This window comes from Apteryx mantelli, chromosome 1 (genome assembly GCF_036417845.1).
Source record: "Apteryx mantelli isolate bAptMan1 chromosome 1, bAptMan1.hap1, whole genome shotgun sequence".
Taxonomy (NCBI): Eukaryota; Metazoa; Chordata; class Aves; order Apterygiformes; family Apterygidae; genus Apteryx; species Apteryx mantelli.
The window spans coordinates 139,909,559-140,053,737 of NC_089978.1; the positions used below are offsets into that span (position 1 = coordinate 139,909,559).

The following is a 144,179-nucleotide window of genomic DNA, read 5'->3' on the forward strand; positions in this document are numbered from 1 at the left end:
CTTTATCACTGTGCCATAGCACTTTTTGGTGTCAAATAAACTCGATTCAGGCAGTTATAAGCGGGACATGTGGAGTCTATTCTTAATGAACACTGATAACTTCTGATTATCAACTTAGCTGAGGAAAATAGAAACAATTGGCTGGGATCCCTTCCCCTGAGAACTGATGCTTATTCCACTGTATAAGCTACAGTATTTCAGCTAAGGATTGGTACGCCTACATCACATCAACCCCCCTGTTTTATTTCTTTCAGAAAATAAAAAGTAATATGATCTACCTAGTTTATTTAATTGATCATTTGGCTTGATAATGCTATGTCATCAGAATAAAAGCTTTAAATATGGAAGGCTGCACGTTGACCTTTCTAATTCTTTGTTCTTTAGAATAAATTTGAACTTTCTTGCTGATGGTTTCAATTCATTGATGCATCTTAATGGAAAAATGATTTTTTTTCTCCCTGCAGATCACATTTAGAATAAAAAATGGAAAACAATATTTTAAGAAAAGCTTGGTTAACAAAATGAAAATGATGTCTTTGATGTATGCTCTGGGTTTCACAATTTGAAATTATTTTCATTTAGGGAAGGCTTATGATAATGCTAGCACTCTTTTTCTTGCATTAAACTTTTTGCTATATTGCAAGGAAGTGGGAGATGATTACTAGACACTACTATTGCTTTACGGAGGACGACCATCATGAGGAGCTGGTAGGGCTCAAAGGCTTATCATCTATTTGTGCTTTAAAAAAAGACAAAGTGAAACAAAAAACAAAAAGAAAACCAACATCCTCCACTTTTATTATTGGACTAGGAGATGTAGTATAAATCTTGCAAAGCCTAGAGCAAGACTGTGAAAATGCAGTTCTGATGAAAGAGCATCATTATAAAGCCAAATACCTAATGCCACTGAAGTGCCATTGGCTTAAAGAGAAGCATGACAAATTATTTCTGTATAATTTGAATAGCATGGGTCAGATTTTATTTCTCTTTCTAAACCTGGTTGGGCAACATTGGAATAAGGTTGTGGTGGTGGTAACAGTAGCAGGAGGCTGTTGGAAAGGTTGATAAAAAGCTACACCTTGTCTCCAGAGTCCTTCAGTGCAAACTGGGGCACCCTCTTCTTTTTCTCCTTGCCCCTACTTTTGCTTTAACCTACATCAAACAACTATAGACCATCAAGTTAATATTGTAGGAACTGAAAAATTTCAGGCGCAGTTCTCCACTTCTGTCACAAACCCTTCACAGTCAAACAGTGAAGAGTCAGCTTCCCTCTAATCTTGGCCCATAGACCTCCTCAAGGGCCTCGCTGGAACTTCCTCTCTTTCTTCCTCTTCTCTGATACAGAACATTGTATAATAAAAGAATAATAATCAATACATTTATAGAGGGGTGTGTGTGTGTGTGTGTGTGTGTGTGTGTGTGTGTGTGTGTGTGTGTGTGTTGGGAGCACAGACCTGTGAGGAGAGAGGAAACTTGGGAGCTGCTTTGCTTATAAGAGTGTGGAAAACATGAGCTTGGGATAGTGGAAGTTTTATTTGGGGAGGAATGGGAAGAGGAAAACAGCCAAACTGATTGTTGTGGCAAAAATATGCCTTTCAGGAATGTAATGGTGAATTTGGCCCCTAGTCAAATTCCCTGGCCTTCAGCCTTGGATTAGACCTGCAGAATCTGGGGCACCCAGGCTTTTGTATATGTATGTTTTATATATGTGTGTGTATATATATATATATATATATATATATATGCACACACATGCATACACAGATGTTTTATGTGCACTTAGCCTGTGTTGTTTTGTTGCAGAGAGGTCAATATTGGTATTTGCTGGCACTCTATGTGCTCTACCATCCACAAGACCACTTCTACCAGTGTTTAGAAGAAATAGCCCAGCTGGTGATAAGTAACAAATTGCTTGCATGAGTGTCTGTTTATATGGCAGAAAAATACCTTTCTCTTCCAGAATTAGTCATATGTGCCAATTGCCACCTCAGTCTTCATAGTTTTATTCAGAATCGATCCGGTTGTGTCTTGTCTTGTTTGTATCAAAGAGGTATTCTTGTTTTTCAATCAAAAAAAAAAAATCCTTTGGGGAAAATTTAAAGGAAATGTGTTCATGGTTTGTCAAAATGAGACCAACATGACAGATTTTTTTTTTTTATGATAAATATGATTTTTGGTAGGGAATTAGTAAAATATACTTAATTTCTGACTCCTGAAAAAACTATTTTTATCGATAATACTTGGTAAAAACATATCATAGTGTGTTTTTCGATAAATGCTGCTCTTAAAAGCTAGCAAAATTTTAAGCTTTTTTTTAGTTTTAGGAAAATAAATGTTTTTTTTTTTTTGTAGAAAGTGTTGAAGAGAAACGGAAAAATACTTGTCTCTCTGTATCCACCATGTCCTTCCCCCCTGTCCCCTAAATTTAAAAACGGTTATTGTTAAAAGGGCATTTAACTTCTAACATTTAAAATATGCCTAAAAAAAAGCTAAAGTTCTAGTCACTGAATATGTGTGCTTTTTAAAACAGGAGATGAAATGGTTCATCTTTGTACAGAAATTAAACCAGCTCTGGCTACTTTTTTCTATTAAATTAGTTTTCTGTTATTTTAGCTGGTAGCGCATGGTTTGCCACTATTTACAGCATGCTTGCACCTTGATACCAAGCTGTTACACTTAATTTTAATGACAATCAATAGTAAACCCTCCCCCCCTTGCCCCCTTCTCCTTCCTCCTCCTTTCCAGAAATACATCTATAAAGGGATTTGGCCCTACTGAAATTAGATCTGGCCTCTTTCCCTGCTCTCCAGCATTTTGTGTGTAGGGGTGTGTGTTTGTACATGCATCCATATGTTCCTCAGGAAATATTTAATTGCCAAATGTTGTGACAGTGTTGCATCCCTAAGTCACTCGACCAGTTCTGTCTTGAGACATATAAATATACACACACACATTTATACAAGGTATACAATATATATATTTATAGAATTGAAATTTCCTGCAAATCATATTATTGCAGGGAATCGCAGTCACTGAAATTAAAAGGGAAGTACCAAAACATAGCAAAATTCCAGTTTGTGCTCAGTACTCAGGGTGATTGCTCCTGCTCTGCTCCTGCTGAACACTGCTTTAGTGATCATAGGTGTCACAAGGTATTTCTCTCTTTCTTGCTCCTTTTCTTTTTAATAGAAAAGGTTAAAATGAGCTACCTATTCATGAATCTTCTTCAGTGTATGGGGCAGACAGCACTGCAGCTGGTTTGCCCGGCACCTTAACTTGACAACTATTCTTTGTGTGAAAAACCTTATAATGTGAAAAAACATATTTTTTTGTGTGTGACTAAAATTTTTCTCCCTCTACTCCTGCAGAATAGTGGAAGAGGGACTGGAGTAGTGGCAAAGGCAAGAGCCATAACTTATCCTGGGTGTGCAAAAGTGGCTTCTCAATGGTGGGAAAGGGGACAAGCTCCAGTAGGCCAGCTAAGTGAGATGAGTGTGGACTGGTGGTAGGTTGTGCTCTGCATATGTGTTTGAAAACAGAACGGCTGCAGGAGCTAAGGGAATGTATTGATTTCAGGCTCTTCCAATGTAGGTAACTAGAAAAAAATTACTAGGCTAAAGCTTTAGTGTTAAAATATAAATGCTTTTTTTCTCCTGAAGATCTGATACACTGACAGACCTCCTGAACTCAGACTTTGAGGCTGTAGCTTTGCTTTGGCAGTTGCAGATTTTTGACTGCTGAAGTTCCCAACCAAGATTTTTCATCAAAAAAGAGTTTTCAGAACAGGAAAAGGTAAAGCGTTCTACCTGTAAAAAAGCTCTTTCTAGTTAGTCCTGCTATTTGTCAAAGCGATCTCATTATCTAACTTACTGTGCCACTACTTCTAAATGGCCTCGAAGACATTTCATGAAGTATGATATTTGTCATAGAGTCAGGATGTTTTTGGCAATCCTGAGAATTGCTAGATTAAAAGCATACCCAACAACCTGAAGAAGTATTACATGCGCTTCTTGGATACACACATTAAACAGGATTTTTTTTTCTCCAGTTTGCAGTAACATTCTTAAACTCTCTTGCTGTATGGTAGGGTCTTGAAGTAAAAACATATCGTATTTCTTCGGACTTTAAAATCTCTCTATGCCAGAGGACCATTTTGTAGTTAACTTTACTCCAAATGTAAAATAAAGTCCATAACTCGTAAAACTAGGAATTTGGGGGAAAGGATCTCAGGTGCAAATGTTATGTTGTTCAGGAAATTACTTTGGTTGTTACCAATTTATCTTGGCTGAAGATCTAGCCCTATGCCTTTTGGTGGGACACTGATCAGAGATGCACTCTTCCTGGTTGTAGGTATCTAGATTAAAGCCTCACAGGATTCTTGTTAAAAATAGCAATTTTTTCTTTATTTTTTCTTTCTTTTTTTGCCTGTGCAGCAAGTCTTTGGGGGTTTCAGTTCTGCACAGTCTGAAAGCCAGGCTGCAGCATGGTAAAGATGCAGCCTATGCACAACTGCAATGGCCAGCAAGAAACCACATTTTTTTAGCAGCTTAAGTAAACTGATGCAAAATAGCCATAGTTTTAAAATATTTTGTTTTATTAAATGTTTAAAATAACATAAACTTCATATTAACAATTTTATGGCTGAGGTTCTTATAATTTGTGGCTTTACAATTTTATCAGATTTGAGAGGTCAAAAGATTACACCATTAAATTAGAAACTTTATAAGTAAGATTTATAACATTAAGTTGTTTCGTAGCTAACAAGAGTACAGAAATAGCAGATAGAACCATATAAACTTTGGACAGTGGGAGAATACGTACTTTACCATAAAGTGGGGTCTGCCAAGATTATGTAGGAACAAGAAACTTTTTATAAGCAGTTTCATGTTAATCTGAAGAAAACAACTCAATCCACAGTTTTTTTAAAGCAATAGAGAAAAGTGGGAAAGTACATCTTTAATTATTCTCCAAATACCTTTTTTTTTTTTTTAAGTCATCTTTAGGTAAGTTTGTACAGCCTTCTTACCAACGTTTAGCACCATGAAATGGGATATTCACCATTTAGCTTTTGTGGAAGGTACAGTATATTATTTACTCTACACAAGAATAAAGAGCCTAATTGTAATAAAAGTTCACCCGTGCTTTCTGCAATGCCGGAAGAGCAACAGCATGCTTTCAAACATGAAGCTGCAGCTTATTTACAAACCAAAGAGTGCCCCCCTCCCTCTTTTCCCAGTTGCTTATTCATGATAATGATTTGATTATTTAATAGTGCTACAGGTTAGGTTTCCTTTGCATAGGAAACTAGGATAGGTTTTATCGTTTCATCATAACTGAATTAGAACAGTGCATACCAAACAAGGACAGCCTGGCATTTCAGTACAATATTCGCTGTTTTTACCATCTTGGTATGTTGTATGAGAAAAATGTGTGCTGAAAGATGTGAATATACACACAGACATAACATATACAACCATATTTTCTTGGAAGATGAAAAATAATAAATTTCCTGAAGAGGTGGGTAATATGCCAACAAGCTGTAATATATCAGTATGTCTGTTCGCCCTGCCAAGGAAGAACTGGGTTTTCTTAATAAAGTTATCTGGGGGAGGGGGGAGGTGCAGCATCGAGAAATTTTATTTTTACAACAGACTTGCTGGAGATAAACAGCCTTGTTTGTCAGTCAAATGGCAGTTTAAACTCAGAATAATTTTAGGGATTTGGGTTTTTTTTGTATAGCTATTTAATAAAAAAAGAGATTCTTCTTAATTGGAAGCTTGATGACTTATGCCCATTGCTATTTGACAATGAAATGATATTCAGTGTTTCATTACTTTCACACGGCAGTTTATAGCTATAGCCTACAGACTAGCATATATGCATAGTATTAACAAAAACATTAGCACACTGGTTTCAGCAGTGTTCCCATGTTATTTTTGTAGCAGCAATGCAGGTTTCTGACACTGTAAGTGGGTAGATAAACTGCAAGTCTGTGGGGGTACGATTACAGCTGATAATCCCATTGCACTGTCTTGTGGCAGATATTTTCTGCAGTGGCTGTGCAGAATGACTGCTAATATTGGTCTCCGTTCTGCCTGCTGCGAGCTAGGGCACAGGCTGGGGAGGGGTGGGGGGACTTTTATTCATGGATTTTAATACAAGAAACCCAACTGATAACAAAATGCTGAAGGGGCTCTTCCCCTGTATGTTTTCCTCTGTAAAAAGCCTGAGTCCTGCTTCAACCATACAGGTATTAAAATCTAATTCGCTAGCCCTCAACCATAATGTGTAATATCTGCTCCTGAGTTTTTCACATAAATATGTGGTCCCCAAATATTGGTCTCTACAGGACCTCTAATTTAACTTAATAATTGTATTTGGGTTTCAGTTTGCCAAAAGGGTGTGTGCATACATGAAAGAGAGAGAGCTGGAACAAAGAAAAAGAAAAGTAGCTGTCACTTGGATTTTTTCTTTTAGATACATTCCCCAAAGCATGAGTTTTTTCAGAGCAAATGCAAATGCACTGAGGAACACACAGGAAAACCCCAAAGGTAAGTCACTGCTTGAGGTCAGAACAAGTTTTAAACCCGGGTCCAGCTTGCCATGATCACAGCCAGGATTGACACCAAAATGCCATTGCCAGGTGTCAATCTCTGTATTGAGGTTTTTCTGAAATACTTTTGCGATTCAGACAATCACCTGAAAATATCTGAAGCCGCAAGAAAATGGTTAAAGATTCAAGTTTCACCACATGTTATGTCTGTGTTAAGGAAAGCTAATAGCTCGATCTCCCCGTAGGTAAGGCCAGAGCTTGGGAGCCAGCTGCGGGCAAGGTTGTGTGGGTTGTGAAAGTCTGCCAGGATAGCATGAACCATCTGCAACATCTATGCTTCTGACATCCCCAGCAGCTCCTGCTGTTTTGCAGGGATGAGTAGTAACTTTGCTACTTCTGTTACCTTCAACAAAATGCTGAAGCGCTTTAAACCATGTCATCACCATTGCTCTGAGTGAAACCTGAAGCATCTTTTTGCAGGTCTGGATTCACTCCAGATATAGTTCAGATACTGAGCAAAGATATGTATCAGACTTGTTGGGACAACACAACCTGTGCAAGTAATTATGCATGCCTATAGGCATATTTGTTGAACATACGGCATGACAAGGATTGGGGGAGGGACGGCAGGAGACTTTACTCATAGCCCAGCAACAGTAGGTTTTGTCTCTGTACTTCAGCCATATGTCGTAGGTGCTCTACTGTCTGCAGTATTTGACTCTTCTGCAGGACTTGTTTTTTTTCCCCGTCATGTGGACAACTGAAGAGTTATGATCCCCTTAGCTGTTGCTTCTCTTTATACATAAGGTAGGCACTTAAAAAGAGACTTCTAGGATATTGGTTAGGATTCTTGCCTTTTTTTTTTTAATTAAGTTTCTTTCAAAATAGTCTGCACTTTTATTTTTGTTTTTAACATTTCATGTGAGAAAAGACTGGAAACTGGCTGATACTTGATTATTTACTTGAGCAAATAGTTTCTAATGCAGAGGACTCCCTATAGAGCCCTGCTTCACTGCCAAGGCTATGCAGTCTCTGCATAGCCAAGTTAGTTAGCCAGTCATTCAAGTATAATGCAGTTGACCTTTGTGATATATGCTGCTAAAGAAGCACTGGACATGAAGTGTCCAGCCCCAGGTGACTGAACCCATTGCTCCTGAATTCACAGGCAGTGACACGTTGCTAATGTGAAATGTACAGCATGCAAACTTTTCTAGAGCTGGAAAACACCTGGCTCACAACTAGTACAGTGAAAGTATGTTTTCAAGTGAAGACCTTAAAAACACTTGCATCTTTGTAAACTGGGTGCTTAACCTACCTGCACATAGGTCTGAAGCAATGTGTGGCAAGCACCGAGGCCTTCACGGGCAATGGCAGAGCCCTGCCATTTTGGACAGTGTGCTTCTGGTCAGGTTCTGCTGCAAGCATCCTTTGGCAATTGCTTGAAACTAGACCTCTAGGGAATACGGAGGGGGGGGAATTAATTCCTTGTTCTTTTAAAAAGACTTTTGAACCAGCTTGGAGACCTAAGACAAAAATATACTGCTGTCATAGTTTGTTGTCTTCACTGCCAAAAACAGGTAAAACTTTTAAAGAATGCCAGCTTTGTAAGTGCTCTGCTATTCTCAGCACTGAAAAGAACCACTCTGTTAATTTTTGGGATGTACTTTTTCAGACAGCTAGAATGACACAAGACTAGCCAAGTTGGATGCTGCAGTTGTTTCAAAAAGTAGTTGTTTTGAAGTCTCATCATCTTAAAGTGCTTATTCAGTTTACTCAAAATAAAAAATATTCCAGTATTAGATTTGAATTTAAAAATCTGCTAGCACGATAAATTTGTTGCTGTTGCGGTAGGGCCATCGTTGCACCAGCTACTTTGAAGAAGGTTCTCTTTCTCTCTCTCCCCACAGGAATTCATACCTAAAACCCACCATTCCAAAATCAGTGACATCTGTCACTAAGTCAAACAAACATCTCCTATAGCTCTGGGCTTTAGTAGGATCCTTGAGGTCCTTTCTAAAGCGCAACAAAGGACAAAATGTTTTACCTTCATGGAGCATAATTGGTTTTAAACAGAAGTCAATGAAATCTTTCCTATCCTCAACAAAAGCAAGTTTTGAACCCTTTAATTCTTACTGGCATCAGTGGTAGCAGAATTGGCCTGATTGGATTCCCTCTGTACTACACTCCTTTATACTTGCTTGGCCAGTGCAAGTGACCAACTGCAGGGTGATTTAGCCATAATGAAAGTTTGAAGGGCAGTAACAGGCTGCTTCTGAGCTACAAGGATAGAAATTTTCTACAGACAAATGGAGGGGGGTGAAAAAGGACCTATTCCTCAAAAAAAGCTTCAGAATTTTTATTCAATCTTTTCAGAAGTCTCCTCTTCATCCTCAGAGTAAATACAGCATTTTTCAAGCCCCCCAAAAAATGTTCCAATCAGAAGTGATAAATGCAAGAACAGGGCTTTATAATAGAGGATAAACTGCAAGCTTAACCACAGAGAGAAAAATGCCTCTCTGTAATAAAGCAGCTTGTGAGTGAGCACAGTTAACACAGATACATGAATTCTATGCATCTCTTCAATTATGGCTTGAAAGTATCAGTCCTCAGTAGCAATCTAAAACAAAAGCTGAAAAATGTTCAGTGTGTTCACTGGCCTATTATAAGTGATTTTGTTTTTTCTCTAAGTTTTGAAAAATGGACAATGTGAAATCATGATTTTCAATAAGGTACCATTTCACTGAATAAGAATGAAGGAATAGCCTCTTTAGGAAGACTTCTCACAGGTTAATTTCCTCAACTGTTTCTTCTCTGATTGAACCCCTTTCTTCCAAGTTTCTATGCCCTTAACTTTGCCTTGCTTAAGGAGGAAGGTAGCATTGAGATAGCCTAGGCAGTACATGGGAAGACAGTGACTTTGGTTAATCCATACTCTTGCACATCTGACTCTGGATTAAAGATTCCAGCTTGACCTGCTCCTAAAGCTTCAGTTATGGCTTTAAAAATCGGCCTGCTCCTATGGAAGAAAGACCACCATGCATTAAAGCATTAGTTAAAGTTAAAAAGGTGAACATATAACAGTGCACAATAAATGCAGGCTGCTGTTGGAGGGAGTGGATTTTCTGCTACTTTCGGGCCCAGATGCCCACAGCTGTGGATTAGAGGAGATGGAGGTCCTTCTGGAAGAGGCTGGGTGCTGATGGATTGCTTCAGTGCCTGAGGGTGCTGGATGCCCTGAAGTAGGAAAGGAACTTATAGCAGAGGCTCACCACAAAGTACCAGATGTTTCGAGCCATCTGTGACCTTGCAATGAAAATGCGCCAGATAATCACTAGGAGGGTGGTGTTGAATGCATATCGGATGTTCCTCAGCCTGGGAAAGAGAGAGACACATATTACAGAGAAACACAAAAAACCCACCCCAAAACCGTATCACTGTATTTCATTTACTGCAGATAATTTTGTAAGAAATCCTTTTTACAAGTGGTCCTTGAGCTTTTTGCCATTCCTATTTTAGTGAAGACACTGAGCCTAGGATGTCTTTCTTTGTCTCACAGTACCATCCTGCCAGGAACGGTGCTGATGTTATGCTGTAGTGAATAGTTAATGGGATAGGTTGAATATCTGTATTCCAAGTCTCTGTTGTTTTGTGTATTCTCCTTTCAGACCAGTGTAGACACTGCATTCATAGTGAGAAGTGATTTCTAAATGATGAACTAGGAAATGTCCAACATGTTCTGCTCTATTTGGGTATACTGGTTATTTTTGATTATGTAGGATCATTGACTGGCTGGAGGATTTTTGCTGGGGCTGATGAAAAAACTTTCCTGTTGGGTGAAACCCCACCTATAGTGTTGGGTAATTACTCAATAATCATCAGTAGCCTTCACTTTTGCAGTGCTGGAGGTTTTGGGGTTTTTTTAACCATGTATTTAAATGGAATTATCGAGTCTTTGAGATGCTAGTCATCTTTGTTTCTACAGTTTCTAATAAGCCCAAGAATGGTTCAATTTTTGTAAGAGTCCTTTATTTAGTTTGTAAACTCTAACACTAACATTATACTTCCTACTTGGACTTTTGAGGCAATTGTTACAGAGGGTCTTATAAATCTTTTTTTAAATGACTAGGGACTTGTTTAGGATTCCTTCCTTTGGCAACTACTTTTATTTGTCTACTATTTACAGTGCACAGCTATGGTTTTCTTAAAAGAAACTATCATCAGGCAAATTCTGCACAAGAGTTTCTCTTTCTCCTCTTGCCTGCACTTCTCAGTAAGAGGGTTGGAGAAGACAAGAAGAGTAGAGTATTGAATTGAACTGGAGAGGGACTGTCTCATTTTGCCAATCTGCATATCCCCCCCCACCCCCCAAATGATTAGAAACTTCAACTTTAAAATGAAATTTAAAATACAATGCATGCTTAAAGTTTTTACGCAATCCCTTTGAATTGCTAAAAGCTTTTAGGAGCTTCATAAATTCTAAATCTGACTTTCATTTTTCTGTTGTAATTCTGAATGACCTGGAACTTCTGCATTCATGGACTCCTCTTATGCATTGTAAAACTTCATTATTTGGACATCTTCTGTAAAGACATAATATCTAGCCTCTGATTGTTAAATTTATCCTAAGTCCTGTTTTCTCACAGGGTGAAAAAATTAAATCCTACACCAAGAACCCTCTGCCATAAAAAAGAAGCTGTGCTGTGTCTATCTTGCATATTATTCAACAATAACTTGTTGCAATATAAACAGAATAATTTTTCTCAAGAGCCATTCAAGGTAGCCAAAAGTTGTGGTCCTTGTCACTGGGTATGACTTACTTTCTTAAGTGCTGCTTTGCTGCTGGAATCCCAGACATGTCCTCATTTAGCAAGTACTTCTTAGCACCTAGGCAGTAGCTTTCAATGTACTCTGACCAATGCAGCTGGCGAACATCAAAGTTGTACAACTGGAATTTAAAGACAAAGAGCAGTATTTAAATGCCAGAATTCAAAACAAGTACACTTTAAGCACCAATTCTTCATTGTCCTCTGCTCCTGGTAAGGCGCTCTCTGCTAAGTTTTTAAAGCCATCAAGTTTCAAAGAAGAGATGGGCACTAACAAACTGTACTTCAAATCTGTGCATTAATGTTCATCCCTGTCTTACCCAATTGGGAATTTGGGCAAAACAAGTAGAAATGTGGTGTTAGCTAGAGGAAACAAAGATAATTTTTTCTTTCAGGTGGCCACTTGTACATAAATATATGTATATGCATACATATATATGCATTTATAAAGCATGGAAGAAAAATGGCATTCCACTAATGCAAGCTGATTCATCTGAAAGCCTTCTTGCAGTTTTTTGATGTGTCATTAGAATTATGTTTTGAGTGTAAATAAATGAATTGGACATTTAATCAACAGGTACCTTTGCATCAGTTATTACTTTGTGCTGTGCTACATTCTCTCTCAGCATCTACATCGATAGAAATCCAAGGAATCCAAGGAATGGGTTACTCTTTTGTTTGGCATTGAGAAATCTCATTGCAGAGCTAATGACACCAGTTAGTTTCAAATGTTGATATTGGAAAAATTGTTAACAATGCTCTGAGGTGGTTGTCTGTCTATTAGAGCAAAGAAACAACTTGATTTGTAAAGAGGAAATGGTTTTGTAGAGAAGGTTTTTTTTTTTTTAATGAATGAATGAAGTGAACAACATTTCTTAATTACAAGGGCTTAAAAGGGAAGATACTTGGAAAATATCTTCCTTTCAATACAGGCCGTTTGGTTTGGTGCAAGAGTTTTGGTATCAGAATAGCAACAACTGAGCAGAGAGGGGTTGCCTAACTGTGTCAAACACAGAAGGTTAGCTACTATGCAGATCCCAGTGTGTCTGTCAGATATGTATAGACATCTGTGCTGCCCGTACGCTATCTTAAGTACTGCTTGCAATGTAGTAGTGGCAGCATTGGATTCAGTGCATATCGCAAAATTCTCCTACTCTCTGTGTTCTGTCAGTCCTTCAGTTACAGTCCCATTGTTAAGAAGAAGTATTTCAAACCTATAAAGAGTACAGCAGAACGTGACATCCTGCAAAATAACTGCTCTCGGAGGATTTGAATCAAACAGGAGCTTTTTTTTATTGCTCAGGATAAGACACTGTGTGTTCACTAAGCTTCCTGAGGCAGTGCCCATTAAAATCAACATGGATGAAAATGCCAAAATCTTTCAAGTGAATTCCATCCAGGTCATCCACCAAAAGCCAGGGACTGCCAGAACAGAGGGAGGAGAAAGTGATATTGTAAAGGAGCTCCGTAGTTTTCCAAAAGCGAGACACACAGAAAACTAGGGTGAGAGATATTGGGAATGCTACACAGAATTTCAGTGACTAATTGATTACAACAAAACTACCTTTAGCACAGATCCTTGCATTACTGTTGCTATTCTCTTTCTGGGGTCCCTGTACAGGACATTAGTTAACATGGTCATATCCTCCCATGAAGGGGGATGCCTGAGATTCTCAGGGCCTGGAGCTCTGACATGAAGGCTGGAATAGACCATTTCTTCTTAGAAAGAAAAATGTTGTGTGCCCATCCAGAAGAGAACGTCCCTAGCTTTCCTACTCCATTGGGTACCCCAGTCTATGCAGCCAACCATGCGGGAGGTAATAAGCCAGCATTGCATATGATGGCTTTAGCTTCCCCAACACAAAGGTTGCAGTACAGTTGGATCATAGAGCATATAAAGTCATGCTCCCTTCATACAATCTATTTTGTCTGTGGAAACAAATCTAGATTGTTTATAGGCCAAACAATAGAAACATGAGAGCTAAAGATAGAGAGCTGCCGTATTAGCTGGAAAGACTTCAGTTACTGATTCATCTGTTTCTGCAATACATCTCTGATGAGCGAGTAAAGAGTTAACAGGACTGAAGAAGTCTGCCTACTGATATGTGCAAGGCCTGATATGCTCAAGGCTGCAGACTAGAAGAGCTAACAGGACTAAAGAACTCTGCCGCCTGACAAGGTCGAGGAATCTGCATGGACCCGCAGGGAGGGGAGAAGCGATACAGAGGTGTTGTGGTCTTGCCTCGCTAGCAGGGTCCTTCCAAGCAGACACAGTCCTGTGATTATGAAACTCGCAAAGGTCAGCAAAAGCAGTGTTTGCCCAGAGCCCCAGCTGTATAAAAAGAGACTGGGCAGCTAAGAGAGTTTGAGCAGGGACGGGAACATGACCTGACCACCCTTTCCGGCTGGACCGTGAGTATTCCCTCCTCCCCTCCCCTTTTCCTGGGATGCTGGGTTAAGGTAACTCCTTGAGGTTGAGAGTCCTCTCACTAAGAGTGAACAAGAAAGCTTTCAAATAGGGATAAGCAGTGCTTCCAATTACTAGCGCAGTAACCGACAGTTTCGGGTTATCCTTTCTAAATCAGTAATCAATGATTTTGGGTTATCCTTTCCAAATTAGTAATCGATGATCTTGAATTATCTTTTCTAAATTAGTAATCACATTATTTTAATGGATGATACTAATCCAAGAGCTTGCATGAGCATGTAAACATAATTTTTTTTTATTGCGTTACTGCCTCAGTTGTTACTATCAAACCTTCATAGCAGGACAATCTCAGAAGAAAACATCTTCCTATAATAGATTGTTCCTGATTTGTTATTTAATAAAACAAGGGGGTAATGCATTATTTCTATCTAAGTTTAATTCCAGTCATCTAGGCAGGTGTCTTTTAAAGACCACACACCAAAAATGATTGCTGCAGATGAACAGAACTGCAGTTTAGCAATCCATATACAGGACGTGCTTACCTTTTTGTCCTCTGGGTTAAGATGACTCATTAACATATTCATATTATCTGAAGACCAATCCCAAGACTGGGTGGAGAAATACTGCAGGAGCATCATAGACTTGTGCAGTCGATTGATAATCTTCATCATTCTGAAACAGAGTAGGATTGTCAGAGATGGATAGGAAATTTGACCTTTGCAAAAACTGGAGTTTTGATCCACAAGTGTTTTCACCAGTCCAGGTGAATAAGGGTTGTGATTCCAACAAAGCACTTCACTGATGCTCACCAGGCTGAGAACTTGCTCAGCAAGGATCTAACTCTGCCAGCCGAGGTCCTTGATCCTACAGCCTTTATTGTTGGCTTCAACATGGGTGCAAAAGTGCACCTCCCAGGGCAGGACTGAAGCCTAATTTGCTGGCTTGAACTAAACAAGAGTAAGAGGCCAACAACATACCTACACCACGCGGCACTGTGAAGTGAAGAGCCCATATGATCTAGTACTAAGTCTGCACAGCAGATTGCAAATTGACAAAGGTGTATTGCTTGCCTCATGGAGTGGATACATATCCTTCTACCACACAAACGCACTTCTGTTCTCAAATCTGAGTTGACTGCCACAGTGAGGCTCTGATTTTGGATTTAGTTTGTAATGAGCCAGCTCCAATTCAGAGGCTGCTGCATGTGCAGCATGGGCAAACCACGAAGTCCATTGCTCAACTTCAGTTTTCAGAAAATGGCATGTTTTTTGTGGCTTTGGGTGTCTTTGATTTGTATATAACAAAAATTCTTTTTTTCCTTAAGGACCAGTCCTCTCCTTGTGTAGTGTCAGTTTGGAGGAAGGGTTTGACAAAATGTACATCTCGTGAGGGATTCTAGATGACCTTGAAAATTGTCCAGTTCGTAGACACTTATTTTTGGAACTGTATGAACATCTTCCTGGAGTGTGAGTGGCCTGATAAAGAGGAATGCTACTTCAGGGGTATGGCTGCTAAACAAGGACTTTGGAAATATAGGTTCAAGTCTATCATTTGTCTTGGGCTTTGACATAATGCATTTTTAGATGAAAGAGGATGACAGTATTGTTGTCCTATCTCACAGGATTATTTTACAGCTATCCCGATGGTCATGAGTACAAAAGGTCTCTTTTGTACAAAATGAGGTGCAGTGCTTGGTCAATTTTGAGGATATGCCATGTTCTCTCAGAACAGATAAGGGCAAGAGAAAGCATTAAAAAGATGATTTCTGTGGAATACAGAGTTGTTTTCATGAGAAATTTTGAGCTGCCCAGAGGGTAGCAAAGTCACTGTGACAAATAAAAGAAGGCAGTCTGCAGAAGAATGGTGCCAGGCTGACCTCGCTCTGCACAGATGCAACTGCCACTACAATAAGCACTAAGCATAGCAGAAAAAGACACAAGTACGTCAATTCTGAGGACAACTGTGCAGGTTACTCAAAGTGAATTTAAAGTGCATTAAAACCTTATACAGACACTCCTACCCAGAATTAAAGCAGCCTTCATTTTAGAAGTAAAGTAAAACATCAGATTAAGGGTATTTTCATTCTGAATAATTATGTGTACATAGACTGAATGCAGTTTAAAACTAAACTGCTTGAAAACTACTTCAGATTAATCTTCCTGGTTGTCTCCAAGTAGATAAGAATTATGGGGCAATGCTTTGTGAATATTTTAATACCTTTTAAGAACTTGGGAAAAAAAGTAGATGATTAGTTTGTAACTTTCTAGTTACTCCTAGAAAGTAGTCAGTATCTTTAGAGTGTTTAGGGATAATGGAATCTGACAGAAACAACAATAAGAGAATCAACCATGTGTCCCCATCTTTTGTTTTTAAAATGAGCTGTCAGACTGGAAAACAAAAATCCCATCCACATGACCTCCTGGCAATCTGGGCAAAATGAGCTGTGCCTGTACCAGTCAGTGTAGACCTACCAAAAGCAACATATCTGAATGGCTGAAAGTAGGGGTCGAAGAGAGAAACAAAGGCATTGAAAGATGTATGTTTGAAAACTGTAGTTCATGCTAACTGGTAGAGTCCAAAGGTCATCACCAAGGTAAAATTAGTAACTCATTTGGATTTAAAAATGGTGCACTGAAAAACATCACCAGGTAGAAAAATGCTTTTCTGCAACCTTCCAGAGGCTATGGCAAAGGTTTCTTACAGAGTATCTCATTCCCCATTGTGGATGAACTGAGAGGAAAAAAAAAAAACCCAAAACAAAAAACAAGCATTAGCTCTCACTGAAAGCCTTAATATTTATACTTCAGAAATTCATCTTGCCTTCTTGAAAGCTATTTACAGCAATGATTTCCTTATTTGCTCCCACACTGAGCCTTGCATGAGCAGATTCTCAGGTGCGACAGATTGCCCTGAAAGACTACTAATGACATATTATTTTCTAAGCCATGGATAAGTAGGTAGCAATAACTGGAAGCCATTTAAGGCAGTTTTGCTAGGCATCTGGCAATTTATGTGAAAAGACCTAACGCTTAAAGTAAGGTTCCTGGGAGAGGAGTTGTATACAAGTCTAAAGCTGATGGAGATGACCCTTGTACCTACCCTTTCCTGCTGCTAGCTCATGAGGTGTTGCATGTGATACAACATAGCTACACAAGGAACTGCAACTGTGTTCCTCCCAAGTACCTTGCAATTCAAATTAGTGAAGGTCATAGGCTTTCCTGAATAAACAGTAGACTTGCAAAACCACAACCAGTTCCCAGATAACATATCTATATGATAACACACTTCCTTACAATGAGTTGAGTAAGGATACAGCAGAAAACTGAGGCCTAAGCCTTGTTTGTGGCAAAGAAGTTCCTTCTTACTGCTTGCAAATCTGGCATAGGGTCATGGAGACAATTCAAGAAACTGCTATAAAGATAGCTTGTACTTCAATAGATGGGAGTGACAAGTGGGAAGAAAGTTAAACCTAGATGCTTGTTTAAAGTAGAGTGAAAAATTAAAGGTGAACATTTAAAGCAGGTTCAGTGACACATTCATCCTTTTTTAATTTGAATGTGGTTTGCTACCCTTAGAGAATAAAGACCTGATATTCTGTGAAAAAAGAAAGAATGAGCTGCTACCATGCCTGTTTTATACCACATTTGAGCAGTAACCTGGACGAGCTTTAGTAGCTCTGTAAGAAGAAAGGGGAATTAAAAAAAGGACTTGGGGAACTCCCAAACTTGTTGTTGAGCCCTGTTTGCTCATGTCACAAATCTAAAAGTTCAGAAGAAGAGATCTTTCTCAACATGAGTTCATGCTGAGGTCTATTTGAAGTTCAAGAATAATATTACGGAAAATGTCCATTGGCTACCGATGACGATCACCTTCCTGAAAAGAAATGTCAGTTGTAACAGTAATGCTTAGTACTTACTACTACCTGTTTCAGTTTTGGTGAAGCCAGCTTTCTAACTAGCACAGCAGCAGATGCAGAGCATAGCACTGGCATACTGTTCTTCTACTGTGCAATAAATTCTCCTCTGTGGTTGCAAGGAATAAGGACAGAAGTTGGCCAAGTCAATTATTTACAAAAGGATTCTGTTCACATGGGACACACATGCCTGTGTTTATTCTAACCATGACACTGCCAAGGCTCAAATACCAATTGTAATGGTAAACTGTCCTTGTAAATACAATTCAGAGTTTATCAGAAGCAATCATTATGTCTTTCTGGATTTCAGAGCTTTGGGCCAGTGCTAGCAACTACTAATTTTGCATCTGGTTTATGAGAAAAAAATATTAGTTATGATGTTCTAAATCGTGCCAATCTCAAGCTTTATACAGCCTAGAGTCTTTACTCATGACAGATTGTGGCATTCACATAAGAATGTTTTAACGATTGAAATCTTGCAGTACAGAGAACAACAGGACAGTGCTTATATATAAGCAATGAGGATGAAGTAACAGCTGCTTTACTATCCAGGCATTAACTTCATTATTTCTTTGGAGGAACTTTCACAGGAGGACCAAAGAGAGCAACTCTGACCTAATGTTCTTCTTCTGCTTGCTTGGGAACCTCCAAAGTGTGTAAAGCTGAGTTTACAATGTGTGCTGTCCCCTGAATAATGGAAAGGGTGGGGAACCTAGGCTATGCTTGGCTACAGCCATGCAGTTAAAGAAAAGGACTGGAGGAATGAAGAAGATCAGGGACTCCAAGCTGATGCAGCGAGTTCTCAGATCTTGTTAGAGATTTTCTCTCTATAACATTAGTAATCATGCAAATGGTTGAAGACATGCCATTTCTTACCTGGGCTTTCTTCCTGTGAGCCTCATGTACAAGTCATAGAGTATGGCCGGAGCTTTATGACTGACAGTTATCCAGTACTGATTTATCAAGTAGTTTGATGTCAAGTGAGCGTTGGGTGTTCTGAAGGCCTGCTCAAGTGGGTTCCTTTTGAATGTGGACATCACATACTGCTCTGTAAGAAAACGGGCATTTTGCTTAAAATCAGAAACTTAATTTGAGTAACGCTGGGCACAAACATAACAACATGCCTCAGTAAAGCCCAAGTTACTGTGCTTAATATGTTTAACTTAGAGTTCTGGGGACCATACAATTAGCAGGTTAGACAACATGATTCCATGGTTGCTTCTGGCATTAAAATTGATGACTCCACATAAGTAATAACTTATTTGAAACACATTCTGAATTTAGACTTAATACCAGCAGGCATAAAGTTCAATACAAAAACACCATAATATAAGGGGTGAAAATCACACAGTTGTAGCTTGAAACACTCCAGACCAAGGAACTGCAGTTCTACTTTGGCTTGCAGCAGATCTAGAAGAAGTTGATGACTTTTAATATAGCTTCAGATTATACTCAGATCACTCAAAGCAAACTATTACCTATTAGCATAAAGCAAAGATGACATTTCTAATTTCTAATCACATTTTCAAAAGGGCAAGTGCCAATATTATTCCGAGTTGAGGACAGGCTACTTACTTACATGCACAGTGTGATGCTTCTAAAAGGCATCATTATATCCTTTCAAACCAAATCTGGTTTACACCACCAAATACCTCTGCTTGTTTGTCAGATGAGCTCTGGATGCACTGAAGCAGCAACTTCTATTGCATTCTTAACCTGAAATCTCCAGATGGGATGACAATCATTTCATTCACTTTTTGTTAAGGCACAAAATATTTTGGTTCTGAGCTCTAGCAACATCACAGTGCCGCAGAAGTAGCATCTACATGTGAATAAGTGGGGTTATGTGCATATTGGAAAGGCTTAATAGAACTGCAGTAGCTGTATATAAGACTCTCATCTTAGGTACTAATGAACTGATGGTGCTCCTATTGCTGAGCACCACTAAGCTAAACAAAGAAGAGGAATATGTGGACTTTATTACTTTTTTAAAAATTGAGCTGTTAGCCCTCAAATGAATTTGAGAGTTACAGCAGCAATCTGTGCTCATGCTACAGTTTACTCTCTAAGCTTATGTTACAAATATAAAATCAGATAAGAATTTGCAAGTCACAAGAAACATCCAGATCATCCTTAGATAAGCAGATTTCAATTGCAATAAATAAATAAATATTGATAAGCAGATAACAGTTTGTACATTAACTGGGATTTAAAGCGTCTCTTGAAGAAATTACTTTAGGGGGAGAAGAAACACAGCCCATCGGATTGCTCTCCTGATCCATGAGATATTTGGAAGGGCACATATATCCAGCCCTCTCTGAAGTGTGAGTGATGGTCCCCTCATATATCCGTGACTGGTTCATTGCTGCAGTTGAAGTATTGATTTTTGCTTTACTTACTCTAAGCATAAGTAACAGCAACTGCAGGAGGCTTGTTAGACATTTCTTCATGGCTGAGTTTAGACAAAAAGGCTTTTAAAAATAGTACAATTTAATTTTAGGGCAAGGTCATTGTTTGTTTTTGTGTTTGGTATGCTGCAAGTTTAATGGCTGAAGACCAATCCTCCTGAAACTCATCATGCATATGAATGACTAGAGCTGGCATCCCTTCTGTTTTACTTAGCCATGCTGCAATAACATGGTTATCTTGTGGACTGCAGTGTGGAAATGTTTTCCTCTGCAGCATGTTCATTGACATAAATGAAAGATGGAAGTGTCTAAAGAGTTGCTGTATAATCATATAGAAATGGAATTTACTAATGGAATAATTTCCTTATTTCCAGGCATGTTCACAGGATGTAGCAGTATATGCACAACACACCCTGGGCAGGTAGTTCACAGAATTCACAGTGTTTAGACCTAAGCCCCAGAGGTGTCTGCCTCAGGCACAGGCAGGCCCGACTCTGCAGCAGCAGGAAACACTCAGACACACACCTGCTGCTGTGAATATCAGAAAATGAGGACCCCAAGGGGAGCCAGGCCCCACAGCATTGAGGAGCAGGCTGGCAATTGTCTCCAGAGAAGCGTTAGCCCAGCCAGATGAGCCTTTCAGGGATACCGCTAGCATCAGCAAGAAGGAGCTTTGCTGAAATGAGCGCCCTGAGAACAGGAGTCTGCAGGGAGAGCGTTTGCCATGGTGTGCTGTAGCAAGAAGCTGTACTGCCAACATGGGATGAGGGATCCAGCTCAGAGTACTGATAAATATGTTAACAGCTTTGCCAGCTGCTTCCCAGTAGCAGATTTACCACCCCAATTACCACCTGTCTCAGTTATGCTGGCAGAGCTGCATGTATGTGCATTCCCTAATCCTCTTCTGTCAAAATGACAAGGATTATTAGCAAAGACCTCCTATTTAAACTTTCCCATGTCATTTTGCTTGGCTGGGAGTGCTGACTGGAGTGGTTTTACTGAAGATCTGAAAAGATGGTAACTTCTGATGGGGGAGTGGTGTTAAGCAGCTTGGGATGGGCTACTGGGAAGGAACCCGTCATCCCAGCCTGGCTCTTGGCAGAGTTGGTGTCTGTCTAAAGAGCGATGAGAGTGCTGCGTTAGCAGCACAGCCATTTACTGTAATTATAATTTGACAAAGCCCTAAATGGCTATGGCTTGCTCAAGGGTACTGAAGGATAGTTTAAAGACTCTGGGGAAACAGGAACATCTGAGATCCTCCCTTGGCATCTAGTACCTCTGGAGGAAAGAAGAAAATAGCACAAGTGGGGATAAATCAACCTCGCCTGAGGTCTGCTCCCATTTCTGAGAGCAGCAGCAAGCTGTTGTGTTCAGATGCCACAATATGAGGGCACTGGGCACCGGCGTCGGGGCTTATCTCACTTGTGAAGAGATCAGCTCACACTTTGGAGAGGGCTGGATATATGTGCCCTTCCAAATATCTCATGGATCAGGAGAGCAATCCGATGGGCTGTGTTTCTTCTCCCCCTAAAGTAATTTCTTCAAGAGACACTTTAAATCTCAGTTAATGTACAAACTGTCATCTGTTTATCAATATTTATCTAGTTTTATTTGGTCTCTTCATTTCCTGATGGGAGTCTACCAGTTTTACTAGCAACCATTGACATTTTGGAATTGTGATACTGTTTTGATACTGTCTGCAGCAAGCATTTAAGGCTCTGTCTCGGTTTATTTAAATCCAAATATTAATACACTTCAAATCTAGTTTTCAACTGTAAAATGGTTGACATGATTTCAGTTTGGAAACATGTTAAAGACTACTGCCTTTCTTCTTATTTTTGGCATCTTTGGCTATGACAGCAAGAAAGAACTAATCCATGCTCCCCTCGGACAATGCAGCCGTTGTCATTTCAGATCAGCAGCCGTACACAGAAATCACACAAAGCAGCAGCACCTTTCTCGTGTTAGGTACTTGAGGCTCGTAGCAGAGCAGCTGCCGTACTGTGCTGTGAGATTCCTCGTGGGGTGAAAAGCACATGTGTCAAGAGTGGCTGAGATATCTGCTGAGCTCTTGAGAAAGTTCTGCAAGTCAGGAATGAAAGCTGTGCTGTTTGGAAACACTCTTAAGAGGGCAGTGAGACCAACCCAAAAATCTTACTGAAAGGAATTTAGGAAAATGTCAATTTACCATAACTTGGAACAGTTAATGCTATGGATGTTTTCTTGTTGAAACTCCCTTACCCTGCCATGCACTGACTCACCACAGTTGCACCATTTCCTAATTTCTGGGAAGTGCTCAATCTCACAAGCTTAATAATACTCTTTTAAACTATAAGAGCTTGTGTTTCAGACAGAAGAAAGAATCAAACAGACAGGTGAGGCAGGAGAAGAACCCTGAACCAGAAACACATCACCCCTGGAATTACTGAAATGACTTAGCTGATGGTCGTTCCCCTCCCGCCACTGCAAAAAACCAGCAGCAAATTCTGGAACGCAATGGCAAATTTCACAGGGTGAGAATTAGACACCAATCTCTCCGACCATCAAGGATAAATGAAAAATAAACTTTCATGCACTGAACACCATTTTAAAGCCTGCTTTAAGAATTAATTCTGATGAGAAGTTGCAAAACATACTTCACATATGACTAGTAAGAGTTACATTGCAGCAAAGCAGAATACAGAATACTTCTTCAGATTAATACTCAGTTGTCTGGTCACATTTTTGTAATAGTGGGGAAAATAACAGTAGTAATGGAAGACAATACAAAAATAAATTCCAAGGCACCACATTGTTTGTAAAAGAAATAAAACAATTCAAGTTCCTTCTAACATTTGAGGTTTGTCTATATTTGGAAATTTGTAGAACAAGCTGGTCTGCAATGCATCTTCCAGCATAAGCCTTTATCTGGACTTTTATATTTTCAAATAATTCTCTTCTAGATCTCTTTCTTCTCCCTCCTTCCAATCTCATCAGCCTCGTATTCAAAATGTTCCACTGAAGAATTTCTATTCTATTATCATTCCTATAGTAGTTCCTGGTCTAAGTAGTTTTAACCTGGTAGTCCATGCATTCTCCTGGGCAAGCTCCAAGTTTAATTTGCACTGAAGTGCTCAGTCCCATTCCAGGTGACTCACATTCCCCACCCTTGTTTCTTACCATCTTCCAGTCTTACTCTCATCACCCTCAGCTCTGTTGACCAGTTATAGATCCAGTGCCAGCCCGGCCTCCCCAGATACTTAGAATAAATTCTCTCTGTTGATCTTTTGTCTCCGATAGGTTTGAATCAGATAGCTTCTTTCATGCTGGGGGAAATAAAAATTCTGATGGATGGGGAATGTAATAAGGATGAGTTGAGAAAGTCTGCCATATATATGAGATTTTAGAATTATGTGTATTAACCAAAAATGAATTGATAAGAGACTGATCTGAGAATTCAAACTATATTCAAAGATCTTTATGCCATCATAATATCCTAATGTGATAAAGCTTTCCTAGACTCATTTCTTAAACCATGCAACGTCTTTAAGGGCAAAATTTTGCTCTTAGATACTTCATCCTAATTCTGGTTCATGAAACTACAGCTAATATCCCTCTGCAGCCTGCTGATCTCAGGAAAACCATGGATACAACACGTGGTGGAAAGAATTCCAGTGTCAGTTAAGGAGAAAATTTTGCCTTCAGGCCAGTTACAAAGCTGAACTGCTCATGCACTGAGCTTGCCATGTTTATCAAGATACAGCTAGATGGGGCTGAAATACAGATAAGGCAAGCTTCTACTGCACTCAGAGGATTTCATTGCTAAATTCACAGTTCTGAGCAGAGTAACAATAAGATCAACTACAATACATTGATACATTGGCATTTTCATCAGTAAAATTACACTGAACATGAACTAGAAAAGCAAAGCTCAGGTGGTCCTCTTATGGTGGCTGTAGCCTCAAGTAGCAGCCTGCGGACAGATCTATATTTACCCCTGTGAAAAAGCCATGGAAGATCTGACTTACACAAGTTGTGGCTACATTTTCCGACAATTAATCTATAAAACCTTGCCTCTTTCCTCCGGCTGTGTCAAACCACAACATTAGATTTTGCATAAGAAATATTTCAGGAACCTGATTTGATTTTCTTACAGCTCAGCCAATTGTTGAAGGCTTTTCCTTGCTAGATCACTTGATCAAATCTCATGGTAGGACATTAGTAGGACTTTCAGACTAGCCTTATTCTGAAAATGCAATTACGAACTGATTCTGTTCTGATTTATAATTTGCTAGGTACACAATGCAAAGGTAAATGCAAAGCAAAGACTGAGAGGTGAAATACCACTGTAGTGATTTGCTAGCATCCTCTATTTAAAGTGCAAAAGTGTGAATGATCATATAACACAGAAAACAAATCAGGCCCCATGTGTCTATCATTCAATGCATTGACAGTTTGTAGTATGTCACGGTACACAGCTGAGCCAAATTCTGCTGCTTGGCTTCAGTGGCAGCTTTTCACTGTAACAGTGTCAGGATTTGTCTCTCTTTCGCCTCTACCTCAGAAGCACATCAGATCTGTATCATAAAGACAGCCATGAAAATCATTGCAATTTCTCCACTGACAAAATTGATGATCAGAAGGCAAACTGTTCTTGAAGCAAATCTGTCATTTCTAGATTTGCCTTCCCAGGTTTTCACAAACTATTTCTATTTAAGATCTTCTGCACAGGAAGATGAGGAAAGGCTGCTGTATTCTCCCTTAATACACTAGTTTTCAGTGTTCTGAAAATTTGAGCTTCCTTTGTGAGAATACAAGACTCACTGTAAGGGTTCTCCAAATGATTTCAAACCAAGATAAAAAACAACAGCCAAACTGCAGAAAAGGAAAACATCTAGCCATGGCTATGTAGAGTATCTTCTTATAGATATAAGAGTCTGGTTCTCTATTGCTTTTTCTGCCACATTAAAACCTCAGTTCAGCAAAGCATATACTTTGCTGTGTTGTTATATGATTGTTGCCCACAATGAAAAACAAGTAAGTGCTTTCCTGAATGAATGCCCAGAGCCAAGAGCTTTTGCTCACAGAACCCGCACTGACTGCAACTGGGACTCCCACATGCCATGTGAATGGCAGGTGCTGAATGTCATCTATATATACAGGGAGCACCTTTTCAAAGCCTAGCCAAGCAATGCTACTGAGGTTTGCTATGCTCTAGTTTTAAATCAGACCTTACCCATTTCTCCCCAGAAGAAAGGGTTGATTCCACCTGTTGTACAATTGTACACCAACATGTTTTTTGGTCTGGAAAAAAGAAAGAAATATTTTTTTTAATGTGGGAAGAAAAACACCCAACGCTTTATCAATGGACCATGAAAGCTAACAGCCCAGGAAACAATAACATCAGTTCATAAAAAAATTGCAGGGGTTCATTTTTCATAAATATGAAAATACAGTATAAAACATGAAGTTCAAATAAAATTCAGTCCGATTCTGGAGAGTGCAAGAAGTTAATAAAAACAGATGAGGCTTGAGATGAATTATCTATATATCATTTATCAAAAATTATAAAAATAAGGAAAGTATGCATACTGACAAGTTTCTGAGTATCTTCTGGTGTATTGTAAATAACTGGCCCAAGCCACTCTCAGGGATACACTATATATTTTATAATCATTCACTTAGCAGATATGATTTTTGCTAATTTTAACTCCATTTGTCAGGGGGCTGATTAGGAATCAACCCATTTCAACAAAATTCCCATTTTAATCCAACATAAAGCTTGGTTGCTATTTGGGCCTGGAACTAAATACACATCACGCTAATTTTGTTTCTTCCTTTGATGCAAGACATGAATTAGTAAAACAACTTTTTCTATCTAAACTTGTCTTGCAAAGAATGTAAGTGATGGCATCAGTAGACCTTTTTTTTTTACTCTACATTAGTGGTTGGAGACAAAAATCCTAAAAGAGGTGAGAGCTGTCCTTGAAGAGGGTATAGCAGCTTGGCTGGAGGATACAGACAGTGTTTCTAAACTACCTGTGGTGCTCAGAGCCTTTCTTCACTGCATGAGGCTGAGTAGAGGGAATCTTTCTTTTCAAAACTACGATGACTGAAGATACAAGGAGACAGAACCCCCCCAAACCGGGGAAGGTAGATTTTGCATGATAATACTTGACTACTGCATTTGGATAATGTACAGTTTTAACAGTGTTTTTTTTTTTTTTTTTAATAATGCTTTGAAATCATGGTATTCTACTGTGAATTATTATTAATTATACATCCTTAGCAGACTTCGAGGAAAGATTAAGACTAAAAGATATGAATAAAGCTCTGAAACCGTGATCTTCTGTAACTTTGAATCATTGAGTAGAATCCTGATAAAGTGTTAAACATGAAAATGCATAGTAGTGCTTACTGTGGGAAACTTTGCATTATGGAAGTCAGTATGGCAAGTCACCGAGGAGCAGATCCATAACATGTGGCCATAAAGAAAACTCACCTAGTGTCAAGCCATGCACAAAGCCTGATGCAAAGTGTGCCAGAGTAAAAGCAGAGACTTCCACCTACTCCAGTGGGTCAGGCCCATTAAACTCCAGTAAACAGGATTTCTGCATTTTACCAGCTTCCAATGAAGAGTATGTATCTGCTGATTTTTTTCCACTCTCCAGGTAAGTCAGTGATCTTGCAATACTGGTAGAGCTTCTACACTATTTAATGAAGTTTGCATTTCTCTGATAAGGTTTAGAATCTAATTTTCCTCAATAATGTCACCTGCCCTGAAGGATATTGACCTTCTAATTAGACAATTAAAAAAAAATTACATCCATACACACTGTTCTTCAAGAGAGAACTTAAGCCTGAAACTCTCTCAGAGAAATGTAATTTGCAGAAGGTTCAGGCCCTTGTGTTTTGTATAGAGATTACTAACCTTTTTTTTTTCCCCAGCCAGATGAAGCTTTAACTCAAGTTCTGTAGCTGCTCCTTTAGCCTAATAATTATTTGTATGGGAACAAGATTAAAAACATGTATCTTCTGCCAACAAACGGTTAGGAAAAATGGCACTTCTCCTACCATAGCTGGAGCCAGGAAGTCTACCTGTGGTGCTGACTACTGTCTATTATGTGCTTTTCTCCTTTCCCATCTTTTTAGGACAGACCGTAGCCCTCTTATGCTGGGGACACTACTGGGGTGGGGGGGGAAAGGAGGTGGAGAGGTCAGGGGAGAGGCTGTATTTATTTTTCCCAGAAGCATAACAGTCTGCGCTGCTTTGTTTGTTGTTGATGAAGGGGGAAGAAACTATGAGAAAAATAATTCTGAAGAGCTGGTGAGTTTCTTTTAGGATCCCTGCGTTTAGGCTACTGTATGCAGCTTTTCTCCATCCTCAGCTCAGAAGGCATAGTCTGTCTTCCAGATTAAAATATTTCTTTCTTTTATTTGCCTTGTATTGATTTCACAGGGTTGCATAAACCTCTGGAATAATTCATGTGGTTTAGTCTGTAGCACCTCCTCCATAATGATTAAAGGTCAGCACCGGAAGTTCACATGAAAAGATCTTAAATCCTTAATGTCACTTATAGGTTCCCTTCTCAACAAAGCAATGAATGGGGTTTTTAGATCATCTCCCCTATCATACAAGCCCACCATATATTTATATCAGACAATGTTTTCCAGGAAAGACACCCAGAGAATCTTCACCAGGAAAACCCCAGAAGCCAGCTGCAAAGTGACTCAGTGCAGCTGCCTGAGAAAGGAGGTTGAAGAAAATGCTACTGAGAAGAGGCAGTAAGCTGTAAAGTTCTTGGACTTCAGAAAAGTAACTTGTGAGAGACTTGTTAGCTGAGCTTACACTGTATGGAGACACAGATATCATCTATAGCTTTAGAAATTTCCTTACTCCCTAAAGTCTGCCTTCATTGTTTCTACTGCTCTTAGTCCTTGCCAGCCTGGGAACAAAAATGAGAACCAGGGAATCAGCTAAGCTCTTGTGTAGGTATTCAACTAGCTCATGTCCTGGTTCCCTTTACAGCCCAGATAAAAACATAGCATGGCCTAGTTTGGCAGAAAGAAGAGTGCCTTCCTACCTGTGCACGGCAGTGTACCACCCAGCCGCGAGGGTGAGGTTGATGACAACATCTACTGGAATCATGTCTGCCACTGCTTCGTTATTGGCGATGACGGTTCGCAGGATCCCTTTACCTGCCTGCATGACAAAGGAAAAGAGTCATTGACAGCAAGGCCACGGTAAGATTTCTTCACCTTTGAGTGAGGACAGACCTTCACTTTAGCACTTTCCAAGCCTAGCATCTGCTGCAGAACATTGTTTTCTTTCTGTGAAAACACATGGATCCCTCTGTTCTGTGTTTTCAGGAGAAGTTTAAACATGTCTTTCACTTCTCCAAATTTTCATCTGTTAGGTACAAAAAGACAGTCAAGATGTGGACCCTGCCATTACAACCTTGCTGCTGGATTTAAAACAAAACTCAGTAAATGATGAGTGAAAATACAAAGTACTGAGAACCACAGAGGAAAGGCAGGCAAGAACATTAAGATTTTGACTTTGCTTTGGCTGGAAGTGAATTTGTCAGGGATCAGGCTCCAGAAAAAAAAAAAAAAATATATATATATATATATAAACACACACACACACACACACACAAAATAAATGTAAATATAAACATATAAAAAACTTAAATGTCTATCAAGGGGTTCCATGATCACCAATGAGTCTTTGGAGGTCCCACAGGACAGGCATGTCTGGGAGAGGCTTAAAAGAACAGATGGCAACAACGTGGCAGACTTGATCAGACAGGGCATTTCAGAAATAAAGAAATGTGGAGGTGAAGTGGGGGAAAGAAATTAATTGAGTGTGTTGGGACTATACAGAACAAATAAATAAGAAGCTCCAACAGCAGAGTCAAGGTTGCAACTAAGTTAAATAGTATGCAGGATATAAAATGTGATGAATTTCAGTGGAATGAAGAAGACGAGAACCCATTGGCTAAATAAAGTGGTGAAGCATGGAAGTAAGAGAGCTTTTACAATTTAGACTCATGTAAAACAAAAGGGAAAAGACTGAAGTGAAGGGGAAAAGGAATATGCTCCACAGATCCAAGAATATTTAAAAGTCAAGGCAAAGGGATATGATGACAATTCTTCCCCCCCCCCCCCCAATGTGAGACTCCCACTTCATGATGAAATAGCTCTCCAGCTGGGTAAGATAAAGTTTTACTCCTGAAACTAGACAGGGGGTGCCTAGTTGTACAAAAAACACTTGCCCCAAGTCTGCAGAGAAGTTCTTTCTGTGAAAATTTTCCCAGATTTGCCCAAAGGCCTGAAAACTGCAATTCATATTTAGTAAGCAGAGATTTCTTGAAGGGTGGCTCTGACATTCTCCAGCGACTGTACCCATGATGAGCACACTTCATCCCCACAGAGCTCTTACATGGTTAACCAGACAAACACTCCCAGGACTCCACAGAGCAACTGTATATGCTCCATCCCAGGGTCCTGAGCAGGACTTCCTCCAGAATTGTGTTCCTGGTTGCCTTCTTCATCCAGCCACCAGAATAATTCTCTCTCCTGAGACCTAAGTGGTCTCCTGAAAGGTAGGGAACCTTTGGGAAAACTATGATGTGATTTAATTAAAGACTACGGAGCAGAATGTAAACAGAGTTTTAAACACTGTCTTAGTTCTGGTATCTTGAGATTTTTAAAGGGATGTTGATTTGCAGCATGAATACTCTTTCAGTGTCTTTTTTTGAATGCAGCATAAACAGACAGTCTGTCAGGTGCCATAGGCATATAGATGCATGGCAAGTGTGTGATATATCTTTCTACCAGATTCAGAAAACTGCTATGATTCTTTTTTTCCACACAGTTTCTGAGTGGGGCTTAAATAGTGACTCTAGAGTTACTCTATAGTAGCTCTTAACTCTCCTCTAAGTGGATTTTAAATAGTAACTACACCTACCGCAACAAAGATTCCACTTGTCCCGTTGAAGCTGTCAATCCAACCCTTCAAAAAATAAAAAACATTACTATTTCTTTCAATGATATGTTGCTTACACAGGCTCCACAATGGTGAAAGGGTTACAATGCTGTGGCATAGATGAAGAAGCAAAGAGCCAACAGTTAAGAAGGATGCCAGCCTATCTGGGACAGTTGCCAGAAAACAAATCAGTACAAAGTATTTAATTGAGTTTAAATAAGAGATACCTTGTATGACACCTCATATTGTCTGCAATTTACTCATCAACAATGGAGTCAGATTTTGTTTTAGGAACAACCTATTTCCTTTAGGAAAATAGCTTTGCTACATGAATAAATGCTGGCTTTAAAACACTATGCTGTCTTCGTGCTGTCACATTTGCTGAAAAGAGTGGTATATATCTGTTGCATATAGTGTGGTATATATCCACTGACATACATTGTACAGATATCACTAAGACTGATTTGATTACTCCAGCTATTTTCTACGGCAAGGAAGAGAAGAGTACTGCTCTTGACTTTTGACTTACTTCAGGTCAGGGAAACTGCCTCTTGTGGGAGCTGGAGTTAAAAGCAATGATGAGCAGGCTGACCTGAAATGGCTTCACGACACCGAACATAATTTGCTCTGCCTTTCTAAGACGGGGAGTTTGCCCATAGCCTCAGCAATATCTCAGACATCTTTGGCATGTTTCAAGTCACACGAAAGGCAAAGGTGACTTTATCTTGCCTTTCCAGTTTGGCTGCAGTGCTAGGGCATATTATTGCTACTAGTATATTTAGCCTAGCAAATTATTTTAGTCCAAAAGTACAGCTGCATTTAATCCCATGGATGACACATTTGTATCTGTAACAGTCCCATACAAGTGTGAAACCAGTGAATTCAACAACTCAGCAATATAAGGCAAAGATATTAGGCAACTGCACGTGATATTATCAAAAGATTTCAAAGACTATGTGAGGTCTAGGCTGCTCCTCAGTACCTCATTAATAGCTTGACTAGAAGGTTTGCTTTTCTGCACCAGCACAGGTCCTCTCCACTTGCTTTCCTATAAACTGGGGCCCCTGTTTCTCAAGTGAACCCTGCTGCAAGTAGGGCCAGCCTCCTGGAAGTACAGCAACTGCAACTCTATCAAAGGGCTCTCAGCAGGGAACTGCTATGGAAAGAAGAGCCATCGTACTTACTGGGAAAGGCTCATGCCAGCTAGCTCCCACAATGGATGGCCTGATGATAGCAATGTTCAAGTTTCCTTTCTCTTGCTGAATCAGGTATTCTGACAAGGCTTTGGTGTAGGTATAGGTGTTGGGCCAGTCCCCAAGCAGCTTGGGTGTGATGTCTTGAATGATAGATTCATCCAACCACCTGAGGAGGGCAAAAAGGAGAGTATCAGTATCATCTGTCACACAGAGAGAGGACTGAGGAAAAAAAACAACAACACACACAACAAAAAAAAGAGCAGTGAGATAGGAATCCTCACCTGAAACAAAGGATGAGCAACTCAAAGCCATTTAAGACAATTCAAGGAGTGACTGATTTGGATTTGGCTGAAACAGCTCTATGGGAAAAAGGTTACTTTTTTCCTGGAAGTGCAAAATAACTCCCAGTGAGCTCCACAGTATGATGGCTAGCTCGATTACAGGTGTCTATGCTATCTTATTGTAAAGAAGATCTCTTCAGCATCTTATACTTCACTGCAATCTATAGTGCAGATAAGCCATGGTCTACAGTTAGTCTGATGGAGCTTTCCAACCTTGCAATCTTGCTCCCTCATCCTTAGCCAAAACAGCCTCTACATACTCCCAAGTGCATTTCCAGAAGATTCTTAGTAACCTTGAGTTACCAAACTGGGTAGCATTACAAAAGTTTCAAAAGCTAAAACTAGTTATGACAGTGATATTTCAGTTGCACCAATCTCTTGCAAGAACACTTTCTGTGCAGAGTGTTTCCACACCCTGCCGGTTTGCAGGTAAGTAATGATACAAAATTCTGGCTGGTTCTACTTTAATCAGACAAACAGTGTGGCTTAGGAGAGATCTGTGCAGTGTTCTTGTTTCTTTCTGAGAAAGGGCCTTGTGCACTTACTTGCCCATCTGTAGAAAGAAGTGAGGAACAATGGTCTTTTGCTCATGCGAGGAAAGCTGGTTTTGTTTGGGTGCTTCACACTGGGTCTAAGAAATGTAAGAAAGATATTCCTTTCTACTGATTTTCTACTAGCTTGCTCCCATAGAAAATTAGGGAACTATCAGTGTCAGCTGCTAAGAAAAGACTGAGTCTTTTTTTAAGGTGTGCAAGTATCTAATCGATGTTGTTACCCATTAGAAGTAGGTACCTATATAACTTTAAAAATGTGACCCTTACTGCTATGGTGCTGCAGTGAGGGTGTAAGGTTCAAAGTCTGCCCTGGCAAACCAGCAATACTTCAGTGGTCTTGCCAGCACTTAGGTCTGAAGAAAGGGAACTGGCTGTACTTACAGAGACCTTGCACACTGTTGCCAATCCAGGACAGGCTTTCAGCAGTCTGATGTTACACCACCAAATCAAAGATTAACTCCTTATAATCCAATTTGTAATTAAGTCAATGAACTTACAGGGCAAACTGAGTAGGTTTGTTTTTCTCAGGGATATTCCAAGGATACTGTTTCCTGCGAATCCTCAGTTCACCCCCCTCATCTTGAATTTTAGAAACAGGTGAAGGGCAGAAGGAGAGGAATAAAGTGGAGACTGTCAGAGTTTGAGAACTACTTGATGAAATCAACTTAAATGTGCCAACACCTGTTGGCTCAGCTGGCACATTGCTTCTCCGATGCTTCTGACTAGAGGCGGCTGGAAATATTCCGCCAAAAAAGTTGTATGAGAAAACACCGATTCATTGAAACTCACAAGTGTTTTGCAGGGAAGAGTGGATTTCAGTGAAACTCACAGTTTCCAAACTTGTTAAAAAAGAATGTGAGAATTTTTAGTATATAGAAATTGAAATTTAAAATTAATAAAAAAAATAGCTTTATGCAGGGGAAAATAGTTTTCTTTACAACATGAGACCCATGTTTCAGAAACAAGGCAAAAAAGTGTTTGTGTAAACCACAAAACTGAACTATGCAGAGGTAAGTCAGGGACTGGGCAGTTATGGAACTCAACCGCCACAGTTTCATAGCTAAATTGCCATTAATTAACAACCCATCAAAAGGAGATGTCTATTTCTGTCGAGCCCGGACAAAGACTACGTTCATTCAGGAATTCAGATTTAAGTACATGCACGTTTTTTTTTTTCCTCCTGCTTCTTTTTTTTTTTTTTAATAGTTCACAGGTTAGTGTTTCTTACAAAGCAAAGAGGAGTGTAGAACTATAAGTAAAAGAAATTCCTCCTTCCCCTCGTCCTTCCAGACAGGCCTCTATTGATGCTTAAGTAGTCATCAAGAGGAGCATGCTCCAGACTCAAGGGTACCATGCTACCAGGTGATTTGAGCTACCAATATTACCATCATGGAAGCACTTAGCTGACAATTTAGCAAGGTAAAGTTTCTACTCCTCTACATTTTTTGTGACCTACTTTGAAGATTTTTCAAATGCTAAATCATAAAGCAACTGCTTTTGCTCACTGCTGCCACTGTCCTAGAGGAATGAGATGCAAATTACACACTTAGTAAACCCCTTCTTACATCACATATATTCACTAAATGATTTTACACCAGGAAAATATAATTTTCTGTGTTTACACTTTGCATTAATAAGACACACTCTTTTCTATAAATGATGACTGACCTTCTACATTTCCTGTAATAATATAGCCAGTTCTGCTGCAGCCCACACTTCACTGTGTGCCGTGTTCTTTACCTCAGCACATCCTTCAAAGCTGATTTCCCTCAGCTTTAGATTAAGGCAAACCTCGTTTAATGTGACAGATTATATGTTTCCTCTATTGACCTGGCAGCACTTAGAAGTGCGACTTCTGGTTTACACGGATTAAGCTGAAGGTTTTAGTTGCAGGTAAGAATCAAAACACTTGAAAGTAGAGATAGATCGTGAGGAAAAAACAAAGAGAAAGAAACAGCTGGGAATTCTACATGGGATTTCAACTGAGTAAAGAATCATAAGTGTATATATATCAATTGCATGGCCAGATGAACCATTAAATGGATCTGTTATTTAGCCTGGTTGTAAGATCATGCCTTTTAATGCATTTGCAGAAGTTCTGCTTTTCTACTTAAAGAGTTTTGTGACGCATTAACCCTTTAAAAATACACACTAACAGCATCTGAAGCCAGGCAAACAGCTGCACAGCAGAACGCATATGCCTGAGCAGCCCATTCCAGTTTTGCCAGCCCTGGTTCCTATCTGAGAGAAGGTTTTCAACAGCAGATGCACGGCCAAGGTAAATGGCAGCCTCAGTTTTACATTTATAGATGAACACTTTAAGACAAGTGCTGTTTGCCATACAAACGAAAAATTTCACAGCTGACTGGTGCAAAACATGACCTATATTTCTTCCCCCTTTTTGAAAAAGTCTTTATATTTCTTTTCACACTTTTTTTTTGGCCCTTTTGGAAGGGAACATTTTCATATCTGTTAATCTTCTTTCTCTGAAACCTTCTGTACCCAAATATTCCCCATATTTTTTCTTCCACTTACCTGGTGAATAATAGAGGGTCCATCTTTCCATCCTGCCAATCCTGCTTTGTCTTCCTTTCTCTCCAAGTAATCCTCTGCCTTTCACATTCTGTTTTCTCTGCCCCATTCTGTCTTTGTCTCTTCCTTACCTTTCCTTCCTAGCATCCTATGGACTTTCTCCTTCCTGCTCCCCCTCTGCAGCTCCTTGCATCTCCCTTGTCCATTCCTTATGATCTCCAGAACATTTTCCAACCCAAACTCCTTTCCTGACCCTGAAGACAGTGATTTTCAGCACGGCCCACCTGATGCCTTTGAAGGCAATGGTTGCCTTTGCTGTGAGCAATTAAAACACTGTAAAGAAACAGGTGTCTTTCTAGCAGAGGGCATGCTGTGACTTCTATCTCATTAAAAGTACCAGGACACAGGAAAAACTAAAACAAATTGAAAAAGCATGCAAAAAAGCAACAAAAAAATCAAATTATTTGACTTAGACAAAACAACCAAACATACTGCCAAGATAAACACACTGAAGAACATTTCTGAAAGTCCATTCTCTGTCACTCAACCTTTCCTTTATACTTTATTCTCTCTGCTGTACATGCAAATTATGATATATGAATTCTTTGTATCTTACATGAAGCAACAGAATTTGCTATGTCTGAGGTAGCCAGGCACTTCTGCATGCTTCCGATTAGCATTCAGTTCTTTGCTGAACTCTCTTTATCTGAGTCATCAGCACTAATCACTTCTAAGTTTGCAGATGATGCTAAGCTCTTTTGGGCAATGAAATGTAATATTGATCGTGATGAACTCCAAGGGACATCATTTGCCAGTGGGCAAAAAGATAGCAGATGAGCTTCATTGTAGATACATGTAAGGTAATGCATTTAGGGGGAAAATAGTCCAAACTGGCCTTAAAGGTTGCTGAACTCAGAACTGGCAGTTACAACTCAATAAGAGATCTTGGAATCATGGCAGACAGCTCTATGAAACCAGCAGTTCAACATGTAGCAGCAGCAAAAAAAAAGGCAATGAAATGTTGAGCATCATCAAGAAGGGCACTGAGAACATGAAAAGGGTGTCATTTGGGGCTGTTTAAAACTTTAGGTACTGCGTGAAATTCTGCCTGGCCCCTGCGTCTCAGGGAGGGAGTGGCAACTTGTTGTTCCTTGCCGAGAGGGAGGGCAACTAAAATGATCATGGAAACAGAACAGCGGGCTTACGAGGAGAGACAAAAAGGGCTACGACTCTTCAATCTGCAGAAGAGAAGGTACAGAGTTGATACAAAATAGAGATTTACAGAACTGCAGAGGCAGTGAACAGAGCAAATGCAGAACTGTTACTTACCAGACCTCTCAATGTGAGAACTACATGGCATTCAATGAAACTATCAAGCTGGCAGTTTGAAACGGGTAAAAGAAAGTTTGTCTTTACACAGCAGCTAGGTAACTTCTGGAACTTGCTGCCACACAAGGTTGCAGAGGCAGACAGTATCAGAAAGTTCAAAAAGAGATTTAAAAAGTTCATGGACAACAGTTTCAAAAATGATTGCAAAAAGAATAGGACATAACACCCCTCATACAACAGCACTGGTTGCTGGGAGACTACAAGGAGAATGGATTGCAAAAAGTATCCAGGCTTGTGTATCTCCCATTGATGCTGTTGAGGGCAGGATATTGGGCCAGGTAGGCTGTCATTCTAATGCAGTAGAACATTTCTTATGTTTTTTCATGCTGCACTTGCTGAGCGAAGCAACAAGTCCCTTATATTATGTGAGGAGGGAAGAGACTTAAGAGAGACTTAAGACTCTTCTGGCTACAGATAAATGACAGATGACTACTAGATGAAAGGAAATATATCCAAGAATATGGGCTACCTGAAAATTTCAAAAAGAAAGCACTGGTGTAGCTCTAAGACAGTGAATGGATTTCTTTTGGGAAACAGGTCTCAAAAAACCCATTGTTCTCCTAGTAGATATTAATTCTTCTCATCTCCTGTCATCCTAGATCAAGAAGAAAGAATTCATACCAACTCTTCTGGTTACTACTTCAAAGGTTAGCTGCTGATATCACACAAGTGGAATACTATTAGAAAAACAAATAGAATCAAAGCTATAGCTCTTGGAAAACTTAATTCTTCTAAGAGGAAGATTTCCTTGGGGCCTTTGTCAGCAGATTTCTTTATTCTCTCTAATTAGTCTGCATTTCAGTAAATTCAATTAAACAAGCCTCTTTGTTGTTCCATGAAGGCCTGAATGCTCACACTGAACAGTGGTTGTGTGAAGACAGTTCAGTTATGGAAAGCAACTACTAGGGGGTGAAGTCAGCAGTTCCAGCTGCAGCCCTTGAAGGGTGAGCATCTCTTGGCAAGCTTTTCTAAAACTTTTCAAGTTTTTTCTAAAATAGCTTATTTCTGTTTCATCATCATGTAATTGTGGTTTGATTCTTGCAGAATTGTTGAAACAAGTGGAATCAATGTTGGGAAGCTGGAGAGATAAAGAAGTAAATATAAGGGATATGAAAACTTTCAGTCCTTACTAAGGTAGCAACAGAACTGAGTCTTACAGAAAGGAGCAGCACAACTCCAATCCTGACAGCAAAAACAGTCATGAATAATTTACTATGGTCTGACTCAATATTGGACTCTCACAAAATCACACGGTCATTTTAGAACTGGTGTGTGGAAAAAAATAGTGGTAGCTGGTATCACAGGGTTATTATATATAGTTTATGTTATTTTCTAATTCTTTTGTGTTTGGAAAAAATATTGTTAAGCTCAAACAAATGACTATCAAATGTGCCTTCAGCAGCTCTCCAGATAAAAAGACTCCAAAACAGAGTCTCTATTTCTTCTGTTTTTAGAAAACTTCAGTAAAGCCAGTTTCAAGAGAAAATCCAGATATGCCAGACTTACTGGATGAAATTACTTGGGAAGTAAGCCTCAGAAAAACCTAGAATGAAAGCTCTCTCTTATCTTGGCCTCCCTCTCATCATGGCCAGCATTTCTTGCTGGTGTGGGTGTGCTCAGACAAGGCAGTAAAACAATAACAGTAAGTATGAAAGGAAATTGCACAGTAGAGATTATGTGAACAATTCAGCCAGAGGTCATCTGCAAAATGAGGCAAAACCAATGTCAGAAGAAGCTATGTTGTTCCCACTTACTCTACTAAGTCGAAGAGCTTCTTGGGCTCAGCGGGGGGCGGGTAGATGACTTCATCTATGCGTTTCCGCACACAGTTTGCATAGGCGGTGGAGATATGGATGAATGCCTCGAGCTTCTGCATCTGCCGGGCCAGCTCTAGAAGTCGCTCCGTGCCCATTGCATTTAGCTGCAGGGCATGTCTAAAGAGGTTAGTGGAAAGAAACAAAACGCATTTCAGTGGAAAGAATAAATCAAAGGTGAATGTTATGCAAACTCCTGACAACTTCCTTACAAAGAATGAAAAGGCAAGTAAGAGAAGGGAAGGAGTCACAAGAGAGGAAAACTTCAATGAAATGCAAGGACAAAACAGTTTTCAGAGCAGTGATACTGGATCCACTCTTCTGGCCACAGAATGCAACTTGGTTATTGTTACTCATTTCAAAGGATTGGAGGTAACATTTTGCTAAAATCTCTAAATCTGGAAGTATGCCCTTACTGGCATATTTGCCATCCTCTCCTGGAACAAATACTTCCAACACACTCGACCACTATGGCATTATGGTTCCTATAGTCCCCATTTGACAGTCTTCTTGAGGGACCCCTACTAAACCAAATAGACACATGGTTTCAGAAAACAGCAAAGGGACCTTGAGCTCAGAAATACAGATTCATATTGAAAGGAGCTACAATCGAGATGAAAGTTTAAATTCCTAAGGAATGGAGAAGAGGACTGACAAGCAGGAGAGGAAAAGAGTCCTGGTTAGCAAGGCTGACCTTGAAGCACCCAGCATAGCTAGAAGATGTTCTAGGGATTATCTGCAATGGAGCTCAGTGAACAGAGGTTCAGCTTCATTGCATGCTTTGTATTGGAAGAAAGACACTTTCCTCTCTGCAAAGGAAAAGACTAAGGAAGATGTAATCTGTTCAGTCCAGAAGTAGAATCTTTCAGCAACATACCCAAGATTATTGAGAATGCTATCTTGTACAGTGTATGCTAAAGAAATCAGTTACACCAGTGTAGATGTCATGATCTGAAGAGAAATTGTAATTAGTCCAGATAAATGAAAACAGAATCTAAGACTATGCTTAGCGTTTGGATCACAAGATCTAAAGCCAAAGACTTTCATTTTTTTTAGTATGCTTCAACTGAGGAATAGCATTTTCTTTTATTTTATAGATTTCTATTTCCTCCTCATTTGTCCCTCTTGCAGGATGAATATTTCTATTTTAGCTTCCCCTCATATGAAAGTTACTCCTCTGTGTATATCTCTATTCCATTGCCTCCCTTCTGAGATGGGGTGAACACAATTGCACTCAGAATATGGGCACCGTATTTCTCCTGAGCCATTCTGAGTTCCTTCAGACTTCCAGGGGAATATCATCTTACTCTGGTTTGTTATTCTTCATTTTTTGTATTTATATTAAAAACTGTATCTTCTAACATTCCATTATAACACAGTTTCTCAGATTTCTGCCCCCAAGAGTTCCATCTGGAGAATTCCCTAAGTGTACTCACACCAATGCCAATAATTCATCCAGTTTCTTTATTACCGCTTTTCCTGTATCTTCATAGCACTGTTTTTACACCTCACCTGTCTATAGACTCTACAGATTCTGTGGCAGGCTTTAGATTTCTGATGTGTTTAAAAAATATTATTAGTTTTTGTGTCTTTAGCAAGATGTAGCTCAAAATTTTTTTGAGTTGCAATATTATGCTTTCACATTTAACTTGCTAGAATTTTTGTTCTTATGACATACTTTACCATTCAAACACAAATTATCTTTTGAAGGGTAAATCCTTTAATCTAACAAGTTCTTATACTTTGCTGTTTAATCATACTCAATTTTCGCTGTTCCATTAGAGAGATTTTGATAGATAACATGTAATCAGCCTTTAAACAGACTCTATGCTGCCTGCAAGCAGATGATCATTTTAACTGTTTCCTTTAATTTCTTTCTAGCGATCTTCCTTATTTTAAATGTAGCTTCCCTTTGATGTCACTGTGGTGTATCTTTATACTATACTTGTTCCTATATTGATTTAAGAACTTTCATGGTTACTAAAGCAGTGCAGTGCTTTGCTTGTTGTATCTTGAGCCAGATTCTATACACAAGTCCAGATTAAATCAAAAGCTGGTTCTCTTCTTGTGGGTTCTCTAATTAGTTGTTGCAAGAAGCAATTATTTATGGTGGACACAGCAGATATCTATTCAAGCTACCCAGAAGCAAATGAAGATTGTCATTAACAATTGTGTGTTTTTCAAAAACTGTCAAGATCTAGCAATTGAGATCATTCACTTTGGCTTGCAGATATCTAGCATTTGCATAAAAGTGCTTGCACATTTGGTCTTGGTTTAGTTGCTTATTTCTGCTATTCTTTCTTATCAGAATGCCTGCCTGGACAGGCACTTCTCAAAGGAGTTCCCTCAGAAATTGAACATTTATTTTAAACAGTTAACAATACTGAATCTTGGGTATTTTAAAACCTGTGACAGTCTATTTGCCTAAACAATATCTCATTTCCCTCTTCAGCTACTTAGAGTAACAAAGGCCTTTAAGACAAGCTTTAGAGTCAGACAACATAGTTCCACTTCAAGCAGTCTCTGGCTAGTTCTGCTAAAACATTTCCTTCCTGACCTAAAGCACACTCTTTCCTATCCTAGCTTTACTCTTAGTACATTACAACCCAAGCCTTCAGTACTTCCTTCTGCTCCCATGTAACTCTGTCAAGATACTTCACTTTTGATATGCATATGCACATGACATTTTCAGAGCACTTACATTGCATATTCAATCCAGAACCACATGCGGTATGAAAACTTAAATGGAGAATTATTACTGCAGCCATACATGAGGTGCTCTGAATAATATATTCTGGACTATTTTAGTGCAATCTAGTGAGCAACTGAATGGTGCTTAGCAAATACAGAAAGCAGAGAAAGGGGGACATACTTCAGCGGTTCATCAAAGCGAACTGTTGCTGCACAGTGGAAGACAATATTGACCCTGGTCAGAAGCTCCTCCTCATCTTCAGCACTGATGGCCAGCTTGGGCTGAGTCAGTTCAGCATTAATAGGCTTAATCTTCTCGTGGAAATTAGGACAATCTTCTCGGACTCTGTCAAAAACCTTGAAGAACAAACAAACAGAGATCAGGTACAGAATTAGGCTACCGAGACCACTCTGATTAGCAGCCAGTCTGATTACATTAGTCAGCAAAATTAGCATGATGAGAATGACTGGTACCTTCAGAGAGGACAGACAGGTGAGATGATAAAATATTTAATCCACTTATTCCCTCCCGTGGCAAAACCTCGCAGAGGAAACAGAACAGAAATATAGGAGGTAATGTATTGCCCTGAAAAAATGAATCAGAGGCTTCTCTATACCCCTCATTTCCTGAGTGAGGGCAGCCACTGAAATTCCTGTATCTCCACACCTCCTACATCCCCTTCCTATTTGCCCTTGGTGGTTGCTTACAGGACCACAAAAGAAGGAACAGAGGAAGAGGGCAGAGTATGGAGTGGGAAAGCTTGTGAAGCATCAGACTCCAAAATTTTTTTGGTTAAAGGAGGGGAATGGGGTGCATTCTGGCTCCTCTTCCTTTGCTGCCACTTGCTGGTTGTTTCTCTCGCTCATGCAAAATGAGTCCTATGGGTAACCATCTCTGAGACAGAAATATGGGGAATCTCAAGAACCTATACTAGTAATGTTGCTGACCACCACCTGGAATTTTGCATGACTGGACAAGTGCACATGTAGTTGCTCTCTCAACTGCTCTGGCCATCCTATTTTTCTATGACTATGATTCATTGCCCTTTCCAATACAAGTTTTCTACTCAGCCTTCTGCAGAATAACAAGACTGTGTATCCACACATTAAAAAGTTCCCTACTTTCACATATATTGCTCTGTCTGATGACTTGTTCAAAACTAGTATTTAGCATTCTGCTTTGCCCAGGATCCGAGATAGCAGGTATCCTGAATAACAATTCAAATATGCACAGTCCTTCTGAAAGGAAAAGTAAATCAATATTGTCATCACTTGGAAAGTGGTTATGGAAAAACAGCAGTTTCCTCAGTCCCCACTTCTACTCCTGTTATCTCAGCTGTCCACCAGAAGTAGGTAGCGTGGGCAGCTCAGAGTCACCAATAACAGTATAGCAGAGGGGTCTGGACTCAGTTCTGCCCTGGGCCCTGAAAGCAGACAGCTACTGCAAGTTCCAGATGGAAAACTTTTATTTTGCAAATCTCACAGGCAAAGGTGATGAAGCTTGAATTTCAGTGTAAGAGCAGGAATTGTCAGACATAAATTAAACCTATGTTAAAAGAAAAAGGCATATGAAAGATTAAAATGAAACTCATAGCAAATATCCTCTTGTTTGACTAAAGGATTGCCATCTTTCTATTTATCGGATAATCAAATCTACTTAAATCTCCATGTTCTTAGGGATAAATGATGAGAAAAAGATCAAACTTTCCCACTATGCAGCACATTGCATACTTGACTTTACTACATATTTTTCTTCCATACACTGCTACAAGTCCTTCACAAACCTGAAACTTGAGCACATTAACAGAAGTTTGGAGGTGATAATGTCATTTCATTTATCTCAGTTGTACCTAACTACATGCATATTTTTTGAGAAAGGTAGTCTAGGGCAGAGAATAGATTTCTAGACAGAGAAAGCTATTCATGGATAAAGATTTTCATATGAGTCAAGTGGACTGTAGGAACTCAGTTCCTAATACTTATGTTCAGAACTGCATACTAGCAGCATTATTATCTTTATAAATCCTGTCTTCTAACAAGAGGATGCTAGAGTGGCTGTCCAAGTATGCATCATATGTTAGATCACACATGAGCATAAGAGCAAACCCTGATGAGACACAAAATGGAAAGCGCTCTCAGAGGACAATACAAGATCAAGATTTTGATCACTTGCAATCTTTTAAGAATTTTTAGAACCACTCTGCGTTTGTTTGTTGTATTGCAAAGAGAATGTAAAACTCCATCCAATGAGAACTATCTTATTTCATACATGTTTTCCCTTAGCATAACTAATGCAAAGGCAGAGAAAGAATGAATCAGCCTTTTCTCCATTTCAGTCACTGTATATAAAAATAGAAGAGTAATATTTCTCCTGTGCCACCCTGGCTTAAATTTGGACAGTTATAATCTGCCTACATCTCATCTCCTCCTCACATTCCAGCTGTAGATAATATCCCCTTCACTTTGTGCCTACTGCTAGGTATTGCTACCGCATGCCACTAGACAGCTTTATTTTTTCACCCACTCCGAAGATTCTTTGCTTTTCTCTGAAGGAGGAAGGCACTTTCTAAATGCATGCTCTCAAATCAGCAAAATGTTAGGAATCAGCAAAATTTTAGGGATCACAAGAGCTTTAGGTTCATCATTAAATCAGAGTACAGGAGCAGCTGTTTCATCAAAGCCTGCTGCCTCTTTTATGGATTCTGAAGATTTCAGACTTGTCAGCATTTTATGGGAAGGTGCATGAAGATTTGAAGTAAAAAATGCAGTTTATTTTGTTTTATTTCCTGTAGTTGGAGGACTGCCTAACATATATACCGACGATGCTTAGCCTACGGTTAAACATAATTGCATATCTAAATCTGATTATCTCCATCACAGCTGATAGACATCTGATAAATCCACAATAACCGCATGATGCCTTACGATTATTCCATCTTTTCTTTTTAGAAGCTGTCTTCCAACACAGAATAGATTAAATGGATAGAAGTTGGCTGGCATGCCGTACTGCTGAAACCATGAGAAAACACTGGCCAAGTCAGCAATACTCCAGAAGTGATACATTTTTTACCACAGGAGTATAGTGGGAAGAAAGGAAAAGATGTTTGTTTTCAAGTTGATAAACAATATCCAGAATTAAGTAGACTGAGGGAAATCAATAATAATGTATCATGCATTCCAGCAGCAATACTGCTCCCTTGGCCAAAATGAAATGAAAGAACCTAACAGCTGCTATTCTCACTTTAATCCTCAAAAAAGTATTCATGTTCTGCATAGGCTTTGTGCTGGCCCTCAGTACAGTCGAGAATTTCACTCCAAAACTTGCTGATTTTTTCTTATTTTATAATCAGGTAATTCCCACTTACAATAATAATCTGATCTCTGTGATTTCATATTACTAGGTCAAGCACTTATGAAAACAGCACTTCTAATGAAAACAGCACTTCTAGAAACTACCACTAACATTATATTTGTTTGAGTGAGTTTGATGGGCATCTCTCCTTATTCCTGCTCACTTAAGCTTTGACCTGCCTCTCCACAGGACATCTATAATTCTCTCTGTTCTCTGTTCTTGCCTAAAGTGTATGGCAGGTCAGAGAGATTCCTGCCCATCAGTCAGAAATTTTTATATACAAGAAAGATATAAAAACTTCAAAGAAATGGCAAATTACACATCTATGGAACAATGCAGCTGAAAAAAAAATCATCCAACGATGTAAAATGCCAAAGGCTTTACTTCTTACTCAGGCCACATTGTCAGTGAAGCAATATGTCCAAATAATGAAAAGTCGAATGTCTAAAACATGGCCTACTTTGAAAGGGATTTGCTTGAGTCTGGTAATACCAGTATCCTATAACTGCTTTTTAAAAAAACCTGGTTAGCTTTTTCTTTTTGAACTTATCAGTCTTTAGCACTAAAAGACCAACTTACTATAACAGGCTCTGTACAGGATGGCACTTGCTTGAGAAACGTGGGTGGGACAGAAAGCAGTTCTGCTATGTGCTTAGTAATGTTACCCAACACTATTGCTTGTGCTATGTGCCCTGATGGGAAGTGCTCAATAAAAATGCTCTGGCCCAGCAAGGCAAGAGGTAGTGAAGATGGGCTACCGCTCTTAATGATGTTATCAACAGAGTCTGTAACTCGCTGTGGCTCTCTTCTGCAGCAAGTGGTCTCTCTGGCTCCAGCAGTGGCAGCTCGTACAGCAGCTCTGGAAGCCCTTAGCTGAATGCCTGGCATAACACTCACAACTGCATGTCCCTCTGCATGTCCCTGACCACTCCTGTTGGCACTGATAGCTATTTTCAGTGAGGCTATTTAAAGCTAAGTTTGTGCTTACTCACTTTACTGGATCAGGGCCAAACAGTTTGGTGACTGACCCAGAAAGCATGAAGTTTTTGAGTGTAGCCCGGAAAGGTAACCTCCTGCTGTGGTACAACAACAGCAATCAGTTCGGGCATCCAAATTATACTATTTTAACTAGGTGTTGCCAGCATTTTTTTACAAGACCAATAAAAAATGGACTTCTCTGGCTGGTGTACAATGGGGCCAAGTCTGTTTAATAGATTATTAAGCTACTCTAAGAAGATTAGCAGAAGACGTTAGCTTATATTGTAGTATGCATATTTCAAGGCATTACTGTATGAGAACACCTAAAATGGAAGAAATAAAGAGAGTTCCCACACACTGCATCAAAAGGCCAAAGCATCTCATATATGAGGAAGTGACTGAGACAGTTCAGCTAAAACAACAATAACAAAAAACCTTCCGTCCTTTCAGAGGTATAACAAAAAAGAAATGGATGGGATTGCTTAGCATAATTCAGGAAAATATAAGCTGGAATTGGTTCTGTAAAGGAATATAAGTAATTTATTCCAAGTATAATATAGGCCAAGTGGTAAAGCATCACAGCAGCAAATCCTTTAGAGAATATGCTGTCTGTTGGTGTTTGGAATAGTTTCAGAAAGAAAGCATTTGAAGTCCCCTTTTCTGAACAAAGCATTGGTATATAAATGCTAGGGAACAGTCTATATATAGATATATAGAATAACTCCCCGATGTGTATATTCCTCTGTGATTTCAACAGCAGTATCACAAATGCACAAAAGTGACCAACACAAATCTAAACTACTGAAAGTACCAAAATCATGAAAATAGCTCTGTAAAAGCCAGCCTGAACTCTGCAGTTTATTTCTGACAAAAGAGCTTGTCAAATACATCCCTGTTGTGTTTTCTGCTGATAAACCACTCCAACACAGTCTTGAAGAAAGGAAGGTACATAACCGCTTTTAGAATTGCCACTGTAGCAAATCTACAAAATAATTGGGCAGCTTCTTGGCCTAAAGTAATTATCCTGCAATTAATTTTTAGCCTGGTACATTCCCAACAATAAGCATCAGAATTGCTCAGCCAAGAAATGTGTGAAAATGCAGCTCAGGCAGCGTTAATCAGGATAGTCAGTCCCTTTTTTCCTTGTGAACTCCCTGCCTCATTTCCTCCTCAGAAAATTGCTCTTAAGTATGGTTCTTCTCAAGGCAAATAAAACATAATTCATCTAATCAGTTAGAAAGCATGTACCAGAGTGTCCCTCATAATAGGAAAACAAATGGCTTCTGCTTCAATCTAGCGTTATTGCTTTCTCTTGAGCAAAGCTAATGTAGTGGAAATCCAGTACTCATGACAGACATCTAGTAAACAAAACAGCTGATTATTTAAAGATAATGACAATAGAAACAGAGAGATCACAGACAATACATTTCAATCTAGGTCAGCTAAGGCTAATATGTATAGCCTGCTGCTTAGGATGTGGTCTTAAATGGCCAATTTCCTTGAAATTTGGCTGCTAAAAAAGCCTGCTACTTTTTTTTGCAAGAATACTCGCGTTACAAGTTGGTTACTCTGGAACACAAAAAGGAGCTCTTTCAAAGGCAGGCATTGCAGACATGAGTATTAAGGACCTGACAGACATGGGAAAGCTTTCTGTGGTCTACAACACCATCATACAGGTGAGTGGACAAGCCACCGACAGAATATGGAGCCTTATTACATTCATCACCTACTAGTCTTGTGTCCCTGTATGATATTTAGAAATGTATTGGTATCACAATTTGATGGTATGCTTGACATTTAAAACAAGGGACAAATTTGAGTGCAGGGAAGGAGGATGATAACACTTCAAATTTTTCCTACAGAAACAGTTTAACACATTTCCTCTCATTCATTTTCCAGAACTGTTTGCCTTCTCAACCCTCCTCCATAGCTATGCCCCAATGTGACAAGAGAAAGGCGAGAGAAGAGTCAGTTGCCAAAGGAGGCCAGGAACACCTGGCAATGACCGCAGTCCCATCCATTTCCCCTTCCTCAACTCCTGCCACATAGAATTCACAACTGAGTACTGTGAGAATCCATTTATGTAATTGAAAATGTTAATAGGTACAGAGTTATCCAGACATAGGATCTGAATCTGCTCTTCCATACTCATTGCCTTAATAACAATTCTTTGAGGCTTCACTACTAGTCCTTGCATGGGCACCATGGAACAGCATTTGCTGAGTCTCCAAAGGCTAAATAGCCAGGAGCAGAGGCTGTGGCAAATGCAGATGCCTGATTCTTGAAGACATTTAAAGAAATGATCAAGACTCTTCTCATTTTTAAGTACTTTAAAAATCAGATTGCTTTTTAGGAGTCTATGGAGATAGGAGGACTTAAAAACAGCAGCTAGACAGAGCAATCTGTAATGCATTCTCATTTATAATTACATTAAGATGCATGTTAAACACCACTGGTGCAGAACTCTGAGGTTTTTCCCCTCTGAAAATATAAGATCTAGGTGCATAGTCATGCAATTTGTGCAGAGTGAGGGCTTCAGGAAGGGGGGGGGGGTCACATGCAGGAAGCGGCTGCAAAGAGTGCTTTCAGATATGACTCCCTTGCACACTGAGCGTTAGGAGGGAGTGTGTCTCTCCCTCTAGCACAGAAGGTCTTCAGTCTGTGATGGCACAGGCCAGACTCAGCTATCCGCAAATACAGATTTTTCCTCACCAGATTAGATCACAAAGAAGGAAAGAAGACACAGCACAGCCCTGCAAATGAGCGAGACACAGTCCTGGCTGCAGAAAAGTCACTCTCATTTGGGAAGTTTCACAGGACTGCGCGATGTGAAAAAGAGGCAGCCACCCCAGACTGAATTTAACATGATGACCTCCTCAGCCAGCTGCAAAACACCTGACCCAGTACAAACACAACCAACTGATGGCATAGCATAGCAGTCCTTGTTTGTACAAATGACCATGTCCTCAGGAGGCTAAAACTGGTTGAGCCCTACAGATGTCTCAGTGGTCTGCCCATGAGTATTGCCGTGTGTTAGACCACACATTAACTCACAGCACCACTTTTCAGTGAAGATCGAAAGCTGACAAAAACTCACTGAAGAATCCCCATGACTAGAGGCACTCAGGCAACCTTATCACAGCCAGACCCTTAGCGTACCTCACCATCCGCTATGATGCTACTAAAAAGGATAGACAGGTACATTGGCCATTGCACAGATACAGTTGAGGCAGGTGGCACGTAACCTGTACTAATATGTAATAGTGGTATGCAATCCAAGATTCTGTTTCAAGAACAATTCCATGGATGCATCTGGGCCATACTACCCCTGTAGATACATCCAGGAGAGACTTCAGACACTCTTTGAACCTGATGCCCCTCCAAAGAACTCTTCCAAAGAGATGATTGCAGCAGTTGTGGCAACCTAAGGTGGGCATCTGGCAGTTCCATATATACTTCTTTAAGACCCTGGCTTCATTCTTTCCTCTTCCTGATGCATAAAGGAGAGAATGTTCTCATGGAGACGATCACAGCTAATGTGGGTGTCAATGTTAAACTTGATGAAAATTGGAAGAGAAGAAAAAATCCTATAATGTCACACAGAACAGAAGCTGAACAAATCAAGACAAATGCCTCAAATATTTAATACTACTCAAATACAAAGAAATTGTTGCACACATTGTGGTGAGATGACACTCAAGACTAGAGAGCTGAAAATCTGGGAAATGTGTAAGTTGAGCAGTGAGCATGCTGGAAGATTCTGGGTCATGAGGAACTGGCAGTCAGGCAGTGGTAAGAGCCTTGTGCTGAACTACCACCACTTGAGAGGGGCAATGATTTCTGTACTCATATCTATATTTGTAAATTAAGCAGTGCCAGGTTATATTCTGGGCACTGAATCTTAATAATCTGTACTGTTTCACAGTTAGAACGGTCTCAGCACAGTTCTGGCCTGAACCATCTGTCAGAACAATGAACAAGTCCTTGGGACAAATTTGGGAGTAAGCTTGGGCCAGGGGCTTTTCCCAATAGGTAGCCCACAGGTGGCCACAGTGTTCTGGAGGATAAGAAAGTGTAATGGCATGAGTGCAAGCCATTTCCTGCCAGCTGCTCCAGAGTGCCTGAAAATGGTCCTAAGAACATTCAGTTGTGTTCTTCATAGCAATAATTTCAATCAATGTAATTTTTTGATCAGTGCTTAAAAAAAGCACTAATCCCACGTACCTCCACCTGTCAAATATCTGCTTCAGCTCCTCCTTCCTTTCCTTGCTCTCACTTGAATGACAATTACATTTTATATTCTCATAGTAAGGTTATATGCAGCACACATCCTAAGTAACCTGGAAAATTACTGGGTGATGATCAGAAGGCAATGCAGGTTATGAGTCTAACAGAAACTACAGAATCACTACAGGAAGAGAAGTCACTTATGAAAAAGAGACAAAGACTAGTGAAGAAGAGAGTCTAAGAAAAAAAAACCTAAGAAAGGATGACTTAACCACTATAAACCGATTTTGTGTAGTGTCACTATTCCAAGCAATCAAGGAAGTATAGAGTTACCAGTAATCCTTGATTTCCATCCAAGAAGCCTTCAGCTTAGGGAATTTAAAACTCCTTTAAGAAGAGAGAACCATCTGTCAAAATAGAGTCCAGCTACTTACAGTGCAGAGTGGCTCTGCACATATAGCTGTTACCAGAGACCCACTTTAATTAATGCCCCTGATTACGGCCAATTCTCAGAAGAATCCATAGAAACACTTCAGAAATGGTAGCAGAATCCTACATGCAAGCCTGATGGACAGATTCACAGCTCAGAGCTTCTCTCTGACTCCAAGCTCTTTGCATGTTATACAAAATATGGACTGCTTTCTGCATTTTAGACCTCTTTTGACAAGGATTGGATTAATTGGTTCTGTCCATACTAAACATTCTCACATTTCACCTCTTCCCTGCATGTGTATAAAATAAAAATAAAATCAGTCCCACTGAACAGTATCATATTACCCTGATGTGAAGGCAAATTTGGCCCATGAAGTTCACACCGGATTTTTGGCATGTGTACTCTCCCTTCCACTAGTCTGGGTCTCACAAAACAGGAGGTGTAGGTTTGCTTCAGAATAGAGATGGCTGTTGTTAGGAGGGACAATTAATGTAAGCATGTAATAGTAACACTTTTCAGGACACTTTTCAGTAACACTTACAAGGAGCAGATGCTGCTTGCTTCCTGCTACAAAGACCAGAGTGTTACCACAGATGGCTCAGTTACACAATGTGAAAAATTTCCTCCCTATCCTGCCATAGCCTTTATACCTGTAACTAGAGCATTTTGACAGTGCTGATTGTAAGAGACAAGCCAACTGATTTTTCACTTCATGCAAGACTTCTCATGTTTAAGGCAGCAAAAGATGAGAATGAGTTTTGGTTGCAGCCAGGTAGATGCAATAGGATTATCTTCTCTCTCTCTCTTTTTTTTTTTTGGTAAAGTAATTCAGATATTTTAACAAAGAAGAAATCACACTTGCATTTTAAAGAGGATCAAGAGAGCCATATCAAGTGTCCTGAACCCAGGCTCAGTTTTTAGGCCTTACTTGGCATTTCTCAAGAAAATGAAAAAAAGAATTGCAGGATGTTTCAGACCACTGTAAGCCTGACTTACCATCACTGGCATTCCTATCAATTATCCCAGCTAAAGCCATACTATTAAAACTTTCTGATCAGAGAATCTATGACCCAAGACATTTTTTCATCCTGACATGCAACCTTTGTTTTACTCACAAAATACAAAAAGTACCGTAGATCTATTAACAGAAAAGTTATTTTTCCCTGAAGATATATTTTCAGCTCATACTTCTTCCAATGGAGATCAAACAGGAGAACTTACATGAGCTGAAATTGCATTCATGTTTTCTGCATGCCCTGTCCTTAACTTCCAGAGTGAGATTTCACCACTTAATTTTATGCTTCCCAGTTCATACGAGGCAGACAAGTGAGCACTTGTGCTAATTATGTTTAAAGTGTAACAAGTCACTTGCCAATATGTCAGCAGAATGAGCAACATTTTCAGCTAATGGTTGAACACCAAAAAGTTATTTGTACACAAAGTCTCCCCATCTGTCTGAATAGGGAATACTGTTAACAAGCCTGTGCCCTTGGCCCCAGTCCTACAAGGTAACAAATTACTTTAAGGACTTAATCTCCTGGTAAAAAAAAACAGGAGTAAGGGAGGGAAAGCAAGAAATGTACCAAAAACAATTACCTGTACTGAAATGCACCTCCTGGCTCACATCATAGTGGTTTCACAAATAAGGGTTTCTTTCTACAAAGGGCTACTTGTGTGAGGCTATACATCCAAACTATATATTTAACTGAGGCAAGCACAACTCATCTCTACATTAAGTCACCACCTGTTCTGTCATATTCAGTAGAGGTAACCCACCAATTTTCCAGATCCCCTAGAAAAAAAGTCCTCTGTTTAAAAGACCTGACTAAAACTAGGTGGTCTATGATGTCAGTGTACTTACAGCATACCTCTTTCTGTAGACACAACTACTGAGTGATAAGGTGTAAGCAAGAGGTCCCGCTGGAGTATCAGGCCTTATAAATAGCTAAGGCCTCTGTTGGGAAGCAGGAAAGTGATTAAAATGGTTCAAGGACAACAACGCTGCCTGAGTACAAAAACTGTGTGAAAAACGTGTTACTCTTGCTCTGTTATGCAGACCGTGCACAAGATAAGAAACTGCTTGTGCTTCACCAGAACGAGGTAGAAGAGTCAAGGCTAAAATAAAATAATTTGTCTTAAAGAGAAAAAATATGTTATCAGTATGAACCAGATAATTGCAGGGGAGTTTTGAGGTGTAAAGTCTTGCAAAGTCACCTGTGCCCAGGCAACCGTGTCAGTAATACCATACAAGGCCCAGATTGCCTAAGTAACAATACTGGAAACATCCAGTTTGGGTACGGATATAACAGGATCAGGTGTAATAAGGAAAAAAGTAACTAGGGGAAGACTGTTTATTTCAGAGGCGTTTGGATAGAGAAAGAGAGGTGGAAGAGTTTTGAAAAGGGGGGGGTCCAGAAATAGAAAAATCAGGGAGAAGGTATAAAATCAGATAAAGAGTAAAGGAGGGCAGGATCTTTCGATGGTGGGAGTGCGGATGCCTACAGACAGTGATGAAGCTGACCTTTGGACCTGAGCCCATCTGTATGCCAGAAGGACCCCACCTTGGACAACCTGCTGGACTCTCCATGAGGTCTTTATCATCTGAAAGATTTGGCATGGAGGAGCATAATAAGGAGGAACACACTTGTGTTCTAATACTCAGTAGTGGGGAGGGAAGGGGACAGAATAGTAATTCAGTAGTGATTGGATGTGATTCATAAGATTTAATAGTGATAATCAGTACTTTTATAATTAGTAGTTTTACAGTTGTGTGTGCTTTCAGGTTAATAGTCATTGATGAGTGAGTGAAGAGTTAACAGAACTGAAGAAGTCTGCCAACTGATATGTGCAAGGACTGATATGCTCAAGGCTGCAGAACAGAAGAGTTAAAAGGACTAAAGAAATCTGCTGCTTGATAAGGCTGGGGAATCAAAACTGCATGGAACCCCAGGGATGGAAGAAGTGATATGGAGGTATTGTGGTCTTGCCTCACTAACAGGGTCTTTCCAAGCAGACAAACAAACAGTCCTGTGATTGTGAAACTCACAAAGGTCAGCAAAAGCAGTGTTTGCCCTGAGCCCCAACCATATAAAAAGAGCCTTGGGAGCTAAGGAGAGTTTGAGCAGGGGACAGGAACGTGACCTGATCATCCTCTCCGGCTGAACTGTGAGTATTCCCCCCCCCCTTCCCCTTTTCCTGGGACGCTGAGTTAAGGTAACTCCTTGAGGTTGAGAGTCCTCTCACTAAGAGTGAACAAGAAAGCTTTCAAATAGGGATAAGCAGTGCTTCCAATTAATAGTGCAGTAATCGATGGTTTTGGGTTATCCTTTCTAAATCAGTAATCACATTATTTTAATGGATGTTACTAATCCAAGAGCTTGCATGAGGAAATAAACATTTTTTTTATTAAGTTACTGTCTCAGTTGTTACTATCAAACCTTCATAGCGTGACAGTCATGTAATTGATTTATTAATTTCTTATCAGTGTATCTCTTAATCAATACACATTATCACAGAATCACTGAATCACAGAATCACAGAATGGTTGAGGTTGGAAGGGACCTCTGGAGATCATCTAGTCCAACCCCCTTGCTCAAGCAGGGTCATCTAGAGCACGTTGCACAGGATCGCATCCAGGCAGGTTTTGAATATCTCCAGAGAAGGAGACTCCACAACCTCTCTGGGCAACCTGTTCCAGTGCTCTGTCACCCTCACAGTCAAGAAGTTCTTTCTCATGTTCAGGTGGAACTGCCTGTGTTTCAGTTTGTGCCCATTGCCTCTTGTCCTGTCGCTGGGCACCACAGAAAAGAGTCTGGTCCCATCCTCTTGACACCCTCCCTTTAGATATTTGTATACATTAATAAGATCCCCCCTCAGGCTAAACAGGCCAAGCTCTCTCAGCCTTTCCTCATAAGAGAGATGCTCCAGTCCCCTAATCATCTTTGTAGCCCTTCGCTGGACTGTCTCCAGCAGTGCCATGTCTCTCTTGTACTGGGGAGCCCAGAACTGGACACAGTACTCCAGATGGGGCCTCACCAGGGCTGAGTAGAGGGGGAGGATCACCTCCCTCCACCTGCTGGCAACACTCTTCCTGATGCACCCCCCCAGGAGACCATTGGCCTTCTTGGCCACAAGGGCACATTGCTGCCTCATGCTTAACTTGGTGTCCACCAGCACTCCCAGGTCCTTCTCCACAGAGCTGCTTTCCAGCAGTCTCTTAATTTGATTATGTCTCAAGCCTTCAGGCTAGGATGGGAGAATCAGACCCATGATGCAACATAAGGCTAGCACCCTTGACTCACCACCCTGAAAGACCAGTTGTATCAGCTCATCAGTACAGGACAGCCTTTACCACACATCCAGATGGATGCTCAGACTCACATCTTTGATTCAAACTTTAAGTGCTCTCTATCTCCATCCTTCCACTGAATGACACTTGTAATCTATAGGCTCCCAAGCACTTTTAACAGAATAAGAAAACTTGATCCCTGTATTCAGTGACTTTCTGTGCTCAACTCAGAATGCTTCTCTTTTTTACATTCGTACAGCAAAGTGGCAAACCTACCAGTATATCAGACTTGTGATACACTGAGCAGTTGTATGGAGTCCCAAAGCAAGAAAGTGGAAGTACTGCTGTGCTACAGCTGCAGAAAATGTTCTTTGAGGCAGCACATTCCCTAATGGTAAATTTGTCTTGGATTTTCCACCAGTATGTGAGCTACTGGACAAGTGTATAATTGGATAACTGGACTGCTGTTACTTGAGAGGTATGCTGTTTTCAGACACATTCCAGCAAAAGTGTTTTTAACTCAACAGATTAGTGGGGCTCAGAGGAAAGAAGGATTGGTAGGGAAATCCTACTCCATGCAATTTTCCTTTCATTGAACATTTTATGGTGGTTGATCTCTTTCAAACCCAAAGCATTCAATTTTAGCATCCTCTCTCTCCAAGCACAGCTATTATCTCCCCTTCACTTACACAATTCATTAGTCAGCAGAGTTGCAATTTCATCTAACTCAGAGAGAGTAAAACTTACTAAAACAAGGTATCTTTCCTTTTACACTGAAAGGGATGACTCTCTGAAATGCTCAGTTTCTTTCCCTCCCTCCTGCCAGAAAGCATCTCCTTAGGAGGCCCAAATTATGTAATACTATCTGACCATCAGCCTAAGAACTAAGAGGAATAACAATTAATGAATAATGACAACTGACAGTGCTGGAACCACCTATGCCACATGAGGTTTGGAGGACAACACTGTTTGCCTTTACAGAAAGAGAGGCTCAGGAGATGATTCCCCAAGATTAAAGCCCACTTTCTAAGGAACATCAGCTTCGAGTCTGGGATTGCAGCCTCTCACAGAGATAGGCATTTTCTTGTGTGTTGCTCAAAAGAGGTCAGCAGTTTAGACTATGATTTTCCAAGGCCAGATGCCAATTCTGAAACATTATCGCACAACATTTTGTATGGGCAGCTTTTTGCTCAGCAGTTAAATATTTGTTATTGTAGCTAAGAATGGTTCAAAAAATATATAGTCACTTATTTTGAAAATGGATGTTTGTATTGTAAATGTCAAAGAGAAGTGGTTAAACAACAGAACCTAGAAGTCTGATGACAAGCTCAACCAACCTTGATGCAGTTGCTTCCAACTTGGAAAGTGAGTTAAATCCTTGATTTTGCCACTAGTTGAATCCTTGAGCTCTCCAGTGATTGTGAGTGGCAAAATTTTGCATAAAATGAGGGAACTTTATTCATAAATAAAATGACAGTAGGGACACTGTTCACCCTTCTTAAATGCACTTGTCTCTGGCAGGTGCTCCCTGACTGGACAGTGGTATGGAGATGTTCCCTGGCTTCTGTAATCCATTTTCAGATTCCACAGTATCTAGTAAAAGAAAAAGAACTGGCACAAAGAAACATTATCCAGCACAATGGCCTGAATCATCTAACACAAGCAGAGAAGAAGCAGTGAATGAAGGTAGAATAAAGTCCCAGACTGCTTAGCACTGTTTGTACTAAACACAAATGAAGCTCTGCTTTGACTGCTTCAAAGTGTTCGACCAGCAGAAGAATTTTTTGGAAAACTGGCTTAGATGATGATTGAGAATTTCCCACCAAACTGCAGTCAGCTCTAAATTAAAAATTTTGCTGAAGATACACACTTTAAAATAATCTCTTCCTGAGCTGTGCTGGTTCTGGAGGGCCAACAGAACTAGTATTGTATTCTGGTCAATATCGTAATCAAATGAATCCTGGAAAAATATTGGTGAGTAAGAAATATTTCTTATTTAACCACTTATCCCACTGGTAAAATGGAGGTGACATTTATCTAATTCCCAGCTGGTGGAGTTGTTAAACACCTCAGAAATAAAACATATATATTTGCAAGTCTGGCATATTAAAAGGCTGGTAAGGAGCTCTAGAGAGCTTATTCATGACAAAATAAATAGCCCTCAGTATTGGGTACTTCTTTTGTGGTGAAAAATATCTTTCATGGGGAAAGACTTTAATCCACCCTCTTAGAAACCTGATGACTGAAATCTTTCAATATTGGTCATGATAGGCATTATCTGAACTGATAATGAAACCATGAGTCTTAAGGAATAGGCATATTTTTATTAACACTAGTGAGCTGAAACGAGATTAACTGAAGAATTTGTCCATTTTAGATGTGTATATTGGTGAGTCTATAAGACGTATTTGGAAATCTTTCTGTATGCAAACCTCATTCTTTTGGGAAACTGTAGAGAGAGGCATTTTTAGGCCTGGCTCACAGATTGGAAATGACTGTAGCTCCTTTGAGGTGCCCACAGCTCTACAGCAGGACAGATCCAGGATAGACACGCAACGTGGGTCCCTTGCTGTCTCGATTCCCCTCATAGCTGAGGATCCACATAACAGATCTGGCACCTAGTGAATAGTCTGGTGCTGCTGGTCATGGGAGACATCTCAGGCATAGCAATTATATCTGAATTGCTACCAATGGCTCAAAGGTACAGCTGGCCATCCCAGATATGATTTATCGCTGTGTTTTTTCTCTCAAGACCTTTGAAGGTGTCACATAAAAAAAGTAGACTTAAAATGACCTTCATCAGAAATTCTCAGTAGTTTCCTATGCCACCTTCAAGTAGATGGAAGCAAATCTGTAGAGGCAAAAATCCTGCTAGCATAGATTTCCTTATTTTCATTCCGAGTTTCAAGTTTTTGTTTGGTGCCTGATTTTATGCTCTCCTGTGCTCTATGATAAATACATTAGTATTTATTATACATTATATTTTATTACGCATTAGAAACTGCTCAGAGAAGTCTTTTCATAGCAGAGCTACTAAAAAGCAGTTTCTCTCTTCACCAGAAAGAAATACCGCTGCCAAGTATATAATAGGCAGCCTTGTTTCATAGTTCATTTTTGTGTTTATATTATGGTTATCTTTCATATTTCTATTCTTCAGCAAATTAACTTGATAGATTTATCCTTTTCTGAGAGTTGGTCTTAGTCACTGGAGTCTGCTCACCCAGAACCATCTGTTCCCCAAGAGTCCCTGCCTACACACCACGGCAGAATTACACCTACAGTGGATTTCTGCTATTAGGAAAGAAACGCCTGTACCAAGCTAAGTGACATAAGTCCCCAGAGAGACCACACAAGTGCTCATGTCTTTGTTCATAAGTATTATAAAATGTTTATATGCAATACCCATTATTCAAGGACAGACTCTGGAGGATAAGTGAACCTGTCAGTCCTACCCTTCTAGAGTCACAGTTTAATCATAGAATAGATGCTGAAAGTCATGGTGGTATCATCATGAGCAACAAAATGAGGAAATCTGTCCAAATCCTGTTTGTCAGTCACTTGAGAAACATTTAAGACAGGAAACACCGCTTTCTGACTATCTTCTCTTTCATACCTAATGGAGACAGTATGATCACATAGTCTATGTCAATGTTTAATCAGTGTAAATGGGAATAGTTCCACTGGTGCCATGAATATAGCTGTTATTTTATATATGAAAGTCCATATAGAGGGTTTCCCCACAGTATGATATCCACGCTTTCATTAGAGAGGACAGCTGGTCCAGAGACAAACACATTGACTTGTGCACTTACTTCTCCACTGCAATTTGCCTTCTTGCTTGAATAACATAAATGAAGGTGATAGCTACCCAGGATGCACTTGGTCCCGGTACAGTCAGCTTCCTACTCCATACCCATTGCTGATTCTCACGCCCTTGCTACAATACTGAGACCTCAAGAGAATCACAAGAAGTGGGGATACAGAGAAAGCAGATGATGTTGTGCCACCCGCCCTTGCCCATCCATAGTCATGGCCCTAATTTCATTGAGTGTCATTATGTGTGAGTTAGGGGTGATGCCCCTCAAACTCCTTCCTCTGACCTTTTTGTGATTATGAGGAAGTCACTTAATCTTTCTGGCCCAGACTTATCCCATCTAGCTTACTTAAGAGTCTGAGATGGTTTAATCAGATTAAACTGAAAGAGCTGATAGATGTATTACAAAGGTATCATCTTCCATCAAACCTGTTACATCTGCCAAACAATAAATAATAATATTAAAGCAGTGGCCCTTGTCTTGCATGTCTCATCTGAACTGCAGACCACAGACTAGATGCTAAAGTGCAGCCTGTGCTATGTGTTCATGCTTCACCAAATACCAGGACCAAGTGCATCCTGGGTAGCTCTCACCTTCATTTATGTTATTCAAGCAAGAAGACAAATTGCAGTGGAGAAAGTGAGTGCATAAATGCATGCCTTCATAGAAAACAAATGGGCAAAGAGTGAGAAAGGCAGTAGCCAGTTTCACAACAAAAGGGATACTATTTAACAAATAGCATTTCTCTTGCCTTTTACCAACATTTTCACTTAGTTTCTAAAAGTGACCTGCTAAAACAAACACCTGCAGCAGTGCTGCTGGCCTTACGGATTTTGTTGGAATTTCTAGAATAGAAATGGCATTTCTTGGCATTTTTTATTTTCAGTATTACAGCTCAGGAGCCCTGGCATGATGCCAGCGTATGGGCTTGACTTTGCCTTTGAGTTGAACTTCTAGCATTGCTGTTAGAACAAAAAATAATGAAAAGAAGGGAAACTGAATGATGTAAATAAAATAAGTAAATTAAATGCAGTGCCTGCCAGAGGACGGAAGTACAAAACAAGGTGTAACCAGAGAAATTATCCAGGCACACAGGAACTACCATGCAGGATCAGACCTGAGGTCTATTTGTTCCCAACCCTGTCTGACAACGGCTACAAGGGAGGTTTCAGAGCAAGATATAGGAACTCTGCACCAGTCAACTGGGGAATCACCACTACCCATTAGATGTCATCCTGGTTTATAGGAAGGATGGACTGTTTGAAGTATTTAAGTCTATGTTATAATATTGCCTATATTTGTTACTCATAACATTTTTTATCCATACAAATATTTAGTACAGTTTGAAGCTTCATTTCATCACCTCAATAAAAGTATATGCAATTAATTTAAAAATGTAATTATATTTTAGTAACCTGCTCTTTCCTTTTTCAGGGCTGAACTTGCCTGCTTTTACTATCACTGAATGCCCCTTTTTCCAGGCACTGGGTTTGCCTTATTTTCTTTTTTTTAATTTATTTTTTGCATAGATGTCTTTCAGCCACTCTGGTTTCATTTTCTGTTGCTTCTCTTGACTGTCAGGGATGTGAACATCTATATTAGTGAATGAGTGATCTGTTGTCAAGCACACAAAGCTGATGATTGCTTTCCTAGAGAGCATCTGCACACCAGGGAACTCGTTGTTTCCACAGGCACATAGCCACGAAAAGCAGATTTAAAGAAGACCATCTCAAAGTTGCATGAGTAGCTGGAAACTGATACTAATTAAATGTCCCTGAACCTTCCAGATTAGACTTGAGGCTGAAGGGACAGAAAGATAACTGAAAGTCTCCAGACGTCTTTTGGATTGCAAATAGTTTTTGATTAAATATTCCATTAATACCTAACTATTATAAAGCATTTTTCTTCAGTAGATCTTGAAGTTCTTTATAAAGGAGGTCCATATCATTTTTCAGAGGAGGAAACAAAGACACCTAGGTTTGAAATGACTTGCCCAAGGTCATGTAACAGATCAGTGGAAGAACTGGGAAGAGAACCTACCTATCTTAAATTCCAGTTCAGTCCTGCAAGAGGTCATACTCATTCCTTATCTCTTTCTTCCCTGGGAACTAAAATTAACACTAGAACTATGTTAAATTATCACTAGAACTATGGAACAGACTGAAAATAAAACTTCTGTTAAAAACAAACAAACAAACAACAACAGACATTTTAGGTTTAGGAATATTAGCTTATTATAACTGGAGCATGAGAAATCACGTTTAAAAGGGGGAGGATACACTGGAGAGAATAGACCTGTGAAAGAATGCATTCTTTTTATCAATATCTCTTCTTTAACTGTGCATTGTTATTCTGTCTGACTGCAAGGAGACCAGAGGTCACTACGGAGAAGAAAGGGGGAAGAAATGGGTGAAGTGCAGTAATGCAAACCTGAGAGAAGCCCTTCAAGCAAACAGTTACTGGTGGGTGCCTGTGCTTGCCTCCGAGCAGGCTGGGCAGATTACTCTTTCCAGATCTCCAAGCTTACGAAGGAAGAGGATACAAATAACTGTGATACTGGACTATAAGAAGAAGAAAGAAGGTGCATGCAAGTTTAATCTGTCTTTTCCAATCTGCCAGTTAAGCTAGGCAGAAGGGACTCAAAATTTTGCAAATAAGATTCAGCAAAAAGGCACGTAACTGCTACTACTTTTATGCTTTGCTCTTCATGCCTTTTTTTCCCCCCCATAAGCTGTTTTCAATCCATTCTAATTAGGAGCTAGCATTTGTCTGGAGGAAAACTGTCTAGAGGTAGCAATCCTAGTGCATCTTCTGGAGTTAACGCAATTAGCAAATATGGAAATTGATACTTGGTGAAAGCAGGCAGTGAAAAATGTCCTCAGAAGGACACATCTGAGAGGGATGACGAGGTGGCTGATGTGTGACTGAGACAGACATGGGCAAATGAAATGAATATATGTACAGCAACTAAGGCAGGCAAACAAAAGGATCTTCTCTTCAATTCACAGATCAGCGTAGAGGCAGCTATCTCAGCTCTCATTTGATACAGCACAGATCCCAAATCAGCGCTGAAGTAGGAATGTAATGGTCTAAGAAGAACTTTACCAGAAATAATCTCCAATCCCCAAAACACCTCTTAAAAAGCTTTTTTTGTATTGCCTGTTTTCTGTAAACGAATGGATAACATGCAGTTGGATTAGGCTAAATATGTGTCACTGCTATGAACAGCAGCAGGGAACCAATGTCTTTGGATTGCTAGAGCTTGTTCTTTCATATTCCCTTCAGCAGGAGGTTAATCTTTGCACTTTATTACAGATATAAGCAAGGCTTTGGTTTAGCCACACTTCTGGGCCTCCAGTATAAAGAATGTTTGCTTATTGCAACAGTTACTTAGTCTCTTATGCTAAATAATGAATGAAACATATTCTCTAAAATATGTTTTTGTAACCTCCCAAGCAGACTAACCATAAATATTTTATTTTGACAAGTTACTTATGAATGTATTTTTTTATGCAACTGATTCATTCCATCACAAAGGGTAATTTAATAGCATACATTTCCATGTAAAAGTTGTGACTTCTGCTTAAACTATTTGCTTTCTGTTATTGCCGCATGACAAATGTTCATCTTTGAATCAAAGACAATATGCAGACTCACAGAAGCACAGAAACATAACCCCATTTACATGGACGTACTTCAGGATAAACTGGAGAGGTAATATAATGTATAACTGGCTTTTCAATTTAATTTAAAATTAAATATGACAGATTTTGTTTTTTGGCTTGGTTTCCAAGGAAACATTTCCAGCTACTACCATGGAGGTTAAAGGTTGACTGTCAAGCCCACAATTCCTCTTTTTTCCGGCCCATCCATTTTTTCCTACTGAAATACAAGCTAATATTGGGGCAGTGGTTTCTTAATGCATGAAAACCAATCAGCATTTCCCAAACAGGCTCCCCAAAAGAGAAACACAAAAAGCATTAGCAATGATTAAAGGAGAGTAGATTAAATCAAGACATTCAAGTTACTTTCAAATGTGATATCCATATTTGTATATGTGCAAGTCTAGCACAATGTTTATAAATATCTACTGGAAATAATCTACAATTTTGCTATTTACCCCTAACAAGCAGATGGGCTTCCACATTGCCACTTTCTGAAAAACAAAATGAAACAAGCAAGAGTTTAAGAATGTGTGCTAAGGTCTTTGTCCAATTGTGCTATCATTAAGGTGAGATTTTACAAACCATTAGGATACCCACACTTGGAAAAATACAGTAGTTATGAGGTGATGAGGACCGCAAAAGATCAAACATCAATGTCATTGCTTTTTGAAGACGAAGTGGCAATACACAGCCAAAGTAGTCTCGTTTTCTTACTATATCCAGTTTGTGTGCATACATAAGATTCATTTTACTTCCGTTAAAATGAAGAGAGAGCGACAATAGGTGGAACAGGGATTTTATTATTTGTCATTCTCTCTCTGCAGGTAGTACATGCATGATGAGAGCTTCTTCCCTTTTTGGAAATCTAAATCCCGGCTAAGAAAAAAAGCCCTCATTCTGCAATTAACAGCAACAGTACTGAATTCATACACAGTAGGATCACGAGGTTGAAAAACTGAGAGATCTCAGGTAAGGTAAGCATTCACAGGTAAGGAAATTGGAGAGAGGTGATGAGACTTGCCTAACATCACCCAGCTTAGAAGAGAGACCAGGTCTTCTTCTAAGTGTTGGCTCCCACTGGAGTGTGTCTAGAGCAGAGAAAACACCTTCCAGCTTCAACAGACACACACGGACCTAGGACTGAGGCATATGCTGGCGTGGCCTGGTCCCTTTGTGTATTTTTTACCAAAAAAGTGCTGGTATAGAGGAAGAGAAGGCAGCTGGATATTTGCATGCACACAGATATGAGGACTTGGCTGTTATACTTAAATCAATTACACAGACTCAAAGATATATTACTGCTGCCACATCTACTTTTGCCCTTACTCATGATTCAGTTCCTTCTTTCTTTTTGCCTTCTGCAAAGAAAAATATGGGGAAGTAAGTGATTTTTCTCCCAATCCCCTCTTCTCAGGAAACTCACATCAGCCCACACAGTGCTATCTTTGCTTCTCTTTTACCTTTTCCAAAATCTCTGTAGTAGCAGAAAGCTGGGTATGGCTTTTGTTAAGGAAACTGTTAACAATATCTTTCAGAGACTAAAGAAGATTTCTAGGAGCGTTCTCCTCACTGCCTAAATAAAATGAAGCCTCCATCCTAAGCCATGTCAGCCAGAAAACAAGGACACACAGGAGGTTCTTTTTAACAGTTACAGTTCATCTTTCCCTGACCTGCAAGATGCTCTTCTCCCTAAGTGCCTTGCTCTACAATTGCTTTGTGCTAAGCTTCCTCTCCTCCCATCTAAACTGCGTACAAGTAAGCATGGTCCTCTGCTGTGTATAGAGCCCTTCTGCACACATTTGATTAAAAAGCTCAGTAATTCTCTTCTTTGGTCACACTCAACCTCTCCAGTTAGAGTAACAGCATAGAGGCTCATCAAGGTCTGACCGAGGGTTTTCTGGCTGGTGGTGTGAGGCAGGAGTAAAAGAGCAATGAGATCTATGTGGGGCCCAAACCTGTCCTTCTCTCTCACCCTCCCAGATACCATGAGCTCACACATCACATAGTGATTATGGCAACAAGGAGCACAAAGTCTGCTGTGAAACTTTTCCTCAAACTTATACTCTAAACTTTATGGGTGATGTCCTCAGCTCTTCCCCTTCTCCATCCCCTCCTTCTTAATATGTAAAATACATTTAATTTCTTTCTCTGTAGTCTGCACTGAAATTAGAAAATAAAAACAGAGAGGGAGAATGGATAATATTTATTTTGTTTCTGCTAAAAGAAAGTTTTCCTCTGAAGGCGTGGTGCTGGACCCTGAATGAAATGCAAACAGAAATGATACATGCTCTAAGGGCAGTTCAGAATAACAGAATCACAGAATGGTTGAAGTTCGAAGGGACCTTAGGAGATCATCTAGTCCAAACCCCCTGCTCAAGCAGGGTCACCTACAGCACACTGCATAGGATTGTGTCCAGGTGGGTTTTGAATATCTCCAGAGAAGGAGATTCATCTAACCCACACTTTCTGAGCTTACCTATGAGGAAGGTATGGGAGACAGTGTCGAAAGCCTTGCTAAAGTCAGGAAGTGTGGGTTAGATGAGTGGACAGTGAGGTGGATTGAGAACGGGCTGAATGGCAGAGCTCAGAGGGTTGTGATCAGCGGCACAGTCTAGTTGGAGGCCTGTAGCTAGCGGTGTCCGCCAGGGGTCAGTACTGGGTCCAATCTTGTTCAACTTCTTCAACAATGACCTGGATGAAGGGACAGAGTGCACCCTCGGCAAGTTTGCTGATGAGACAAAACTGAGAGGAGTGGCTGATACCCCAGAAGGCTGTGCTGCCATTCAGAGAGACCTGGACAGGCTGGAGAGTTGGGCGGAGAGGAACCTCCTGAAGTTCAACAAAGGCAAGTGCAGGGTCCTGCACCTGGGGAGGAATAACCCCATGCACCAGTACAGGTTGGGGGTTGACCTGCTGGAAAGCAGCTCTGCAGAGAAGGCCCTGGGAGTGCTGGTGGACACCAAGTTAAGCATGAGGCAGCAATGTGCCCTTGTGGCCAAGAAGGCCAATGGTCTCCTGGGGGGGTGCATCAGGAAGAGTGTTGCCAGCAGGTGGAGGGAGGTGATCCTCCCCCTCTCCTCAGCCCTGCTGAGGCCCCATCGGAGTACTGTGTCCAGTTCTGGGCTCCCCAGTACAAGAGAGACATGGCACTGCTGGAGACAGTCCAGCGAAGGGCTACAAAGATGATTAGGGGACTGGAGCATCTCTCTTATGAGGAAAGGCCGAGAGAGCTTGGCCTGTTTAGCCTGAGGGGGGATCTTATTAATGTATACAAATATCTAAAGGGAGGGTGTCAAGAGGATGGGACCAGACTCTTTTCTGTGGTGCCCAGCGACAGGACAAGAGGCAATGGGCACAAACTGAAACACAGGCAGTTCCACCTGAACATGAGAAAGAACTTCTTCACTGTGAGGGTGACAGAGCACTGGAACAGGTTGCCCAGAGAGGTTGTGGAGTCTCCTTCTCTGGAGATATTCAAAACCTGCCTGGATGCGATCCTGTGCAACGTGCTCTAGATGACCCTGCTTGAGCAAGGGGGTTGGACTAGATGATCTCCAGAGGTCCCTTCCAACCTCAACCATTCTGTGATTCTGTGATTCTGTAAAGTCAAGGTAGACAACATCCACTGCTCTCCCCTCATCTACCCAGGCAGTCCTTCCAGCACAGAAGACTATCAGATTGGTTAAGCATGATTTCCCCTTGGTGAAGCCATGCTGACTACTCCTGATCACCTTCTTGTCCTCCACAGGCTTAGAGATGGCCCCCAGGATGAGCTGCTCCATCACCTTTCCAGGGATGGAGGTGAGCCTGACTGGCCTGTAGTTTCCCAGGTCCTCCTTTTTGCCCTTTTTGAAGACTGGAGTGACATTACCCTTCTTCCAGACTTCAGGCACCTCTCCTGTTCTCCAGGACCTTGCAAAGATGATGGAGAGTGGCCTAGCAATAACATCCGCCAGCTCCCTCAGCACTCGTGGGTGCATCCCATCAGGGCCCATGGATTTGTGGGTGTCACGTTTGACTAAATGATCTCTAACCCAATCCTCCTCGACTAAGGGAAAGTCTTCCTTTCTCCAGACTTTCTCTCTTGCCTCCAGGGTCTGGCATTCCTGAGGGCTGGCCTGAGCAGGAAAGACTGAAGCAGAGAAGACATTCAGTAACTCTGCCTTCTCTGTACCCTTCATCACCAGGGCACTCACCCCATTCAGCAGCGGGCCCACATTCTCTCTAGTCTTCCTTTTGTTACTGAGGTATTTGAAGAAGCCCTTCTTGTTGTCCTTGACATCCCTTGCCAGATTTAATTCCAAATGGGCCTTAGCCTTCCTCGTTGCATCCCTGCATACTCTGACAACGTTCCTGTAGTCCTCCCAAGTGGCCTGTCCCCCTTTCCACTTTCTGTATACCTCCTTCTTCTGGTTGAGTTTTGCCAGGAGCTCCTTGCTCAGCCATGTAGGGCTCCTGCCTCCTTTGCTTGCCTTCTTACTCATAGGGATGCACCGCTCTTGAGCCTGGAGGAGGTGATGTTTGAATATTAACCAGCTCTCTTGAACACTCCTTCCTTCTAGGGCCCTAACCCATGGGATTCCTTCAAGTAGGTCCCTGAAGAGGCCAAAGTTTGCTCTGCTGAAGTCCAGGGTTGCGATCCTGCTTATTGCCCTGCCTCCTCCTCGCAGCATCCTGAACTTCACCATCTCGTGGTCACTGCCCCCAAGGCTGCCTCCGACCTTCACATCTTCGGCCAGTCCTTCTCTGTTTGTTAGTACGAGGTGCAGCAGCAGCACACCTCTCCTCGTTGGCTCCTCCATCACCTGTGTCAAAAAGTTATCACCAATGCTCTGCAGGAACTTCCTGGAGTGTTTGTGCCTAGCTGTGTTGTGTCTCCAGCAGCTATCAGGCTGGTTGAAGTCCCCCATGAGAACCAGCGCCCGTGATCGTGAGGCTACTTCCAGCTGTCTGTAGAAGGCCTCTGCCACTTCCTCTTCCTGATCAGGTGGCCTGTAGTAAACACCCACCACAGTGTCCCCCATGCTAGCCTGCCCTTTAATCCTTCCCCATAAGCTCTCGACTCGCTCTTCAGCCACCCCTAGGCATAGCTCGATACATTCCAGTTGCTCTCTCACATAAAGAGCAACTCCACCACCTCGCTTTCCTGGCCTGTCTTTCCTAAAAAGCACATAGCCATCCTTATCTGGCTTTCATTGACTATCTCATCAGGGCTAGATTTCAGAGGAATGCTTGGGTTTTAGAGAGAAGGTGGGCCCAAATCAGTAACTTCGGTTGTCTTTTCAATTATACACCAAGGTACTAGATTTTCTTTTTGTTCTGGATTTTTTGTTTCTTACTAGAAAAAAAAATGTATGTCTTTGATTTCACTGCCAGTATTTCAACTCTAGGCAAGATCATTTTAAACATAGTAAGAACTGCTTGATACAGGAATGCAAACGCAGTACATCACTCTTCTATGCCTGGGAAAGCAGCACTGTCTGACTCCAGCCTGAAGACCTAGGAGGATTATCAGAGTAGACAGTCTCTGGATGCAGAAGGAACCAAAACCAAGCAGCAACACTTGTATTAGTACTGCTGGCTCTCAACCATTTCTTTTGCCCATGTGATTGTGTTCAGTAGTGTGATCTTAAGCCCAGGTGTTTGTAAATATCTGTAAATCTGTTTCTGCTCTGTATATGTACCAGGACCTGAATTCACAGATCCATTTTCTCCAAGTGTCCTCATAAACACAGAAAGCCATCTACGTTTCCTAAGTATAGCTTTCTGGCAGGGAGTGGAATGAGGAAGGGAGGAGGTAGAAACAGTATCCTGGTATTGGACTGTTGCAGGTAAGTAAGGGAAGGTTTAGATTCTCTAATACACAAAATTTGCTTTTATGTCAGCCAGAGATCTCTCCATCCAGAGATTCCTCCCTTTTTGGATGTCAGTCTCCTTGCCAGCGGAAAGCATATCGTCAGCTGTGAAAATCAAGGAGGTGGGAGAGTGTGCATTGGAGGTGTGGGAGAAATGTGACAGGGGAGAGGGAGGGCAAAGAGGTCAGCATGACATTCGCAAGGGGGACGGGAAAAGTGCAAAGAGAGAGCAGAGAAAAGCTCCACTTCTTAGGCTTGAGAGTTTACATCAGTAGCATAAATTAGAGCTACTTCCCCACTGATTTAGCTGGCATCAGGGCCTTACAGTAGCAGCATTAGAGAAATCCTGTTGGGCAGCCTGTGCAGCCCTCGGATTTCTTGTTTTCCTGTTTTGTTCCAGCACACAGAAAAGCTGAGCTTTTGGGCAGCTGTGTAACATGTTTTACGTTCAGAATTTTGCCAAATGACCCATTCACAAATGAAGCCTCCAGCTAACGTGTCTTTAAACAATGTTTGTCTTTTCGCTGGAGTCTGTGACTTGGCTCTTAACTTGCGTGAGCTGGCACAATCCCTTTTTGGGTTGTTGCATTTCAGCCCGATTCTGAACACAAATGGAGCCACTCGTGTACTAAAACTTATACACAGACTGAGGTTCTCTGCCTTGAATTGCAGCTGCATAAGGACAGCTGACCTTAGGCAGCCTCTGTTGGGAACATCATGGCCTACAAGTTGTGGTTAAGAACAGACATTTATCGTTTTTCTGAAAGGAATCAGTAATGGAGCTATCAGCCAGCACCCACAGAGCAGAATTTTCTGTTTAGTCATTCAACAAAATTTAGAATTAAGTCATGTTTCATCCTTCATGTCTGATTTTGTTACATCCAATTTTTCCTTAAGAAAATTAATTCCTTCCTGCTCCTTCCAATTTTTCTTAACAAAAGATTTTCTGTTTTCCTAAAAGTAACCACAGCCATCCTTACTTGTGACTTCTGTTGTCTGACTATCAGATTTTATAAGCTGACTGTGACTGAATGATGGATGCTAAAATCAATTTTATGCCAGAAAACCTTGCAAAATAAAAAGGTTTGTTGTAAGCAGAAAATGCAGTTTAAGAAGAAATCCTAGACAAAGTGGGGAAGGGCCTTTAGTCTTCTACCTTTCCACTCAAAACTGTCAGATCTGATCAGTGCATAAAACTTTCTCCAAACAAGGTTGTTAAAATATTGAGGCATAATTAATTAAATAATTAAAATTTCTAGAATCCCATGATTGCTAGAAGGCACTCATAAGGCCATTCACAAACGTACTAACTGTTGAATACTGAAAAACTGACCACAAAAATTGATTCCCTAAAAGATCGGAGAGCTTAAGAGTCAGATGAAGGTCACCTTCCACTGCAGTTTACCCTAGCAACTCCAGCCTATTGTTTTTATTCTGTTTACCAGACCCAGTAGGACTGCCAAGTGTATTAGGAAGACTGCTTTAAAAAAATGAGAAGTTCACATCATTGCATACGCAAATCAAAATGTTTGAATTGTGCCAAGGAGCCCAACTGGGAAAATTGGTTGCTGTTTTGGGTAATTTCCATGAGGCTTGTGTTAGGTTTCTTGTTTTCTTTTAAAGACACTTGGGGGAGGGTGAGGGAGCAGCAGAGTGTATTATCAGTGTTAGCCTGCATTAAATTAATTTTGCTTCCTAAAAGAAAAAAAACACCTGCTGCTGTAAAGCAGCTCTTCCATTCATATCTAAATTTGAATGATAGCATGACTGCAAACAGCAACTGATTGGCTGCACCCAGAAATTTGGAGTAATCTGGCCTGCTTTTGCAGTAGGGAACTCTGCTAATTCTGTGGACACTCACGATTCCCTCCTGCACTGAGGACTGTGGAGGCAGCTATCCAGGCTTGCTTTGGGGCTGGAGATGGTCTAGGGAAAAGATATTTCAGGTTACTGTTCTAGCTGAATTCTTTTTGGTCTTGTCATGCCTTATGCATTCTGCCTTAAAATTGCCATCAGACTGATTTTTGACTTTGACAGCAGAAGTATTTGTTTAGTTACTGTAAGGTTCCAGTTCAAATCTTTGAATTCCAATTCAGAAATCCCAACTGCAAGGTGACTACTTCCCAGATGTACTTTTGGGATTGAGTGGTTTCCTACATCCTAGCACCACACCTGCCTGGTAGCATTCTGTGTCTGTACAACAGGGTTTCATGGATCTCTGTTCCTTTCCACATCTCTGGAGAATACTTGCCTAGGTGTCACACCTTGTGCCTGTCTTCCTAAGGTGGAATTACATGATCTCCCATGCTTTTGTTATGTCCTGTGTGTTTATGTCGCTTAGGCAGCAAGTCTGAGGAAGTTGAAATACCTGTGTATCTGCTGGGAATCAGCAGCAAGCAAAGTGATAGTTGCTTATAAGTACATCTAATGTGACCTACTGTGACTGTGGTTATTGATGGGATTGTGCTGGTGGACAGTGTGATCCTGAGGTACCTGAAGGAGAGCCTAGGTATCGTAATGGCAAGTGGTTTGCTGAGCCTTGCAATATCTGCTTTCTTTAAAAAGAGTTGTTGCGTCAGTCTAATGACGTAGCCGATGTCTTTTTTATTCTAAATTCAAGAAGCTTATTTTGAAGAGGGTGCCGCCGAAGAGTTAACAGAGTCTTGCTTTGTGTCGATCTAGCCTGAACTGGAAGGGGTTTTGCCAGATGTATGGCTCATTACTTAGGGCAGTGATTTATGTGAGAGTGAAAATTCAGAATGATCTTCTTCTTGTACATTAAGCTTTGAGATAATCGCTGGATCGAGTAACTAGTTTACCTCTCAGTTCCTAAAATATCCCAGCAGGCATGTGATGGGCAGGGGTGTCCAAATTGTTGAGATGAGCAGGAAAATAAACTGGTAGGGTCAAAAGGCTGAGCTTGGAGAATCAGTTGCTTGTTTAGTGTTAGGTGCAGGAAGGAAAAGTCAGAGCTGGGAAACCCACTGACACCAGGGCTTCTGCTCCCACGGTGACAGCACACTGAAATGCTTGAAAGAACAGAATATTATAAAAATATTGACCTGGATAATAGGAGAGAGACGGAGGAAGCAACAGGAGGAATTAACAAAGGATAAAGACTCTGGGCTGAGACCAAAGCAGATGTATAATGCCTGAAAAGCACAGCACATTGTACCTGTGATAGCTACAAAAAACAAGGTCGGTCACTAAAACTGCAGAATTTACCAAAAGTCAGCGGTCAGTTTTTTGCACCAGTAGGTTTGAGGTGCTCATTGGCAATTCCCATAACTTTGATTTGTCCATGTCTGACTGCACTGAGATACAAGGTTTAAATGCAGGCACAGAGCTTGGTGTGCTGGTTTCCAGCTCAAACTTTTGGGCACTGTTGCAACACAGATAGCAAATAATAATAATAAAACCAAACAACGGGTTGTCGTTTGTTTAAAAATCAAGCAAGACCTTGATACTAGCTAACTGTGCATGTACATTTGATCTGTGTTATCATGTGTTCTCTTCATGTCTCTCTTGTCTACTTTGCTAGTTGTCTCCTTTTATTACCATCTTGTCTTAAAACTGGGGTTTCAGAGCTTAGATTAGGGGCATGGTCCCTTCCTTTGATTTTTTATCTGCAAAACTCCAAAATTCTATGTTCAAGACTTCATACTACTGCCAAGCTCAGTAAAATAGGAGCCTGAATCTCACTCTAATCTGTGCATTACTGGAATACAAATAGTATGTAATACTAGGAGTATTTCATACATATAATCAATTATTTTTGATGAACAGTCAGTATCTTCCTAGTAGGGAAAAAAAAAAATCTACAAATGTTTTTCAGCAAAGAAAAGAGAGAAAAGGATGAGCAAAATGCACTTCTATATTGAGTGGCTTGGGTTGCTTTGGTGAAACTCCAACAACAGAACCTTAGAAAAGGAGAAAAAAATGAAAATATTTTGTGATGTTTTAAGGTAATAATTCACACTTTTGATTCAGAAGGACATTTTTATTTTGAAGATTATTTCAGATTTTTATTTTAAAAATTTCAGAACTAGAGTTCAAAATTACCGCAAAGATTTCTAGTCAGATTTTTTAATTTCATAAAAAAATTCCACTTCAGATCAAGCAAGAATTAATTATCTAGGTCTAGATTTTATTTTTTAGAGTGAAGCCATCTTGAAAAATCAGGTGTCCAGAGAGGTCTGTACTGGTTACAATTTATACTAAGGTTCTGTTTATGAATGTTATATGAAAAACCGCTAACAAACATTGTAAGCATATAGTTAGACTCCTCACAAGAAAGTTTGATCCCATCTATAAAGCATCTTAGTCCAACACCTTTAAAACTTTTAAAAAATACCTCCATTCAAAGTATTCAAATGTAAGCTAGGCTGTAAGAACATATAATAGAGGTGCAGTAAGGTAATGAAAGGTTTTAATATACTGCTTATTAAGGTGGCTAGCCTTGAACCAAGTGATAAGCTCATGCTTCACAATACCATGTGAATGCAACTGTACTACTTCTACTTTCCCTTGGTCGAGGAGGAGTGGGTTAGAGATCATTTAAGCAAACTTGACACCCACAAATCCATGGGCCCTGATGGGATGCACCCACGAGTGCTGAGGGAGCTGGAGGATGTTATTGCTAGGCCACTCTCCATCATCTTTGCAAGGTCCTGGAGAACAGGAGAGGTGCCTGAAGACTGGAAAAAAGCCAGTGTCACCCCACTCTTCAAAAAGGGCAAGAAGGAGGACACAGGGAACTACAGGCCAGTCAGCCTCACCTCCATCCCTGGAAAGGTGATGGAGCAGCTCATCCTGGGGGCCATCTCCAAGCATGTGGAGGACAAGAAGGTGATCAGGAGTAGTCAGCATGGATTCACCAAGAGGGAATCATACTTAACCACTCTGATAGCCTTCTACGATGGGATGACTGGCTGGGTAGATGAGGGGAGAGCAGTGGATGTTGTCTACCTAGACTTCAGCAAGGCTTTCGACACTGTCTCCTGTAACATCCTCATAGACAAGCTCAGGAAGTGTGCGCTAGATGAGTGGACAGTGAGGTGGATTGAGAACGGGCTGAATGGCAGAGCTCAGAGGGTTGTGATCAGCGGCACAGAGTCTAGTAGCTAGTGGTGTCCCCCAGGGGTCAGTCCTGCGTCCAATCTTGTTCTTCAACAATGACCTGGATGAAGGGACAGAGTGCACCCTCGGCAAGTTTGCTGATGAGACAAAACTGAGAGGAGTGGCTGATACCCCAGAAGGCTGTGCTGCCATTCAGAGAGACCTGGACAGGCTGGAGAGTTGGGCGGAGAGGAACCTCCTGAAGTTCAACAAAGGCAAGTGCAGGGTCCTGCACCTGGGGAGGAATAACCCCATGCACCAGTACAGGTTGGGGGCTGACCTGCTGGAAAGCAGCTCTGCAGAGAAGGCCCTGGGAGTGCTGGTGGACACCAAGTTAAGCATGAGGCAGCAATGTGCCCTTGTGGCCAAGAAGGCCAATGGTCTCCTGGGGGGGTGCATCAGGAAGAGTGTTGCCAGCAGGTGGAGGGAGGTGATCCTCCCCCTCTCCTCAGCCCTGCTGAGGCCCCATCGGAGTACTGTGTCCAGTTCTGGGCTCCCCAGTACAAGAGAGACATGGCACTGCTGGAGACAGTCCAGCGAAGGGCTACAAAGATGATTAGGGGACTGGAGCATCTCTCTTATGAGGAAAGGCTGAGAGAGCTTGGCCTGTTTAGCCTGAGGGGGGATCTTATTAATGTATACAAATATCTAAAGGGAGGGTGTCAAGAGGATGGGGCCAGACTCTTTTCTGTGGTGCCCAGCAACAGGACACGAGGCAACAGGCACAAACCGGAACACAGGCAGTTCCACCTGAACATGAGAAAGAACTTCTTGACTGTGAGGGTGACAGAGCACTGGAACAGGTTGCCCAGAGAGGTTGTGGAGTCTCCTTCTCTGGAGATATTCAAAACCTGCCTGGATGCGATCCTGTGCAACGTGCTCTAGATGACCCTGCTTGAGCAAGGGGGTTGGACTAGATGATCTCCAGAGGTCCCTTCCAACCTCAACCATTCTGTGATTCTGTGATTTGCCCTGGCGTTGCATCTGCACCCACACCCAACTAATGAACAACCTAAATAATCCATCCACAAATAATTTGAGAGTTGACCATAAAGGGCATCTTAATACAAAGTGTGGACAGTTATGGCTGGAAAAAGGTAGTGTTGCACCTGTCTTCAAAACTTGGCAAGAAGGACAATCCAGGAAGCTGTAAGTCAGGGCAGTCTCCTTTCAGTTCCCAGAAAAATCAGGGAATGAGTCTTCTTGGAGCACATTTCTGTGCACATGAAGGAGAAGAAGTTGGTTGGGAATGGTCAGCATGGATTTACCAGGGGTAAATCATGTTTGGCCAATCTAATTGCCTTTTATGATAAAATGACTGAATCTATGAATGAGGGGAAAGCAATGGATAGTATTTACCTTGACGTTAGCAAAACTTTCCTGTGTTCAGGTTGAGATGCTACAGTCAAGATGGGTTAAAAAAAAAATTGACTGGACCCTCAGGCTTGAAGAGCAGTGGCTAATGGTTTGTATTCTACTTGGAGGCCAGTTATAAGTGGAATTTCTCAGGGGTCTATCTTGGGACATATCCTGTTTAATGTCTTTATCAATAACCTAGAGGGGGAGGCGGGGAACACCCTCATCAAGTTTTCAAGCAGCACCAAATGGTGGGGAGCAATCTGTATGCTTGAGAGCAGGGCTGCCTTTCAGAGGGACCTAGACAAGCTAGAGGAATGGACTGACAGGAACATCACAAAATTCAGCAAGGACAAATGCAAAGTCCTGCACCTGGGATAGACTAACCCCATTTATCAATACAGGCTGATGAATGATAGACTAGGGAGCAGCTCTGCTGGGAAGGACCTGGGGGCCAACAGGTGAAACATGAGTCACCAATGTGCCTGGGCAGATGAAAGCTAATAGTATCCTTGCCTATATTAATGGAAGCATAACCAGTAGCTCAGGGGAAGAGATTATCTGCTTGTACTCAGCACTCACTAGACCACATCTAGAATACTGCATCCAGTTTTGGACCCTGCAAGAAAGATGTTGATAAACTTGAGCGAGTCCAGTGGAGGGTCACCAAGATGGTTAGTGGACTTGAGTACTTGAGCTACAAGGAGAAATTGAGGGAACAGGGCTTGTTTAGCCTGGAGAGGAGAAGGCTTCAGGAGGACCTGCTAGCAGCCTTCTGATACCTAAAAGGTTGTAATTGAGGAGGAGGGACTAGGTCTTTAGAGAGGTACACAGCAGGAGAATAAGAGGCAGTGGTCATAAATTGAAACAAGAGGTTTCAACAGAATATAAGCAATTCTCTTTCAGCATAAGTAGTCAGAGAGACTGTAGGATCTCCAGTCTTCAAGGTGTTGCCTGACTGGGCAAAGCCCTGAGCAACCTACTCGGAATACAGTGTTGATCTTTCTTTGGGCAGGAGGTTGGGCTAGAGGCTTGATCCCTTCCAACCTGAATGATTTTGTGATTCTATGGAAATCCCTTCTTTTCTTTCCTTTGATCCAGTTCCCCTCACCCTGAAAGCTTATAAGGTGAGCCAAGGAACAGCTGTCATTGTTTTTTCCCCTCCATGGTGACAGGGCATGTCAGAACCAAAGAAGGTTAATGACGGAGTTCTTGTAGAAGAAGCTTTATGCTTTATTAAATGGATGTGCACCTGGAAGAAAAAAAAACCCTCAAAACTGTATTGCATTCTCCATGATAGATTACTGAAAACTGGCAGTGCTTTCAAAAATATCGCTTAGGAAGCTGGTGAGGGGAAACAAAAGAATAACCCTATTCTGTATGTCTGTGCTTCTGAAGGCTGGTAGCTTTCACTGTTCTTTTTATACATTGCTTTGCTTTTGCTCTCTCACAACTGATGTGCAATGTACAGTACAAGGACGTTTCTGTGTTCAGAAGGTCACTCACTAAACAAACCCTAGTTAGACAAGCACTTCCAAGTGTGTCAGGCACATCCTGATGGGGTGTTTTAAGTCAAAAGAATTACTGTAATTGGTGATAGAGAAGTAAGTGACCCGCCAGCAGCCAAGGCCCTAAAATAGATGAAAATGCCATTAAAAATATTAATACACAGTTTCTAACCAAAGATGTCAAAGACATACTGGAGGTCTGGCGTAATTAAAGGTCTGATTCAGTGAAAGTGGTGTGCACCTGCTTTAATTTAGAATGTGAAAGATACATATCAGAACTCCATGCTCTTCATTTAGGACTTAAATGTCTGGCTGAAACACAATTTCAGTCCACCCCCTATGTCAAATAAAAGACTATTATTCTCCTTGTTTTAATAAGGGACAAAACACATATATAGCTTACAGACCCAGTGTGGCAAAAGCAGACCTACTATGAAACTTACAGTGAATTCCAATTACAATGAATGTGCTTTAAATAAAGTACCTGTTTAGGCCTTTTACTGAAGTGAAGTTTAATAGACCTGTGAAAAGCTCTACAGCCTGTTAGTGGTAAAGCAAGCAAGAGAACTTCTTCGAATTTTGATTTTGTGGCTTTAACCTGAAGGCCTTTCAAGTGAAGCATGAAGATAGAAAGAGTGGAGTCAATCTCCCCTGGTTTTAGCCTCTAAAAGAGGCATCTACTTTAAGGGTGTAGTTTCATGGATGACTTGAGCCCATTGAAGTCCACGCTGACTCCACTGAAAAGGATAGTTCCACCACAAGCCACATGATCTGGCTGCCTCCTGTATGCTGCTGTTAGCGTTTATACACCAATAAAACAAATGAGATCAAGCAATTGGTCTGGCTGAACACCAACAGGCAACTCTCTCCATCGCCCCACAAAGATCCAACCCCAAAACCTGACAACAACAACAAAAAAAATCCTCTGGCTGAAAACTTAATTCCCATCTGTACCTATCCAGCTCCAGATGTGGCCATCAAACACTGGTATCAGCAGACAGGGAGAGGCTTGGACTTTCAGTGGCAATACGGGCTTTGACTTAGGCTGCCATAAGGCATGAAGTAGCTTAAGCACACATTCATCTGATCTTAAGTCTTTAGCCAAATCTAGGTGGCACCTTAGACTGAATGCCTAGCTTTTAGATGCCTAAAGCTAGCAAAGATGTTTTAAGTGTCTGAGACATGGAGAAGAATATGCCAATGAAAGAATACTAAGCCATGATGTCTTTTCACATGGTGTGGGTAAAAACTCTTCCCCAGTTTCAGCATTCCATATTGCACCATCACAGATAACCTGAGTGTGTTTTAGAGCTCATTTATGTGACAGTTTATTCAAAGGTGCTCTTGCCAGATAGCATCTCTGTCGAACTTCATGCTCAAGAAGCAGCTCAGTTTTCCAGCTGTTCTATTCAAAGGATGTTACCTAAGTTTCTAAGAATATGAAGGTGGTACCAATAACTTCTTGTAAAATCTTGCCATCATTATCACTTGACTCTACCTACCACATCGCACTCTCTCCACCTAGGAAGCTTGATCTTAGGAAGAGGAAGCACACTTTTTGGTGATTTGAATTTCACTTGGGAAAGAGAGAACAATTAAGCATTTCCTGGTTTGTGTCTTCATGATATGTAGAAAGAATCTCAACTTTTTTTTTTTTTGATATCTAGAAAAGCTAACGTAGAAAGCTATCTGGCATCTAGAAAACTGCAGAAATAATGATGACATGAACAATCTTAACCTGAGCAACTGCATAAAGAGAGACTGTTTAGTCAGACTGGCTTAGAATTCAATTTGTTTCTTTTTTTTTTTGCATGTTAATATCTTCGATTCCAAGGCACAGTTAAGGCATAAGCCCACTTTATGCATTCTCTAAGATATCCAAGGGTTCCTCTGTGAAAACAGTGCTTGCTATTTTATTATTTTCAAGGTAGTAGAAAAGTTGATCGAAGGACTGAAAGACAAGACTTTTGTGTTTTGACCCTGACACACTGTCCCTGTGGGAACACTGATTGAGTCATTTTAACGTATCTGTACTTTGGTTTCAGTGAATAGAATTAGTTTTCAAATCTATTTTGGGGAGGTGTATGTGAACTGGAACAGTTTCCTGATGTTTGTGAAATGCTTTGATATAAATAGATGAAGAGGGCTGTAAAAACTGCTATTAGTATGTTCACATTACTATTACCTTTCCTCCCTTTCCTTCATCTCCAATCCTTTTCTTTCATTTTTCTGCTACATGTTGTCATCTTTGTAGACTGTCTCTGTACAGGGGTCAGCAAAGTAAGAGACTAAAACATAATAACTGAGGCAGCTATATGGCAAGTCTGAACAAAGATGATGAAAAAAATTACCAATCGAATCAAGTTTTTCTGTAATAATTATTTTGCTAACTGTAAGTTGCATGCATGAATTTGCTACGTTCATTAAAGAAAGACAGAACAGACAGATTTAGATTCTTGTCTTTCCATTGATTTCAAAGCCCTAGTCCTTACCATTTCACATTAATGATCAAAATACACAGCCATCATTTTTTTCATCTGTGTGAAATTAATATAATGCTTTAATCACATTGCAAATATATGCCAAAATACTGATATAGCCTTTCCTAAAAGCATCAAATAGTTAGCTCTTGAAATATAATTCCTTTGAAAGATTTACACTAAGAAAGGGTGAACAAGTGGTCAAAGCATGGAAGTTCAGTGGGGAAAAAATTTTTACATGTGCAGAGTTACATGTGCTAAGAATACACTGTAATAGGCTCTCTACAGATCTTTCATTCTAAAATTTTTAACCCAATATAGATGATCATTTAAAAGTCTGATATCTGTTGCAAATTCTGAATGCTGATTTTGCTTGTCTGTACTTTAGCATGAGCAAAAACTCAAACTGTGACCAAAGTTAATGTGTTAGTTTGGTACTGATGTTCAGAGGGCATCAGGACTCTGTACGCTATAGGCTGAACACCAAAGAAATGAAGAATAAATCACATTTGCTGTAATTCAGAACTGTTGATGTAGTGGTTTTATGATTTGAAAGTAGTTTTATCAGTGGAAATTCTCTAAACCTTAGGGTATGGTAATTAGAGTCTTTTCTGAAAATTTTTTCATCTCCACAATACATTAACCAAGAGGACAATAACCATTCTTAGCAGTGCAGAGACCTTAAGTTTCAGTAAGACGTGGAGGCAGCCAATCACTCTGTTATCCTTCCAAAACTCTTCCTTTCAGCCCTTGCCTTATCAGCTTAGGAAAGTGTCATTCTTTCCATCCTTTCCCTATTACTTATTCCATTTCTTTTTGACAGGCAGGTTTTGCTGCTTCAGGGCCCAGCAACACACTTCCCCATTTTCCACTAGCCCCAGAAATCTCTGGGGGAGGTTTTCATCACAACACTCAGCTTTGCTCTAACATCAGCAATTCTGGCTACATTATTGTATTTCCAAGTCAACCCTGAGCCAAATCCTTTCTCCAGCTCTATTTTCTATTTAATGGTCTGTAGAGCATTCAAGACACCTTCTGCCGAGTTCCTTCTTCACAGATTCTCCTTCAGCTCCCAGCATTGGCAGTTCACCCCTGTCCCTCCCATAACTTTAGTCAACAATAAGTAAATTATTTGCTATTTTAGCACTCATTTCCTTGCAGTTGCAGGAAGGAGAAGAGTTGGAGGCGAATTTGCTGAGTTTTAGGGCCTGCCATCTAGCTGTTCCTGTTGACAGTGAGCCATCAACACACAGGGGTGATGGACCAGTGATGCTTCCTCTTTCCCTTTCCTTACCAACCTACAATTTCTCAGCTCACTTTTCCCACTAGCAACCATGCAAGCACATTAAGAGGTCTCAGTTTAAACAGAGGAGTAGAGCTGCCCTCTTTCCTATCAACAGCCTGGAGTTTTACTTGCAGTCTTTGTGAAAGTTGGAAGAAATGAGAATACTTATCTTGGCTTTAGACTGAGGGTGCTGTTTGTCATAAACAGTTGATAGTTTACACCTGCTTGTTAACTTACATGAGTAGTCTGTAGAACTGAAATAAAGCAGCTTCATCCTGACTTTGTGATATGCTGAAGCGCCTACTGTCCAAGGGTGTTCAGAAGGAGAATGTTTGATTATATCTTGGCAGTTGTCTAAACTGATGCACTCTGCACATATGGCGAGACATATGTCATGTCTGAAATGAGGCAACAGAGTGATGGCACTGAACGTGCTGCTGAGCAGTGTGCCATCCCCTGGTCCATACACATTGCACCATTCACCTTACTGAAGAGACTGCCATACTCTGTTTACTTTGGCTGGGTGCCCATACCCTGGAAAGTATCAAATCATGTTTTAAATAGTGTGGTTTGCAAAGCAAGATGCAGCTATATCTTCATTGATATCTTCTGAGGTTTGAGTAAAGCAATACTTTCAGTAGACTGGGAAATTACCTCAATTATTCAACAGCAGAGTCCTCCGTTAAAGAAAAAAAAAAAACAAAAAATTGTTAGTTATTTCAGGAATGTTCTATAAGGCAATGTTAACTCAACTCATGCTTGCTGTCATGGATATTGATCAATTATGCACCTAGTAAGAGCAGGTCCAGAAGTTGCTAGCTCCCTTTTAGAAGCAAAATCCTTTATACCATACACCTCTGTATGCCTTTTCTCCCTCTCAGTGCAAGATACATCATGTACTCCTGAATGCCTAACCTTTTTACAAACAGAATTAACTCTTTGTTCTCCTTTTCTCCCTCCCTCAGGTGAAGACTTTATATGTCTTCTTTCCTTGTACCTGGGCAACTGTGGTAGAAATTTATTTCTCACCTTACTTTTTGTCCTTCACTTTTAGTTTTTATTTTAACTTTTAACTTTGTTTTCACACTACCTAAACTCCATGCACTGGTTACGTCCTGTGTCTACATATGTCATTACTGAGTACCACCACACATATCGGTGTTTCAGAATACAGCAAGATTTGAACTAGCCTCATAATCTCAACAAAGCAACCAGCTAAAGTTTAAGTACATTTGTATTTTCCAACTGCAGCTGCAACATGAACCCCATAATCAGCAGTGTCAGAATCTGGTATCTCACTGGTTCAGACCAATGATCATACAAGGTCCCTTCCAACCCTATTTTTCTGCATGTCTACCTGTGAATGGTAAAGAATTATTATTATTTTTAAAAGAACACATGCATACTGGGGCCACTGTCTACCAAGTGTAGGATACTGTGTCACTTATCTGAATGTCATTTCAGTAGTCTGTGAGTCCTTAGCTGTTCTGGGGAAAGGAGAGAACCAGAAATTCTAAAATTTATTGCCACATAGAAAGGAAGGCAGCAAAACAGCAGGTCAAATACACAACCGAAGTGCACTGCAGGTAATGTAATCATTCAGCCCATGGTTACTAACAGGAGTAAAGTTATGTGTTTCAGATTTTTTCCATTCAGGAAGACTTACCAGAAAAACTACATCAGTGTCTTGGTATGCTGTGCTAACTCCACTCTGGGGTGTAGAACAGCTTTTTCACTTTGCTTGTGTCTTTCTGGAAGTGGCTTACGCGACACTGCGAAATTACAGTTATAAAGATATAGATCTGTTCTTAAATTTCCTGATGTAGATGGTTCTCAATTTTCACATCAGGCAGCTGACATTTTTCAAAGGTTATCATTTTATTGCGAACCTTGAAAGAGAAGGTGTTGCCCTCAGGTTGTTATCTTATCAGAGGAGTGTATTTAGTGTCAATTTCTTGTAAAAAATTAACTGTAAATAAACTGCAGTAAAATTGGTTTGTGGACTTGTCCCCGTGCTCTGACGCACACTGCAAATATATTCACATCTCTGAATAAAAGGCATGTCACACTGAAAACTGAAATACGTAAAATAAATGAACCCAGGTGTAATATTCACTTTACTATCAGCTGTGCAAATTTTGCTTCATACTTTCAGCAAAATGACAGCTTCTTGTTTCTCTAGTAATTTCAGTATTGAGTAGTATAAGATAATTATACTGTTCTTCTCCTATTTACCATTTTCCCATACTATTGTAATATCTGCGTCAAGTTCAGTTCAGGAAAGGAAGGTAAACCCTCATGATGTTCTGACTTTCCCGTTTGGATGAAAATGGAAAATGTTCACCATTACCCCACGTGATCTGAATTAGATCATTCTAAGTGCATTCACATTAGGAAAGAATTAGAGCTTAGCTTAGCTAGATGTTAGAATTTATTGGACCCTCCATTTTTAATTATGCTGCTGTAACACTTTGCCATTAGTCCTCAAGCCCATGTAGGTTGCTTGGAAGACCTTGTGTGAATGGGGACAAATCAGGCCTTAAGCACTGCAGGTGACAGCACTAGGATATCAGCTAAAAGAGAGAAAGTTTCTAGGCAACACTGCAATGAAGAAAAGCCTTGACAATTTGTCATCACTAATGGAGCAATATCTGTTTGTGTCTGTGGGTAGCTTGAAACAGTGCATCCCAATGCACTTCCACCCTGTCATTGGGAATGAAGGGAAGGATATCTCCATCTTTTCTCATAGAAAGATTAGGGGAAGCCTTTATTTTATCAGCTTTTTATGAGGCTCTTGGGCTGTTCAGAAAGGACAACTCCAGCGGGCTGGATGACATCTGAGATTTTCCATTCTCAGAAGAAGAACCCCAGCCTGGTTAAAGGCAAGGGATAGGTGGTATAAAGGGCAGGGTAGATCATCCTGCCTACAAGATACTTCCACTTGCCATTGCCTCCCTTGAGACTTCGTGCCTTTAGGTCACATTGGCCAGCCCTGCATGTGACAGAGCACCTTTGTGCTTCCCAGCACCATTACACACCTGCTGCAAAGGAAATGGGTAATAAAATACCCATTTATCACCACCAAACAAAGCAATAACAGAGACAGTAAAGGAGTAGTATCCTGGAATGAAAAAAGCAATAACCATCTGCAAGTCGCTGTGTTGAGAGCAGAGCTCAGCAGAGAAACTGCCACAAGGATGGACCCAGCTGTTTGGTGCTGGAGGAGAGCAGCTGGGACACTGAGTAAACTTCCAGTTTCCCTGGCCCATACAGATAGAGCTGGGAGGGGAAACAGTGGGAGTGGTGGTGCCGTGAAGTGATACCACCTCAGATCTGAAGCAGCCTTTCTCCAGTGCTGCCTCTGCTGTCCAAGTTACAGCGAGGTGCTAAATCTATGATCATCCCCTCCAGGAAATAAAGTACAGACATCAGTTACCCCTGGGCACCTCATTTAAGATCGACAACTGATGGAGAGAGATGACATCCACCTCACTAAACAGGGCACATATTTCTTTTCCAACAGGTTGGCTAGCCTGGTAAGGAGGGCTTTAAACTAGGAAAGATGAGGGAAAGGGAGCGTTATAAAGACAGTGTAGTCAGCAAAACACGGCTCAAGTCACGATACCTCCAGCAGGTGCATGCAGCCGAGGAAGTACACACAAGACATGACTATGGGGGATCCTCTTGCACGCCTCCTGGGAAACCTGCATGTTCAATTACCTCTCTGAAATGCCTGTACACCAATTGCCTGTACACCAATGCACACAGCATGGGGAATAAACAGGAAGAACTAGAGATCTGTGTGCACTCGCAGGGCCATGATCTCATTGCTATTACAGAGACATGGAGGGATAGCTCACATGACTGGAGTGCTGTCATGGATGGCTACGTGCTTTTTAGGAAGGACAGGCCAGGAAAGCGAGGTGGTGGAGTTACTCTTTATGTGAGAGAGCAACTGGAATGTATCGAGCTATGCCTAGGGGTGGCTGAAGAGCGAGTCGAGAGCTTATGGGGAAGGATTAAAGGGCAGGCTAGCATGGGGGACACTGTGGTGGGTGTTTACTACAGGCCACCTGATCAGGAAGAGGAAGTGGCGGAGGCCTTCTACAGACAGCTGGAAGTAGCCTCACGATCACGGGCGCTGGTTCTCATGGGGGACTTCAACCAGCCTGATAGCTGCTGGAGACACAACACAGCTAGGCACAAACACTCCAGGAAGTTCCTGCAGAGCATTGGTGATAACTTTTTGACACAGGTGATGGAGGAGCCAACGAGGAGAGGTGTGCTGCTGCTGCACCTCGTACTAACAAACAGAGAAGGACTGGCCGAAGATGTGAAGGTCGGGGGCAGCCTTGGGGGCAGTGACCACGAGATGGTGGAGTTCAGGATGCTGCGAGGAGGAGGCAGGGCAATAAGCAGGATCGCAACCCTGGACTTCAGCAGAGCAAACTTTGGCCTCTTCAGGGACCTACTTGAAGGAATCCCATGGGTTAGGGCCCTAGAAGGAAGGAGTGTTCAAGAGAGCTGGTTAATATTCAAACATCACCTCCTCCAGGCTCAAGAGCGGTGCATCCCTATGAGTAAGAAGGCAAGCAAAGGAGGCAGGAGCCCTACATGGCTGAGCAAGGAGCTCCTGGCAAAACTCAACCAGAAGAAGGAGGTATACAGAAAGTGGAAAGGGGGACAGGCCACTTGGGAGGACTACAGGAACGTTGTCAGAGTATGCAGGGATGCAACGAGGAAGGCTAAGGTCCATTTGGAATTAAATCTGGCAAGGGATGTCAAGGACAACAAGAAGGGCTTCTTCAAATACCTCAGTAACAAAAGGAAGACTAGAGAGAATGTGGGCCCGCTGCTGAATGGGGTGAGTGCCCTGGTGATGAAGGGTACAGAGAAGGCAGAGTTACTGAATGTCTTCTCTGCTTCAGTCTTTCCTGCTCAGGCCAGCCCTCAGGAATGCCAGACCCTGGAGGCAAGAGAGAAAGTCTGGAGAAAGGAAGACTTTCCCTTAGTCGAGGAGGATTGGGTTAGAGATCATTTAGTCAAACGTGACACCCACAAATCCATGGGCCCTGATGGGATGCACCCACGAGTGCTGAGGGAGCTGGCGGATGTTATTGCTAGGCCACTCTCCATCATCTTTGCAAGGTCCTGGAGAACAGGAGAGGTGCCTGAAGTCTGGAAGAAGGGTAATGTCACTCCAGTCTTCAAAAAGGGCAAAAAGGAGGACCTGGGAAACTACAGGCCAGTCAGGCTCACCTCCATCCCTGGAAAGGTGATGGAGCAGCTCATCCTGGGGGCCATCTCCAAGCATGTGGAGGACAAGAAGGTGATCAGGAGTAGTCAGCATGGATTCACCAAGAGGGAATCATACTTAACCACTCTGATAGCCTTCTACGATGGGATGACTGGCTGGGTAGATGAGGGGAGAGCAGTGGATGTTGTCTACCTAGACTTCAGCAAGGCTTTCGACACTGTCTCCTGTAACATCCTCATAGACAAGCTCAGGAAGTGTGCGCTAGATGAGTGGACAGTGAGGTGGATTGAGAACGGGCTGAATGGCAGAGCTCAGAGGGTTGTGATCAGCGGCACAGAGTCTAGTAGCTAGTGGTGTCCCCCAGGGGTCAGTCCTGCGTCCAATCTTGTTCTTCAACAATGACCTGGATGAAGGGACAGAGTGCACCCTCGGCAAGTTTGCTGATGAGACAAAACTGAGAGGAGTGGCTGATACCCCAGAAGGCTGTGCTGCCATTCAGAGAGACCTGGACAGGCTGGAGAGTTGGGCGGAGAGGAACCTCCTGAAGTTCAACAAAGGCAAGTGCAGGGTCCTGCACCTGGGGAGGAATAACCCCATGCACCAGTACAGGTTGGGGGCTGACCTGCTGGAAAGCAGCTCTGCAGAGAAGGCCCTGGGAGTGCTGGTGGACACCAAGTTAAGCATGAGGCAGCAATGTGCCCTTGTGGCCAAGAAGGCCAATGGTCTCCTGGGGGGGTGCATCAGGAAGAGTGTTGCCAGCAGGTGGAGGGAGGTGATCCTCCCCCTCTCCTCAGCCCTGCTGAGGCCCCATCGGAGTACTGTGTCCAGTTCTGGGCTCCCCAGTACAAGAGAGACATGGCACTGCTGGAGACAGTCCAGCGAAGGGCTACAAAGATGATTAGGGGACTGGAGCATCTCTCTTATGAGGAAAGACTGAGAGAGCTGGGCCTGTTTAGCCTGAGGGGGGATCTTATTAATGTATACAAATATCTAAAGGGAGGGTGTCAAGAGGATGGGGCCAGACTCTTTTCAGTGGTGCCCAGTGACAGGACACGAGGCAACAGGCACAAACTGAAACAGAGGCAGTTCCACCTGAACATGAGAAAGAACTTCTTGACTGTGAGGGTGACAGAGCACTGGAACAGGTTGCCCAGAGAGGTTGTGGAGTCTCCTTCTCTGGAGATATTCAAAACCTGCCTGGATGCGATCCTGTGCAATGTGCTCTAGGTGACTCTGCTTGAGCAGGGAGGTTGGACTAGATGATCTCCAGAGGTCCCTTCCAACCTCAACCATTCTGTGATTCTGTGATACTAAGAAATTCCACTGATTTCAGGAACTGGGCCTTGACTGCACACCAGAAAGCACTTACACATAAATGCAAATTCACACAAAGTTATGAAGATCCTTTAAAGCTGTCACTCAACTATAATCTTAATTTGCTAACTCTCTGGTGACATTCCCTCTTTCTTTGTAGGACACCTTTGCACATTAAAAAAAACATGTCAAGAAGCAGTTGCTGGCTACGGAGATCCCAAAATATCACTGCTTATGAAGAATTAAAAATGCGCTTAATTTTATGTACAGTAGCAAACACGGCTTGACTGGAACCTCCATGCTGTTACTGATGAGAACATCTTACTTTTGGGTATTTTGGGGTAATTGCAACATTCTAAACTTAACTGTCTGTTCATTTGCTTCAAGGGTTGGACCCTTCCTTATTTTGTCCTTTATCTGCTATCAGAATTGTTCCCTGTACACATCATCATTGTTAACATACTAATCCCTTAGCATATCCACCATTAAATAAAACAAAAATGGCTAGCTTGAAACAGGGCGCCTTTATGCCTACATGTGCATTTGTATATATACCAATGTGTATATTAACTGGACTTCAGCGCACAATTTTGTGTCTACTGCATAAAGAAACTTGACCATAATGTTATTTTGATAAAATGAAGTCACTGACCAACAGTGTTCTCAAAGAACTGCATAAAATTAACCATGCAATCTTTACAAATTTAACAGAAGGATATCTATATTTAAATTTGCGCATCAGTCTCTTGCTGGATATTTAATGTGAAACAGATCACTCCTTTCTTTTCAGTCTTCTTTTACTTTACTGCATTCCAAAATAGAATCAGCTAGAGGGTTTTTTCAGGCAGGTTTATATTTAAGGATCTATATTCTCCCCTGAATGTGCTGCTGTCTAGATCATGCTTTACTTAACTGGAAGGTACTGAGTGAAAACAAAAATAGCTTCTGAAATCTGATCATTTATTTTGAAACAACAGAATGAGGATAAAAATAAAGATATGATTTTGTAGGTGGTGAATATCTGTGTAGGATAATAACATGCAAGACAGAAACAACTAACTCCTTTGTTGTTGCAACTGAACAAATAAGTGTGTAGAAAGCTGAACTCCAGAAAGCGATCTTTCCTAGCTTTTGCACAAATTGTATTTTGCATGCATTAGCCGTGATTTGTCTAACAGACATCTTGCAAACATTACACGCACCTTGTAGTAAGAGGCTGATATGAAAGATGGAGTGCCTTCACACCAAGTCTGCAAAGCTGTGCTCTGGTAAGATGCCAGCTCTGATGAGGCATGAGGTGCTCTGATGGGACTGTGCCAACAGGACGCTATACTTTAAGCTGCTTTTTTCTTGCAGGTGTCCGAGCATCTGGACCAGCATCAGCTTTACCACCATTCTGTTTGTCTCAGTGGATGTGTCCCTAAACAGGAAATGCTTCCTACTCTGGATCAGCAAGCTTCTTCCGAGTTTACAAACCACAAAAGTAATTTGAAGACAACTAGGCACTGAGGAAGCCAGAATTGGTCAGAGCTCATCAAAACCTGTAATTGCTTTTTGGGGTGACAAATGAGGAATTTGATGTGTCAGGTTTTGACACCAAAAGATTTTAATTTACAAGATAAATGTGAACCGCCCTAGTTCATTTGTGCTTCACATACATACAAAAATATAGTCTCAGTCTTGGCCCGTGATAGGATATTCTGGCACTCTTAGTGACAGTCTTTTTTTGCCTCTTTTGCTACTGTTAAAAGAATCTATAAAGCGTTTTGGAAGCCAGATTTAATAGAAAGACTTTTCCACCTCCAAAGGAAGTACTTTGGAACCGACTAATCTAAAATCATAAACAGAACATTTCACTGCCAGCAGCACAGCCCAAATGACTAACCTTACAAGGGAAAAGTGCAGAGACAGGCACACAAAAACAAGCTAGGAAGGAGAGACTTGCATTTTCAGGTTCATAAAAAAAGAATTAGCTGAAACTGCATTGAACAGAAGTATTATTTTTGAAATAGTAAAATCTCTGCAGTGTTCTTTATAATACTCACTACTGATAAAACAGGTGATGATTTTTTCTGGGAATAGCAACCGCACTGTGACAGTGTCAAAGATTGGTCTTAATTAGAAGACAAGAAAGAGACTTTGTTTTCCCCCTGAAATAGGAGAACGGTACCTCTTTCAGACCCTTGATAATAGTGACTGGGAGGAACAGAGAATTACTGAGACCACACGGATGTCCGCATGAGGTCATGACAGACGCAGAGAGGAAGAGGGAAATGGACAGTTTAACTGGCCAAAAGGAAAAAGAAGAGTTTAGAGCTTCAGAAAGATTTTGTTTTGCAAAATAAAATATTAATCATGCATAACTTGAGGACTGCAGAGAAGAGAGAACAGAGTGGGTAGTGACTTAACCTCTTCTGTCTTGCAACACAGTTAAGACTGAGGGGCAAAGAACTACCGCTCTTTAATAGATGTTCATCAACAAATCACTTTGCCTTTTCAATAAATGACTGCAAAAAAAATTTAAAAAGTAACATCTAAGTGAAAGACAAGAGCCTTCTTCTCCAGAACATCTTGTATAGTTCCTACACACTCTGCTCCCATGCTCTTAAAAGCTTCATGAAGATTAATCTATTTAGGAAATCTTAGGAGACATTATCCAGGAAAACATTATCTGATCATCTTGGGATATGAAATATTATAATTCAACTACTTCTCATTCTGCTCATGAGCTCACCAGGCTTTTTATTCAGACTTAAAGGATTTGAGGGCAAACACCTGTGACATTCACCAACTCTAACTCCCTACTTCTCACACTTTGCTGCTGCTGCTGCTTTTTACAAACTTTTTTCCAAACATTATCTTCTTATTAGTTTCTGCAGACTGTCTTTCTTCTCTTTTTTCTCTGTTTTGTCAGAATCTCTAACCTTTCACACTCTTGCAGCCTTTTACTAGTCCTTTTATCTTCTGCATCTGTTCTTTTTTTTCCCTCCATTTCCAACATGTCCTCTGCTGTCACCATTCTGTCATAGACTTATACCTTTACTCTTCTGTTCCTGATCTGTTTTTCTCTCTCTCTCTATGCCATCATTGAATTTGGCTGACATCTCTTTTGGATGTCTTGACATTCACTGTACCTTTTCATAACCAAAACACAAGTCCTTTCTTTAGCAATACCACAAACTCATTCTTTGACTGCTTCCTTTCTCTGGTCGTGAATGTCTAAATCATATCCCAGTCCTGTCACCAGTGTTTTCTCTCCAGCTTCCTTTTTAAAAAAAAAAAAAAAAAAGGCTCATCTTCTGAGAATGAGATATAGACACCTCTCAACATTTTGTTTCACGTCTACATTTCTACATGCATAGACAATACAGAACAAGTATGTGGTCCTACTAAGGAGTATGGATACAGCAAACATTTTCAAATATGAAAACTGATCAGTGTTTTCAAAGTGATTGCTCATCTGGGGTGCTTCTTTTAAAGATTTCTAATTTCAAATATCCCAAATGGAATCAGTCTGCAAAAGGGCCCCCAAATGAGTCAGACTCACCAGACACATTGGAAATTCTTAGTAAAGAAATACATTATATAAACAGAAAATGGTGGTTATTATTATTTACTGTCATTAGTCACATGTATTTGAAACAAAACATGCACAGTAAAGATAATTCAGAGTTGTTTCTAAATCTGTAATTTTGAATGCATCTCTGAACAACTTAGGCAACACAGAGAAATTCTAAATTATTGTGCAGCATCCATGCACACTATTAAATGTTGGAAACTGCACTGTGGTTATGAAACTATAAGATGAGCTGATTTTCTCTGGGACATAGCTTATAAGGCAATTGCCTCAGTCATGCAAAGACACTTTCTTCCTCAGCTGACTGAAGTCTCAATTCATCTGACTGATGCAATGGAGGACACAAGTCCAAACACCACATTTCTTTCAACCTTCCTCTTTTCAAGATTCCTCCTCCAACATGTGTGTATTCAAATAGAAGAAAAATAAATCGGGAAAAAAAATCTTGCCACTTCCACCTGTTGCACTTCTTGCATTTCCAACCTTTTCACAGCATGCCATCTGTGCTGACAGTGGTGCAAGGGCAATAGCAGAGAAAGAAGGTATAGGAAGCCCAGATCTGCTTATGCTGATAGATCATAAGGTGGACCTTTATGCTTCTCAGATTGTTTATTATCCTGCCGGTACTCTGTGTGCAGGACAGATAAAAGAACAGGTAAGGCATACAGCTGCCAGATCTCTCCACTTACTTCAAAGTCGAAGTGGGAGATTTCTTGACCTGAGTCAGGACATGGGGTGGATCTGGATCAAGTGAGGAGAAGCTGTCACAGAATAAGGCTGTAGCTTGGTGCGTGGTTTGGCTCAGCACCTGAAAAAGCAATGCCGTTGCCCCTGTTTTGCCCCAGAAACCCATGTTCCAGGCAGAGTGTGGAGACAAGGAGCAGTTACGTGGCTGTGAATGCCCAACAGCACAAAGTGATCCGTGGGACAAGCAAGCAAGTCTTGAGTCCAGGGCTGAAGGGCAGGTTGTTCAGTGTGAAAGATTATCTTGCTGGAATCACCAGCTAGCTTGTTGGTTCTTCCTCATGCTGTAGGAAGTAGACTATTAGGTGACAGCATACAACACAAAACAGTACCTCACCAGCCTTCACAATTTGAACAGAAACACAAACTGGAGAAGAGAAAAAAAACAAAATGGTAAGGCAGCAGATGGTGTTAGCTCAGGAAAGAGGGACACGATGGTTCAAGACCATGGCCTGCACTGGTGTCAGTTATATCACCATTCTTAAGATTTAGCTCCTCTCTATCACACCTTTGACAAATTACAGGGTCAGGAAAAAAAGGGTTTGGTTAAAATGGCAGATTTGTTCCTTTGGTACAAAAATACCACAGTTATGTCAGTTATATCCTGATCAAAGTAAGGCAAAGCTAAATATATAATAAAAAGAAAACACCTTTAGCTCTGTTGTGCTCCAGTTTGCACAGTCCCTGTGTGTCTTACTGAGCGTATGGGACCTATTCATCACCAAAACTCATTTCTACGCTCCAGGTACTGACGCATACAGTGTTACAATGGCTGCAGTGATTTGGAGATGCTGTTGCAGAGGTAATACAACTACACTGGTTTGGCATAGGGAATCTTCACTAATTATGAGAAAGATGCACAAGTGAGGGAGTGGGGAAAGGGATGGTGGAGGGAGGTGGTGAAAAAGAAATCTGGTATTGTTTGCCTAAATATATAGGGCTAACAGATAGAAAGACATCTTACTGTATAAAAATGATGCACTAGGCAAAGGAATAACAAAGAGGCAAAGGCTTCTGATAATGCTGCTACATGATGAGATAGTTCAGTTCAGTTTTCCATGCCCATTTTCATCATAATGCGTGGTTTTCCTTGGTAGGAGAGAGGCCAAAGAGAGAAACCATCTGCACTACCCACTGTAACTGTTGGCAGCATAAGGGTAAACTGTAGTTCGACTACATTAAAAAGCAGTAGAATTTGACAGTATTTCTGGATACACCCAGAAAAATCACCTCCTCGTTTTTGGCAGCCTTGCAGTCTCTCCATTTTCTCTCTGAACTATCAGGGACAATGACCAGACACACTTCCACTCCCCATTCTGATCGATCTTTTAATTATGAGCATGGAATAAACAGACCTGAGAAACAGCCTGGCAGCAGCCTTGTTCTGCTGCGTGCAGGGCACAGAAAAAGCTCTGTTCTCACTGGGAAAAACTGAAAACCACAACCAGTGACTCAGTGTTATTCTGGTAACTGCTCTCGAGAGAATTTAAGACCAAATCCCACAAGTATTCCTGCCTATTCCTGCACATGGAGGGATCAGAGATAACATAAAGAAGAAAACTCGCTGATATGTTTTCCTACCTGTGATGAATATACGCATCCCAGAACCTAACGCACAAAACAGTGTTATCAAGCTTCGCCTTGTGATCCATATCTACAGACACATTCAGGGTGAAGCCAATACTGAAATGTGTTTTTTGTGCGACAGCTGTGCTCTGCCCTATCTAGACATGCCATTTCATTAAGCATAGGGTGATGGCTTGATTCCCTTGGGGAGCCACTGCCAGAAAATAGAATATCTCCTTTCACAAATAGGCAAGGTCACCATGTTCCACACATTCCTCCATGCACACTTTCAATTTGCAGTTGATACAGAGAAAATTAAGTATCTGCTTATTAAACATTTTGTATTAATGCAATAATGCATTTTCATGTTAAACTAATTTTACAAGATCTGAGGAAAATCAGTGTTATATTACACTTCAATGCCATCTGCTCAGCTACTCCAGAAGACAGTGAAAGGATTCTGATTTATGTCCAAATTATTTTTAGATTTCATTCTTCATGTTCAACTCTGAATTTGAAAAATTCCAAGTTAACAAACTGTGCCTTCACACCACGTTGCCCTTTTATTGTTTACATTTTTTTCCTTTATTTAACAGTAGTCATCTTCCGCCATATTTGCATGTACACATTGTGAACAGGACAGTTCACAAATGTGGTGCTTCAAAGTTCAAACCCCTGTAGATATAATTATAGAAAACACTCAAATTTCACAGATTGTGCAAAAAGATATATGAAGAGAGATCAAAAACAATAGGCAGCTGCTTTCAAAATACTGTAAAGAATACTAAAAATCTAGAAGAGAACTTGAAGAACCTAAGCATTATAGAATGCAAATAATTCCTGTCAACTTGCTTTTTTATTTTCATCTTATTTCATCCCAAATACTATTTTCATTTGTTTCTATAGAATATTTAGAAGCTGGCAGCCTGTTTTTATCTATTCCTCTGGTTCCTGGGAGACTTCCTTTTTAGGATGTGAAAATGAGAAATTTCAGAGTACAACCCCACCTTCCTCCTTGAGGCACTTGAACGATTTGCGAGTGCACTCCCTAAGGTTTTCTCCTTTCAAGGCTGCAGAAACGTAACTTAGGGACCTGCCTCCTTCTTTTATTCATTTGAAACCCATTGAAGCAGGCTGTCACAAGGTTCAAGGAGAGGTTATTAAGTCCTGTTTGCTGTTGTCACGTCTAAAACTGCTGACACATGCTAGGAAAAGAAAGGGTACATCTAGTACAGCTGCAACAATAAAACAGCTACTAGGGAACCTCACCTAGAGCTAACAACAACACTAAGCTGTGCTGAGCAACTGAAGGAGTAAGCCAGTAATATTTATGCAAACAATACAAACAAAGTTTTAGAAGTCTTGAAAAATAGCTTTGTTCTTCATTTTCTTAGTGATAAAAAAGCAAAAAACCATGCAAACACAACACATTTCAGATTTTGCTGTTTGGTGATGAAAACCATTACCCACAGTCTTCAGTGATGAAAGCTGTAGAAACTGTTCAATAATGTTAACTGAAAGGAAAGTAATGCAAAAATTGTGCATTGTCAGACTTGGATAAAACCACCAATGTGATGGTTCCCTTTATGTCACTTACTAATGCAAAGGTTTTCTTAAATAGGGAAAGAACATACCCTCTATTAAAAACACAAAAATTAAACTCTGTTGATAGGTATATTTAAGATTTTTCTAGCTTGATGTCTCAGGACAGTAGCAGAAGTAACCTACACGTTCTCTCAGTCCTACTTATCTCCTTTTCCAGCCCTGTTTGTCTCTTAAGTATGTTATCTATAGCTCTATTTTATCTCTAACTCCCATAGAACTACAAGGAACACTTTTCCAGACAGTCAAGTCCCATTCACAGTTTTAACACAACACTCCAAAGATATGCTGCCCTCTCTCAAATTAATTCCAAGTAAGTCCTTGTCTTGTAGGGCCAGACACATTGTCTATGTGCAAATTCACACCAGGAGGAACTTTAGCTTGACCTCCAGTACTTATCACAGTTGGAGGGGTCTGAGCAAGTTCATGACCTTACCAGTGGTCTAAGCTCTCTAGGTCCTCAAGTCAAGTCCACACTAGATAACTGCTCTACCAGTGCCTCCTTACAAGCCTTCATGTTCAATGTAGCAAGAGGCTTTGACGTCCTTCTCACGCTAGATATTTGGTTTTCTTCACTGGGGCAGCAGGTCAAAAGCCCAAAAGAAACAAGTGCGTGTGGAAGACATATGGGTGTTTTCTTCAACGCACTGCACTGACTTAACCTACGTGCTCTGCTGCAGGCAGGTTTGGAAAAAACCCTCCTCAAACGCAAGAGTATTTTAGCATTTCAAAGCTGAGGCTAAACTGTAGCTGACATCAAAAGACAGCAGATGCCCAACTACACTGCAGCAAAGCACATCCCACTATAGGTCACCACCAGGCCTTGTCTTATGAAATAAGTACCACAGTTTATGCTGTCAGTGTGCTTGTTTCACACCCTAACAAGGGCAAGGAGTAGGGTGTGATGGGCTCACACTCAATTTTATTTTTGAATGCTAACACTTGAACATTAATTTTTGAAATGGGGAAGGAGAAAAGGTAGTTCATGAAAGCAAAATGATACCCTTCTTCCAACAAAGGCATTTGGTAAAAGTTTGTGTTAACCATTTGAACACAGAACATTTATATTATCAGCAATTTCATAAAAGTCTTGCTGCAGTTATGGCAATATGTTTTTGAAAACATGAATGCTCAGAGAGCAATGTGGAAAGGAAGAAAAAGAATTACATCACTACAGTTCTAAATCCTGCGTCACTATCAAAATCAGACAGATTCGAGTTCATGCGCAATTCTTTTTCTGTTTTTAGACACAACAAAAGTATACAGGTTAAAGCACAAGAAAGTACTTTTTTCTTCATGTGTAGAATATAACAAAAAGTCCTCTGCTGCACCCAGGTAAACAGATTTCCATTTAGAGTCTAGAATAAAATATAGAAACTTACCTTGCATTTCAACATATTTGCCACTCTCTCTTGCATTGACTGTCCAGCCTTTGGCCTTACAAGTATGTAAATGGCTTTCACTTCAGGGCTGGAGCGCAGTAGCTTTTCCACCAGTACTTTGCCCATGAAACCTGTGGCTCCTGTGATGAGTACAGTCTTTCCATTGTAATAAGCTGAAACTGAAGACATTATGCTCTCTTGTTGTGTTCTTCCTTTAACTTCCAATGGGAAGTACCTGAGAAGATGCAGAAATAAGTCTATAAAGGCCATGAAGTTTGAGTCAAGACACAGATTGGTTATTTAGGAACGATAGTTTGAGATTACATTTCCTAGTATGTCAGCTAAAGCAGTTCACATTAGGTCAGTCAATGGCAACTTCAAAGATGATTTTTTCAAGTATTTATTTTGAACATAAACCACAAGAAAGAAAAAGTTTAATCTGAAAAGTTTAAAAATCAAGTTCAGCTTCATCTTCCATATTATGCTATAGTTGCATCTAGAAGTCATAATTTAGACTATAGCTTATGCTGTCCAAGACTCCTAGCAGAAGACACTCACTGCAGTGTTGAACAGCATTTATCTCATAGACTATGAAGTGGGAGCCATGAAGAGATGCCATGATTGCTGTAAGTTCACAGACTAGGTCAGCAGTACAAAAGGAAACAGAAACAGATCTCCTAACAGACATCACAGATGCAATGCTAGATCACACTAACTCCACTGTGACAGGTGTTTCCATTTCTTGTCAGTCATTGCTTTGCAAATTGTGTTCAGTCTTTTCATACTGTCTTTGACTTTTGGCAAACCCACAGAGAAAGCTATTCTACATGGAAGATACAGTGCCATGACATTGCTCTGGAATACTGCAATACCTCCTGTGTAGGCCATCATACATAACCAGATATTAAGGCCCAAATTTGTCTCACTTAACTCTGAGAACATAATTGAGGAGCCTAGCTTAGCAGCTTACATGTCACATGCTTTCCTGATGGTCCATGGAGAGATTTTAGGTTCATTGAACTGCCTTCTGGCGATCCTTGGCCCCTTTCCATTGACTTATATAAGGGGGCTGGCATGTCTAGACTCCCACATGAAGTGTCCCAGTTAAGTATCATAATTAGGTGCAATGGTTTCAGGCCTACATGTCTCCAGCCATCCCAAGTCATACTCTAAGTCAATTAAATGACAAAAAAGGCTGGACTGAATTCTCCCAGAATAGCCCCTTTCTCTGTTAAACTAACTGAAGGAAAAAAAAAAAACAAAACAGAACCAAAAAAACCCCACTCTCTTTAAAGCATTGCAGAAATCTAAGCATGCGTGAACTAGACCACCTTCATTGCAAGAGAAAGGCTCATGTAAAATATGAATAAATATTTTGAAGCAAGCCTACAAAATTCGAAATGAAAAGAAAAAAGAACGATAGAACCTTTTCAGTCAGATACTCAGGGACTGTGGGTATGATCTGCAGGTACCCCAGAAAAACTTCTCATCCTCCTGCAGAAGCTTCAGAGACAACCTTGACCATTCCAAATTTCTCGTCATGACGTGACTCAACTGAACACTAATTCTTCAGCGCCAGAAACACAAATACACAGAAACAGAAGTGTAGGGTTTTTGCATTTTTGCAAAGGCATTAGCAACCCACAGCAATGGAAGTGATCCACAGTCTGTGTCAATGAGCTGTCATTGTCTGGTTCTATAGCTAATGCATCTACCCAGACCTGAGTTTCCACTCCTGCCAATCTGCCAGCTTTCACAGTCACTGTATGGCTACATGGAAACATTAAATGAGTATTTCCAATGGGCTGCAACCCAGACATATAAAGGAGGGACTTAAACCCAACAAAATATTGCTCTTGTTTCCCAGTAATACCAGGGACTGCAATACACATCAAACAAATGAAAATCCCAACTTTGAAAGAAATTCATAATGAATCATCAGGTGTATCATCCAATTTAGAAAGTGGGTCAATCAGAAACACTTCTGAAGGATGCTATTTTACAAATTAATAGCTGTGGGTATTCTGGCTTGGTGAGTTCAGGTTTTAGCCTACTTTCAGGTATGGCCTAGATCACAGTTTAAATGAATGTAACAATCTAATCGAGGGCCTATTAAAAACCTGTTCTATCAAAGAGCTGGCCACTTGGGAAGCTAGATAAACGGGTTAAATTATTAGATAATTGACTTACTTATAATAGTTAAATGTCACATCTCATTCAGGTTGGAAAAAAATGAGGGATATTGATGACAGAAGTTTGCAGAACCTGGAAATGTGTGAAAGTATCTGCGAGTTCAAAAGAATATTTTACTTTAGAGTGAGATGGAGGTGAGCAAACATTTAAGAAATTTGGTATGACACATGCCCTGCCAAGCAGACATACAAAGTAATGAGAGAAGTCCTTAGTCACCAAAGGCAATAACAATTCTATTGAACATAAAGAAAATCCAAATTCCAAATCTGGATATCAATTTATTATGTTGTTGCATTTGGGATCTCTGTTTGAGTTATCCAAATGGGACTTCACGTGGCCAGATGTTCAACGCCTTCTAGAAGAGTAAAAAATAAAAATCACACTTTAAAGTATACCTAAAATTACCCCTGCAGCCATATTTCATTAAGTATTTTTGGCAAGGGCTGCACAAGCAACTCTCCGCAAGCCTAACTGACAGTTTTTCCCCATGTAATCTAAGGCCATTTAAAAAGTTTGCCTCCAAAAAGTCAGGAAAACAACTGCATCTTCAAAACTGTTCTGATATGATGATAATGGAAGCATGAAACACAGCCATACAAAATGAAACTTCAAAGGGAATCTGATCTTACTCCTGCTTATTGGCTTAAACCTGTATGGTTAGAAGAAAAGGTAAGAAAGAACACATCCTTTCTATTTTCTATTCAGAAAATAAAACAGACCAAGTCAGGCAGCAAACAGTTAGCAGGTCTAGCTTCAGAGTAAGATCAGGTTGCTCAGGGCCTCATCTGCAATAAAAATCCATGAATGAAGCGTTAGCTGCTTATTATGGGATCAGATTCATGTCTCCTTACACTACTTCTGTTTTCCTTCCCTAAGTGTTAGCTTTAAAAATATAACACTTTTGGCACCCAGTTGATGTTATGCTACTTATCAGTAGAGAGCATCTGCATATCTGTTTCTCAGCATAAATAAATAGATGTGTTGAGATCATGACACAAATAAAAGCCACAATGCTGCAGTTTACTTTTTTCAGAGAAACTCCTGAATCTCTACTGTCCTAGCAGATTTAAAGCAGTTTTTACTAGGTTCCAAATTCAAAAGCAGATTCAAATTTGTATTCAGGATATGCCCTTACAAAAATTGCTACGGTATTTTCCTTTCAACTCAGTCAAGGAATACTGAAATTTTTATTTTGCAGAATCATCTTTTTATTGATATTTTTAAGAGAGTGATTTTTAAATAGGATTTATTTTTCTCTGAGTGTAATGGATTTTGTTTGGCCTTTGTAAAGAAAGCACTAAAGAAGCTATGGAGAGTTTAAGAAACCAGAGGATTTCTAAGGTCGAAGGGTATGTTCCAAGGCCTGTTGAAATTCCAGGCGTCTACTTGTCAATTACAAAGGACTATAGGTATTCCTTTTTTGTTTTTACACTCAATCAAATAAAGAAAAATTATGTTTCCTGCAAAAGTTTTTTTTTTTTCTTTAAGCAATAAGCCATCAACACTGGACATTTAACAATTTCCCAGCCAATGCAAGAGATTAAGCATCTGGCAACAGAAAAACATGCAAAGTCTGAACCATTGTCTGCAGCTGTCTCCAGCAAGCCAACCCCGATCTGTGGAGACAGATGAAGGCTATTTCAGAGCTGGGGGGTTCTACTGCACTCCAAAATGGCCTGGAAATGAGAAAGCTACTGGATTACGGAGAAAGGCCCACACCAAGGCTTTCTGAAACCCACATTCAAGTCATTAATTATGTGCAGTTCTGGTGGCTTAGGCACTAGATGAGAGCAGGAAAGTAATCACAGATGCCAGCTAAATTACTGGGCGCAACATCTTTGCAAGAGTATGCACCTCACTGATGCTTGACTCATCTCTGACTCTAACGTGAAAAAGCCACTTTTTGGACATCCAGCCAGGAATCACACTGAGCATCTCTGTAGACAAAAGTACAAAAGCTGCTTTAAGGGTAAAGCTCTGTTACTGGTGCCTACAACAGTCTCCTCTGGATCAGACAGAAAGGACGATCTACAACACTGCATTACAAATAAAGCCATGTTCTTGTGCCGGAGGCATATCCCGAAGCAAAAAAACCCTAACCCTTTGCTCCTGTGGAAGAAAACCCTCAGATCAACTGAAGTGTAAAGCAGAGCTTTTCCCCCCAAGAGCAGATGTGATTGAAGAGCTCCTTCCTAAGGCATTATTTATAAAGATTTAAAAACTTTTGCCCCTCCATTCATTAATACTCTCTTAAGCATGCACATTCCTCATAGAGCGACTTGTTCCCCCTTTTACCTTTACACCTGGTGTGAGATGATGAGGGAGCCACACAGCCGACACACAGTCACACAACCTTGAGGTCAGGACTCACATCCCTTCTCCCACTTGCAAAGGGGCAAATCCAGAGGGGTTTAACCAAAGGAGATCAAGCTGCTGTGATGCAGGACTGGCAAGAGACGAGAACTGGGTTTAAAATTAACCAGAAACCTCAATGCCAAGGCCTAATACTTTTACTTCCACTCATCATCTCTATGTTGAACAGGTAAATCCACTAACGTATAGCTCTGCAGTACAATATACACGGAATATAGTCCTCCTTGTATGAAAGCAATGGTGAGTACAAATTAAGTAAAATATACACAGGTGAAAGCAGGACTCCTACAGCTACTTCTACACTACTGCTAATAAAGTAAGTTAGGGACTATTATCTGGCTGACAATCAACCAGTTATAGCACAACTTGTTTTCAAATGTCTAACTGTGTTAGTCATCACGACAAAATAGCTGCATTCAGACTTCCCACTAGACAAGGTCTGGGCTTAACGTCCTAACCATGCCTAGGCATTTGTCTGGGAGACCGGACAAGGTCCAGAACTGCACAGATCATGCTAACAATTAAATTGTGAATGTTCATGGATTTGTGCTTGAGCCTTTGCCCTAGCACTGTCTAATTTATTACTCTAAGCACAGACTGTGGGACCTGGTTCACCAGTGACTGACACCTTGAACAGCCACTTGAACATGAAGATATGATGGTACTGTTTCAACTGCTCTTGTTTTTCAAACACACTTTGCTCAGACCTAGAAAATTATATCACATCCAACACAGTACTGAATCAGACCCAGCATATAATCTTTACCCAAATACACCTTTTCAAAGGACACTGTCAAGGAAACAACATGTAGTTTAAACAGCAAACTAAAATCTGTACGTATCTTCAGAATTATTTAAACTAAATGAGTTTTAAGAATTGATATATCTTCTCCTGCATATCTCACCATAGGGAGATATGCATTTGTTTTAGATGTATATGTGTGTGTGTGTGTATATATAGATATATGCATGTATATACATATCTATACATACACACACACACATATATATTTGTTTATTTACACTATAAAAAAATGGAAAAAGTATTACCAGTCATAAAGTATCCATATACTAATTTTTAACAAACTTATTAGTATACTGCTCTCATGTCCTGCATACTTTAATAATACCCAATCTTCATGCAGCTTGCAATGGTGTCATGCTGTGTTAGACTGTTCTGAAAGCCACAGTAACAGAAAGAAGAATTTATGTCTGAACCAAAGTAGGTCTGTGGCTGCAGGGTTGATGGGAGATGGCAAAATGGAGTTCCAGCAGTGAGGACTGAGTACACCAGAGCATGTTAATGGTTCACTATGCTTCAGACCACCTATAAGATTTCCATGCCCTACTCAATTAGGACAGCAGCCATTTCAAAAACTAGCCTATTGAGATATTTGCCTTTTCAATTCAGCAGCATCAAAAGGGGGGGAAAAAAAGAAAGGAAAAAAAGAGATATAGTCTTGTGCAAGATCAAAGGACTGTACACCTGTTAACATATCTCTAGATTTGCAAATGACCTCACTGTATCTCTTTCTACTCAGTCTGATTTTGATGAGATCTCTCATGTCTGATGCATTTTCACAGCTTTGCATAAGGATGCAATTTCTGTAAATGAGAGGGTGAGAATATTCATGTGAGATTTTTAGACATCATAATAAATGCAGTGAACCAGCTTCCACTAAAATTACAACTAATAAGAATGACATTTTTGAAAACAAAAATACAGACAGCAAGAAGCCTTTAAGACAAAATACTTTTTAATCTTGGGAGCAAATGACCAATCATACATAAGACAATCTTCTTTAATCAGGACTCTGGAGGAGGGATAAGAAACTTGGAATATGGAGAAAAAGAAAAATGCCTCCATGGCTTCAGAGAACATGTACAACCAAAGCAAGAGAAAGAATGTGTACTTGCATACAGTCTCAAAAATAGTTTTCAGTCATATCCTGAAAGAGACAATGTAAAGTGAATGCAAAACCATTTCAATCTCATCAGTCTGCCTCCTCAAACCATCAGTTGTGTTATGAGTTTAAAAAGACTGAACACTGGGAATGCCTGAACAATGTATCTTCATATAATTCTGCCTTTTTTTTCCAGGATGAGTGACAGAGACTCCACAAACTCAGTGTGTAATTACAACACATAAAAGCAACTCCTTCTAATGGTTGTGATTTGCCTGAAAACATATGTGTACAATTTCTTGTTAATTAATCATTAGGAAGTAAACGAGCTCACCACCATGACTGTAGCACAGTTAGGAATAACCTTCTTTGGACTTCAGTGGCCATTAGAGGTGATTACTTGCATAAATACATTTTCCTCCAAAACTAATGAATATATAACAATTGTGTGGTTTGAAGCAAGTTAGTATAATTGAAAGAAAGTGTGTGCATGAATGAAGAAGCAGTAATATTATTAAAAGTTCAACATTTGTACACTAAAAAAGTCCAGTCTGATATTAAGTAACTTAGCATTCAGTTACTGAAGGAATCAAAAAGTTGCAAAGTTCTACTGTTAAAGAAAAATTAAAAAGACAAAGGAAAATGCAATAAGCATCTGCATGTTCCGTTTACGTGGCTTGCACTGGAATATAACATTGGGGATAACAGCTTCAGCCACTTCCCAGAGAAATCTCAGTTGTATGCAGGCACATTAATTGTGCATGAACCATCATCTGAGACGCTTTATATGGATGTCAAGGTTTTGTTGAGCACCAGGCTCTGTTTCAGAGATTTCACAGGCTGTTTTTAGCCTCAGGACATCTGGAAGTAATAGAGCATGCTATGGCCTTAGAGTCACAGAGCAGAGTCCCACACCAAGCATGCTAGCAATACCTGAAGTAGTGACTTGCTTTCCATCACAGAAACGTAACTTGATAATGCCAGGAGCTAAGTCACTCAGCTCCAATGACTTGATTCATTGGGCCAAACTCACAACTGTTGTAGGTCCATTGCAATTGCCAGTGTTTCATCTGGGATTAACATGAGTTAGTTTCGATTTGAGCCTTTATATTTAAAATACTTTCTGTATTTAAAATACTTTCTGTATTTTCAATAATAAACATCAGTGACTCAAAATAGAAAAGGGCTGAAGTTTAGCATTGTACAACATTTTGACAACAATGCTGCTAATATGAACAGGTAGACAGTACCAACAATGATGCTTTGTAATTACACAGTATTTTTTCAAAGGTCTTTAGGTACAAAGATTTGTGCAGTGCCTGGCGCTTAGGAAGAGGTAGGGGGAATTTTACTGATGGCAGAAAACGAGGCAAAGACAATATTAAAATAGATGATCTAGGGATAATTTAAAAGATTCTTATGGCTTGCCAGATATCCGTAGTTATTTAATAGCACTAAGAACCTAACAACAATATACAAAGAGGATGGAAAAATCTTAGCCACAGAATTAAAAGCAAGGTTATAATCCATCCTTCGTATGGGCACTAAAGATGTTAATACAACTCGAAGAAATAAAACCATATGATTCAAAGATGGGTGCATTTACAGCTGCAGTGAACTCCTGAAGATAATCCTCTTTACAAAAGAGATTTTGCTTCGAGCAGTTTACACCAACCATAAAAGTTGTTATTAGCAGCCTGAAGATGAAGTCACTTTTCTCAGCTAATATATTTTGAATCATTTTTTGTTTGGCAATAGTCCTGACTCAATTCCATAACAGCACCCTCAAGCAGCAATAAAAAAGGAGAAAATCACACTGCTCCTGGAAACCCTTCATGACTTGAAAACCAACACCAGTTTTGCAATCCGTTTCAATTTGTAACAGTTAAATCTAAAGAGACAGTATGGCGTGACAGCATAATTAAGAGCTGTAGACAACCAGCGGCGTACGCAGCTGGATGCTGTGAACTGCTGCACGTTACACGACAGGCAGACAGACACTTCCAAACCTCTCAAAACCACTGGGAGTTGTGGATGGGGGGAATCTGTCCATTTCTGCAAGGGATCCTTCCCCTTCTCTTTCCACTAATTCAGTCTTCAAAACCATTATCACCTTGCTTATTCTCTTCTAGTTATGACGGGGATCTCCACAACCAGTGCCTCCTCTCCCAGTCCTCCCAAACTGAAAGCCTACCCTGAATCCTCGTTCCACTGCCCTGATAACTCTTTGCTTTCTGTGAGAGGACATACTGTGAGCAACTTCACACTAAATGACAAAACACATACACAAACATATATATACACACACACACACACACACACACATATATATATAAAGAAGTCCCCCTGCTCAGTTAACCACAGATACATGCACACTCATCACTTGCACTGCCCCTTGCACACCAATAAACACTCAGGCTGCAAGTTAGGCTTGTAGAAGAGTGGTCTGCCAGAGATTAGGTCAAAGGACTATGACTCTCCCTGTGATATTAGGGTGGGCAAGTATTTTTCTTTTCTTTTAGAGACCCCCAGTTCATAACTTTGTATTAGCATCCAGCATTTCTCAGTGCAGTATTCAAAGAGTTTCTGTCCCTTTCTGCCACCTGTTCTTGCCCCTTCATCAAAAATAGCGGCACTACGGTTGATGCATGTGTGGGAAGAATTGGATTTGGAACTTGATCTAGTTTAAGAATAAAATTTGAGAGTAAAAAGAGGCTGTAGTGTTTTGGCATTTTTTCAAGTCCCACTTTTGGAAGAGTTCAGCTAATACAGCTGCTGTAAGATTATCAGCAGTGGGACTGCTACATTACCCCCACTTCCACATTCCCAACAGAAAGACATCCCTTAGCGATCCCAGAATAGACTGGGTAAGTAAAACCAAAAGCATCTAAAAACTGTTTGCTTGCATTTCTCTAACAAATAAAAAAAAGGAATGCTCAGTAGTGACTGATAGCAGCAATCCAAATATTTATGTGATTGTAGCAACCGTGGTCTGCACAAAGGCCCTGGTGAGACATGAAGAATGGTCTTCACTCAAAGGGTCAGCAGCAGCACTGATCCAAGTGGTAGGTTTACTTACCAGATAATGCTCTATGCTGTGTGCTGATGGAGGGATTACATTAGTGAGGAACTCCTCCCTTTCCCCTAATTCTCCCTCCTCTGTCATTGTAGTCTCCATGCAGCTCTCTTGCCTGGTTAAAAGTCTTAATGAAATCAAATGGAACTACATTTAAATGTTTTCATAACAAAGCCTAAAAAATGCAAAAACAAAAAAAGGAAACTGAGTACAACATACTAGCAATGTGGTCAAAGTGATGATGCCTAATGACTGAGTTTTTAAACAACGCACACTTATCTAAACCTTGTTACATTGCTATTGTTATATTTTTTTAAAATGATTCCCAGTAGAAGCTGTAAATAGGAAAGATGAGTACCTTTTACTCCTGTGCAGTTTCATCTTAAAACATACATATTTTTTGTTAAGCTTCAAAACAAATGCAAAATACTAATAAATGATGGAACAACACTATCAAAAAAACAAAAAACAAAAACAAAAACCTGTAGGAATCCAAATCTATACATGTTTACCCTCCTCCAGCTTCTGATGACCTCAGTGTCCCTCACTCAGTGTGTCTGGATTTTCCAAAAATTACTAAAGATGACTTTTCTTTGGCAATCCGCATGCACATAGTTGTGTTTGTGCATGCACACATGCATAGAAAAACAATTTTAGGTTGTAGACACAACAATCTTAAGCGCTTTTCTACTCGGGTCACAGCTATTTTTGGCTCATCAAACCCACAACTATCTTTTACATGCTAACGGGTAGAGAATTCCCATTATTTGAAACTCTCAAATTGGAACAGAATAAATAGTCCCCTTTTGCTCCTTCCCTCTGTATTGCCCAAATTTGCTAATACCTCTCCTAGAAGACACAGAAAATGACTTCACAGCTGAAGAGATCTTGACATGTGGTCAGTTAAAACTCTGGAGGAGCTCAGATAGTTTAGTAGCATAATGTATGCTGCTTAACAGAAAAATGTGGCAACAATACTAAGAAGTCTAGCAGTCCTTTGACAGCAAGCTAAAATGAAATTTCATGCTTGAGATCTCAGATCTAACAGAGAGGAAAAATTACTGGCTGTGTTCTGCCTCAGCTTTATGTTAATTAAATATCTGTAATTAGCTTTTCTTTCTGATAGAAAGCTAAGCTCAGCAGTCTGAGCATTTTTATATTCAGGCTTTATTAAAAAGTACAGCCTAGAACACTACTCCAGCCTTTGCTTTAGTTAGGCAAAACAAAGCATATGTAGATACTGTATCAAAATAATATGTCGGGGCTAAAAGATGAATTTTGGGGGGAATATTTCCCATCAAGAAAAGAAAGTCTTCTTAAAAAGATAACCAGATGGATGTGAAAGCCTATACCATCAATTCAAGGTAAAGCCAATAAATATATATGTTTTCAAAAAAAAAAAATTAAGATATCATTAAGTCTTTTTTTTCATATTGAAACTTAAAGGGGAGCGCTGCCAATGGAAGCAGCATAGTTTTGCTTGCAAATCTTCTACCTCATCATAATATCAAAACTCACTTATGACAATTACAAAAGAATAGATCTTTTTTCCCTTTTCCCACTTTTCTCTGTTGTTCACATTTAGAGCATTTTTTGGCACCTGGCAATGCAGCAGACGAGTATCCATCTCACACTAGGGCAGCTGCAGCAGCAGAGCTGTAGCAGTTCCATCGTTTGGCAGGATGCTGCCAAGTTATTATTTTTGCTGAGCAAATGTAATCGGCTGATGAATATCTCATTCTCACTATGGAAACGCCCAGCAAGTGAAGTGAGGAGAAACCAGCAAGACACTTATTGTAAAGACCCTTGTATGAAGTGCTGAAAGGGGCAAAGGATGGGGCCAGTATGGGGTTGGCTTACTTCTGAAGACAGCATGAGGAAATACAACAGAAAAAGAAAAAAGACAGAATTTGAGGCAAAAGACAGATGAGGCAGGAGTTGAGAAGGCTCCATTCTCTGAAAATGTGTCCAGGGAATATATATGAAGCACTGCTAGTCTAAACTCAGAAACTTTACATACCATATGAAAACAAGCAGCATGTGTTAATAGCTATCTCTGCGTATGAGAGCCAATAATACTTCTCAAGTAAATACTGGGGGAATTCAATGGCAGGATTGCTGCTAGGGTTTTCAACAGACAATAAACACACCGGCCAGTTAAAGACCAAAGGTGTCTTTGGGGCAAGAAACAAAAAGTTATGCAGATTTATGCAAATTTATAACAGAATATAACACTATTTGGTCTAAAGTGGAAAACTGAAGATCTACTGAACATGAGTAGGTTGAGGGTGAACATACCTCGGATGCTAATTGTCACCAAAATAAAGAGAAAGAAGAGACTGCAAAACATAGCTTCTTTCAAAAAATAAGAAAGCAAAGAGAGGAGTTTATAGGTATCTCTGTGATTAGTGTCCGAGTCAATCTGTTTATAGAGGAGAGCTTCCTATTCAGCAGTAGACCTGCATCACACAATGAACCAAATGTGTAAAATCCAAGAGACTCCTCATCGTGTTATGTCTAGACCTGCCCACAGGACTTTAAACCCCTATATTAGTTCTGCGATCTCCAAATGCACTGGGCTGAATTACTCTTGGGTGATATTCTAGGGATCTTCAACTCTGACAAAGTGGAAAACAAACTCTTACCAATGGAAAAATAAGAAGTTTCTTTAAGGCTGACAAGAGATGAATAGAGGGTCTCCTAATGTGCCTTGGAAAATTAGTCCGTTTCACATGTAATCTGCCAACTAGCATGCTGTGGCTAGTTGGTAATGGAGTCTGCTGGCACGGGTGCTAATGAGGGCTTGTAGAGAAGATCAGCTTTTGTCAAGCAGGTGCTAGTTCAGTAGGAAATGGATTGAGATGCTCTCATTTCCCTTAGGATTCTTGACATCATTTAGAAGATAACTTAGCCATTGTCAGTCCATGAAACATCTTCATACTGAGCAAGCCAATGCCATAATATTTTAAGTATAGTAGTTTAAAGGTGCATGCAATGCAGTTTACAGAAGGTATTAATAACAAAGAAATTATGGTCATTTTTGTTCTTACTTATTATTATACTTATTTATTATACTTATTATTTTGCTCTTATATTAAACTTTTTCCTCCGCATCAGCTCTTCCCTTACTTGAAACTCAGCAATTAGCAACATTCTACTAACAGAAATGTTCTCACCAAAGCACTTTTCACAAAATCCTCCATAATTCAAAGGATTGCAGTTTTAACATTAAAAATAATCTTTATGTCAGTTCTAACTGGGAGTTTAGTTACCTTTCAGCTGGCAAACCCTGTACTTCTGTAATGTGGGAAAAGAGACCAAAGAGAAATGTCAAACAATGCAAATAGTCCTATTCTGGGTGGGGAAGGAAGCAATCTTGTATTGCCATTTTGAAATCTCGACTTATTTGATACTAATACTAGCTACCAATCTGACAGTTGCTTTGCAGGGAAGTGAGGAGACTTGAATTAATCTTCACTGCATGCTGCAGAGACAGTATTTTTACTGCTTTGCCAAGGAAAATAAGGTTAATTGGCTGAATACTTCTATGGTCAGACTTCCTCTATATAGAGTGTTACCACTCAGTATGGTGTTATCTGGGTCCTTCATGTTTGGCTACTTTCTGATCCTCATCAAAGTGCTTTTAGGTTTTCAGGCTCTTCTGGTTATTACATCTCTCCCTCTTCTATCAGGATGAACAGACTGAGAAAATGGAAATAGAACTAAAAAAGCAAATGTCACATGAGCCCGAGTATGTTGTTTTAAGATACGGGGATATATGCAAAATATTCTGAAACATGTATACCTCTGGTAGACACCACAGTTTTGCTGTATCCTGAGTCCTTTGGGGGGAACTACATAAGTGTAATGGTACCAATAAGAATAGCTCTCTGATCACAGCTGAGTCACTTACAACCTATAGTGGTAAAAATATTTTTTCTAGATTTGCATATGTAAATCAATAATATACCAAACACACAGTCATAGCAAACACTGCATAGCAATGTTAATCCCCTGCTTATGCTGTTCTGAAATTCTGCTTCTGTTATATTAATGCATTTACTCATACATTGCTTTATACACATTTGTTAATGATCACTGAAATATCCCAGAGAAACAAAGCAGATGTGTATTCTATTATCCCCATGATTAGAAACAAGGGGAATCACAATGGCTGTTAATGAGTCAGAGTTAAGGATGCAGTGCCAAGCAGTCACTTTGGATAACAATAAGATGCTCTTTTTATGAGCTGTCCTCAGTTCTTTGAGGTTGTTTAGGTCATATTATAATGGAGATGAGATGCAATTTCTATTTCACAAGCCAAAGAGCTCAACAGCAAGAAAGACCATAAATGCTGTGAAACACATTGCTTTAATCAAAATAGCTGCTGCAGTACTACAATTTCATTGATGTCATATGGATATATACATGAGAAAGTCTTAAAAAAAAAAGTGATCTATTTCTGTCTAAAGTCTGGTTCCACTTTCACTTCAGTTACTGTGTTTTTTGTTATGCAGTTATTCCTCTCACTTAAGAACAAGCAGTCCAGACTGTGTTTTCATAAGGAAAATAGTAACTATATGTAGAAGAAGTCAAACTAGAAGATCAAAATAATATCTTCCAAACTAGAAGGTATTATTTCTTCTTACAAAGTGGGAAGAAAATACTCACACTCCTTAAATCTTCTCACTCAGTTTCTGTAGAAGATAGGGAGTACAGTCTGTAGATTTCTCTCTCGAAAGTTCTCCAAGAAAGACAAACATTTACTCTTCAGATAAAGGCAGAAGAACAGGAAGAGGGAAGTAAAGGGAATTCCCCGGAGTTACAGAAAGCTGCATTAAGGGACTTTGCTCAGCACATCAACAGCTCTGGATAATGAGGCAACAGGGAGCTCTGCAGCCTGGAAGCCTTTGAAATACACTTTTCCAGAAAGAAGACACAATAAAATGTAAATAGCATAATGCCTCTTGGCTGGCACACCCTGGCACAGAGAAAAAAATTTCTCCCTTTCCATATACAGAGACTCTTTTTTTCCCCCTCTTCTCCAATGTTTAGACAAGAAGCTGATGAGAGATGACAAAGTACATTTATACATGTTCAAAAAAAAAGGTCCAGCATTGAATAAAACATCAAGCGCAGCATCAAAAAAGCAAGGTCAGGCTGTACTAATGTCATCCAATATATCCTGCATACCAAAGCACAAAGAGGGAACGGAATAAAAGAAATTCAGGGATAATTTGGTTCCAAATCTTCTATACCTTCAAGAAAAGTTTGATCTTAGTTTAAAGGTATATAATGTTTTTCAAGTCAGGTACGCTTCCAGACTCTTCCAGTGGAATATCTGATCTACACATGAGTTCTGCTAACACTGACTCTTACAGCTAGGTGTTCACCAAAACACAGCACCTTTCTGTCAGGCTGCAGCCTTCTGTTAACATATGTGTAGCTACTGATGTTTGACAGTGATAACAACAAAATATTCAAGAGATGCAATATCTCAAAATAGCTATGAGTCACTTAATTCATTAAATTATGCTACTACAAAATATTGCAGTAAATGCTGCGTTTTAAAGCCCCAGTGATTTCAAGCATAGGTATAAGTACAGAACATTGGTGACTTCTGACTTTTTTTGAAAGCCCTTTTCCCTTTTGTAAAGGCTGAAAATTGTTATGGCCCAAGGTAAGGGTATTTAGCTGTATTGTGACTACATAAGCACTAATGTTTGATCAAATGTAACAACGGAAACGAAGAGTCATTGAGGCCCCTTCTAAATTGAAGTATTCATTCACATAATTAAAAATAAATAACCTATGACTCTCTTCCTATTTATAACTTCCTACTATATTTTCCAGAAATACTATACTATATACTTTTTGATTTTTGAAAGGCCTCCTGATCCTAGAGACAAAGTTGAGATTACAAATATAAGGCAATGTTACTAGTTCTGAAATTGAAACACCACCAAGGTGCTTCTTAGCTTTTAGCTAAATTGCACTAAGACACCCAAAGAAATCTGTCTCTGTCTTACCTCTCTGTTTTGTGTATTTAAATCAGCCAAAATTTAAAATTTTGAGGTTCAGAATAGGCTCAGCAACTCTCTGTTATTAATTCCTGTCAAGCAGATCACAGTGTTCACACCTTAAATCAGATCTTTCACTCCCCAGATCTTCACAATGCATTCAAAGTTCCATGTGGGATCAGAATCCAGCTGCACCTGAGTACTCTGTCCTCAGCGCAAATCCCATAGACGCTGTGAAAAAACGCACAAGTGACTCTGTGTAACAATATGTGTGCACAGCATGTTAAATCTCAATAAATAAACTATTGATAATCCCTGCTTCTCTAAACCAAAGGTTGTCTTCAGACAAAAAATATTCATCCTGGCCCAAACTCTTGTGATATTTGTTAGATAACCCCAGTCTTAGATTTTTACTACTAATCTTTGGTGCAGATTACGGTGATATTTCAGAGTCCTATTAAGGCGGGCTGAAGGAGTAGTATGCAGATTGCTGGGCTGAAAATTCTTAGCCAAAACATACAGCTTAATTGGACAGGGAGATAATATGTTGCATGTGTCCATACTAGGCATGCTACAAAGAAGAAAACAAATGCATGAATTAATAGCCAAAACACACACAGAGCTGCCAAAAAGTAGTCTTTGAGGCAGGACACTTCCTGTAATACAGAGGTATTTACCAAAATGAGCACCCAGAGTAATGTTCCAGCTCAGTTGCACCTCTTAGGGAAAAAAGTAATAGGGAACACTCTTACAAGCAGTAGCAGCCATTTTCCCCCTCCTCAGTTTAATAGTGTAAAAGTAGTAACACTCTGTTTCTTATGAAAGCAAAGCAAAATGAAATAGGAGAAGCGTTTTTCTTTGCTCAATATTTTGTTTCTGGAAACCTCTCTAGTGTAGAATCCTATTTTAGGAGCAACTTTTTTCCCCGGCAGTGCAAAACAGCCAGAAACTCAGCATATTTGGCTTCCTGAGAATTCTTCTCGGATGAGTGCTCACAGGCTACAGAAGCTCTCTGTTATAATTTTTGCCAAATCCCTTTCTTAACTTCTTTCCAATAAGACGAACAGAGAAAAAAGATGGAGGTCAGAGGTACAATATTTCCCAAGAATCCTCAGCTATCAGAAGGATGCTTGAAGCCACAGGAAACCATGTATTGAAGCTGCTCTCATTTGCACTGGAAGCCAATGTAGATTTTAGGAGAATCAATGGTTTTGCGAACCCATCCATCCTCTTTGATCTTATATTAAGCACACACCAAGGAATCTGTCTTAACCACTGAAGGGCAGAGATGTCCTGCTGAAGGGCACATATTGTCCTAAATAAGCACAGGGGGAAAAATGCACCTTTGAATATAGTGTGATTCTTCTGCCAGCAGGAAAATTAACCATAGCTGCAACTGGGACACAGTGATTCACACCCAGAGAAAAGTGTTAAGTCTAGATGATACTTACTTGCAAATTATTTGATCTAGCTGAACCCTTTTAACAACAAATATGATAAAACAGGCTGTTGTCAAGATACACTTTTCACATAGCAGTTGAGGGGCTGAAGAATGAATGCAACCTAGTGATCTTGTGTACCCAAAACTCAAACTCCATAAAGAGATCACATTAAAAGAGACTGGATGATCTGTTCTCACAAATAAAAGTCAGGCCTTTTTAGCTTTTCGAGAAGTATAGAAAGCTTCAGCATCCAAATTCAGGGTAGAAAGTCTTAGTGCTTAGTAGGATACTAAACTAAAATATTTCATAGAACAAGTAGATCACCATTGGAAACAGTAACAAAAAAAAGGAAACTACCAAAGTATCTATGAACTAAAAGACTCCAGACAAATGATGAACTGGAAAAGGAAGTAAAAGAAAGGCATCTTTGCACTGTCAGGTTTCCCAGCTGGCTGTGGGATAGATGATTGACAACCTCTCCTAGGTTTGTCAGCCGTCAAATGCTGCATAGAAACTATTACAGCCACTAACCACTGTATAGTCCAGAGAAGTTGATAAGTGACATGGGAGCTCTTAGATCAACTTTACACTACAGCAACAATTTCTTTATAGTAGGTTGATCCATACAAATTTGCAAGACCTGAAGTTTAACTCCGAGGCAGAGCCTGAGCCAATTAATTTACTAAACCTGTACAATTACAAGCCTTAATGGCAACATCCTTCAGTTCTGACAGTAAGACTCAAACAAACACTGCATTGCATTTCATAGAAGAAAATCATTGCTAATCCTTAATCATACTCTTTCATTGGGCTGCCCAAGGTCTCACAGGAATTCCTGTAATAAAACTGTGGCTAAATGCAGAAGTTTTAGCAGCAGCTTTAGAAATTTTAGAAATTCTCACCTTTAACAACTCATCCCACATTTTTCCTGCCCCTTCAGTTGCGCATGTAAAATTCTCTGTAGGATTAAGTCATGGATTAAATAAATTCTCTGAACTGGTTTACAATGCATCTTGACAAAGAGTTGTGTCAGCAACGCTGAGGGCATTGTGAGACAATGGTGGCGTGACAGGCCAGGGGCAGGAAAAAGTAGGAATTCATTAATCTTGTATTGTTGCCAAAGACTTCATACTCTAGCCTCTCAGCAAGGATATTTCATCTACCTTTTTAAGGAAGTTCTCCAATTTTAAAATTTAGCAATCGTAACAGTTACAAACAACTTTCAATTGCCCCCATATTTGCAGGAAGTTGCAGCTGAGGCGTGTCAGGCCACCTCTCCCACTCCTCTTGGGTGCTTTGGCAATACTCTGATATTCCCCTTCAAAGCCCTCCCTTTGCTTCTGCTTAAATGCAGCCTGAAGTGCTGCCTAGGAAGCTTATAATAGGAGCAGATCCTCCACAGCCATCTAGCAAGGAAGAGTAAAACAAAACTCTTCATAGTTGCAATCCGCCTAAATCTGCCACTTCTGTGAAATAGTCACAGCTGAGGAGATGGGAACTGAGAAGTGTGTGGGGGGAAATCATGTAAGAGGGAGAATCCTTCCCCAACATGGAAGAGTAGGTCAGGGGCCACTTACTGAGGAAGAATTTAGGAACATGACTTACCTTAAAAGGAAAAAAAATCAACTCTTAATAAAGATCATCTATATAGTTTAATCAGGAAAATCAGCAAAACTGTAGAGCAAATGGGAAACTTTATGGCACAAAACTAGGACCAGCTACTCTTGCCTTCCTATTTGCTGTAAGGGGAATAGTGTAAGGTTCGCAGGAAGTAGAGAAGCCATTAGTTACTATGAAATAAACCAACCTCAAGATATATGACACAGCCACAAAGACTCACGCAATCATGGGATAGCAGAAAATATCGGAGAATAATTACAACAGCTACAGACAGACCAATTAACACAACAGCTAAGATGAAGCAACATGAACAGTTTTTTATTTGACAGCCCTTTTTAAAAGGTATAGCCTGTTCATTGTGTAACAATTTTATCATTTTTGTTAATTTACCACTGAATGAAAAGATGAGTCACTTGTCACAAAACAACTTCATCATAACTCAGGTTTCAGTCTGTGAAAGCAGAATTGCTATGTACGCAATGTGGTCTGTTAAGACAATTTAGTACTCCTTTTCTAAAGCTTAGGAAAAAAAGCCACTTCATTCCAGAGTTCATTACATCCTCATTTTCACTGAAATATCCCAACATGATGTTTTCATGTCCTTTTCCACATATCACAGCAAACAGAGATTCCAGGCTGTGGTTACTCCTCATGCCCCAGCCTAAAGCAAAACCAACCAGTCTAAGAACGAAACCAAGAGCAGATGAAATTCATAATAGTAATGATTTTATGTTTCTACAGAGGACATGCACATAACTCAGCTGTATCCGACTTCTTTTTTCTTATGAAGCTTAGTGAAAATACATATGCTTTACTCATATAAACTGTTCTACCTACTTACAAAGGACTATATTAACACAGCTGAGATGCAGCAACAATGATAAGCTCTTTTTATATAGACACCTTAAGAAACCACAATTCTAAGCAAACAGAGGGAGTAGCTACTAACCTCCTGGTGATACAAGCGTCCCCTGACTCACAGGGGGTGGTAAGGAGGAAGATGGGAGGAGAAGGGAATGAGAGGTGGAAAAGGAGGTCAGTGGTCTCCTCCCTGATTCTCCTGTTTGTGCTGCTGACCAACTTCAAGCAGAGCCTCCCCACGCAGAAACCCAGAAATGGGCCTTGTTTCCTATGGGATTCTCTATAGCTTGCTGAATGCTGAATTCAAGGACCAGCTCTGACCTGTCTGCCACTCATTATTCTGTATCCATTGATTAACTTCCATTTCTTATGTCAAGGGTCAGTTTAGCTCACAAGCTAAAAAGAAAACCAAATACCACTTTCTGATATCTATGCAACATGATACCTGAAGAAAACTAATTGTTTTCTTTCCTGTTACTTGTGATTCCTAGAGCAGGTGTTTTATATGCTGCCAAGGGAGAGTAATTCACATGAGGTACTTTGGAGGCCTTTTCTCCATCAAATTATCTTGATTAAATATCATCCCTTGAGAACAGCAAAGAGACGAATAAATATCCCTTTCATGGCAATATTCATTGCAGAGTTACAGCTGGTGACTGGGTAAATACATGTGCAGATTTGGAGATCTTCATGACTCAGTTGAATCAAAACTGAACGTTATAAAATGGTGGATAAATGTCCCACCTCTCTCTCTATAAAAGCTACTTTTCTTTTCATTAGGCCTCAATAAACTATTCATTTACTTTCCTTTTTCTCACTAGACCATCTCATATGCTAAGATTTTCCCTTGAGAGTGCATGTAGCTTCCTCAGCTTTTTACACACTTCACATGCAACTATTCCATCACATCACAACACAGTTGAAACAGTAACATTTCTGATGCTGCCTTTACATGGGAAAGCTGGTTTTGGAATTGATGGAAATTTCCTCACACTTTTGTCTTTGTTTCCCAAACATGTTTTTAATCATTTTACTGAAATATTTAGATTTTTTCCCCATCAAAAATGATGAAACAAAATGTTTTACTTGGAGTCAGGGTCATCTGGAACCAACTGAGATCTGTGATTGTGTCAAATTTTAGATCATTTTGACATCGATCTGCATCAACCCGAATTGCCATAATTCCAAATGACACTTGTAGTTCAAGTAGCTCATTGCCCCTGTCACCTGGGCCTCTTTGATGGACTACATTTCCTAAGAGACATGCACACATGCAAATCCTGGAATATACTGGGACCTCCATGCTGCTAGATCTGTTAGGGTACAGAGTAGGAAACACATGAATATGATTCACCAGTGTAGAAGCACTTGGCCAATGAGTGCAATTCATAGTCATCAGTGAGGACACCTGCAGTTCCCAGGTCTCATCAAAGGCAGTGGAGGAAGACATAGCATAACATCAAATTGGCTTCCAAAAAAAAAAAACAAAAAAAAACCTTCATAACCTTTTATTCTACCACAAAATTGAAATTTTTTTAATTCCAATTCAGGATAAAGATAAATGCTGAGGTTAGCAGAATCCCCTAAGGGAAGGAAATACTAAGTTTTAAATGAGCTCTAGTTATTCCCCCCCCCTCATTTTATCTCATATCAGTACTGGTTATGTATTCTACTGTTAAATTTTTTCCTCATGTATTTCTCCCAGTCAAATCTTTTACTTAAGCTGTTCTTTAAAAACTCTCCTCTCTCCAGTTTGTTGACTTATAGGGGTAGATGAGACAGACATCACAACTATCCCCCATGGGAAAGCATCCTAGTGTCTTTGCCTAAACAGATGAACTAACTTGGGTTCATCTTCATTTCACTTTTTGCTGTTAGTCACAAGGGCACCTTCTCCTGCCCAGTTACCACCTGAGCTGCACCCATCTCCTTCTCTCATCCCTCCTCACTCTCTCAAACCACCATGCTACAAAGCTGAATTTCATTTTATTACCCCCCCTCAACTTCTTTGGGGGGCCTGTGTAGCAAGTAAAATTGTTTTAGGTTACTCCCAAAATCCACAGCTTGTTCTCTCACAATGGTGTCTCCTCTTTCATGGCAGATGACATAGAAGTTACAGCCATTGCAGAATCCTAGGGCAGCAGTTGCTCTTAGCAATGCACTCTCCTCATGTAGTGCAATGACAAAAGCAAAAACAGCCAGAACTGCAAAGGGAAATTAGGAAATTTCACCTTGAAAGCAAATGAATAGCTTCAGAAGCCTTTTAAAACCACTTCAGGCAACCTGCAACTTAAACATCAAATAAAATTCTTCATTTTGCAGACTTCTTTAGACCAACTTCATACAGAAATGCCTATATTTAAATACAATATTTTATACAGTATATTTCTATACAATATCTGAAAGTACACTTAACATAACTGGTCTTTTTCTAATTGCCTTTTTATCCAGTTTCCTCATTTCCTCTTCTGTCTTCTTCCCTTTTGCTTATGCATTGTGACTACTTATGCATTACATTCCAGTATAAAGGCAGCCCTTCAAAAATCTGATGAAGTAAAAGCAAATATTTTCCAATTTGAGGACAGTAACTCAGGTAATTTGCCAAAAAATGTCAAACCCATAGGATGTGAGAAACTAGGGTTCGATCTTTTCACTTTTTCATTTGTTTCTTGTTTAATTACTGTAGTTCTGATACAATCCATAGACATTTGGATAGCAAACACTAACTTCAGTAAAGAAATATTCAAAATTTCTGAAGAATCTAGGGGGAAAATCTTCATTCACAAATTCACAGTCTCTACTGGCAAGTCCTGCACTCGACTTCTCATATGCCTGTGGCTTGTGGCAGAGTCTGGGGGAGCAAGTCTGTAGGATGCATCCAAAGGGGCTGAATAAGCTGGAAGCTGTTACCAGGCACATGAAGGACAGGAAGGTGACTGGGAACAGTCAGCCAATGATAAATCGTGCCCGGTCAACCTAATCACCTTCTGTAATGAGATGACTAGGTCACTGAACGAGGGGAGAGCAACAGATGTTCTTTCCTTCAACTTTCGCAAGGCTTTCAACATGGTTTCCCATACAAACCTGGTAGCTAACTTAGAGATGTATAGATTGGACAGGTGGACTACAAGGCAGGCGAGACCTAAGAACCTCCAGAGGTCCCTTCCACATAAATTATTCTATGTTTCTATGATTATTGATTACTATGATTATAACCACATTTAATATCAATTTTCCTTTGAAAAGATAAAGAAGAAGAGAGCATGAACCTAAGAGTGGGGAGGGAGCTGAAAACTGTTTTTTGCTGGTCTGTTTTGCCTGCTATAAATGGGATGCTAACCTCTGTCAAATATGCAGAAGTCGGGCCTTAGAAACTGTAAAAACTTCTAAAAGGGGAAAAAAACCCTGAATTCAATACAAATTATTCTGCAGTTCAGGCTAAAATAACTTAGACAGTATAGACAAACTTAACTGGAGCTAATTTTTCCAAGCTATATAATGTTCTCTTTACAGAAAGAAACAAAAATACCCTTAAAAACATCAAGTTTTACAGATTATACAACTTCCCTACACATTTTTTTCTTAGTGCACTAATCAAAGACCCAGCTTCTCAATGCAGCAAATCCTGGTTTTGGACAATAGATTTCCATGGAGCCTAATAACTATTTTGTCCAGAGAGGCCTTCCTGAGATGTCTAAGACTCCTGCCTCAACCCGCTCCCCAGAAAATAATTTCTTTCTGTCAAGAAAACACTGACTGCTTAATGACAGACTTATGAGAACCCAAATGAAATATTCTTATCACTCCAGCATCAGGAAAGCCTCCAAATAGCTACTAAATGACTAAGATCAGGGAGTGTTTGAACAGGCAGATTGATTTGAAAAGAAAAAGGCTTTGCCTTCACTCTCAGAAAGCCATAACCTGTGACTTGGCTTGTTCTATTCTTTTCACCCTGGGAGCAGCTATTGACAAACCTCTGAAATGCTGTCATGTCAGAATGGGAACCCAAAACATACTCATACTACTCCAATCATATTTCCATGCAAGCTGCTGTGGGAAGCTAGGGAGAAAGAAGGCATGCTCAGCAAACGCTCCTCCTTCGCCTGGCCAGCTGTGTCTATGGCTCTGACTGCTTCCTGAAGGCCAGTAATAAGATAGCTTCCCAAAATGCAAAAAAAGAAAAAAAAGGCAAAAAAGTTATAGAAAGAGGGGCTGACTCTCTCTCTTGAATGCACCTATCTCTCCCCACTGAATATATGGGAAGCTGGAACTGTTTGTCCCTTATCTCTAAGGTGCCTCAGATGCACGGGCAGAATAAGTCATATACAGCCATATTATACTACTTTTCTGTTACTGGCACTGACCCAAAAAGGCCAAAGTGAGAAGAAAAGAGTACACAAGGTGCAAACTCTGACCAACAAACCATCCCAGAGTCCCTCCATGTGTCTAGTCAGGCAGACAGAAAGACACTTTCAGCCTCAGCACATTCAACAGGGTTTGTCTTCCCCATTCTGCCCGAGCTTCCTACTGGGAGGTGGGAATGCAGGACAGCATTTGCCCCTCAACATATATGTTAGAAAGGAAAGATCTTCTACCCAAGTGAAAAAAAGAACACATGGGATTTGGCAGTAAGGAAATCTTTATATGAAGGTAATAATAGCAATGAAACTGCTAGGGAATTCTGACCTCTAACTGCTCACAGAAAAAAGAAGTTATTTCAAGTCTCACCTAGAGCAGAGAGAAGACTGAAGCTGAATTTTCCAGTGTAGAGTTTCAGAAAGATAATGCATACATAAAAGAAGAGGTTTAATTGAACATATTCTGATGTGTCAAAAAACAAAAGCAAAAAGGTATTGCTAAGCAATTTTTTACCTGACTAGCCTAAGAATTCTTTTATGGGAAAATATCTTTCCTGACCAGTAAAAGATAAATAAAAAATGTATTTATTTTGTGTTTGGTTTGTGAAGCATTTACTACTTTTCTTGGTTGTTCTCTGTCTTTCCACTGGCCATCACACATCTGCTTCTCTGAGCTTCTCTCTGCTTTTCTGTAGATCTCTTTCCTTCTCCTTCAAGTGTTCTTTCCCTTAGCTCTGTAATGTTCCACTTTTAAAAACACACAGAAAAAATACTACTTCCCTAGAGCATTCCCAGCAGCAGCTGTATAGGAGTTTCAATGAAATGCTGTTTCCTGGGTCATCAGCCTGACTCAAGGCCTTTTTTTTTTTTTTTTTTTTTTGTTCTCGTAAAGTCAAACCAGAAGACATGCAACATTTAAAAGCACTGTAATGTGAGAAACCTGTATGGCTGAAACTCAGAACTCTCAGATTCTTAGCAAAAGAAGACTCCAGACAGAAATGCTGCCTCAATAAATTTTGCAAGCTAAGTTTCAATGTAGCCTGAACAGCTTCAGAAGACTTCAACTGAATTACTTTAAATCACAGAAAATACACCTTTGTTGTCAAGAAGTGCAACAGTATGCACTGCAATGAGACTTAGATAAAAATTGTTCCATATCACTCAACAGCTTCACATATTCAGCCTCTGACTTTTTTTCTCCCATGTCGTGAGGAATTTCACAGTTAGGGAATAGGGGACAATATGTATATATACTTCCAGTACTCATAAAGGTGCAAGACAGTTGGCTGCATTTATTACAATATACATTTTAACAATCAATTTCACTTCAAGATAAGGCTTTTTACTTCAAGTAGAAGAGTGGACTCTGCTTAGGGTTCTAGACTAGACCTAGGCTGGGTTCTAAATCCTGCTCATTGCATACTTTCTGGACAATCTTACACAAAATCAGATCCACAAAAGCTTTTAATTTTTACTAAGCTTTCCCACTTTTTCCGTCTTTTTTAATTCAAGGAATAAAAAGCAGTACGCAGCTCATAACACCACGGTAAGTAGAGAAGTATTGTTGTACATAATTTAGATTCAGGCACTGGGGAGCTAAAGAGTCTGATTGAAAATGCACAGATATAGTCCAGGAGACAGCTGGAAAGCAAGTGGGAGAAAAGAAAGTGGAAAAGATCTGCCACTATGAATTCCATTCTTCTGCAGGATCCACTCAGAGCCTAGAAATTCATGATGGAATAAGGACATACCTGTCATTGGGTGCATTCCCACTGACACATTAGGGAAACTGTAAAGCAAGAAAGTTCTACAAAATATATGCAAAACAGTTTCTTGGTTGCTGCCCAGCTACAAGTAAATCCTCTCTCTCTTCTTAGCTCCTCAGAGAAAATAGAGAAACTGAGAACAGCTGCAGGAGTTCTTGAGAACTGTTGGATAACATTCTGACAGCAATTAATAAAATCACCGACTGCATTCTGCATGGAACAGAAGCAAGTAAAGGGAAAAAGTGCAGAGAGAACTCACACAGAAACCTAGTAATAGTAAATGTACTCCTCTACATCTTTATTCCCAAACTACGGCTGTAAACAGGTCCACAGAAGGCATTAAAGGTGGGGCAGGATAGAAATTTCCAGAACTGGACATAGAATGAGCTTTATAGCAACTGAGAAATAGCAGTTCCTCACATACCCCTGAGTTTAAGGAGGCCTTTTTGTTATTATTTGTGATAGTAATAAAGGAAGAAGCTTATTATTTTTCCCATATCCCAAAGGTCATTGTGTCCCATTTTTTCTCCATGTGACTGAAGGAGACCACCCTTGATCAAATGGGCTTTGATCCCTCTTACAGCTTCTACAGGAGGAAGGAACCTGCCCTGTTAAGAAAAATCCTATACATACTTTTTCCCGTTACTGTGAATCCAGGCTCATTTTCTGTGTACACTCCAGGCAGAAGACAGTGAGAGGCAGGGAATGAAACTGCAGGATATGAAGATTTGTGGACAAAGACCAAGGGTATCATCCTGCTGGGGGAACACGGCGTGAAACAGGGAGACTTTAGCCAGAAATGAGCCTGCAGCTGAAGTAGTATACTTACAAAGAGGGATTCTAGAGGAAATGGAAGAATGAAAAAATTTGGAGTAAGAAGCAGAAGACAAGGAAGTAAGCAGAAAGTATAACCTAGCAACTCTACTTGTGTGAGCTGTGAGCAGGGAGGGCAGAAGGCTAAGAGCTGAGAAAAGAGGAAAAGAAAGGGGGACTGTGAGCAGAGCAAGAGATTGCTAGGAACTAAATGAAGTCCAGGGTTAAGGGAGAGAAAATAAAGTCCTTGGCCTCTGAGGAGCCTTCAGAAAACCAGCATTTTTCTGTGCACCTGAAAAACTGACTTTCTGACTGTATAAAGACAAGTTAAAGAGACTGTCCTGCAAAGTTAACAAGCTCAAAAGCCATCATTAAGTATGCAGTTTCTTATCATTTTAGATTTCTCTTAGAAGGGAGGAAAAGGGGAACAGGATGCTACTGTGACTCATGATTTTTCAGTATTAGGTATGGCACTTCTGTAGCTATAGAAGCTGAGACTTGTGTATTCCACTTGTTCTAACTCTGAAAAATAAACAGCCAAAATTATCGGTGCAGCTGATCAGGGTACATAATTGTTTGCCCTTTCTTTTCCAAAACCATGCTTAGCATAGAAACCTAGCAACAGAGACTAGGTGTTCAGTTTCAATGTACACTGAGTATTTACGCTCTGCAACATGATTTCCTCATCTGTCCTTCCGACTAACATGCCACCGTCAGAGGGCATTGCACACGCTTAAACCCCCAGCATCTAAAATAATATCTGCAACTCTGTGCTCTGGCAGGCTGTTGATACTCCCAAATACTTGGTATGCAAACAACAGATGTCATCACATTTAGCAATGGCAAAAGAATAATCTGTAGATATCAAAAAAATAACATTAAGAGACAGTGACATTAGAGAGATGATTCCTTCAGACCACTTGTACGCTCAGACCTATTCTTTAACTACTAGGGGGCTGATCTCTTCAGCGAAGAACAAAAAGCATTTAGCCTGAATCCTTTAAGCTTGCTCCACAGTGATATTATATTAAAGCCAGGGTGAGGGAAGGCAGCACAGAAGGATAAAAAGACCAGCAGGCTGCAAGGTCTAGAGACACTTGATGGAGAGAAGAATAAGAGTGGTTCAGTAGCATTTAACCAGAAACACAAGAAGATTCAAAAGCCTGATGTTTACTGCTAATGAAGCTGGGTTTTAGGCCTTGATGCCAAACTCTTCTGTGTCAGATGTCCCCTGTCTACAGCTGAGCTCTGGACAGGCCTAGAAATTCTCTTGACTTCTCATGAATTCAGTTTGTAGTTTCAAATCCAGAAATGCATATATTTAGAAATAAGAATTTGCTGGATAAGCGTATCTGGCAGAATCTGTGAAAAGCCTCAGATTGCCTTCACATGTAATGAAGGTAGGACTGGAGAAACAAGGCCTTTTCTTTGTCACCAAATATATTATTAAAAATACATTTTTTCTAAATCTTCTGGCAACATTAAGGGAATCACTTTTCTTAATGGCCAGATTCACCTAAGCTATATTGGAGCAGTTAGGTACTGAGCTCTTTGAAAAATCTGATGCAATATAGTTAAGGCTTAAGTAAATCACTTGGACCTCGCGCCATTATCCTCAAGACTAGTATCTACCTTACAAGCTCTTAGAGCTGCAACAACAGGAGATATAAAATTCTGTCCCAGTTCTTGAGATATGAAGGGAACTCTCCTACAGGCCAAGTACTGAGCAAGCACATCCTGCACATAGCAATACACACAGGATGTTTCATGTCTGTGATTCTCCATGCACATCAACAAAAGTTACACTCACACATGGACAGCCATAGGTTACAGGAGATGAGATCTGCTCTTCAGCATTCACAACAAATGTTTGCTCTATGGCAGCACATTCAAACCAGCCAAATATTGTTTTTACTACCGAGAAGGAAAGGGTCAGTGCTATCAAAAATGGATAGCTTATGACTGCTCTTAAAGAAAAACTTTAAAGTTTGGAAAGCTTAAAATTTTGCCTTACTTCATAATGGTATTATATTTACTATTTTATCTAAACAAGTATTCTCAATCTTTCTTTGAATTCCTCTTCCAAATATCTGGATGAGGACACTTTCATCACAGCATAGAATACTCATTAGCTCATCAAAATAATCCTCTTCCTGGGCTAGAAAGAGAAAGAAATAGGATGAAAACATAGAACAGGCCTATCACTTTTACTTATTTCATAATTCAGTGCTTACTATGCTTCATGTTGATTAAATAAGAACAACAGTAAAGGTACATTAAGTTTTCCATCCTCAAAATTGTAAATTCTTTTGACATGAAATTTGAAGTCATCATATATGGTGATCCAGTCATACTCTCTGCTCAAGAGGACTTTCCAAATTTGTTTATGCAAAGGAACATCTGTTCATGCAAGGAAACTTTCCAAATTTGTTCCTTTAATTGGCTACCCTAACAGTTACGTTGTCACCCATCACCTGCCCTCAAAGCTGCAAATGACTGGGAAGTTCATGAGATAGAATATCTTATTTGACAGTGGTAAATGGACAATACCCAACCATAACTGAAAATACTAGCAATACTTTCTCCCAGGCCCTTTCTCACATTAATGGACAGATGCTGAAATACATAAAGACACAAAAATCATGGCTCTGATGCAGTCAATGGTAAAAGAACTACTTCTTTCAATAGAGCCAAGAACTCACCCCACATCTCAAAGACACGCGACTTTTGTCACCACCATAAACTCCTCTTCAGTCTTTTGCAATAGCCCAGAAAAAAGGTGTGGATTTGTCTGTTTTCAGTTGCAACAGCCATCTAATTGTGAGGTGACATATAATCTTTGTTGCCCAAGACAGCTCATGTGGTTCTTTAAGGTATTACTTGCCTTCTCTTCAGCTAGGCCCTACTGCATATGCTGTGAAGTGGTATTTGCAGTACTTTTAGCAGGAGCCCACTCAGCTAAAGACTAGTCTTCAGTCATTTCCTTGCCTCTCCTTATGCAGTGGACGTGCTCATTTTGCCGAGCACCAGCTGCACTCTTCAGAAAACTGATGTCATCAAGAGAGGTTGAATTGATATAATTCTCTTGCAGTGAATCAACTGCTGTCTCTCCCAGCATGAGATAGGGAAAGAAGATCACATGTGGCTGTACATGAATCACCACTGTGCTAACTGCTGGGTCAGTGGCCAATTCCTAAGTCTTTCATGCAACTAGAAATGTCACTGTTTCACCTGTCCTCCTTCTGCTGGCAGCTCTGCCTCTTCCTATAGCATGCCTGAAACCCTCTTCTTTCTTTGCCAGATATCAGACTCCTTTGTCAGCCCCAGCCCAAATAGCAGTGGGAAGTGAAGTAGAAGTAGCAAAAACTAACCCAGGAACATTAGGTAACTCCATAGTGGAGCCAACACAGCAGCAAGGAAAGTGTAAGGCCCTCTGGCAGTGAATGAGGATCGAGCCAGAGCCAGGAATGTAGAAAGGAAGGAAGGCAGGAGAGAGATGAAAGCTGACCATTTCAATACCTTGCCATTTCAGCTGAACCAGCAGCTTCCAGACTGCTGGAGGAAGGGGCATGTTGGCTTTCAAGACAGTAATACGCATCTAGCCCATCTACCGCCCTTCACAGCATTCCTTCACACAGTGTTCCTTTGCGGTGCACAAAACACAAATTCTTTGTCTTCTTAATCAAAACAAAACACTAGCATAAAAAAGAAACAAACAAACCAAAAGACAATCCCTCCTCCCCCAAAACAACAAGAAAAACACCCAAAGGATATCCATTTTTGCCCAATATTGTCAGTACTCTAAAGACATCTGATACACTCACCAAAGCAAACAGCTGTCTTTCTGTAGAGCTGTGTTTGCCAAACCCTTCCATTTACAACACCAGGACCATCAGCCAAGATAAGGAAGATCCTGCTGTAATAAGCGCAGAGCACCTTGCAATGGAGCACTGCGGAGAAGCCCAATCTGGCTGCGACTGAGCTGGCTCCAGAACGGGGAGTGATGAAGCCAGACCAGAGCAGTGCTGCACCTCACCCAATTAACCTTGCTCCTGTAACCCACATACAGTACTGGCAGCTAACACTTTTTTCATGCAACTTTTAGGATCTAAGTTCATACCATCCCCCAGCACTGCTCTGATTCAGCCAGAAATACCTGCCTGTTTGCTGCTCCTTGCACTGCCCTCCATTGCACAGAACCTATACACACTGAACTAAAGAAGAGAAAACATGAATATGTGCATCTTTTGGGGCTACTTAGAGCTGAGGGCAGAGACACTGTTCTTTACTATTTGACCATCTCATATTTAAGGAAATGAACCTTTGCAACAAGGAGAAAATATCTCTTCCTGACTAGAAAACCTCTACAGACCCTTAATTTTTCATTCCTATTGTAGTCAAAACATACCTAGACTAGATGCAACTATGTTCCCCTATTATGGTATCAAAATGAATTCCAGAACTCTGCCATTTCCTGGGCCATCTGCTGAAAGTGAGCACGCCCTATTCACCAGCAATACCAAAGAACAAAGATAAATAAAGAGAGTTTAAAAAAAAAAACACATACACACACATACACACACACACACACAAATCTAAATTTTGTCAGATCCTGCCAGATTCTGCCAAGAAAATCAAGTTTTTTTTTTCCCCCCTCCCTTTTGCACTGACAGGATAGAATTTGTCAGAGATTCAGAGAAAATATATATTTTTAAAAATTAAATAATGAACCTTATTTTTGCTTAGTCACTTTTATTGGGATCTGGTAAACATTCATATGAGGAAGAGCATGCAGCTACATGGGTAAATTCTGCCTGATAAGAAGTCTTTCCACATGATCAGTAATATATGTAGTGGGAATGGCATATGGAACTAATAACTCTCACATGGAAAATAAATGTGGGTAAGTATTTAGGAAGTATGTGAAAAGATGCAACTATACAACATTAATAGCAGAAGGGCTTTTCCAATCACCTAGCTTAACTCAGTGCTCCCAGATTATTTAGATAACCTGGGAAAACTTGTCTACTAACTTTTTTAAAGTTTGTGCAATTTTTAGATAAAACTATTAGAATTTCAATAACTTTCTTGTAACAAAATAAAAGGTAGAAGTTCCATTTCATTTTCTGGAATTTATACTTCCATGAGAGTTTTCCTGTCCTAAAGGGAGTGTTCCCCTTAGCAGCAGCATGTGTAGTGCCAGGATAATGTTTATTTACAGTGGTATCGAGGGCACAGTGATGGGGTGTTAAAGCATGTCACTACAGGTCAGCCCTCATACTGAGGGGTCTCTCTAATTTGATTCAGCTGTAAAAAGATATCTCAGCTGGAAAGCCAAACCTGGATGGATATGATCAGCTTGTGGCTACAGAAATTGGAGTGCTTTAACCATTCTAAACTAATACTCTACCAAAATCAAACTTAGACTTTTTTCTAAGTTTGTCCTTACAGAATTTTTAGTCTGCTCTCAGAAATAAACCCATTACTGAAACACAGCAGGAAGAATCCTGAGCAAAAGGGATGGGGAGATGAAGATATAATGAAGTTTTGCAAGAAAAAGGGTGTAAGACCAGGAAGAAAGCTGTGATGCACTCAGTAATGAAACATCATTCAGGTGCAGGGAGTGAACCATAGAGTCTGATTCTCACCTGGCAGACAAACATGTTTCCAGTCCTGAGGCTTAGGACTATGTTTCAAAACAGCCAGCTGGCTATATAGAAAATTTTCCTAGGGTAAGGAGAATTTTCCCTAGGTTGGCTGAAGGACCACGATGAATAGCTTGAAGGATAGGACTGGTGGTGCTTATTATCTTCAGGGCTAAATCAGGTCTACAGGCTTCATTTAACGCAAAACCTGGGTGATACATTTATTAGAGCAGCTATGACATTGTCCTGGTGTGGAAGGAAGACAAACCAGCCTGCGTTGCTCCCCAGGAGCACAACAACACTAAGTCTTTGCTTCTCAAACTAAGGCTTTGCTTCTCAAATAGAAATTGAGAAGCAATTGGAGTAGATTGATAAAGCGGATTTCAGAGCCACACTTTTGGTCGCAACCCTAGGAAGGAAAAGCACCTGAACTGCCGCTGCCATTTCTGTAAAAGAAACAGTTATTTTAGAAAAAAATCTTAATTCTGTGCAGTAGACGAAGTACTTGAGAGTGGTGAAGAGGCTCTCAAAAGCTAGGGAGAAGGGAGCTCTTACTAGATAGATGATCCTGAAGTGGTCTGATGGAAGAGGCTCCTGAAGGACCACTAGGGACAAGCGGGTGTGATGGATTAGGGGATGCTACTTGGAGCTATATCCATTGTCTAAAGCCTTTATGCCCCTAATTTAGCCCCCCAACATGCTCATCAGAATTCATTTTTCTGTGGGAAATGGGCTGCTTATTGTTTTCTTATGGTGTATTAACTAAATGCCAGACATGGTGTGTTGCAGAGAGCACAATATACACGCACCTTAAAGCAGCATCAACTGCACTGAGCTCAGTCATCTTAAATATAAAAGTGAGTAGACCTCAAATTCATTCCTAAAGTCCTATTGCAGCTTTAAGATGCTTCTGAGAAATGCATGCGGATCAGATACACTAGCTAACTTCCCCCATTTTTTGTTTTGTTAGGCAATTGATAGGGAAGTGCTATCAGAGAAAAGTGAAAATGTTTGATGGAAATATTCTCAGTGAAAAATGAAGATTTTGGTGACATTAAATGCTTTTGGAATTCACGTCAATTTCTGTGTCAGTTTCATGTAATTATTGGGGAGATGGGACAAAGTCCCCCCAATCCCTAAATATTTGATTTCAAAAATTTAAGAATGAAACAAATTTTTATTCAACATATTTCACTTTTGTTTAAACAAAGTAATTAAAATGCTTGATCTGAAAACAAATTATTCTGTTTGGGGCTAAAATAGGTCTAAAACTAAACAGTTTACTTTACCCAGAACTGTTTTTTCTTCAAATTTCTAAGCTAGTGCTTTTCCTCTCTCTAATTTTCAGGACTGGCACTGATCTGAAGATTGATCAGCCTAAATTCTTTAGCTAGAGCAGCAAATAGTCCTTTTCATTCTGTCCAACTCTTGTGTACACATATAGAAGGAGACATTATCATGAGCAGAACTGGGGACGCTGGCCTGATGAGGAGGTTTGGAAACATTCCCAACCTGTGCCACAGCTATCAGCATGAAGGGAATATTGCAGATGGGAAGGAAGCTGGAACACAAATATGGTGCTCAGCTCTCCCAATTTCAAATCTACTCTTTGTTACTTTTTCTCATCCGCAGAAATTTGTGTTCTGTGGCATATGTTATGCCATTCCAAACACAAGATCATAAAAGCTAGTTGCAATGTGTTCCCTCCTCCCCCCCAGATGAGTATGAACACGAAAGCATGGAACAACTACTTGGGTTTTGGCTTCTCCCACCTCATTTACATAGGAATGCAGACTCTGTATCTACCTCCAGGTTTTTATTACCTGCCAGCATGAGTATCATGGTGTATTAATGCAAGGTGGAGAACATTTAACAGGTGAGCTGTAATCTTTGAAAAATGATGTTTAGAGCAGAGCTTCTCCCTTGCTCTGTCTCCCGTGTTGATGAAACATTTCTTTAGAGATTACAAAATTTACAAAGTGTATATTGTTGCTTCTGCTACTTTAGCCTTTCGGAATAATAGGCTTATAATTTATATGTGCTCTCAACTCCAGTTTAAGATAGGGGAGACTCTGAAGACTCAACAACTCTAATAAGAAATCAAGCTCAGCTAATTTTGACTCTGGGGATGTTATCTCTAAGTATTTTGCATCAGTGCTGTTTGTTGGCTATGGGCATTTTTCTGCCCCTGTACAACTGTCTGCATCCTTTGTCAATCTGATGTGAATATCATGATGGCACAACTCACCTGAACTTTCCTTGCACTACCTGTTATGCCTTGTGATCATTATCTGGAAGCCAAAATTTGTTCTACTTAACATTCTTGACTGTACTGATATTCTATGAAAAGACTGACACATAAAGAGAATATGCCTGGTTTTAGGATTATCCAAACCCTTATCGGAATTTACATATTGGATTCACTCAATTTTCACATCCACAGATCATTTCCTAACTAAAGTTCCTGTAAATTATATAAAACATCAGTTCTACATCCCATTTAAAGTGGCTTCTTTCTGTACTCTGGAACAGTAACTGAATTGCCATCAATACCCCTTGACTTTGCTGGCATCATTTCTACACCCCCGTCATCCAACCCCTCCAACAACACGTTAAGAACAATTGGTTAAGTTACTTAAGCTATATGAGTATCATTGCTCAGACTAGAAGGTCTCTCTGGGTAAAGAGAGCCTCACTCACACAGCATGAAGATGTTCCCTGTATGGTGTGGAGCAGACCCCCGGTCAGATGCTTTGATTGGACCTCTGCTGACCCTGTGCAAACATCTCTGTGATGCACTTTCAAAATCAGGGAGGCTGAGACATGCGGGACATAGCCACTCAAGAGGCTCCAGGTGGTCTTGGACAGGTTCGACAGGCCTTATTAGCTGTGGCAGTAGTCTCAAGCCCTAAAAGAAGGAAGTGGCAGTGACGGCATCATGCCATCTAGATGGGAAAGGATGGATGATGGAGAAAGAGTTGATAGAGGAAAAACATAAAGGAAGAGGAATCTGCTGTGAAGTGCAGAACATTGCCATTTTTCTCAAGTAATAATCAGACACAAGAAGGATGGGACTCACTCATCAGCACTGGACCAAGACAAAGCGTTAGAGAAACATACCCATAGGCATTAATTTTGACTTGCCCATTGCTGTCCATGGCTTAGCACACCACAGGAGAAACTCATTTTCAGTGCTTTTTTCCACTGACAAGAAGATTTTGAAAAATAAAGTACCTGCTCACACTTGTCACATCCAAAATGTGGGAAGCTTCTGCTGAGCAAAGTGTCTAACTACAGAGTGTGAGACTACAGATCTCCCAAGAATTTTTCCTCAGCTGGCATACAAGCCTCCACAAGCTAGATACTCTAACAAGAGGAGTATCACCACATGAAGTTGCAGAAAGAAGAAAATGCTGCAAGCAGACTCCCTCACTCCATTGCTGCACCACATCACACCTGAAACATGGATGGTGAACAAATACAAGACCAGGGTGAACCTCTCGCGTGGCATATGGAAACATGGAGCAAGAGAATGATTGTGGCACTGCCCTGAAAAGTATTAATGAGTGCAGACACTGTGCCAGAGCTCACATGCTGTGCACAAAACTTGTTAGGTCTCCACGTATCTTACAGCATTTGCTACATCCTCCAGTGTTTCACAAGTGCCCCAAATTATGGTACTAACCTTGCCTCATCATGGGCGTGTACTGCTGCACCCACAGAAAGTGGATGGACAGAAGGGCAATTTTTTTCAAGCAATCCCAGGATTGGTGGACTGAATCTATGCATCAGTGTCTTTGTAACGCAGAGTTTATAGCATGCAACCCAAGATCTGTGCTTATAATACAAGATCCTTGCCTTGCAGGGGTGCAACCATGAGCAGCTGTTTCCAATGGCTAAAGTCTAGATCACTTTCTTCCTTCATCTCACAGAGCACAAAGGAGAAGGATATCAAACCACTGCATCACATATGAGAATTGTGGTTGCTGTTACAAGGGCTACCTCGAGGCTGTTGCCTCAAGGCACAGCTATTAGTCTTCACCTATGTTAACAAGCATGTACTTCAGCATGACCATACACTGTGTAGCTGACAAAAGGAAGGAAGGCACTGTGCCATGCATAGCGTGATTAGCTTGAGATGTGTCAGCAAACAGTATGACAATATCTAAGCTGCAGATTATGATTTTGTGGCTGATACAATGGGTGTGATGATAGTGCCTGATAAGAAACTCAGTGGCAAGTCCGTGCATAGGAGAGGAACAGTGAGGCACACATAAGGATGGAGGATGACAAGATGAAGGGTTTATCTCTTATTGTTGTCTGACATCAGGAAGAGGAGGAGGGTGGAGGAATATATTACATGCATCTGATACAAGCTACTTATTCCCTCCCACTTTACACCCCCCCCAGCCTTCATTCTTAAATACAATCTTACCAGTAGTTTGATCAGGTGAAAAAGGAAGACGATGAAAAATAGTCAGTGGGGAGAGTTCTTATACAAACACACATATCCACCCACTTTTTTAAGAAGAAAAGGGCAAAGGAAATAATGGAAAGATATAACAGTTAAGAGCACACAGTGTTTGCTAAGTGTAAATATGGATAGTTTTCCATTAGGAAAATCTGTAAGTAGTAGCCTCTTCTTAGAGGAAAGAAAAACAACTTACAACTCCAGCTTTGGTACTAATAAATTTTTTCCGTCATTTCAAGAACTTCATTTCTAACAGTCCGGTATTCCACTCACAATTGGGTTTAAAGTGGGTACGGTTATGTACTTAATGAATGGAGATAACTGTGAATCAGGTTATTTCATGCTTGCAGTTTAGGTCTGTGATTTGTTTGTACATACATTTGCAGGAGTGGTAAACTGATCCTTCCAGTCATGAAAAAGTGCAGTTCTCAGCCCAGCTAAGAAGCCATATAAATCCAAAAGCCAAGAGGGATGAAATTTTTGCTAGCAGAAAATTAAAACCCATTTTTCTTCAGAGAAGCTGTGTTTTTAATTCTATTTGTTTGCTTTGCAAAGTTTATTTGCTTGGGGCAGAAAATCAATGAAAAAAAATATTGTTTTCCAATACACATTGCTGAGTTGCAGCCATGGGCCCAGAACCCCCTCACGCAAGTCCATACAAACATAAAACAGAAGATAGTTCTTGACCAGAAGCATCTATACTCTGTGAAAGTAGCTTGTTTAGAGCAGCAGTAGGAAGGATGATTTGACAGTGAAAGCATGCATATCTGGATGGAAATATATTGCAATTAGCTCTGCTTAACACCTTTTAGCATGAACAACAATTTCTGTAAGGCATTTTTTATAATTTATTGTGTATACCTGTTTGACACCCCCAGCGTGACACAGAGCTTCTATAATAGAGCTTCTATACCTGAGCTTCTATAACTACATGGAAAAAAACCCATCCCTGTAAGTACCATGTTTTTGTAATCTTCTTTTGCTAGTAGGGAAACATGTATAGAATTTGAAAATGTGTGTTTAATGTCTGGCACTCAAAGAAAAAAGCAACATGCCAGCAATCTACAATACATAGGCTTCCACTCATATTAGGACATTGCAGGTGGGGCAGGGAAGAGCATTCCGTAAATCTCATTTATGAAAAATATGAAAAATATGGCATAAAGAAAAAGTTAGTAGGATTTCTTCCATTTCTCTCATACTGTGAAATGATTCTACTCTTTGTACCTGGACAAACATAATTAGGAGTCACATTAGGAGTTATTTTTTAGAAAGATTTAGGACTTGTTAATAATTTCTAATTAAGCTTCCCACTCCTTCTACTGTATTGCTATGAAACTTTTTAAAGCAGAATTCAGCGAATGCCTCCAGCTGTTCCTGTCTGGCTGCTTTTTAGGTTTCTTCTTTCACAGAGGTACTCCAGCTACTAGGAAAAGTAATTTCCTGAAGCTTAGCTCTTAAGTTAAAAAAAGTGACCATTCATTTTGCCTTCCAGTTGTTGGGCAGACACAGGGGGTAACTGAAACAGTTTGTCTCTTCCCCTCTCCAACAACTAGATCTGTTACGTGGACATCCTGCACATTAGAAACAATAAAACTCAAGGTAGTAACCTTTGATCTACAAAATCAGTGACTCTGATGGATGAGCCAGGAAAAGAGCATCTGCTCAGTTCTCTCTGATGGAAATCACTGTTTGTTTATCTTCCAATAAAGATGTTCTCAGGCTGACACTATCAAATTAGCATACAAAACCACTTTTCTTTCATGACATCCCTTTTCTGTTTTTCTGCCAAAGATCCAGATCCCTTAGACTGTAGCCAAAGTCTACCTCTAAGGGGGTCTTATGAAAGACTGAAAAAATCTGGAACTGTTTACCCCCCAGAAAGACTATAGATAGATATTTCAGTTTTCATAGATCAAAAAAGGTCAAGAATCACTGCTTTTGCCCATTTGATCAATTGGTTGCTTGGGAAAGTAAAGAATTCACACTCTGTACCATGCTAACTGTCCAGGCTGGAGGGCAGGAAGAGGAACATCCGGTACCAGTCTGAGGATTTTACAGATGCAGGTACCTTCTGCTCCTTTCCAAGTCATCCAGCTTGGGGCAACTTCATGAAGCACACATATAAAAAGGCCAGCAAATTTAGCAGACAACAAGTCTTACAAGTCTTTCTTACTTCAACTTCCCACATCTTTGACCTTAGGTTTGATACTTTAATTCAAGCTTGCTTTCATGTCATTTGCTTATAGCATTTCCATTCTCCTTTGACTGTCCTGACTTAGTCAGAAAATGGAAATGAAGTGCAGGATGAAAATATGGTGGGGATAACTACCATTACCCACTAACTTTCCTTATGAACCCACAGTTTCTAAGCACAAGCACCAACACAAGCCTCCCTTACTTGGAGGGGAACCAAAGCAAGAAGTACTATGAGGAGAGGGGAAGGGTAAATATATCAAAACATCTCACAGCGCATGAACTCCCTCATGATTTCTGCGTTCCTTCAGATAGAGGACAGAGGCTACCCTCTTATTTTCTGTGAAACAGCTAAGATCTTATGCTTCACCACATGTGAAGCTGGAGGGATGCATGATCTGTCTCCTGTCTGACCAAAATTCACCTCACTATCCCTCCTCTGTTCTTTAAGACATTGAAGAATGCCACTTTCAAATGGCACAAGCCTACCAGTGGGGCCTCCAGATCCTGACATTTACAGTTTGGAGATGGTTGATGCCTTAAAAAAAAGAGAAAGAGCGTGAGAACAAGCGAGTGCAAGAACGAGCGAAAGAGAGAATGTGTGTTTTCTTGTATTTCATAATGTTGAAAAGGAATTTAAAGGTTTAAAATCAAGTTAATGGAAGAGTTTCATTCCTATTGAAATTAGACACATTAATAAATCAAATGTGGCCCAGAAAAAAGTGTATTGAAATTTGTAAATGAATTGTTTATGGCTATCAATCATGACTGTTTCTCATCATTTGAACTGTGGATAACCCATACCTTTTGATTTTCTAGTTTATTTAAATATTTATTGCTAACCACAATATTTCATATGGATGTGTTACTGCTGCATACTCTATATGAAAGCATAACCTTCCTGAAGTTTTCATGTCTATATTTATTAATAGATACAAACGAAAATATTCGGATTTTTCTATTTTGGTACATAGGCAATTTAGAGGAAAAAAAATAAAATGAGAGTTAAAAAAAGTCAGAAAATGCTACCATTCGAATAAAACCACATTTATCATCTTTTCCGTCTCAGAGAGCCTGAACTCACAACCACCTTGATATGTTATCATCTCTGAGTCACAAAATGAAGCTCCCATGGTGTTTTTACTATCACATGTTGTTTGGTCCTGTTACCTGTTATGCTGGGATGCTGCACACACACTAAGAACTATTGCTTTTCACCAGAGAGGTGAACTCCATGTTTGGCAGTAGCTGAGGCAATTCTTACTTCATACAATGTTCAGGGCCAAGAAGATAATCCTTCTCTTCTTTCCTTCTCCTTTCTGTGGTGAAAATTCTTCAAAAGCCAGCAAAAGAGGGAAGACATTCTTGCTGATCAACTATTATGCTCACCAGCCTCCCAAAAGCCCTTAGGAAATAAGATGATCTCAGGAAATGCAAAACAAATAACAAATATGATAAAATACCCAAATGAATATGTCTGCATACACTCTTCCTATTCTATTTGTCACCTTTGCCATTCATAACAAGTACCTTCTGATCCCCAAGATCTTCTAGAGAGCAAAATGTGTAGGAGGAAAATGGGGCAATTAAAGTTTTATCAGGTTAAAAAAAAAAAAAAAAAGCCGTACACCCCAAATTGCAAGACCATTGCTAAACAACACACAGTGAGGGTACCATGCCATGCCAGGAGGTGACAACCAGCAAGCAGTGCTGGAGTCCCCCACTGCAATCTAGGATCGTGGCCTCACTAGCACTGCTACACTAATATTTCATAATTATCAGTAGCGGTGATTGAAAATGAAAATGGAACTCCAAGTTTCTATCCCAGAGAAAACTCCAGGAAAACAAAGAGTATTCTGAACCAGAACAACAGGCACAGTACTATAACTTTCCCAGACAGCAAAATAATCCCCCCAACCCTTAAAAAACAAAGACCCCTCCAAAGAAAAAATTGAATGGGGGGGGGGAGCATTTAAAATTATGCCAAACACAGCAGACTCACCTGCAATTTCACTTTCTGACTCAGTCTCCCCCTCCTAATACCCGCAAACACCTTAATAAACAAGTCAAAGACTCTCAGCAAAGAGCCCCGAAGCTGTCAGCTCTGTTGCTCCAGGGGGGTTTCCAACTCAAGGGCTGAGACTCGACTTAACAGGAGTGAAATCTACTACTTGAGAGCTGAGCATGTGGGGTTTGCATCCTTTTCCAGGGGGATTTAAGGCTCTGATCATCTGAAAGGCGTCTTCTGACAGTCCCTTGACTTCTGCCTTGGAGGAAAGCACTTGGTGGAAGCTGACTACTTTTCAAACCCATTCCACAACAAAGCCTGCAGCAGCTAGAGTTTGCTAACTCAAAAAATACAACACAAATTTTTTCTCCATTGTCAAGCATCTGTTTGACACAGATCACTCCACGCGTGTGAAAGAGTGGGGTGGAAGTGGTTTTGTTTTAATGCACTGCTTGGCAACAGACAAACAAACAAACAAAACCAAAGCAACCCACAGCAAAACTATGCTTAACTGAAAATTAACATGGATAGCTCTGTGGCTATCAACGCTGCCACAGTTCAAGGTAGAAGAGTCAATGGTCTACCAGAGACCCACTCAAGATAAATAATTTTATACCTAATTAAATCATTTTCTGAATTTTAAAGCATGTGTGCCACTCTTTTTGTTGCTAAACACAGATAAAAACTGTGGTTTTTATTTAGGCACATTATTTCAGAAGTGCTACTGACCACAGTTAAAAGACAAGAAATTATGCAAATGGATTTCCTCTAAAATAATCTCTTCTTTCGAGAAGTCTTCCAAACTCCCCAGAATTAACAAATTAAATCAAGCACTGTAACTAATCCCAGCATTAGGTGCTGCTTAAAAAAAAAAAAAAGTTCATCAGAATAAAGGCTTCCACTGAAAAAACACAGCTGATGCCAAAGGGGTGCTCAGCAGCAAGTTTTTCCTAAAGAAATCTGCCGAAGACCTTGGGGTATAATGGGGAAGACTGTTTCCGCTTGGCACAAATGCGCCCAGAACATCTCGGCTGAGCATTGAAACAAAGAAAACCCTAAACCAAACCAAAAGAGGGAAAAGCCCCAGGTATTTTTTCTTTTAATGGATATAATACACCTAAATTTCTTACATCTGGAACTCATGCTAAGGCAGGTGTTTTTGTTTTTGATTTTTTTTTTAAAGTTTTCTAAAAGCACAAGGAGTTTTAAAAGAATTCATTACAGAAAGGATTCTGCTGTTAGGAGAACTCTTCCAAACAATTACATAGAAACTTCAAACACCCCTTTTTTTTGGCACATCCTTTATCTTCGCTTGACTGGCCTTCCAACTACAGATTAGCTTAATTTTACTGGCCTTGCATTTGGAAAGTCATTGCTAGATTTTCAGAATGAATCAGTTGGTAAGAGAACTACAAGGACATAACACATACCATAATTTAGCAAGGAATGAGTCAGCATGACCTCATTAAACCCATGATTTTGGAAAATGTTCTTATTCAGGACAGTATCTGAAGCACATGTTTAAAGTGGAAGCAATTGATGAAGTCCTAAAAAAGTTACCACTTCAAAGAGATTTAATCATCTGTTTAGACAACAGGACTCTACCTCTGAATATGAATATAAATCACAGATGTAGATAGAAGACACACAATATTCAAAAGCCCGAGATGTTTAAACATAAAATATTTATAAACAAAAAAAGATGCTGTCTTTAACTTTTATACCAATTCACACTTTCATTTTTTAAGGACTTTTTATTATTATTAAGACTGATGTCAGCATCTGTGTATTTAGCATTTAAATATAGACCGCAAGCATTTGCACAAATCTGTATAAAAAGAACTGTGTTGAAACTCCAAATGGTCATGGTTGTGCATTTCCCACTTTAATCCTTTCTTTCTCTGCTGACAAATCCAAGACTGTTTTCTCTGAGAGGAAAGTTGTCAGAGAGCAAAATCAAGATACTCTAAAACATTTCATTTCACTGGAGCTATTGCAAATAGCCAAAAACAAGATTACATCACTACATGCCAGTAAGAATTTGCAGCTAAAACCCATTATGCTCAGAATGATATTTTTTTTATGAGTAAGAAAACACAAATAAATTGTTTTGTAAATCAAAACACTACAAATTAAATGCAGAAGTTCCTGGAAGTGAGAGAAGAAGCATTCCCTCTTCAGAAAAAAACAAAACTAAACAAAACAAAAAAAATCCAAAGCAAACAAACAAAACAAAACAAGCAAAACCCACAAACAGAAGTTGTTTAGACACAGGATTGCCAGTTCTTAACTTTAAAACATACCAAGACTGGATTGAAGCACATAATTCAAGGGGCTGTAACATTCATTAAGCTGCAACCAGCATTTAAACTGGTGTTTATTAGAAAACAAAGTTGCACAGTGCCTACATTCTCACACCTGAAGCCACATTAAGTTAATCTGTTTTGAAATGTTATCTCTCCAGAACAAATTGGCTAGAAGGTGTTCAGTCCTATGCTTCTTTTTAAATATGAAGTTTACAGATGAACAATTTTCACGTGAAGCTGAGTAAAATTTGTCAAGTTTCCCTGTTCATCGTTGGTAACGCTCAAAAGACAAGCTCAAAATGAAAACTGAGAAAAACAAAGGGTTACAAGGAACTGATAAATTAAGATTCTTGCTCGTGAATGAACTGTCAGGCAGCAGTTATCTCTTCTCATCCCCTTTCACTTGCAACACATTAAAAACAAAAATCTAGGGTGCAAAAGAGCAGGTGACAGCATACCACCAAAACTTCAGTGTTATTTATAGTATTAGCTTTAAACTAACATCACAACAGCAAAGAATCATCTATATCATGCTCAAAAGAAACTAGAGACTTAAATTTCCCTAAACCAAACAAACCAGAAAGAACAAAATGAAAACTATACAGAGAAGAGTTCAGCTGTCCCATGGCATGAACTTCTTGTGTCAGCTATGATTGTTTTTTGAACCAATCAATGATCCAAAAGATAAAATAAGCTACATTTTCCGGCATGTTTCCATCTCCCACCTAATTTTAGGGATTTTCATATCCATAGCATAAGAAGTTTTGTAATAAATGGTTATCAGATTTCAGGGGTTTCTTCCTTCAACTAAATAAAACCCCCAAAATTTGCCTTGGTTATGAGCAAAATGAATTGACAGCTTATGCAAAGAAAACGTTGCACTATATTTAAAGAGCCGGTGGACATCATCCAAGACAACATATGCTGTTTTTTAGCTCTAGCTAAGTATCTGTTACAGATTTTATCAATGTTAAAGACAGAATACTATAATAATAGTATTACAATCCTTGCAGTAGCATTTCTGTTGAACAGCTAGCCCCTGGAGTCCATGGCTACATGAGAAATTCTGCTTTTTTGCCTCAATTACTGCAGATAGAACACTGAAGATAATGAGTCCAAACATATCTGTTTGTTTCTCCTATTGCTTTCTTATTTAATAATTTCTCATGATTTTTGAGGACATGATTTATGTTTCCAGAATAGCTGAGCCTGGCAAAACTGGTACCACTTGACAATAACAGAGTCTAAGAGTAATCACCCCGATGCAAAATCAAAATGTCTGTGAGTGAGGCACAAAGCAAAGGTCCCAAGGTTACATGCTCCCAACTCATATGCTCAGTAGATCTACTTCATTAAACAACCCAAAATTTACAGTGGGCATCTTTAAAAAGAAAAGTGATTGTTTACTGCCTAATGTCTTTTATTCAGTATTTGATACACCTCTTTAAGCTAGGAAAGGAAGACAACTTTAAAAAACTTCAAACAACTCCAGGTGACAAATTACTTAAATAAAGTGACTTAAATTACAAGTCACTTAATAAAATCACATCCAGCAATATAATGCATTTCCTTTCCAGTTTGCAGCATACAGGAACCTACTGACATTTGGAGAAAATACAATGTGGCGTTGAGGCACTGGATGTACCCATTTAACTAATTTGTAGGACAGTACATTTCCTCTGCTGAGCTCTTTGAACTATTCTAAGTCATAAAAAAGAGCTGACAACCCTCACAATTATCAGACTTAATAAGGCAGTAGCATCTAATGAAAAACAAGGAAATTTTTGCCTTCACACTTTGCTAAATTACTTTTCTGTAGTTCATTATATTAACAGCATGCAGAGTGACTCCATTTCACTGCAGGAGGCCGACAGAAATGCAGATTGCGGGTCTAACAATGTTTTGTGGTTTAGATTTTTGTTGTTGTTTGGTAGTTATGAAAGCAATCCACTTGACAAGGCCAGAATTCATAACCAAGAAATATGGAGAATGGAGCAAAAGTTACAATTACAGCCATAGCTTTTGAAGTATGTGCTGAGAGCTTAGAAAGGACGTTGCCATAATCATGAAATTAAAGTTAGAAGTGTTTTATTCCCTAGTAGGAAATCAGAATAGACACTGACACTTGTTTCTTTCCCTTAAAGATCCTCCACTGTTGCACACAAATGATTTCTTGTAGCCTGGCTATCAAGGCACCTGCCACTATAATTTTCTTAAACACTTTTTTAACTATGTGAAAAAGGCAAGCAAAATCTTCAGTACCATAAACCAATGTAGATCATTCATTCTGTTGAACTTTCACTGCAAATATAATCTATTATTCTTAAAAATAATAACAAAATATTACATTACACGATCCTTAAAAACTGAAAAGAAAAACAGGCAAACTCCTCAGGTTATTCCAATATCAAATGAGAGACACCATGCATTAGCTTGCATGACCACAGGCACAGTGAGAAGATGCAATGCATCAGGGTCCTATACTGAATGCATTAAATTTTCAGATCATGCAAAAAGTGAGCAATCAATGCACAATGTCACACAGCAGGACTCTGCGGGGAGGTAAAACCTGGGTGCAGCACAGTGCAGCGTAATGATGCCTCCCCATCTATACCACATCTCACACCAGGTGTGGCTGGGAGACAGAGAGAAGCCATCCATTAATATAGAATTTTGGGGAAGAAAGGTCAGCTGAGCAAGTCTTATACTTAAAGCATGAGACTTGACAGTATAAAGTCCATGCCTGCTCCTGTGATAACCAACTTGTAACTAGCTTATACAAGACTCAGCTACAAGACAATGTTCCTGATGTCCACACTGTGCCTGCCATGAATTACACAGCAAACAGCTTTGTCTTAAACATGTTCAGATTTCAGAAAACATCCATGCCATGTGATGCTCTCTGATGCTAAAGCATTAGCCATATGCTGCACTCCCTCTCTTTCTCTCCAACGAGGCAAGCAATTGTGCTTCTGCTCTAGGCGTTATTATGACACAGCAACAACACTTCCTTCCTCATGGTCTAGGATGCCAAGAACACAGAGGGACAGCCAGCTACTACTTGGGCTATTCTGCACAGGCCATTTCAGGAGGTGAGCAACAGTCTGAGGCTGTGTGATTCTGTTCTCAATAACTCTTTGAAACTCCCCTAAGAGCGAATGGATGGGATCATATTAACAGTGTCACTTTGTTACTTCCTGATACAAGCAACCCAGGAACACTACTTCTTACCTATACTACATAGACAAAGGTCCTTCAGCAAACTATACCCAACTGGAATGTATTGAGCTGTGCCTAGGGGTGGATGAAGAGCGAGTCGAGAGCTTATGGGGAAGGATAAAAGGGCAGGCTAGCATGGGGGACACTGTGGTGGGTGTTTACTACAGGCCACCTGATCAGGAAGAGGAAGTCGATGAGGCCTTCTACAGACAGCTGGAAGTAGCCTCACGATCACGGGCACTGGTTCTCATGGGGGACTTCAACCACCCCGATATCTGCTGGAAAGACAACACAGCTAGGCACAAACAGTCCTGGAGGTTCCTGCAGATCATTGGTGACAACTTCTTGACACAGGTGGTGGAGGAGCCAACAAGGAGAGGTGTGCTGCTGGACCTCGTACTAACAAACAAAGAAGGACTGGTGGAAGATGTGAAGGTTGGGGGCTGCCTTGGCTGCAGTGACCATGAGATGGTGGAGTTCAGGATGCTGCGAGGAGGCAGCAGGGCACCAAGTAGGATTGCAACCCTGGACTTCAGGAGAGCAAACTTTGGCCTCTTCAGGGACCTACTTGAAGGAATCCCATGGGTTAGGGCCCTAGAAGGAAGGAGTGTTCAAGAGAGCTGGTTAATATTCAAACATCACTTCCTCCAGGCTCAAGAGCGGTGCATCCCTATGAGTAGGAAGTCAAGCAAAGGAGGCAGGAGACCTGCATGGATGAGCAAGGAGCTCCTGGCAAAACTCAACCAGAAGAAGGAAGTATACAGAAAGTGGAAAGGGGGACAGGCCACTTGGGAGGAATATAGGAATGTTGTCAGAGTATGCAGGGATGCAACGAGGAAGGCTAAGGCCCGTTTGGAATTAAATCTGGCTAGAGATGTCAAGGACAGCAAGAAGGGCTTCTTCAAATACATCAGCAGTAAGAGGAAGACTAGGGAAAATGTGGGCCCTTTGCTGAATGGGGTGGGTGCCCTGGTGACGAAGGATGCAGAGAAGGCAGAGTTACTGAATGCCTTCTTTGCTTCAGTCTTTCCTGCTCAGGCCAGCCCTCAGGAACCCCAGATCCTGGAGGCAAGAGAGAAAGTCTGGAGAGAGGAAGACTTTCCCTTGGTGGAGGAGGAGTGGGTTAGAGATCATTTAAGCAAACTTGACACCCACAAATCCATGGGCCCTGATGGGATGCACCCACGAGCGCTGAGGGAGCTGGCGGACATTATTGCTAAGCCACTCTCCATCATCTTTGAAAGGTCATGGAGGACAGGAGAGGTGCCCGAGGACTGGAAGAAAGCCAATGTCACCCCAGTCTTCAAAAAGGGCAAGAAGGAGGACCCAGGGAACTACAGGCCAGTCAGCCTCACCTCCATCCCTGGAAAGGTGATGGAGCAGCTCATCCTGGAAGCCATCTCCACGCATGTGGAGGATAAGAAGGTGATCAGGAGTAGTCAGCATGGCTTCACCAAGGGGAAATCATGCCTAACCAATCTGATAGCCTTCTATGATGGAATGACTGGCTGGGCAGATGAGGGGAGAGCAGTGGATGTTGTCTACCTAGACTTCAGCAAGGCTTTTGACACTGTCTCCCATAGCATCCTCACAGACAAGCTCAGGAAGTGTGGGTTAGATGAGTGGACAGTGAGGTGGATTGAGAACTGGCTGAATGGCAGAGTTCAGAGAGTTGTGATCAGTGGCACAGAGTCTAGTTGGAGGCCTGTAGCTAGCGGTGTCCGCCAGGGGTCAGTCCTGCGTCCAATCTTGTTCAACTTCTTCATCAATGACCTGGATGAAGGGACAGAGTGCACCCTCAGCAAGTTTGCTGACGATACAAAACTGGGAGGAGTGGCTGATACACCAGAGGACTGTGCTACCATTCAGAGAGACTTGGACAGGCTGGAGAGGTGGGCAGAGAGGAACCTCCTGAAGTTCAACAAAGGGAAGTGCAGGGTCCTGCACCTGGGGAGGAATAACCCCAGTCACCAGTACAGGTTGGGTGTTGACCTGCTGGAAAGCAGCTCTGCGGAGAAGGAGCTGGGAGTGCTGGTGGACACCAAGTTAAGCATGAGGCAGCAATGTGCCCTTGTGGCCAAGAAGGCCAATGGTCTCCTGGGGGGGTGCATCAGGAAGAGTGTTGCCAGCAGGTGGAGGGAGGTGATTCTCCCCCTCTACTCAGCCCTGGTGAGGCCACATCTGGAGTACTGCGTCCAGTTCTGGGCTCCCCAGTACAAGAGGGATGTGGCACTACTGGAGCAAGTCCAGTGAAGGGCCACAAAGATGATTAGGGGACTGGAGCATCTCTCTTATGAGGAAAGGCTGAGAGAGCTGGGCCTGTTTAGCTTGGAGAAGAGAAGGCTGAGAGGAGATCTTATCAACGTGTACAAGTATCTGAAGGGAGGGTGTCAAGAGGATGGGACCAGACTCTTTTCAGTGGTGCCCAGTGACAGGATGCGAGGCAATGGGCACAAACTGAAACACAGACACTTCCATCTTAACATGAGGAAAAACTTTTTCACTGTGAGGGTGACAGAGCACTGGAACAGGTTGCCCCGAGAGGTGGTGGAGTCTCCTTCTCTGGAGATATTCAAAACACGCCTGGATGCAATCCTGTGCAATGTGCTCTAGGTGACCCTGCTTGAGCAGGGGAGTTGGACTAGATGATCTCCAGAGGTCCCTTCCAACCTCAGCAATTCTGTGATTCTGTGATATCCCAGCTTGAGACCCTTGAACCTTTCAATAAAAGTCATTCCAAAGCCTAAGCACAAAGTGGAGTTTAAATCAAGCCAAACAAACAGGACACATACTACAAAACAAACAGGAGCAAGAAATCCAGATAAAATTATGGCTATGTGCCTGTCATTCCTTAGCGTAAAACCTGCTGGGACTTACAGGCTGGATAACTTAGAGGTGTGGCGAAACAGAAGATCATATCCAAGGAATTCAGAAGAAAACCTGTGAAGACCCAAATAGGTTTATGCCTGTATTTTCACAACAAGGACTTCTCAGCTTCTAGGTCAAACTGAGATAACATGCTATTACACTCTTACCTTATCTGCTGTCACTGTACATTTTTAAAGTTCATTTCATAAATGCAGTTGCACATTTTAAACCTAATTCTGATTGCACCTAGTATAGATTTTAATTTCTATGGGCTTGGGAGTTTATATACATATTTTACTGATCAGATTCTGATACTCTGGCTCTGGTCAAAGATAGTTAACTCCCAGGCAGCATATCCAAGATGATATATAAAAAGCATATTAGGGACAACAGTACAGAGTCACCCAAAAGGCAGGGGAGGCCAGCACAGCTGAACTAACAAACCCAGACAAACCTAAACTGACACCTGCCAAAGTGGCTGAGCGGCTCGGAGCTCTGATTTACCAAAAGATGTTTGCTCGGATGCAGTGTTAGACCAGATGCAGCTCCAAGCCATATCACAAGTGAGCTGGTAAGGCCCGCCCCCCCAGAACATAGCACACTGCAGAAAAGTCTGAATTTTCCTG

At 40.4% G+C, this 144,179-nt stretch overlaps 1 protein-coding gene across 1 annotated transcript; it reads right to left on the reverse strand.

Annotated features, from left to right (window-relative positions):
* Positions 1-4,573: 4,573 nt before the first annotated feature.
* FAR2 (fatty acyl-CoA reductase 2) lies at positions 4,574-94,614 on the reverse strand. Its single transcript, XM_013947985.2, has 11 exons — positions 94,415-94,614; positions 40,794-40,969; positions 37,862-38,041; positions 31,280-31,457; positions 30,078-30,122; positions 28,189-28,307; positions 25,341-25,408; positions 18,594-18,765; positions 14,347-14,476; positions 11,371-11,498; positions 4,574-9,925 (listed from the first exon to the last, which is right to left on the reverse strand). The coding sequence occupies exons 1-11, from the start codon at positions 94,601-94,603 to the stop codon at positions 9,763-9,765; spliced, it is 1,548 nt and encodes a 515-aa protein (XP_013803439.1). The 5' UTR covers positions 94,604-94,614; the 3' UTR covers positions 4,574-9,762.
* Between the last annotated feature and the right edge of the window lie 49,565 nt (positions 94,615-144,179).

Excerpts from the sequence above, each read along its gene's own strand:
- FAR2 (XM_013947985.2), bottom strand. The coding sequence starts at position 94,603 with ATGTCTTCAGTTTCAGCTTATTACAATGGAAAGACTGTACTCATCACA. Across the intron at positions 31,458-37,861 it reads AAGCTCTTCGACTTAGTAGA|GTGGTTGGATGAATCTATCA; the intron begins GTAAGTGGGAAC and ends TGCCCTCCTCAG. Across the intron at positions 28,308-30,077 it reads CAAGTGGAATCTTTGTTGCG|GCAGGTAAAGGGATCCTGCG; the intron begins GTAGGTGTAGTT and ends TTTGTCATGCAG.